The sequence below is a fragment of the Musca vetustissima genome, unplaced genomic scaffold, assembly GCF_032173495.1.
Source record: "Musca vetustissima isolate MV318-11 ecotype Yass unplaced genomic scaffold, APGP_CSIRO_Mvet_v1 utg62833, whole genome shotgun sequence".
NCBI classification, from domain to species: domain Eukaryota; kingdom Metazoa; phylum Arthropoda; class Insecta; order Diptera; family Muscidae; genus Musca; species Musca vetustissima.
In genome coordinates, this window is record NW_026889163.1 from 1 (window position 1) to 122,762 (window position 122,762).

Sequence of the window (122,762 nt, forward strand, 5' to 3'; positions counted from 1 at the left end):
TAAATATATAAATGGCAGGGAGCAAAGTCGAAGGTATGTTCAGTTTGAAACGAAGATTCAAAAAGCGCACAACAAAAGTCAACGTAACAGTTAAAACATACAAATAAATAAAAATCTGCCATTGTTCATTGAAGGAATTTTTGTAAATATACTTGTGAAGAGCAAATAATACAATAAAATGTCGCTAATCCCATTGCTACGTGAACTTGATGACACATTCAGCGAAGTGGAAGATTTCTTGGAGGCACCATTTGGCCTTGGGATACACCCTGTGGACATCTTTAGACCACGTCGTCATCGTTCCTTAATGCTGCATCCTCGTGGCAGCTATTGTCCATATTTAGCCAGATATGGCCGCCAACGTAAAGAGTCGTCTGCTGAAAGGTCAGAACTAGTTCCAACGGTTGGCAAAGATGGTTTCCAAGTGTGCATGGATGTTTCGCAATTTAAACCCAGCGAGTTAACGGTGAAAACTGTGGACCGAACGGTTGTAGTCGAGGGAAAACATGAGGAACGTGAAGATGAACATGGATACATTCAACGGCATTTCATACGTAAATACACATTGCCCAAAGGTTACGATCCCAAAGACGTGGTATCCACAATATCATCGGATGGCGTATTGACCGTTAAAGCACCGCCACCACCGGCTATCAAGGACAAGGAAAGTAATGAACGTATTATTCAAATTCAGCAAACCGGTCCAGCTCATTTGAATGTTAAGCAGCCAGAGCAGATCAAGAATGCTGCAGAAGATGGTGCTAAAGATAAAGACAAATGAAACTAAAATGGAGTATTCCTATACCTCAAACGAGGTATATTCCTCCACATTGACTGATTAGATTTAATTTCATTCAACCAACATTCGATGTATTCCATATTTTTCAACCACATTTTAGTTTTAAACAAAGTCCTGTGTTAATTTTATAAACTACTTTTAAATATAAATAAAAACCAAATATTAAAATACCTCAAAATGCAATGTATTTTATTTTTATTGTTAACATTTCAATTTTGGACAGAGTATGTGTTCATAATGATTCGGACCGAATATTAGTACTTGGCGATTTTAATATGCCATCCGTGAAGTGGCTTTCACTGCCAGATTCAGCTCTTACTCCTTTGACATCTGATATGAATTTAAATAATGGGTCGATTATGGAAAGCAACCAAACTCCAGTTGCGAGTTCAACTGGCAACGCAATTGAAATAAAACTTAACATTATGGCAATGGTGGGCAATATTTCTCTTAAAAATGTTTAAGGAAAAATAAAAACGAGAATTTTTCTTCGGAATTTCTTAAATTTAATATTTTTATAGCCTAGAAAGACGACACCCTTAATTTGCATTAACAGCCTTAATTCAAATTAACTTGTACAATAAGTGGGCCACACACCTCAAACATGTGCGTTCGATCGGTGTGAAGCTCCTAGCCCACACACCTCAAACGGATCCATTAAACTTCATTTCATATTTATTGTTGAAGCGGACCGCGATAGTGATGACGGAAAAAAGAAGAAATATTTTTATTTAACATAAATGTATTAAATACTTTTATTTTATTCCGGAAAAAAACATTTTTATTTGCCACACAGTAGAATATGTGTAAAAACATCAAAAAATCTTCCAAATAAATATGTATTGCATTTGTCCGCTGATCCGCACTCCACGTAATCTCTCAACAAATGAGAAAATATCCACACACCAGGCCACAGACGTCAAACATGTGCGCGTCGCACAACGAAAAATTATAAATTTTTCATTTCTTTCGATCGGTGTGAACGCCGTACCACACACGTCAAACATTGATTCGATTCACACCGATCGAACGCACACTTTTGACGTGTGTGGGTCACTTTATCCTTATTTTTTATGTGTTGTTAATGAACAAAATCAAACTGAATTTATACTGAATTAGACAATTTCAATTTATATTTATGAAAGTAAAAATAAGAAATGAAGGCAAATTTCAACCATTTCTTAAATTGGGAGCTGTTTTGCTATGATCATAGTTGCTATTTCTCCTATATGTGATGTATCTATTTCCTAAAGATGTAATCCCGAAAAATATCGAAGCAAATGTAAAAATATCAGCCTACACACAGACAAACAATTGTTTTGAAGCAAAAAACTGTTGCGTAAATGCAGAAACTCTCGTCTGTCAGGGGTAAATATTAATTTAAATTAAGGAATTTTTAATGCAAATTACAAAAATTTCGGATAAAATTTCATTAATGTAAATTTTTTTTTAACATCAAAAAATGTTGAGAGAACGCATCAACGCTGGTGTTTTCTCAGTTGCTGTCGATAATACTGTTTTGACATTTCTACAACTAGAAATATTTTAAATAAACAAAACAATGAAAACATATTTCAGAAAAACTAATTATATGTGATGATAAGCTCAGTGAAACTATTTTTTGATGATGAATATTATGTTCAATGTGTGTCATTTATTAGAAGGCATTTAAGAGATACATCTACTCAGTTCTGTGAGTAGATGCTGACGTTTAGAGAAATGGTCAATAAACTGCTCATATTAACTTGAAGGCGTATTTTCGACCTTAAACCCTGATTTCCGAAAAGCCTGGCGGTCAACAGCAATTCCTCCTCTCTTAAAAATGTGTGCAGCTCTGATGTTTGTGGAAAGAAGTTTTCAAAAGTCCCATAGCAATGACTTCAACCTTGGCATGAATCAACCGACAATGTCGGTAGTTTTCGCCGAAGTTATCCGGCTAATAGAGGAACAACTGTGTAAAATTTGGATTGTATTCAAATTAACGGAGGAGGAAAAAGGGAAGAATACAATTATTTTATTCGAAAACAAAGTTCCAGGGTGTTGTCGGATGTATTGATGATATACACGTAAATATTATGGACCCAAAAGAAGATGCTCACCTCTTTCTGCCATTCATTTGGAATGCGTGTTGGTGGGCCATAGCAGTTAAGGTCTTCTGAAATGGCTTTCCACACATAATCGATAGTGGCTTTGGTTTTACCAAAAGTCCGCACGCCGCGTGCTACATTTGGGTGAGCTTTCGGGCAATAAGGACCTCAAATTGTTCTTTTGTAGTAATATTAACCATTATGGGAAGCCTACAAAGTTCAGTTATTATTAACAGCAACCAGAAATAAATGGTTGCCGAAAAATTCTATTTGAAGCAACTGAAGTTGACAACAGTTGCCATCCATAATGCAAATTTGGCAACTGGCAACGCAACTAAACTATGGTTGCCATCCTTAACCGACCCATAAATTTACTTCTGAAATTATTATTCAATTTTGTGCCATTAATCTCCAACAAAATAAAGTAAATAATCATGAGAAAATCCTTGATCTAGTTTTTTAAATCATACACCATATAAGATAATTATCACCCTACTTTATCAGCCTTATTCTGGATGTCAATTCCACGTGAATTTACTCGCTCTTCCTCTTCGACTTATTCTGAACAATATTTTCTTGTGAATTTTTTCGCATTCTCGCTTTCGCCTTATTCTGAATGAAGTTCGAAAGCAAAAAAATCCGCTTTGGGGAAAAATTAGGTATTCTGGATTACATGGAGTAGGAGAATGAGATGAAATTTTGTGCGAAATTTTTCGCAATAGATTCAAGAGCTGACTACAAAAACATAAGTAGTACATATTTTGACGATTGAGAATATTATAAATGATAGTAAGCAAATTTTTAATTGGAAAACGACAAATAATTTTATTTTGTAAATTCACGTTGAATTGACATCCAGAATAAGCCTGGAAATTTTTTTTACATGCGAGATATCTCCCAACGAATATCCAGAATAAGGCTGAATATTCTTTTATATAGAAAAACATGAATACACTCGACTCTCACTATGAAAATGTAAGTGTAAAGAATTCACTTCAAACGCATGTAAAGTGTGTCACAGAACAGCTCGACGTGTGTTCGATTCACTTCAACCGTTGAAGTGAATGCCAGAACATGCCCGAATATAAAATTGCGTTCTAAAAATACATTTTTTGCGATTTTGTAACAGAGTAAAGAAAAAATCTATTACAAATTAGCGTAGTTGTAAATTTTACTACCGTAATAACGGTGTATATAACAGTTATTTGTTAAAAGTCAATCTTCTGAACGCGTACTCTGTCCAAAATTGAAATGTTAACAATAAAAATAAAATACATTGCATTTTGAGGTATTTTAATATTTGGTTTTTATTTATATTTAAAAGTAGTTTATAAAATTAACACAGGACTTTGTTTAAAACTAAAATGTGGTTGAAAAATATGGAATACATCGAATGTTGGTTGAATGAAATTAAATCTAATCAGTCAATGTGGAGGAATATACCTCGTTTGAGGTATAGGAATCATCCATTTTAGTTTCATTTGTCTTTATCTTTAGCACCATCTTCTGCAGCATTCTTGATCTGCTCTGGCTGCTTAACATTCAAATGAGCTGGACCGGTTTGCTGAATTTGAATAATACGTTCATTACTTTCCTTGTCCTTGATAGCCGGTGGTGGCGGTGCTTTAACGGTCAATACGCCATCCGATGATATTGTGGATACCACGTCTTTGGGATCGTAACCTTTGGGCAATGTGTATTTACGTATGAAATGCCGTTGAATGTATCCATGTTCATCTTCACGTTCCTCATGTTTTCCCTCGACTACAACCGTTCGGTCCACAGTTTTCACCGTTAACTCGCTGGGTTTAAATTGCGAAACATCCATGCACACTTGGAAACCATCTTTGCCAACCGTTGGAACTAGTTCTGACCTTTCAGCAGACGACTCTTTACGTTGGCGGCCATATCTGGCTAAATATGGACAATAGCTGCCACGAGGATGCAGCATTAAGGAACGATGACGACGTGGTCTAAAGATGTCCACAGGGTGTATCCCAAGGCCAAATGGTGCCTCCAAGAAATCTTCCACTTCGCTGAATGTGTCATCAAGTTCTCGTAGCAATGGGATTAGCGACATTTTATTGTATTATTTGCTCTTCACAAGTATATTTACAAAAATTCCTTCAATGAACAATGACAGATTTTTATTTATTTGTATGTTTTAACTGTTACGTTGACTTTTGTTGTGCGCTTTTTGAATCTTCGTTTCAAACTGAACATACCTTCGACATTGCTCCCTGCCATTTATATATTTATTACCAGAGAGAGCGATTGCTCTAGAATTCTCTTAGATTTCGTTTCTAGAAAATTCAACAGTACATGAGAGAATTTTTTAAAGAGAGTTGACAAGACCCAAAGAGAAATGTGGAAAGACATTTTTTGAGACCGGCGATTTTGTTTTGTTTTTTTCTTTTTTTGTGGGGCACACAACTCAAACATTTGTGCGAATGTTTTGTTGTGTGTGCAAGCTGGCTGGATTGTTTGTTTTCAATTCAATTGTTTTTGTATTAACGTCTGGGAGCCGTAAAATGAAATTGCATGCTGCTTATCGTATAATTGTGGATATGTATTGCTAATTAAATGCATTGTTCTGTACCCGAAATAATATTAAATATATATGGAACATTCTGGAATTCAGACAGCTTTGTAAAAATGATGCAGTAATTTGTCGAGAACCGCATATCCAATAATCAATGAATGAACATGTTATACAGTCAGTGACGTTGAACAAGCATTTCAACACGTTCGGTTATATGCCTTGTTTATCAATATTGTAAAATGTCGATACTGCGGATTATCCGGTAATCTCGACTGCATTTCACAAATCGTTGTGTATGTGTTCTATAATCCGGATTGTTTGACTATATTCGAATCCAAAATCCGGATTATGAAGATACATAATTTTTTATATGTCGAAGTCGTAATTTTTATTAAAAAATTAGTGAATATGGTATCTATTACATTAAAAATTCATATTTTGCAAATAATAATTTTATGTTATCACAAAAATGTAGAACCAAAAATATTGGGCAATCCCGATTGGATCTGCAATTAATTGTCTGGAGTAGTGATATTTTACAATACATGGACTGATGAAGTAGTAGCAATATCAAGGCTCTCTTAAATATTGCGAGGTCTATTGAATTCAACAGAAAGGCATTGTTAAAATCCGAAAATCATCAATAAAGTTACTCACCCACTCGGGATCGTAAAGATACCAAATTACAGGGTAAGTGTACCATTAAGTATTTTCACATTTTGAACGTTTCACCATCCCGAGAGCATTTTTTCACTATATTGTGTAGGTTCATATGTTTCCAAATTTTGTTTACTCCCCGATGTAATAAAAATATGTTTAATTAATTTGTATAAAAGTGGATTAAATTGATAATAATTGGTCTGTTCCAGTAATTTTTTAATACTAAATATAGTAGTAAAAGGGAAATTTTTCAAAATCGCACTCAGAGTACAAAATAATTTGAAAAGTTCGGGAACGCAAATCTTGTATATATTCCAAAATTAGATGGTAATACTTCAAAATCAACATAACAGCCAATCAGAAGTTGGCATTCCCTTAAGTAAAGCCAGTCAAAACTAATTTTTTAAAAATTAATCGTTATTTACAGCACATATTTAAAATGTTTTCCAATTTTGTGCCAAAATGATCGAAAAGGTGCTTATTATTCACTCATATGCCGACTACAGGAAATCCGTAAAAATGTTTGTTTCTCAGGGCGGCATCGATAAAAATATCATAATTACAAATATTTGATTTTTTTGATTTAATTGTAAAGTATTACCCTCTAAGGTCTTCAAAATTACAAGGAATGTCCTTGTGAAAAAAATATATAATTTAAATATAGTTACTAGTCTTTTGAATTCGACATGCGCACTATTTTTTTTTTTTCTCAAGAAACATGAGTCGCTAGTGTTGACAAATCTCATTAACCAAATGCCAAATTTAAAGTTATATAAATCAGATGCCGACTATTGTTACATGCCGGAATTAGGTGAGTTTACCCTATATCTCGTCAAACCGATACCAAACATCCCAGGAGTTTTAACAAAGTATGTGCACAATTAAAGCTCAATATCAAATACTAGCATATACCCGCTACTTCGTTAGCGAATGTGGGTGTATTTAAACCCTATATCGACCATTATTAAAATTTTAGAACCATTTAGTACGTATGTTCTGCCATAGTATGTTCTCAAATCTACCTATATATCTCAACTCTACACACCCATTCCGACCGCAACAGAAATCTACCTCTATACTAAATTTGGTATAATTTTTTACCATTTGTACTCTGGTAATACTTATTTAAAAAAAATCTAATATAGCTCCACCCAAATCCAAATTGAGTATCAGTTAGTGCACATTAATATAAATTTCCATAACTACCTACTTTAACAATCATAAGTACGAATTTCCAAGACTTCCCACATACCCCAATCTTAATTCCAAATGTCAGGATTCTATCGGTTCACCTAAATCCAATTCGTATCACATTTAGTACCACTTAGAACACATAAGTAAAAATTTCCATTACTACCTACATCATGAAATTCAATTGAAATCATGAATTAGATAAAATCTTAATAATAATCCAAATAGTATCAAATTTAGTACACAGTAGTACGAATTTCTAAAACTTCCTACTTAACCCAAACATAAACTCCCACAGCGTTCCTAAATCCAAGTTTCAGGATTCCAACTCTATTGGTTCACCCACAATTCAAATTGTAGCAATTTTAGTACATAGTTGTATCAATGTCCAAAACTTCCTACATACCTCAATCCAAAACCTCCTTCTTAGCCCAAAACAACACCCCACAGTGTTCCTAAATCCAAGTTTCAGGATTCCAACTTTATCGGTTGACCCACAATTCAAATTGTACAAATTTTAGTACACATACCCTAATTCTACACCTCCACAGTGATTCTAAATCAAAATTTCAGGATTCCAAGTCTATCGGTTCACCCACAATTCAAATTGTACTAAATTTAGTACATAGTAGTACCAATTTCCAAAACTTCCTACATACCCTAATTTTACACCTCCATGGTGATCCTAAATCAAAATTTCAGGATTCCAACTCTATCGGTTCACCAACAATTCAAATTGTACAAAATTTAGTACACAGTAGTACCAATTTCCAAAACATCCTACATACCCCAATTCTACACCTCCACAGTGTTCCTAAATCAAAATTTCAGGATTCCAACTCTATCAGTTCACCCAAAATTCAAATTGTACCAAATTTAGTACACATTAATACCAATTTTCAAATCTTCCTACATACTCCAATCCTACACCTCCACAGTGATCCTTAATCAAAATTTCAGGATTCAAACTTTATCGCTTCACCCACAATTTAAATTGTACCGAATTTGGTACACTTAGTACAAATTTCTAAAACTTCCTACATACCCCAACCCTACACCATCACAATGATCGTAAATCAAAATTTCATGATTTCAACTTTATCGGTTCACCCACAATTTAAATTGTACCAAAATTAGGACACATTAATACAAATTTCTAAAACTTCCTACATATTTCAATCTTACACCTCAACAGTGATCCTGACTCCAAATTTCATGATTCTAGCTCTATTGGTTCATCTAAAATTCTAATTGTACTAAAATTTAGTACCATTTAGTACCCATAAGTATTATTTTCTTAAACTGAATCCTGACCCTAATCCTACATCCCTACAATGATCCTAACTCCAAACTTCATTGTTCCAGCTCTATCGGTTCACCCAAATCCAAATTGTACCAATTATTGTACGATTTAGTACTTTTTGTACACATAAGTAAAAATTTCCAAAACTACGTACATATCCCAATCCTACACTCCGATGGTAATGTTAATTTCAATTTCAGGATTCCAGCTCGATTTGTACCTCCAAATCAAATTTGTACCAAATATAGTACCATATAGTACTTTTCGTACACATGAGTACACACTTTCCAAACTCTCCTCATATCGAACCTATTTCTCAACGTTAATTTACATACTAAATTTCAAGTTTTTAGCTCACTCCATTCACATGCTACGAAATTGTACCAAATTTAGTACATTTTCGTACTTTTCGGATAGTTATAGTACAAATTTCCAAAAAACCCTTTAGTACATCTATCCTACACTCAATCAACGACCACCAACCCAAATTTCAGAGTTCTAGCTCCACCGGTTCGCCAAATACAAATGGTATCACATTTAGTACTTTTCTACCGTTCTAGTACGAATTTCCAAAAACCCATCAACAGACGGACGGACATGCATAAATCGACTCAGAAAGTGATTCTATTCATATTCTCAAAAGGAACCATGGGCCTATAAAAATGCCAGATTTTTTTCAATAATAATGCCATTAACCGGTGAAAAATAACAGGAAATTTATTTTCGATGACATGAATTTTGAACCAATTAAACGGGAAAATCAATTAGCAGGGATTAATTATCCGAGGAAATTTACATGTGTTTTCGTATGCAATATTTTGTTGTCCCATCATGTGGTTCAATTAAGCGGGTAAACCAATTAACCGAAAAATACTGTACTTAAAAGTGTAGGGTAAAAGTACCAGCAAACAAATAAAAATATGAAGGAAATAGTATGTGATTTATTCAAAATTTTCATAAAAACAAAAATCAATAAATAGTAAAATATATTAACTATACTGGCACGAAAAAAGAATAAAAATTCGTCCACGTAATTCTGACAGCAATGTCCAATGTGATAGAACTACTAGAAATAGGTATAGAAATAAATATTCCATGAATACACTTATTAGATTATAGATTTGTTGGGGTAGGGCCAGCCCGGCAACCATGCAAAACAAAACAACGAATGGTTCTGCTTTTGTTTCGATTGTTAACCACTCTCTCCCATAAAATAATATTCGCATGCTTCGTTTTTGCTATGCGAACTTGAAACAAAAATAAAAGTTTTGTTTGTTTTGATTTGGTGTTGTTGTTTTATTAAACAAATTGTTGTTAGCGATGATTCAGCAGGCAGCGATAATACCCGTAATTCTATAGAGACGCATTGCAAACGTGAATCTTATCAAAACCAAAACATAAACAAATGAATGTATGTCTGTATGTATTTTTATCTACGCAACATTTCATTGGATTGGGGAAATAACTAGAAGGTTCATGAATGTTGTAAGCAACTACATGTACATACATACTATATATTATAAATATTAATAAAAAAGGATATGAATGATAAATAGCAAGAATTTGTTAATGTCTGCAATATTCCAGACAAGAATTTCCATGGGGTTATTAACAAAAGTGTACATACATATTTACCTATGTACATATGCAAACTATTAAATATACCGGTCTCAAAAAATGCTTTTTCGTTGTTATCTCTCCCCTCTCACAATTCGAAAAGACAACCCGGTCGGACCATTTCGTTCTCTATCTCTCTCTCTCTCTTTCATAATGTTTTCTAGAAAATATTAAAAGAGAAATCGAGAAAAAACTCTTTGTTAAGTAAAGAGTATATAAGCCGCAATGGCGTCACACGCGGTATGTTCAGTTTGAATTAAATCTCGACAAAAGGCATATCCACAGCTGAAAAAGCTACAGAGCAGAATAAAAAATCACAAAAATCGTTTGTTGGTCAACGTTCAAAGAAAAAAAAAAAAAAAAAAAACCAATAGGCAAAGCAAGAAACAATTTTTCATTTCAATAAAAAGAAGAATTTAGCAATAACCAAAGAACAAAGATGTCGATAATTCCTCTACTACGTGAACTGGATGACTCCTTCAGCGAATTTGAAGAACTTTTGGAGGCTCCATTTGGTCTTGGAATACATCCAGTGGACATCTTCAGACCCCGTCATCATCGCTCCTTAGTACTACGTCCACGCAATCGCTATTATCCCTATCTAATAAAATACACTCGTCCACGTAAAGAGTCGTCGCATGCAGACAAATCTGATCTCGTCGTTCCCACAGTGGGAAAGGATGGTTTCCAGGTCTGCATGGATGTTTCACAATTCAAACCAAATGAACTAACAGTGAAGACTGTCGATCGCATGGTGGTGGTTGAAGGAAAGCACGAAGAACGTGAAGATGAGCACGGCCTAATCCAGAGACAATTTGTACGTAAATATACACTGCCCAAAGGTTATGATCCCAAAGATGTCGTTTCCACAATATCGTCAGATGGTGTGTTAACTGTTAAAGCACCCCCACCGGCAATAAAGGGAAAAGCGAATAACGAACGTATAGTTCAAATTCAACAGACCGGTCCAGCCCATCTGAATGTAAAACAACCGGATGAATTGAAAAAGAACGTGGAAGCATGCAATGGTGCTGCCGAAAAAATGGACACCAAATAACACCGAACCAATTCACTACAATAATTCCCGACTGACTAGTTTTAAATTCATTTCCATGGTACAATTTGCTACTAATTTGTACCGTGTTCATTTCCGATTTCATTAATTTTAATTTAGGATTATATTTAAGTTTGTATGTATTCTATTGTTAAGTTTTAATAAACAACAAAAAATTTAACTAAAAAGTACATATGTATGTGGAAGTCATTTGGGTGGGTTTTAAGTTGGTGTTAAACATTAAAATTTTGGCATAAAGAAACGATCAGTCGTCAGAAGCTTTACAGGGCTATGCTAATAAATATATCTACATTGGACGGATACTAATCTGAGTCGGGGTTTAGGATAGGTTAAAGTTTACGAGGCATCAGTCATTTCACTTGGTGGCCTTATTGTGTTCACTCTTAAAGGAACACATGTTTTTTCTTAAGCTACATATCGTTAGCTAAAATGCAAAAAGGCGTAACTAACAAAAGCATAATTGTGTAGGAGAAGCGAAAAACTGTTTTGAATGAAAACTATAAACATGTCAAATGAAGAATTTTCTAAGTTCACTTTTAATACACTGACAGATGTATACCTAAATAAAACAAAATTTGTTTTCAATTATATTATTATTATAAATCCACTTGTAGTTACGTCTTTTTGTTTTTTGTTAATAGAAGCTCCTTTTTTGACCGCAGACGTGTAAAACTTTGTCAACACATGTAGTTTATTGACATTCACAATATTCATTCAAAACGCCAATTTTCAATTTTGTTTTTAGTTACACCTTTTTGCATTTTCGATGAACAACGTTAAAAATACATTTACATTTCATTTAAACATTTTACGTTGAGAGAATATAATCATATAAGAAAGACATTTTAAATGGGTATGTATGCTTATAAGAAACAACTTTCTTATTTCCGATAATTCCATATAAGAAAAAAACCTTACAAGAAAGAAATCTCCGGTTTTTTATATACAAATCAATGTCAGTGCTCTTGTCGATCGCAATTGAAAAAATGCCTGATCTAGACCGGAGGCTATTGCGAGCAATGCGCGACATGGGAAGAAATTCCCCGATTTTGAGTTACTGTTTTAGCGTTTGCGGTGTTTTTACTATAATCCCTTTAACATAAGGACCATCCGAAAATGGCCTTCCTTGCCTAATAATGTCAAGGCTTTTACATTTGATATACTGTGCTTCAGTTTTCTATTTTCCAACCATTCTCTTATTTTTTGTACAAAACACTTGTTCTTTGCATCATATTTATACATTTTTTGAGGTTGTCATTCTTACTTTTGGGGTTATAGATCTTGATAGTTTCTCAAGAATTAAAAAAGATTTCAATTTATAGCTGTTGTTGCGAAAAATTCAACAGTCCGACGTTGAAGGTCTTCAATCAGCGTATAGGGATAATCAATTTATTATTAGCAAATTCTGTATTGATTATTGTCAGTATAGTAAGAGTTGAGTTGAATTGAAAACTTTGTGACCATCTAACATCTAATTATTTTTTTAGCCCTCACTGTTCCAAAATCTAAAATTATACCAAAATATGGATTGATATATCTAACCAAACCGATACCAAACATATAATAGACTACGATTACTGCACGACCCAATACTCTATTGATAGAATTATGAGATATCAATAAATATTCTTAAAATAAATATTTGAAATAAAAACTCAGAAGATAGGAAATAACCTAAAGGAACGATTCAATTTCGAAAAGCTTTATTGAAGAGACCGGAATATTTGTGCAGTATGTGAGGAAATATCGGTTAATATTGGCATGTATTGCAATCAAATCAAATGCTTGGGTAGTACTAATTATATTTGATCCAAAAATATATCAATCACAGCCACGAATGAACAGAGATAAACGCCTATGTTAACCAGTATGTTCATGTTTCACTGGTCCTTGACACACTATTCAATCGGAGTGGCTGTATAAAATTTGACATTTCAGGTTCTTGCAGTCTAAGAACACATGTATGAGAGAAAAGTTCGGCTGCATATAACATAACCTATTACGGTAAATTTCTTGTTAATTGACTCCCATTAAACGAATACATAACTCAAAAAGAAAAATTAAACCAAACTTTTAGGGTTTTATATTCATGTTTTATTTATTTTTTTATTTTGTATTCAAAAAACTTAACAAGGTAATTTCTAAATCTAAAACCAGTAAAATGCAGTGAAGAGCTTTTTTTTTGGTGATTTTAAACCTAATCAGTCGGAGAGATGTATGGGAATGGATTTAACAAAATAAATGGTGGAGATTATTTGGTTTCCATTTTCTCTGTAGATTCATCGCCTTTCTTCAGCTGTTCCGGCTGCTTAACATTCAAATGTGCTGGTCCAGTCTGCTGGATTTGTACAATACGTTCGTTGTTGTTTTTACCCTTGATTGCTGGTGGCGGTGCCTTAACGGTCAACACACCATCGGACGATATTGTGGAGACGACATCTTTGGGATCGTAACCTTTGGGCAGTGAATATTTGCGAATGAAGTGCCGTTGAACAAAACCATGCTCATCTTCACGTTCCTCGTGTTTTCCTTCAACAACCACCATTCTGTCCACAGTTTTGACCGTCAATTCATTTGGTGTGAACTGGGATACGTCCATGCACACTTGGAAACCATCCTTGCCTACAGTGGGAATTAGCTCTGACTTTTCCGAAGAGGATTCTTTGCGTGGACGACCATATCTGGCAATGTATGGGCAGTAGCGGTTACGTGGATGCAACATCAGAGAACGATGACGAGGTCTAAAGATGTCCACTGGATGTATGCCAAGACCAAATGGTGCCTCCAAGAAATCTTCAACTTCGCTGAAGGTGTCATCGAGTTCACGGAGCAATGGAATTAGCGACATGTTGTTACTGTGTTTCGTTTGTTTTTCCGATGATTGAATTTAAATCAAGAAACAAATGCGTTTTTTTTTTGAGTTTTTGGTTTGTTGTTGAACGCTGCGCTTTATTTGAATTTTCAATTCAAACTGAACTGTCGACTGGGGAAGTAACAGCTGTTTATATACTCTTCAAATGACTAAGAGAAAATTCTAGATATTTCTCTTGAAATTTCTAGACAACAGAATGAATTTGTTTCTCTCTTTCGAGAAATGTGTACTTTCGACTCGAAAGAGAAAATCAAATAAGAGAACACTCACTTGTTTGGTTTGTCGGTTGAAGAGAAACAAATTCAGTTGTTTTGTTGTTGTGCATGGTTGCCGGCAAGTTTTTTTTTAATTCCAACACACACACGCACTCACATATATACTTGTTATATGAAACAGCGTTTACTGTTTCGAAATTCGAATATTTTTCTAGGTTAATAATAACGGTTATTTTTGTCGTTTCTATGTGTAGAAAATTCCTTTTTCACACTGTATTTTTTAGGAAATGTACATACATACATATAAGTTTGTGTAATTGTACAAAAAAAAAACCCTGCAAGCATTTGTAAGTGCCCTAATTAATAAAAAGTCAAATGAATTCCATAATAGCATCGTCGAAAAAATTTTAAAGTTCACGGAAAGAGTTGTATACTGGCAATCAAATTGTGATGTACCACTCATAATTGGTGCCTTCATCACAGACCAAATCGCTTACCTCATTCCTTTTAAGTTAGATTTAGAAATTTAAAACATTGTACTAGAAGAATAAATCGAAAAAAACCATATTTGGTCAAATCGGATAATTCGTTCGCGTAATATATTACATCTATTTTTTCTGCAAACTTTTCCGTTGTGGGGGAGGTACCAGAAAAAGTGGATCGATAATTCCTTCTTCGAACTTGAATTAAATTTGAAAGAAATATTATAATGTGTAAAGTTTGGACGAAATAGGTTACTTTCTTAAAGAGTTATCGTGGGGGAGGTACCAAAAAAAGTGGATCGATAATTCCTTCTTCGAACTTGAATTAAATTTGAAAGAAATATTAGAATGTATAAAGTTTGGACGAAATAGGTTACTTTCTTCAAGAGTTATCGTGAGCGCCAGCCTACCGAATTGAACCTTTTTATATCCATCACCACACTGTGGTATAGGGTATTTTGTGGATATGTTTGTAACCGGCAAATGGAAACGAAATAGATTCCATGGTTCACTTTCTGAGTCGATATATGTATGAACAAATAAACTCTGATGGCATGAACTATGAATAATGTTGTATGAACGGGTAAATTCATGTTCGTAATTGTAAACAAAGTACAAATGCCCGTCAGAACATGGCAGTATTGTGTTTATTTTTTCTTATATTGCCTTCATAAAACGATGTTTGGCAAATACATACATATGTATTCATTATGATATCCCGTCAATGTTATTGGAATATGTATTTTCGAAACTTGAAATAAAATCTCCTGCTTACGTAAGTCGAATGTGTTTTTGTTGTTTCCAAACAGTTATACTCAAGAGGTAGACATAAAAAAAGGAATCTATCAACCCCTATTTTGTACTTTGGTCTTGTTCCAGAAAATTTCAATGTTTGGCTGTAAGAACTTTCGAGTCGTCATCATCCATAGGAATGTCATTGAATGTCAAAGCGCACCCAAACGATTCATGAATTTTATGTGGATGCGTGTGTGTGTGTGTATTTCATCAAACATGCACATTAGGTGAGTGCGTCCTGTGAGAAGTTATGTTTTTGTTTTGTTCTCGGTCGTTCTACATTCATGGCAGTAGGATACCATTTTTACTTGGAATTTGTCACCATTCAATATTTAATATTTAAAATATTTCTATTTAATTCTCAAATATATTTTTTTAATATTTTATTACTTAAAAAATTAATTTTGTTTACGTTTCCCACTCATGTCCATTGAAACAAAAAGTATAATGTACTTACTCTCACTTTCCGCAAACAAAAATAAATAAAAAATAAATAAACAAAACAAAAGATAAACAAAATCGTCAACCGATAAGTGCAACAATTGGCAAACATGCGTATACGAATGATGAAAACATAGCCGGTGTCATTCGGTGACTTTGGTCATTACTCTAGAATCGTCGAGGGACTTCGGAACTGCAATGAATCGCAATTAGCTGAGAGAAAGAGATATTGTGCCATGTTCTGTGTAGCTATAACTACTTCGACCAGTATAAATATGCCCAGCATTTACTCAGGGGACGTCAGTTGAATACAACAAATCGATAAAGCATCTTCTACTAGAAAAAAAAAACAAACAAAATTCTTACTTTTTCCTTCCTGTTATTACAAAAAAACAACCTCATAAAAAATGGCAAATTTACCACTTCTTCTGAGTTTGGCCGATGATCTGAACCGCCTCTCTTTGGCCTCGCCTTTCTATGATGCACCGTTTTCTTATCTCAGACGCTTGTACACCCCCAGTCTAGTTGGTGGTGATCCACCACGAATCGGCGATGAGTTAGCTGGCCCGGTTTCAACCATTGGCAAAGATGGCTTCCAGGTCTGCATTGATGTCCAGCAATTCAAACCGAACGAACTCAATGTCAAGGTCACGGACAATTGTATTGTTGTCGAGGGCAAACACGAAGAACGTGAAGATGACCGTGGTTATATATCGCGCAGTTTTGTTCGACGTTACGCCCTGCCCAAAGGCTACGATCCCAACCAGGTGGTATCCACTTTGTCATCTGATGGCGTTCTAACGGTCTCTGTGCCAAAACCCCAAATCGAAAATAAAACAGACGAACGAATTGTGCAAATACAACAAGTTGGGCCAGCTCATCTGAATGTGAAGTTGAATCCCAAAGAATCCCAGGAAAATGAAAAGAAACCGGAAGCTCAATCGAAATTGTAAATATGAAATGTTTGGAACAGTTCATAGCATTTATGGCATTGATTTTCATTTCTTTCCTCGTTGTTCGTTGAGAATATTAGTCTGATTAGTGTTAAGTTTTGAAACTGATATTTAATAGAAAATAAAAGTTAAATCAAAAAATTATACAAATTTGGGTTTTGTTCTTTGTAGATTTATAGAAAATGAAATAGACCAGATGCGCCTTAGAGTTATTTCATTAAAGAAATTGTGCGTTTTTAATACAATATATACTTTACTCGCTACTGATGTGTGTTATAGACAGTACTACCTATTTCATGTGTCCCAAACCTACGATGATAGAAGAGGAGCTGGTCATCTCTATATAGAAGATTTTCTTCATTCAAAGTGGCAAAATTGCTCGGAGGCTTATAGTTGGCCCGAATTAACCTTTCAACGTCTGTTTCGTTCTATCTCTAACTAACTTATTTTCTAAAGTTGCCGCTCGGTCTAGGAATCTAAAAGCGCCTCCCATTAGAATGTTATATATTCGGCTGAAGTCGATGGAATCATACACTACTCTTTTAGTAGGTAGTCGCCGGATTCCATATACTCCTTGTTCGGAGGCATGTCTTTCTCGTGTAATAGGCTATCTCATACTAACTTATTTTCTAAAGTTGTCGATGGAATCATACACTACTCTTTTAGTAGGTAGTCGCCAGATTCCATATACTCCTTGTTCTGGCCTTGAGTCTAAGCAGGACCTAAGGATTCGTCTCTCCCAAATGCGCAGCATCTCCATTTGGTGGGAACAGAGATCCCAAACCAAACAGGGAAGGCATACCCAATTAGTGGCCTTATTACTTGTTTGTAGATAAGTAGCATAACTTTAACGGAAAGTCCACCAGTTGCTTTGACAGTAGTACCAACATACTCCTTTGACTTTCCTGGACGAACTGTCCAGAAAGTTTTTTTTTATTTCTGAAAAGAATCAGAAAGCCAAATTGCCTTTCGCAAAACCTAATACTAATTGGAATCCGATCCAGTGGAGAAATATTATGCTCTCGGAAGAATTAAAGCTAAATATAAAAGAGTCAGTCCAAAACTGAAAGGCTCATGCCATAGTTTTTTGTTTGTTTTTCTTTTTATGGAATTCGATAAATTTTTAGTGGATTTATGGAGTAATGGATCGCATTGTGACAAATGTGGAAAAATGGTTGCGGGAGTCGAAAATCAGGGTTTTATAATAGCCCATACAATCATCAGATCTTTACCCCACAGAAAAATCTTTGGAGTTGCATAGCTAGTAAAATCAAAAGAGTTTCACAAACAAACAAGCATAACCTCTTCCCAGAAGTCCAGGATGCAAGGCATAGTATACCCAAGGGTCCATTGAGCATTTTATTAATGCAATGCGTTTTACGTGCCTTATTTATAAGAAAAAATCAAAACATTTCTATAGTTTTGACCAAACAAAAATTAGGGTCAATTTAGTTTTCCAAAGAATATTTTTTATTAAAAAAAAAACAGAAAAAAGAAAAAAACTTATATTTTATGTTTTTTATGAATAATTTACTTATTTATTTCTGAAAAAACTTTCACTATAACTTTATTTTCAAAAAAGTTAAAGGTCATTTATTCAGTTCACAATTTCATTTGTTTTAGATTTGGCAACCAGTCTATATATATTAGCGCGGGCTAAATTTTTTGTTCATTAAATCCAACCCCTAGGATGATTCTATGGACAATTCTAAGCAACTTCGGTGAAGAAACCATAGGTCTATCTATAGGTAAAATCCTTTTTTGAAATGTATTTTACCTTTTGTTCGATCAGAAAGGCGCTGTTTTAAGTCTATGTGTGATGTTTTTTCGCAATTCTCCGAAGACTGCAGCCAAAAACATTGTGATGTTGTACCTCAGAAAAATTCGATACGCATAAAATTCGAATGTGTTTTTTATAAAATATCCTCTTGTATTCTGACCTTCTGGGAAAGTTTGCAGCAGCAAATCTTTCATCATTTATAATTCGCGATTTCTAACATTTTCATATGTATGTGTTTTAAATATTAGTAGCAATGGAAAGGCGTGGACGTGATAGGAATATAAATTTGATAGATTTTCATTCATGTTTTTCAATTTTAATTAGAAGTTTCAAACGTATATTTGTCAAATAGAACAAGCGATTTTGAGAACACAAATTATAATCAGATGTTAGCTATGCCCTACATTGTATTCATTTAAGGTGACCATACGTCCTCTTTTTTAGAGGACAATCATCTATTTTAACTATCTGTCATTTATAAAATGTATGTCCTCTATCTGTCATCTTTTTCTATAATCAATCATTTTTTCATCTATATTATTAAAACCTTGATCAATATTTATTTTTGTAAATTAAAACAAATTAATAAATTTTATGAAATTTCAGTGAAATATTTAGAAAAGGTATTTTACATGTTTTCAGGATTTTTAGACAAAAATTTCAACCGAATTATCTGTTATTTCATATTTTGAGTTCTAATTGGATAACAAATTTATATAAAAATTATAAATGATTAAATTTTGGTATTTTTAGGGATCTCGGACAAGATATGCGACCGAATTAATTGTAATTTGATATTTTGGGTTCTAGGTTACCCCGATATAAAAAAACCCACTTTTATTGTTTTTAACTTTAAAAAATATTTGTCATCAAAGTGAATGTAATTTAATATGCCTTGTGGCCTATGGGCTGTAAAATATTCTTGGAAAACATAGTCGACATAGGTACTCTTCTTTGCTATGTTCCTTATATAAAGATCCAAAGATTATTCGCCTAGACAAGGCCGTAATTAACGACTTTTTAGCTCATTTTATATATTTACAAGTAAGTCAAAATGTATGTTTTATACACATACTATTATTTTTATTAAAAAATTACTTTTCTCTTATGTCATGGTATAATAATAGAAGGTAACAGCAAGTGTTGTTGTACAAAAAAACGATACAAGAACCACATGGAAATTTGTTGTTTAAGTTCTACTAGTGTTTTTGACAGAAAAATGTAAACAAACAAACAAATTATCATCAAATTATTTTTGTTTTGAAAATGAAATATTTTCGAATCCTCAAAATAAAAATTGAAAAACATGAATGAAAATCTATCAAATTTATATTTCTATCGCTTCCACATCTTTCCTATAATTGAGCCATTGCTATATATATGTGTAACTCATATGGAAATGCTGGGAATAGCGAGTTATTCCTTGAAGAAAGATTTGCTTCCTCAAACTTTCCCAGCATTGCGTAAATTGAATACGGGAGCACATTTAATAAAGAACAATTTCAAATTGTATGCGTTCCCAATTTTCCTGTTGGGTGATTTTTAAAAACATAATTTGTCAAATTCATATTGACACTAGTATTACGTTGGAATCAAATCAGCTGGGATTTGCTGTTACCTTTTATAATTGTACCATGCTCTTATGTATGTTTTTTTAATTTAAGTAAATAATAAACAAAATGAAAAATAACTAAAGTAAAAAAATGCTATATTCAGAATAAGCAGTATAGTGAAAAGAAATTATGATTTTTATTTTGTTAATAGACCAAATGTCCAACAAAAAGCATAAATAATAATTAATATAATTTACTTTTTTCTGCTTGTCATCTACACCTAAGTCTGTTTTTACACGGTATATTAGTGCTATTCACATTTGCTTTGACCAGTAAAAATTGTTTGTACGCGCTAAAGGGGAAATTCACTTAAATCTTTAAGCTAGTGTTCGCAAACTATCGATACCATCGATGGTTTCAGACTTTTTTCTTTCATAAATACTTTTTTGTGATATGAACATACTTCGCAAAAATTAAATTGGACAAAAAAAAAAATATTTAAGTACATAAATTGCAAACCGTGCTAAATAGAATAAAATCGTGTAAAAAATTAAAAATATTCAATTTTCAACCCGTGTTATATCAAAACCGTGTACCAAAAGGCCGTGTAAAAACAGACTTAGGTGTATTTTCGTTTTAAAAATCTGGTCGCCTAAAATAATTCCATGATTTCCCCCGCACAAAATAAAGAAAACTCGGCACAACTTTTATGTTTTTGTTGTTGTTTTTTTTTAATAATTTATTTAAAGAATTTTTTAATCAACTATAACAAATCTTACAAAATACTGTTAAATTCTAGAGAAATGACTTGAATGAAGCAGCACATATCCACCGGTCGGGAGGAAAACAATGCTGCAACACACACTTTTTATACACATGAGAATGACAAGAAATGCTTTACAATTCAGACTTTTTAGTTAATGGAACACCTGTGGCGCAGTTATTTTTTCTTTTCCTCTTCCGGCTTCTTCTTATCACCACCTTCGGATTCCTTGGGGTTCTGCTTTACATTGAGATGGGCTGGACCAACCTGTTGGATTTGAATAATACGCTCATTGGATTTCTCTTCGATTTGTGGCTTGGGAACGCTGACTGTCAGTACACCATCGGACGAGAGAGTCGATACAACTTTATTGGGATCATAGCCTTTGGGCAAGACATAGCGCCTGGTGAAGCTTCTGGAGATGTAGCCATGGTCGTCTTCACGTTCCTCATGTTTGCCCTCGACAATGACACAGTTATCGGTGACTTTGACATTCAGCTCGCTGGGCTTGAATTGCTGTACGTCCATGCAAACTTGGAAACCATCCTTGCCAATGGCTGAGACTGGTCCACCGCCTTCTTCTTGTCGTTGAGGTGCGTCGCCACCAATTAAGGCCATATAATAGGGATGTCTGTGATGGCCAATCGGCAAGTCATAGAATGGCGATACAGCCAAGGAAAGGCGGTTGAGGTCGTTGGCCAAGTTCAACAAAAGTGGTAGGCTTGACATTTTTAATTTGATTTGCTTTTTGATTCCTTTCGTTCGCTTTCAAAAGATACAAAGATTGGGATAAAAACGCTTTGAGAATAGTCGCGAGGAAGTTTTGTTACTTTGCTCTTGTTATAACGCTTTGTATTGTTTGTATACAACTGATGCCAGCTGTGGACGAGCTTGCCGTATTTATACCTCCAACAGCAGGCGTCTGCCTGCCTATGGTTTCACTTCGTCAGCGGGTAGGGGGTATGGGGGCCTCACACTTGCAACATATGCGAATTCTTTGTTTACTCGACAGTTCTAGTAAAAGCCAGACAGCTGTGAATCTTTTCACGTATACGATATAGAGGTTTGTGTGTATGTGTTTGCAATGTTTTACTCATCACAAATAGCTTGCCAGCTGATGAAGTTCATCGTTTATTTTATTTGTGTTTAACGGTCGTTTTTGCGCGAAAGTTCCTTCGCTCTCATAGTAATACGCAGCGTAAAGAGCAATGGAGCAACATTTTTGATTATCTCTTTTAGTCGCTCAGAAAATGCCACAAAGAAGAGAAATATTTTCATACTCTTTGTAGAAAAGGGTGGAATATTCTCTCTTAACAAAATTCAAGTGTTCAATGAATTGTAACAGCCTCTTCTTTTAGAAATTGTCAGTGCATCAAAAATTCAAGAAAATTCTTGTTTATTTGTGGTTGTCATTGTTGTTGACTTTGTAAAAAAGCGATAATACAATACCAATATAGCAATTTGCTTGCTGCTTAATGGATGAGATAAACGTTTTATATTTTAAAAAATAATCTGCATTCGAGAATATTCTTAAAATAAATATAAAATAAATTAAATACATACTTACATATATATGGCTATATTAAAAAAAAAATAATACACGAAAATTCTGGAAATCAGAATTACGAGTGACCCATGAAGATAATCTTTGCCCTTCCTAAAAAGTGGGAAAACATTTCAAATGTTGTAATGGAGGAATCGAAAACAATTTCGAAAGACGTCCATATTACCCAAATACGCAAGGGCTTTATTTGCATCTGTGCCAATTGAAAACGGCGAAAATGGATGAAAACATTTTTTTTTAATTGATCAAAAAATGTTTACTTTTATAGAAACACAAATTTTTCAATGACTGAAATTCTATTTTCAAACACACAAAAAATTAAAAATACGCATTTTCAATGTTGAAAATTTTCAACTCTATATTTTTATACACAATGCGTATTTGGGTAACATTCATTGAAATACATGTATTTAACTTTGGAGGTGAATAAAATCGTACGCATACGCATGAATTTAGGTACGACCCCTAATGAATTAGTTTTGGTTTCGATTTGTGCAATTTAAAATTTTGATATCAAGGCTCTTCTTTTTAATATTATTACATACAAAAACTGCCCCAAAGAAGCTATTATCCAATTCCAAATAAAATGGAAACGATATTTCGATTTTATTGTAGTGTAAGAGACCTATTTAAACTTATAATATTTTCTAGAATATGCACTTATTTTAAATGTTTCCCTTTTGGAACTAAAATTTTAATTTTCTACTTATATATTTTTTATATAAATTTACTAAATTAGAAACATTAATTTTCAATTTTGAAGTGCTATTTTCTATATTCATTACTATTATGAAACCAGTGAGCCGTGCAGTATATTCAGACGGGACCGACCATACACACCTACCACTGAACTCCTGACCCCTAAATATACACTGGTGGCCACACCTAAAGCAACTGGAAATGCAAACTGAATAAATGTAACTTTTTTTGAAAATGAAGTTGTAGTGTACGTTTTTTCAGAAATAAATAGGCAATTTATTTGTTTTAAAAAATAAACGCAAAATTCATTTGGAAATGAAAAAAAAATATTCTATGGATAACAAGATTGACCCAAATTTTGCTTGGTCACAACTAAAGAAACTTTTTGATTTTTTCTTAAAAATAAGCAAAATTTGCTACTATTAGTTTTCATTTCGGAAGCACACCTACGAGATATTGAATCAAGAAAATGCTCAATTTGATCATTGGGAATATTGCATCCTGTACCTTTAGGAAGAGGTTATGTGTGTTTGTTTGTAAAACTCTTTTGGTTTTGCTATCTATGATAGTCCAAAGATTTTTCTATAGAATAATGACCAACACAATCATCGGCATGTTGGCCATTATTAAACCCTGTTTTGTGTATGTTTGGTGGTAAATTTCAAGGTGAAATACCCAAACAAGCGATATATTTTCTTCAGCGAAGGGAACCATTGCGTTTTCCAACACATTTGTACAGACAATCCGAGGAATTACATCATAAATCTCATAAATATATTGAACTTCAATTCATCCGAGAGCATAATATGTCTCCACTGAGTCGGATTCCAACTAGTATGAGCTTTTGCGAAAGCAAACATGGCTTTCCGATTCTTTTCACAAACTAAAGAACTTTCTTGATAGTTTCCGGACATTCTAGACATTTTTATAATTGATAAAAATCCATAAAATCCATTTGAAAATAATCTATAAGAATCGAAATAGTTGTAGAAACCAAAACATATTAATTATAACGGTAAAAATAACTAACTAAATAACACATGTTTGTACTGCAGAGTTGCTATAGTTTTGTCCAAGTAAAAATTGAGACAATTTCCTTATCCATACATTATTATTTACTTATTAATGAATTTTGCATTATTGGTTTTGTTTTTTTTTTTTAAGTGAATCAAGTGTCCGATTTAAAACTGAAAAAAAACAACACGATATCTTTATTTTGGAAAAAGTTTTGCGGCATTTATTAACCTTGCAATTTTAGTTTCTTTTTGGCCACCAGTCTATATTAGAATTCATATTAAATAAGAGGATAATAAATATTAAATAACAGGATAAATAAGGACTTTTTTATTTTGAAAGTCAGTTTTTTCTATTGTTGACATATTTAAAGATTTGAGTTTAATTGGTTTCAAAAATATTGTAAAGTGGTATTAATATGTTTTGCAAACTTTTCTAGACAACCAAGATTTGCATCAGATCCGAAAATGGACTTTAATATGGTCTGTTCTTGTTCTGTAAAATATGTAAAAAATCAAATGTGAATTTTATATGTCATCTTTATTCCAAATCTGGTCGCCTTATACTACTTTTCGTAAAAAATTTTACCGGAGTGATGCAAATTTTGTCATTTTAAACACAAAAGTTTTGGTTCGTTTCGACTAATAATTGTGGCCTCTTGAGGTACTAAAGTTATCGGTTCATTTCAATCCCAAACCGATCAGTATTAAAAGCAGTAGGGGTCTTTATTATCCCCAACCAAAATGAGATTTAAAACTTCAAACAGAAAAGAGGATACATTTCCCAACGAAGCCATTTACTACATACATAGTACATATACAGTATTGTTCGAAACCTAAGCAACTTTTTCTTAGTACGTAGTCATGGTCTTATATGATATCGTTAAATTGATTTATAAAAAATATATATTTTATTTACTATTCTACTATGTGTCTATAATCTGAAAATAACAACAAATTTAAATTATATTTATTTGGAAAAAAGTAAAGAAATGAAAACAAAATTTACTCACAAAGCAGCTATTCGAAACCTAAGCAACTTTCAATATATCGTATGATAACCGTTATTTTTTTATCACTGCCGCACATATTTTTGGCATTGATTCTATAAGATTTGTTAGAATTGTTGTTGGTATAGCTTCCCACTCTGATTTTAAGCAGTTCATTAGTTCCTATCTGTTTTTAAGGCGACGTGTTCCAATCCTTCGTTTTAAAATGCTGAAAAGGTTCTCAATGGGATTGAGGTCTGGTGACAAGTTTTGCAAGGAAGTATTATACTCATTTACAACCTCATATTGGGTATTACAGCTTAGCCAGCTGTTAAAAAGACTTAAAATCGGCCGATATTTTAGGTTCATAAAATCAAACGTTGTATTTAAGATAGATCTTACGATTGTAACAGGCAGACGATGGATTTCGTTACAAGTTCATAAGTTTTACAGTTCATAATAAAATTTCCATAAGCAGTGAACATGTTAATTTCTATCGTCTATTTTCTTAAAAAAAACATTGAAACTTACAAATTCGCTATGATATAGAGATTATTGAAATTCGTAAAAGTAAAAAATGTTTCGCTTATGATGAGTTCGCATAACCGAAATTATTTTCTGTTCAAAAATCCAATTTTTTCCGTTTCAGTAAAGCGGAGTCGACTGTATAGTGTCGACTGTATAATGCAATAGTTAATAAAATAAGTACTTTCAATTTAACAAGATAATAAAATACCATGATTACTTACTAAGAAAAAGTTGCTTAGGTTTCGAACAATACTGTATGTCTGAAATGAAGAGTGTATGGTAAAAAATGTCGTGAATGCTATTCAAGTTCAAAGCGATGGACACGAACATGAATACATCCAAGTAAGCGGCTTTGCAACCATACCGACCGACCGATCATTCATGCAATGAGATGAGAGTTTAAAGTCGCTGAACCGACAACCGTCTGTTGGAATTTGTACCCGACATCTTACAAACACAAGCCACATACATACTTATGCACACATGTATGTTTTGCATACATTTTCATATGCATTGTTCTTAAAAATAAAACATCAGCCAAATAATAAAAATGAAACGGAGGAAAAAAATTAACTTATGGCGAATGATAGTGACTTTCTTGAACTTCGATGGTGTGAAGACAAATTTTTAGTCTTCTCGGTCTCAAATCGATTGGCAAAAAATGACAACAAAAATTAAATATATTTACTGACATCTATCCAACCACAGTATGTCTCGAATTTCCTTTGGTCCATTCGAGTATATTTTCAATGAAATTCGATTCGAGCTGATGTGTTATGGTATATGAGTACAACACTGTCTGATGAATATCAGTCAACAATATCTAAACACATATCAATATCAGTTAACACCTTTGCATTTGTAAATATGGAAGTGGTATTTACATTTGAACCGATTTAAAGAAAACTGCACTAACTGCAATCTACACTTAATATAGAAGTTGGTTCAAAATTTCGTGTCACTTAGATAGACACAGGGTCTTTTGCGCATATCTTTTATGACATCAATGGAAATATTTGGGCTCCTTCATTCCAGTAGAATGAAGTGTGCCAATATACATTGCAATTGGATAATAAATGCATTTGACTATAGAAAGTGGCAATTGGAAAATACAGACGCGGGCGAACATTTGCTTTTTTTATTAGTATACAGACTATACAATTCAAAATGTACTTAATTTTAGGATTTTAAATATATTACAATTTTACTTTTTAAAGTTTCACGATTCATAGAAAAATCACTAAGATATGCATTAAAATTTGTAGACATTCTTGTTAAGGGATCAGCAATTGTATAATTCATTGTAGAAAATAATTGCGAGTAGCTCTTTGGAGAATATTGAAGCGAATATTGTTGATTAAAAATTCAACATTAACGTCACCCGTTAGTACATTAAAAGGAAATGATACATTCAACAATTTCCTTCGGCTTTTTAAAGTTGACAGCTTAATGAGAGAAAGTCTCTCTGTATATGATGGAAGATTATGAATCGAAAGGTTTAAGCTCCGTAAAAAGAAAAGTAGAAATTGCTTTTGAGCGGACTCGATGCGATCACTGTGTGCAATATATATAGGATCCCAAATATCATACATCAGGATATTTGAAAACTTTATTGTTTGAGGTAGGTCATTTATGAATAAAGAAAATAGAAGAGGACCTAGATGGCTGCCTTGCGGAATTCAATAGGAAACATATGATATGATATTGTTAAAATTTACATAGTGTCCTATGTTTTAGGAATGAAAAACTCCAGTTGACACTTTTGTTATTAAGTTTTAATCGTAATAGCTTGTGATTTTCTTTATCAAATGCTTTGCTGAAATCCATGTAAACAGCATCGGTTTGCATTCCCCGATTGACTATGATGGAAGTGTGTAGAAGGTTTGTTGCTGTGGAGCATTTTTTCTGAAATCCGTGCTGATAGGGAGATATAAGAGAGCTAACATGATGATAAGTGTTATTAGTGATGTTTTTTTTTAAAGAGCTTTGGAATCACACTCTATTTAGCAATTCCACTATAATTAGCAACATCGGATTTATTTTCACTTTTAAATAGTGGAATGATATACATACGACGTTTTCCAGATGTGAGAAAAACAGCATGATTAATCGAAATGTTGAACATCATAGTTAAAGGTAAAACAAAAGCTTCAGTACATTTTATTTGAATCAGGTCCACAATCATATCCACATTTTAAATGATTTAAGGGACCCCCCCCCATTCTCGATTTTTATTTTTCATGATTTTCAATGTGCTGGTAAATCAATACCAATGCATGTTAAGGTTTGTAACTTTGCACATATATATTTAAAGATTTAAAAGAGAAATCTTCATACATATTTTTGTGAAAAGTCCTTATTTTTGATGGCAAGCATGATAACTCCTCGCTGGAACATCGGAATCCGAAAATTCCAACGGTGTTAGAAAGAGTACATGTCTGGATCTCGTATTAACTAAAATTAACAAAATGGCGGACCTTTAAAAAAATATTGTCGGAAAATCGCCGATTTTTGACAAAAAACCAAGTTAAAAAATAAGGAAGATCTTTACTGATTGGCTTTATTCTAGTTCATACGATAGCTATACTCTCACAGAGAAACGTGTAAAAATTTGGAATCGATTGGGTTATTAGTTTTTGAGTTATCGTATAGAGAAAAAAGCGTTTAAAGTTTGAGAAGCCCTTCAGCCGTCACTTCATGCTGACACAATAAATCGGCTATATCTTCAAGAGTTCTTGAGATTTTCACTTGAAATTGTAGGGACATTCTTGAATTAGTGTAGATTCGAATTAAATTAAAAAAATTTTGACACCGTGAATGGGGGAGGGTCCCTTAAACAATTTGACTGTCCTGCAGTGCAATTGATATTTGAGTTCAATTCCAAACGGTATACGTTGTTAGAATAATTATACCCTTCACCACACTGTGGTACAGCGTATTACAGTCGACTCCGCTTTACTGTAAATCGCTTAAATGAAAAATATCGGATAAGTGAAATTGACTTCCTGCACCATTACATTTTAGGTTAATCGCTCACAATTTGCATCGCATAAGTGAAACTTCGCACAACTAAAAGTCTCGGATAACTGAAACTGATAATAGAGTCAAATATTGAAATTTCCTTTCTAATCACTCCGTATAACTGAAAATCGTGATAATTAAAGATAATGACAGAATATTTTTCATTGAGGAAAACACATCTTCATAGCCCACCTTAACAGATATTTTTCTGCAATTAATGATTTTTCCGACGTATGGAACGTGTGTGTCAAATACATATAAAAATTTGACATCGAAAAACGTTAAGTTCGTTAGTCCTGATTTATATATCGTTCTCTTTTGAACTTGCTTCATTCGTCTATACAAGGCAATTCGATTTCAAAAATATTTTTTTTTGACAATGTTCTGGATTGGTATTTTAAATTACTGATACTACAAACAAAATTCACAAAACGAATTGCCAGAAAATTGTCGGTACGAGCAATTTTTTTCAAGTTCTATTCCCCTTGCCCCTCTCTCCATCAAACAAAGACTTGCCGTAGTTAAACTCGCCTAATATAAATTGGGACTTAGGCCAAACTGTTAAAACCATTTGGAGAATTCGAAAAAAAAACTCCGTTCCGCATTTCTATATTTTATACACAAGTAACAAAGATGTACAAAAATATGTTACAGAATGTACCGTTCATAGGAGAAATGTCAAAACGAGGTCAAATATAATTAACAAAATTTTGAGGAGGTCATTCAATGTAAAAAATGAGGATCTATAATAATTTTTCAAGGAAGTATGTTACCCATTTACAACCCCATATTGCAGGCAACAGCTATTAAAAAGACCTAAATCGGCTAGTATGAAACCTTTTCAAAGACATGGACCGATATTTTCCGTTTTTAAAATCAATAAATCTATCATAAATATTATATTATGACCACATTTCATTTAACCGAGCTCCGCTTAAGTGAAAACATCGGATAACTGAAACAAACATTCCTTTTCAGTAAAGCTGAGTCGACTGTATATCTTTTTTAGTTGAATTAGTTCTAATTATGGAATGTTGGTCTGTGGGGAGTTTTGCCATCATGTGCGTCATAGCTTATTAACAACAACAGCAACTATTTTATCAATCTTACATGTGGGCTTTAATAAAAATCTTCCCGAACCCCTTTTATAAAATCTTAAAAGTTTTTATATTTAATTTTTTTGTCATATGAACCCAGCACTGAGAACTGTTTACATGCACGAACGAATGATTATCTGCCAAAAAGCCATATTATCATTTGTGGCAAATAGCTATGTATGTATTTTATGTATTTAGTACCGGTAGCAAAACTGGCGAACGTGTCATTCGAATAAAATCCGATGGTAAGACTCAGCTGTTGTTGTTGCTGTCGCCGTTGTTTCTTCTTCTTCTTCTTTCTTGTTACTTTTGTTTTTCTTTGGTTTTCATTTTCTGTCTGGAATCACCACAGTTTGCCGGTACAATGATCGGTTTCTTTTCTGTCTTTTGTTATTGTTGTTGCATGTTTTAGCACAAATATTGTGCGTGAGTGTGTTTGCGGCAAGTAATTTTAGCAATTGTTGCCTTCTCTTCTTTCGGGTATCTACATATCAGCTGTTTGGGTGGATGGCTGGTTTGTGTGCGGCATTGCACTCATTTTACTATGGATCAAATGATAATATGTACACAAACATGTATATATGTACATATTTATATATACTTGGATGTTTTATATATATTATTAACATATAAATATGTTTGTACAATTCTCATGTTGTATGAATGGGGAGGGTAAAAATCTTACATGATTTGTATTTATTTACATAACTCCAACGTTGGAAATTTAAAGGAGTCATAATATAATGAGGTCTTTTTTAATTACATATACCCTACATCACATTGTAGTGTAATACCAGAAGGAACTTGCCGTGTGTCAAGTTAATTTTAATCGGTTCGAATTTATATAATTTTTTCCGATTTTATATGTCTGTCCGATTGAGATGTTTTAAGTTTGGTTTAACTCGGTTTAGGGACCTTATGGTGAGTACACACTATCTTTATTGACTGGCAACTATTTTTTTTATCGATTACAAGCAAAAATTGTGCAAATCTGTCATACAAAAATGAGTGTGTACATCGCTCTAAAGGGGAATCATATACGAGGATTTCAGGAATGGAATTGATGACTTCAAGATTTTCAATGGGCTGGTAAATCAATACCAATGTTTGTTAAGGTTTGTAACTTTGCACATATATATTTGAAGATTTAAAAAGGACGAAAAATAATTTACAAAAAAAATTTGTTGTTGTTTTTTATTGATGGCGGGCATCACAACTCCTTACTAGAACATCGGAATCCAAAAATTGCAACAGTGTTAGAAAGATTACATGTATGGCTCTCGTATTATTGACTTCGCTCAAAAATTAACAAAATGGCGGAACTTCGAAAAAATATTTTTGGAAAATCGCCGATTTTTGACCACAAACCAAGTTAAAAAATAAAGATCTTCACCGATCGGCTTTATCCTAGTTCATACGATGGCTATACACTCACAGAGAAACGTCCCTAAATCCGGAATCGATTGGGTTATTAGTTTTTGACGCAAACGCTGTTTGGAGAAAAACCCGTTAAAGTTTGAAAAGCGTCACTTGATGCTAACGCAATAATGGAATTAGTGTAGGTTCGAATTTAATCGAAATACAAAATTAATTTTTTTTTGAAACCGAGAATGGGTAGATTCTTGGAGCACGGAAACAGACCATTTTTTACAATTGAATAAAATCAATATGGCAACATTGTATATATAGCTTACACATATATTTTCTCTCTGTTTATTAAGGTGTTCTGCACGTACAGAATTATGGGAGATTAACATAATTTTCTGTTTTATACAAATAAAATACATTCATGTTTGGTGTTTGAAATTTTTTCCAGGAAATATGGAGTTTTTTATACACTCAGCCTTACAAATAAATACACTTTTCAGCAACAAGAATGTGACTCGAAATATTGGTTTTAGGCCCCACACCTCTTCGGAACAAATCCGTTTCAAATAATTTTTAGTCGATATACAAATGCCCGTCCGTTTATCGGTCAAAGACATAAAAGTCAACAATTTCCAATAGATGGCTTTTCCCTCTGTTGTTACGATATCATAACAACTGAGCATACAATATTAATCGTTTTAAACGCTATTTTGCAAGCTTATAAAATAAAAACATATTTTTTGAGTACAGATCTCTAATTTTATTTAAATTTTATACACACATTATGGCGCATTTGCGTTTTTACTGTTAACATGCCTCTGTTATGCCTTATTTCCCCTGGATATATTTTCATAAACTATTTTGTCAAAATGGATTTTGTCGAGTCTTTACGGTTTCTATGTCTTTGTATCGGTCTGGTGCTCACGAAACATTCGATTTCATCCAAACATTACACATCTTAATATTTCTTTCAAAATTAGATCAAGTTTGAAGATGGGAAATATAGGTCATATCCAATTTGTGCTGAAAATTAATTATGCCATCCACCACAAGATGTAGTGTACATGTAATTCCGTTTCACCTGAGACTATGATGTTTCACTTCATCCATATAACGGTAAAACGGCATTTACATTAGAACCAAAGACATAAAAGTATAAAAATAGGACAATTGATACGTAAACAATTTCCAACAGATGTCTTTTCCTCTATTGTTACGATATCATAACAAGAGAGAGAACAATATTAAACGTTTTTAATGCTATATCTCAAGCTTATTAAAAAAAATAAATTTTGAGTGCAGATCTCCGATTTTGTTTACATTTTATAAACATATTATCGCGTATTGGCGTAGTGATTCCCCCTGTATATTTTTTTATAAACTATTTTGTCAAAATGCATTTTATCGAGTCTTTATGTTTTCTATGGCTTTGTTAGAACTTTTTGCAGGGTTAACCTACTTTAGAAATATGCAAAGCAATAGACAATTAAATCCCACTGGGTTAACTAAATCCGGTACAATGTAAACGTACTATAACTCTCTAATATTCCGAAGTTTGAATTTTTTGGCACATTTTATAGTCAGCTCTAATTTTATATATTGGGATCTCACTGGGTATAAAATTTTCCTAAGAAAAAATATCATAATCGGTTCACTTTTTAGGGTATTTTAAAGCTTTTGGCCACTTTTTCAACATTATTGTTCCTATATATATATATATATATATATATCTGTCGGTAAACACCGACTGCCTTGTTTTATTTAATGCTATGCTTCGTAACATCTTAATATACAAGTGTATAGTATTTAATCGTACACACGTATGTATATAAATATCAATGGTTGGTAAATATGTGTGTATGTTTTATGTGCCGGCAAAATTCCAGTCAGTTTTCCATTGAAACTGGCTCTCAATTTGCCGGCATTTTTTGTTGCTGTTGTTGTATTTTACTTAGGCTATTGCTGGGCAACCATGGGAACTGGTGCCCTTTTTTACATGTATCAATAAGCTCGTTCTCTGTGTTCTATTTTTGTAAGACATTTCATAAGGCGGTTTCTCCTTTACTCTCCTCTGTTTTTATTCTCTTCTCTTTTTGCACACCTCTAACTTAGGCGACATTTAGCTCCTGTCCCATTTAAAAAAAATGCAAGAGAGAGAGTGAGATTTTTTTATTTCGTATGTCTGGGAAATGGAAAATCGTCTAAAGCAGCATACCCGTATGTGGAATTTGTAGTCCCGAAAATTAAACGTAGACTTCTAGTTATTATTTAATTTTATTTCCTGTATATCTTCTGATAAAAGTCTAAACGTTCACCACAAATCTGTTTGCATTGCATGTACATACGTACATATGTATGTACATATCAACATCCACAAAATTTTGTGAATTTCCAGTTTGCCGGTTTTTGAGCGAAAACTAGTTTTCATTTTGCCGGTATCTTTTCGTGAGAGTTGTTGTTTTTATTTGTCATTCAAGTTGTTTCTTCCTCACAACAACAAAAAACGGGTTGAACAATTTCGTGCTGAACTTGAATTCACAACTTTAAATGTAGTCTCCAACTTTACGACATGTAGAATGTAAATTTTGTCGTTGGTTATAGTGGGTTGAGATGGAGATTTACATTTACTTCGGTACATACAATGTGAATATGATGTACTACTACTAAAAAAATTATACCAAATATTTTTTTAATACCAGTGCTTTTTTATTGATTATGGTTTTTAGTATTATGTTGTGAAATTGAATCCATATAGAAAAACTCGAATACTTAGAAAAATATTTTTTATGGCCGCAGCAGTCAATGATAAATCTGCCAAGAATTTGGTATCGATTTCTCCTTATAATTAGAGAGTAATGGGGTAAATGTATCAGTATCAGTCGGCACTTTAAAGAGTTTCGTATCTTCGATATTTCGCAATTCCAAGTGAAATTGTTTAATTACGATGGATTTCAATAAATAAGCTTCGGATAAAATGTAATTTTTTTTGTTTTCGCAAAATAGTTTTTTATAAAACTTGTGATTTTTAAGTTTTTGACTCCTTTAATTGCTAGGATTATTTATTTCATTTTTTGTTTGCGCCAAATTGTTTGTTGTTTTAATCAGCTGCGTCTGTACAATTTTTTTTACTAGATGTTGTTCGTTTACTTTTTGCAATTTTCTCTCTTGAGAACGAAACGTCGTATTTACTCTCTGCAAATTCTTACTGAGTAAATGTTACTGGGAAAGTGAACGAACGGACCTAATGTAGGTTTGGTAAATATATTACAGGGCAACTCTTTAGTAAAAACGAGCCGATTTTTTCCAGAGGTAGGTATTTTTAACATTATTATGAGGATATATTTTTTCATGGGGTTACCCGGTTATTTGACCCGGAAGTTCAGGTACGCACACCCGATTCTACGTATCCGATTAATATAAAATGTGTGTAATGTTAAAGATTATGAAATATAACTTTCCATTGAGTGGTGATATGAAGGGGTTATCTCAGACCGTTTGGGAGATACAGTCACAAATTATAGACTACAATTTGCCCTTTCCAAAATGGTGCAATGTGTGGCTGTATCTGTTGGGGATCAAAATATATGGGCCTTACAACCCTACAAAAATAAAAATACCTACCTCTGGAAAAATTGTCAAAAAAACTGATAATTTTCACTAAACTAGAGTTAAGCCGCTGAGACTGTGCCGAAGGTACCAAAAGTGATGGGTCAATCGTTCATCTTCGGACTGGATTTAGATTTGGTTAAAATCTTATGATGTGTATTAGGTTGGACACAGTTTGGATCATACAATATATATAAGTATATATACAGCAGAGCACGGATATAAGAACATCATAAATAAGAAAATCCCGTACTTACATTTTTCACCCATATAGGAAAATAGTTTGTTATATAAAATACGTTCATATAAGAAAACCCCGCATATAAGAACAAATTTCTAGATGTTTCGAATGTTCTCATATTCATATTATAAAATGAAATCGAACGAAACAAATATATGAGATCAATTTTAAAATCTGCATCGATACCCATCAATTTTAATAGGTTATGTCCTTGCAAATTTCCTTGACCTATGCCAAATTTCATCTCATCTCTTATAATAAAAAAAATTGATTTTGCAGAAAATACGAGGAACATAGGAACTTCTACAGCTACTCAATCAGAGTGTGTAAGAGATATTTGTTTTATTCATTTATTATTATTATTGTTTTTTTAAGTCTGATATTGCAAATCATTATCGTTCTATCATTCGTCTGATCTACCATGCATTAAAACTCCGACTTAATTACACCAAGATTTCCTTGTATTGGATTTTGTTGAAATCAGTTCAGATATAGCTCTTATATAGTCCATATTTACATATAGATCTGATACATAATTTGGTCAGATCTTTTAGAAATGGTTGATGCAACTGTTTAAATTGATTGAAGACGTATCACTCGTAGACATTTGTCCATTTTGCTTATCCTGGTTATCAGAAAAAAGAGGAAATAGGAAAAAGCGCAAAAGAGATAGAAGAAGTTATAATTTTGGTTAATTTCGCCATGTCACGATGTTAACACGGCTAAATATCTTTTTGCCATCTGATCTTTTGGAAATGGTTCATGTAACTGTTTAAATTGATTAAAATCGTATCACTCGTAGACATTTGTCTATTTTGCTTATCCTGGTTATCTGAAAAAGAGGAAATAGAAAAAAGGGTAGAAGGGATAGAAGAAGTGATCATTTTTTTGTTAATTTCGCCATGTCACGATTTTAACACAGCTAAATATCTTTTTGGCGTCTGTTCCGAAGAAGATGGCTAGGGTATCAATTTCGTTCATTCGAAACAGTCGATGTCTTCTGCATCTGGCTTCAGCCGCTTTCGTGATTGCCTGGATTTTTGCCTGAAAAATGCTACAGGCATCGTTAGGTTTATATGAATTAGATATGGCCAATTCCTTGCATTAAACTTCTGCACCAGTGTCTTCCTCCATCCTCGACCCGTCTATATACATACAGAGAGCAGCAAAAGTCATGGTACCCCATACAAATAAAAAATATTCAGTAATTACTCAAAAAATAATTTACAAATTTTAAAACATTTATTTTTATTTTATGTATTCACTCGTATACTACAACAATGGATAGTAATATTTCATTTATTTGTTCCAACAAACCATAAAAAAAATGTAGATCGTGTCAACTCAAAATTTTTGCACAGCATGGCACCCCTGGTCAGAGCTGATATTACACGTCATTTATGGGATAAAATCGTTTAGTAAAATAGGTGGCAACTATTTAGAGTTTTGTCAAATTCTCTTTTAAAACAATAACGATACTTTCCATATTTCCAAAAGCATTTGCTTAGTGCAAAAAGTGAAAGGAACTATTTTTTTTAAATGCCTAGAAAAGAACTAACTATTAAAGAGCGAAAAATAATAATAACCATGAAATGGGAAAATCCTAATCCGGAATAGATAAAATGATAAATAGAACCAAATCAGCAGTCCAAAACTGGTTAATCGATACAAAAAAGAAAATATAATTGAAAATAAACCGCTATCAGGCCGTCCCAGGAAGCTCAACATCAGAGAAGAAAATTGAATATATTATTAAAAAAAGATCCATTTACAAGCGCTCCTAAAATCGCTGTAGAATAATTTGGGAAAGGAGTTTCAGCAGACACGGTACGTAGGTGCATCAATAAGTATGGATGCAATGCTCGCACTGCCCGCAAAAAAACACTTGTTAACAAAACAAAAAGAAAGAAGCGTGTCGATTTTGCAAATCGAATCGTATACAATACACCACACATGCTGATAACACGGAGAGGGTGGAGTAATGGTATGGGGATGCATGTCAGCAACTGGTGTTGGCAATTTCGTATTCTTTGAGGAAATAATGAATAAAACAGTTTACATGAATATTTTGAAACAAAATTTGAATCAAAATGCTGAAAAACTCAACATTCGTGATAATTATTACTTCCAACAGGACAATGATCCAAAACACACTGCTATTGACGTTAAGAATTGGATCGTATACAATACACCACACATGCTGATAACACCTCCACAAAGTCCCGATTTAAATCCGATTGAGCACCTATGGGATCATCTAGATGAACGAATCCGAAATTATACAATTTCCAGTAAGGCCCAACTCAAAGAAATACTTCTGACAGAATGGGGTAAAATATCGTCGGACTACACTAAAAACTTGTATACTCAATGCCCGAACGATTGAATGAAGTTTTAAAACTCAAGGGATATCCTACCAAATATTTGATAAGTCAATTTGATTGTAAAAATTAAGTAATATTAAATAATTCATTATTTTTCTCCAGGGGTACCAAGACTTATACTGTGCAAAAATGCGGACATGGCACTATCTCTGTCATCAAAGTCATTATGGAAGGGAACATAGTCACTGATGTGAGTACTTCTATCTAAAACCGTTTCCGGGAGCCTCAGGGCTGCAGTATGAAATTTAAACGAAATATCCAGTGGTTGGAGATTCATGATTGCATTCATCGATGTTTGTGCTGTATTTCTTTGTGCTACGGTAATCAAGATGAACGCTGATCGCTGTATGCTACTCCAAAGTGATGTAGGCCCGACTTTTATGCTAGTTTTTATTTAAATATTTCCTAAAGGTTAAGAATCATTCTGGGAATGATACTATTTGCCATTGCAAATTATGCATAGACTTATTATTTTTTCTACCCCTTATGGTGTATGTAGAAGGAATACAAATATCGACCCTGACGAACTTTCCACCATTTTTGATTGTGCTTCTTTTTATTATAATTGATATCCCGACAAGCATATAAACGTTTGAAAAATGCACCATACTGTTTTTCAGAATAAATTTAATAATTATTATTTAATTTAATATATTGTTAGATTTTTAATAATCTACTTATTTCAAATCACTTCTTCCATCCCCGTTCACTTTTATCCCAAAATAAAAAAAAATAAAATCGATTTTTTCGCAACAACAAAAAACTCGAAGATAATTGCCAAACAAAAAGGACTCCATTACCAATAGTTGACAAACATCAGCACAGCTGCTGCAGGTTATGATGAAAGATGATTAAAATGTAAAATATCCTTTAGGATAATCCTCCTTATAGAGCATGCAGGTCATTTTGCTGCTAATCTCGGGCATATCGTACAAATCACAAAGAGAAGATAAACATACGACAGTCGGACACACACATGCACCCACAACCACATTACATATTTGCACACGCATGCATGCTTCGCCGACGTGCAGCCAAGTATGTTATGTGAACTGCCTTTTCGTGGCATGCAGGACGGACGGACGGACGGATCCAATGCAAAGCCAGAGAACAGATACCGACCGGTGTAATAAAGGGACAGCAAACATGGAGAAAATCACACAACAGCAAAAAAAACGGAAAGATGAAACAAAGAGGAAGAAATTAAAACGTACACACGCACACACACACGCGCTCGGCACAACATTCCATGCAAATACACACATCGGATTTCCATTCAGCACTGCAAACTGGTTTGGAAAAGGGAAACAGCGACAACACGATTCAGCCATGGCGGCTGTGCCATTTCAGCTGGGAACTGCGAACTGCTCGCTGCAAAAACCAGTTAAGAAAGAAAATCATCAACGGGCGTGTTGTGTGTTTCAGGCGACGACAACGACGACGCCGTATCACTCGGCGATTGCATTCAAACGGTTTCAGACCAGACGGAAGAATAAAAATTTTTGTGTAAACCGAGTGAGTGAGCGACCGACCGACCGTACGACAGATCGACACACAGACAGTGCCAAAGTCAAAGCCAGCTAGCCAGCCATTGGTGTCAGAGTGTGTTGAACAATCAAAAGCCAGACTGGAGCTGAGTCTAGTGAATTTTTTGTCGCCATTTGTCTAAAACAGGAAGAAAGCTTCAGATACCCAAAGTTTGTCGGAAAATCGCATTTTCAATCTTGTGAAATAAAAATCTATATCGGTGAAATTTTTTGAAAAATCAGTTTGAGAAGAAAATCGCAAAATGTCGCTGATTCCATTCATATTAGATTTGGCCGATGAGTTGCACGAATTCAGTCGTTGCCTGGCCAATGGAATCGATATTAACGATTTCGGATTTGGTCTCTATACTGGTTCCGAGCAACAAACTCACTCGCAACCCCCATCAGCTTCAACATCACCGCAGCAGCAGCAACAACAAAGTCCCAGACGCAGCCGGACCTCGTCTTTCTCCTCGTTTTGGCTGCCCTCGAAACGCCATCATCCATACAATCGGATCAAAAGTGCCTGCTGTGGCAAAAACGCTGGGGAGGAGGGCGGTGCCACCAATTCCAATGTCGCCACTGCCAGTCCCGAAAAAGATGCTACCATAGTGCCAACACCGAACAAGACAGCTTCCTACTCGGTGGTCAATAAGAATGGCTTCCAGGTCAGCATGAATGTGAAACAATTTGCTCCGAACGAGTTGTCGGTGAAGACAATCGATAATTGCATTGTGGTCGAGGGTCGCCACGACGACAAGGAGGATGGCCACGGTGTCATCTCGAGGCATTTTGTACGCAAGTACATGCTGCCCAAGGGATACGATCCCAAGGATGTGATGTCGACTCTATCTTCGGATGGCATTTTAACTGTAAAGGCTCCGCCACCTCCTCCGCCTAGTGCAAAGGTTGACGAGCCGAACGAACGAATTGTGGCAATTCAGCCGACACCTGGACCAACCCAAATGGTGCCAACACCAATGTCTGCCGCTGCGGCCCAGCCAAAAGAGCAGACGAAAAAACTATTATCTCCAGCGGCTCGTGAAGAGTGTCAATTGCCAGAAAAGAGACAAAAACTAGATGTGGCCCAACAGCAGCAGCAGGAGGAGGATGAGAAACAAGCCACATTGAAACAGCAGCAAGCTCCAACACAAACAATACCGGCAACAATCACAACAACAACACAATCCACATCAACTCCACCACAGTCACCAACACCAGAGCAACCAGATGCCGGGGCTGGTGCACTTAACGACAATGAAAACGATGGAGAGCAAACAGCTGAAATTGATGATAAGCAACAACAGCAACAACAAAAAGGTGGTGAGGATGTTGACGAAGGGGGACAACAACAACAGCAGCAACAACCACCAACAGCAGCAGAAGACATTACTGATATAGAGACTAACAATGCTGTGGCTGCCATTACTGCTGAAGAAGATAAGACTGAAAATCAGCTGGAAACTAAAGAGTCTGCCATGGAAATCGATGAGACTGAAGAAGAAAACAACAAAACTGCAAAAGCACAACAGCAACAACAACAGGAAAAACAAAAAACCGAAGAAGAGCAAAAAGATGTGGTGGAGGAAAAGTTGCCCGAAACCAATGGCAGTGACAACATCATCGGAGAAATTGCCGAAGCAACTGAACCGGCTGCCGAATCCTGCAATACCACCACCACGACCAACAGTTCTGCCGAAAAAATTAACGACGAAGTTCCTGCTGAGGCTGTGAGTGAAGCCGATGGAAAATCCACGGCCATGGAAGTGGATGGAGACGATGATGTGGCAGACCAGACCAAAACTACAGCTGATGAAGATGCGACGGTTACCGGTGCCAGTGAAGACAAGCTGAAGGAGGTCGTAACCGACGAAGAAAAGAATGTTGATGGCAAATGCCCAGAAACAGCTGAAAATTCCAATTCCACACCAACAAACAGTGACAAAGAAGAACAAGACAATAAAACAAATTCCAAGTCAACCGGCGAAAATCCAGCTGACGCCTCGGAGTCGCCAGTTGCCGCTGAATCTGCCAATGACAAAGTCACGGATACAGAAACAGCTGTAGACACTACCACCACCACCACTGCCAACACTACCATTGCCACAGACATTGATGTTGCCCTACTCAAAAAAGCTGCCGCAACAGCTGACGCTGCCGAAATCACAGCTGCTGCAGAAAATGCTTTGCTCTCCGAACCCATGGATGGCATTGCAACCACTGACTCGGCCGTGGATACCGTAGAGTGTTCTCTCTTTGCCAAAACATTGGGAAATGGCAACAGTAATTCAGCAGCAACTGCCCTAGTGGCCAAGGAAGAGGTGGCCAACTAGGTGGCTATCCAATGGCCGCTCTCTCACTCTCTACCCCAGCCACTTTGTTTAGGTAAAGTGCATGAATAGATTGGAAAGCTAAACAACAACGCAGACAGACTATTGTAATGCAGATTTTATTGCGGTATTTGTTTTCCCCTCACTCTCTCACTGATATCGGTCCCCAAAACATACGACACACACACACAAACAACACTCAACGAATCGTGCGAAGGAGATGAAGAAGTGCGCATTAACTCAACAGATACAATGAATCGGGCACACAAGACACTCACTCACACATGTACACGCAATTCATCCAGACATGCTACAGATACTATTCACAAACATAAAAGAGGAGTACTTAATTTTGCCAACAACAGCAACAACAACAAAAATTATCGTCACACAACCGCAGCCAACAACAAAAACGAAAAAATGAAATAACAAAGAATCAAACCAAGTGTATCACAACAACAACAACAATAGCGTAGTGGCGCCAACGACAATGTCGGCTTCAGTCTACAGCAGCAGCAGCAACAACAACATCAAATACTTTAGGACATAGCGACAGAAAAACACAGCAGAATGAAACCCGGGGCCGTGGCAGAACCGGAAGCAGAGACATAAGCAGCAGCTTTTTGACTCAGGCGCAATACTCTACAGCCAGCCCGTATTCCTAATTTTCCTATACTCTTATTAATATAATATATATAAATATTTTTTTTTAATTTTTGATTACAAATTATTATTCCTATATAGAATATCTATAGAAAAAAACAATTATGAAATATAATTATTAAGTTATTTTTTTATGTATTATTATCGAATACAGGAGGTTATGTTTTAAGTGAAACGACAGCGGCCACCATTTCATTGTCCCTCAATCAACACCACCAACACCGACCGACCAACGGACAGATAGATTGATGAAAGCATGACGGTGATTTGGATGAATGATCCGCTGCCAAACCATTGGGAACTTGGAGAACATTTTCAAATGTTAAATTAAGCAGAGATTCCAGCTTTTATTTGAACTATAAAAAAGTATTAATTTTAAGTATTTACATAACAAAAAAGAAAACAAAACGAAGAAGAACAAGAAATATAAAAATCGAATATTATTAATGAAAAATTAAAAAAAAAATGAAAATGAAAACAAAACTGAAATAAATTGCGATCAAATCAATGAATCGAGAGAAAATAAAGAAATTAAAAAATAAAAAAAAACGAAAACAAAAGATTATATAATGATGATGAATAAAAGGAAAATAAACAACAGCAACAACAACAATAACCTAATGCTATTCTCTATAGAAGAAAGCCATACCGAACGAACATTCTAAAAAAATTAAATGATGATATTCATTATTATCAACGTCGAATCGATGATATAGTTGGTAATAATGGTCAAGGTATTAATTACAACAACAAAAATGAATGAATGAATAATAAATTAATAAAACAAAACCTTTAACTACATAAATTATTGTATGTGAGAATATAAATAAATTTCAAATGTTGTGTTTTATTTATTATTTTGGATCGTTTAGTTTTATCCTCAAATGGGAGGAAAAAATTAAAGCTTTCGCAGATAGAGAAACTTCAGCAGTATTACTATTAGGCCTTTTGGAATGTGTCTGTTATCTATTCATTGAGAGCATTTAGTGCAAAAACATTGTTAGTAAATTTTACCAGACCTGGGGTCAAATTCTGATAGTCGATATCGAGTTGTTTCGATCTCTGTTATTCAATTTGGTATGCCCGCATTTCAGATTGGTAAGGCGGTATTTATATAATTAAATTTCTGCATAGATGTATGTTAGCCATAATCCCTAGACGCTAATAAATTCTAATAATACCCACTATTCAAATTTCAAAAATCGGACGGGTCCTTTATATGTGTATTGTTTTCTTAAAAATCATTTTGGAATCTAATTAAAGAATTATTAAACCGTGAACAGGATTTTGGGTGTCGAGAAATCCCATTGGGATAGGAAAAGGTTAATCACGCCATAACTCAAAAACTTGACCTTTTTTCAAATTGTCCTTCTGGGTTCATAATAAACTTTCATCCATCCAAGACCATATTGAATAACCATTTCCTCCTCTAGGGTGTTGATATATACCCTCCACAGTAGGTATACTGACAGTCATTTTAAATGAAATTTACATAAAAATTGAAGTGGTCTCTATATAGGGGATATTAAATTCTAAACTACGATGAGAAACAAAACGAAAATACCTCAAAAAATCGAAATTTTTTGGGGGTGCTGAGAACCCAAAATACCAAATTATAGCTAATTCGTTTGAAAAAAGTGACTAAAATCCGACAAATACCGCAAACTTGGGCCGATGTTGAACTTATCCTGCCTGCATCTTTTTACCTTCCTACAGACAAAAAATACATTTATGAAAAATTTCATCCTATTTCAACTCCTTCCAAAGATAACGTGATTATAACTGGCGGAGTAATAGTTTTGGACTTATTGATCTGTTGTTGCAAAAATTTCAAGATATTGACCTCCAAAGTTTTTTTTTCGTAGAAGCTGTATCTACTTTAATGTAAAAAATGTGTAAAACAGGGAGAGACAACCTAGATTTTTCATATTTTTTTCTCGATTTTGCGTTTACGTCTGGTTCTAAACCAAATAAGACTCCTATTGTTTTTGGTCGGCTAATATGTAGGAGCCCAATGGGACCAAAAACCTTATTTTTATGTGGCCACTCTAGAAGCCACATTTATGTCATGAATATCACAAAAGTTCACATAGGGAAGAATAAGCATGATTCGGAATATATTCCAGGGTATGAAAGTGAAGATTTTGACCTCTAATCGGCCAAAGGGCGCAAATATCGCGAAATATTGCCCGGGCTTGGAATATAGATCCGCAGAAAGTAAAGTCGCCCCTTCCGATATACTGCTCTGCTCACTGGTTTTTATCAATTTTATTGGAAACGGATAAATAAATTAAAATTAAGAAAAAACGTTGAAGTTAATAATGAAACTCTTTCTTTCATACAATTCAAGTACGAGTATTATATATAGTACTAGCATAGGCCCGCTACGTCGCGACGCGTCGTTAGAGGATTTTTATAGTTAAAACAAATAAACATTAATTTAGCTATGGTATGGTAGGTACTATATTTTCAATTTTTTAAGAAAATCTATGATCTTACTCCGCATTTCTTTCGAATAGAAACGTTGATGCTTCTATCCTATTAAATCGAGTACAACTTCTTATATTTATATTTTCTGATCTAATCATTCGCTGTAGTATAGACCATGGGGGATTGGAAACTATATTTCATGGAAATGTCAGTAATTTTTAGTAAAAAATTTCGAAAATTATTTCCGTAACATTTTATTTGCCATAGTCAAAGATAAATATTAAAATTCGGATATCTGCCCCTAACCTTTCCTTTTTAGTACTTTTTAGCACAAACATTAAAAAAAAAACATTTTTAAAATTTGTTATACAGTAGATATCGACTATAAGCACATCTAATATAAGAAAAACGCATATAAGAAAGAATTTTTCGGATTTTTTGAGTTTCTTATATGTACTGTAGCTAAATACAGTTATAGCTAAGTATAGTTTAGAACTTATTTCTGGAAAATATTTATGTATAAATGTTTATTGTCATAGTTCCAGATAACTATTTAATAACAGGTTCCTATTTTTATTTTATATAGGTTATACTGAAATATAGTATTTATAACTTTTTAGTACATATTAGTACTAATTTCCAGAAAATATGTTTGCCCATCATTCTATTTTTAATAGCTTTAGTTACATACCAAATTGCAGATATCTATCTTTACTTGTAGTATAATATTTTTATCCGTTCTCCCGTACACAATATTTAGTACTTGTTAGTACCGTGAGTAAATTTACTAACTTTTGGAGTATTCCATTTCAGAAATATAAATTTTTTTCCACACTCTGCAATATATTGTGTTTTTGGTGCCATTTAGTACGAATTTCCAATAAAGCAATCTTCCTATTTGTTCTAAGAGTTGGAGAATTTTACAAGACCGTACTTATACTGACAAGATTTCAAAACGTTTGCTTTCGATAGAACCACCTTTTAATTGCTTATCGGAAACACTGTAAAAAGTTCGCCCATTTATTCAGGATCACCTAATACAATAATTTGGACACATACAGTGGTGCGTATACTTAACATGACAACTGAGAATCACTCATTCGGAATGTATGTAATTATTTTCGGTACATTCGATTACATCTAAACAAATGTCTTTTATCGCATTGCACCTTTCTTCGCGTCTAAATGGTCCAATGTGAAAATCAAAACACATGAATCACTTCCATTGGCCATGGTTCTTCTGGTGGTCTTGCGTCACAGCGAACACTGAAAGAAAATTTTGTTGCAACTAACACTCGTGCATCGGTTTTTGTCAACGAACTCGGAGATGGATGACTAATGGACGGCAAAGTAATGCCAATTCATAATTCACATAGTATTGCGGACATCCGATGAACATCATAATGAACTAACCTAACCAACCATCCGACCATCCCATCGAATTGCAAGCACGGGGGAGGTCTGTCCGAATTTATTCTTGAGGAACTTGTCCACAGAAAAAATATTCGAAAATGTTTACCTTTTTGCAAGTATCTCGACCGAATGCATTTCATTCAGTTGCCAAACCTTTAAGTCAACACACACGCGAATCCAATCGAACAGCTGCCGCGGTTGTGGCTGCTGTTGCTGCTGCTTCTTCTGTTTGTTGTGAATAAAAACAAAAATTATTGGTCGACCGACAATGTCACTGGTGCCAACGACATATCACGATCTTGCGCGTGAACTCGATCGTCCGCCGCTCTATTATCCGCCATATGATTTTCATTTGTATCCCTACCTTTGGGATGATCCGCGTCTGTGGTGGCCCTCTACGAATTCATTGCTGAGACCGATGGACGAGCTGGTTACACGTCGTGTACGCAATCAATCGATTCAATCGCAACTGCTGGACTGGGCCTATCCCGTGCGCTGGGACAACTACTACAACGGTGAACGAGTCCATATCGATGACAAGGGTTTCCGGGTCGAAATAGATGTGCGCCAATTCAAACCCCATGAAATTGTGGTCAAAACCACCGACGACTATGTCATTGTGGAGGGTAAACATTCGCGACGCAACGACGGCAATGGCCTTGTGGAGCGCCATTTCCTTCGCAAGTATCTGTTGCCTCGCGGATTCAATGCCAACGAGGTGATTTCGGACTTGTCCTCCGATGGTATATTGAGCATCAAGGCACCGCCTCCACCACCAGTGAAATACTACAAGCCAGGTGAACGTTTGGTCAAGGTCCATGAAACGGGCAAACTGGCTCTGCCATGGAAATAGACCCCCATTTTGCAAGCAGTCTTCCTGTGTTTCCCGTCCCTCCCATCAGGCACAGTGTTGTTGTGGCGAAAATTAGTGAATAAAAGTGTGAAAGTGAAAAGGGGCGAGAGTGACAGTGGTGCAGATGATGATGATTAGCCAAAATAGAAAAAATAGAATGGTTGTTGCTGTGGTTGTTGTTTGTGTAATGTGCCTCATAATATATATATATGTATATATATGTATGCAGATAGATGTAGATGTGCAGTTGTTTTATTCAATTGTAGCGGAAATTAAACAAATTCAAGGTCGCCATGCAGTCTATAATTAGTTTTCAAATACAAATGCAAAATTATGCCCATAAATGATTGAAATTAATGTATGTATGTATTGGATGTTCTATAAATATAATTTTGAATGAATAATAAATAAATAAAAATAATAATTTGAGTCCAAAATTCTATTTCAATGGATAGTTTATTATCGGATAGTGCAAACAAAATAATCAGAACGATGCTCAGATATTTGATGTTTGTTGATCGCAACGAACAAAGCCAAGGCGAAGGAAAGCGTATACGATAAAATGTAATATTGTCGGCAATACTACTAACATGTTCAAAACACTTGGAGATACACTGGTGGCCAAAACTTAAACAACTAACATAGCAAACTGAATAAATGTACTGCAACTTGTTTAAGGGAACCCCACCCATTCTCGATTTTAATTTTTCAAGATTTTCAATGGGCTGGTAAATCAATACCAATGCTTGTTAAGGTTTGTAACTTTGCACATATATATTTGAAGATTTAAAAGAGAAGAAAAATAATTTACAAAAAATGTTTGTTATTGCTTTGTTGTTATTTTTTGTAATTAAAGAAAAGTCCTTATTTTTGATGGCGGGCATGATAACTCCTCACTGGAACATCGGAATCCGACGATAGCTATACACTCACAGAATCAATTTGGAATCAATTGGGTTATTAGTTTCTGAGTTATCGTGCCCGCCATTCGCAAAAGAGAAAAACGCGTTTAAAGTTTGAGAATCCCTTTAGTCGTCACTTGATGCTGACACAATAAATCGGCTATATCTCTAGTTCTTGAGATTTCCACTTGAAATTTTGTAGAGACATTCTTGAATTAGCGTAGAATCGAATTAAATCAAAAAAATAACCTTAAAAATAAAGTTATAGTGAAAGTTTTTTTTTTCAGAAATAAATAGGTAATTTATTCACTTCTAAAAAAAACAAAGCATGTAAAACAAAATTTATTTTGAAATTATTTATCTATGGAAAACTAAGTTGACCCAATTTTTGCTAGGTCAAAACTATAACTACTTTTGTGATTTTTTCTTTTAAATATGTAAACTATAACATAACTATTTTTGATTACGACAACACACCTACGAGGCATTGAATCGATAAAATGCTCAATTTGATCCTTGGGTCCTCGCTTTCTGAAACTTTGGGAAGAGGTTATGTGTGTTTGTTTGTGAATCTCTTTTGATGTTGCTATCTATGATACTACAAAGACTTTTCTGTAGGCTGAAGATCTGATTATTGTGATGGCCATTATAAAATCCTGAATTTGACTTCTTCAACCAATATTCGACTTGTTTCGATGTATTTTTGAGGTTATTGTCATGCTGAAATACCCAAACAAGCTGTATTTCTTAAGCGGAGAGAACCAACGCGATTTCCAATATATGTGTATATAATCAATCTGAGCCATTACTTCATAAATCTCGTAAATAGATCGAATTCCATAAAAAGAAAAATAGCCCAATACCATGCTTTCCAGTACCCTTGCTATACTAAGGTTTGAGCCATTCATTTTTGGACCTTCTCACGGTAAAATAATTCGTGTCTGTGCCTTTAATCTTAAACTTTATTTTCTGAGGACATAATATTTATTCACTGTTCCAGATTCCAATGAATATCAGTTTTTGCAAAGGAGAATCTGGCTTTCCGAATTTTTTAGAAATAAAAGGGCTTTCTTGATGGTATACGGGCATGTAGACCTGCTAACATGGCAAAGCCTAGGCTTATCTTGATCCCTCTTGCATCTCAATTGTGGACACTAACCTTGGAGTCGGATTAGTTGCCTACACTCGGAAAACCCCTCCTACTATGAAAAAGCAAAGAAAAAGGAAACCAAAAATAGGGATGAAGAAGGAAACCTGGTGACAGATGCAGACATCGTGTTGAGGATCTGGACAAGACAAGATATATGCCATCTATAGAGGAATGAGTCTTCTTCCCATCGCATATAAAGTGCTATCCAGCGTGCTGTGTGTTAACGATCTGGCTTTGAAGCCAATGCTTTCTTGATTCGGGCACAGCCCTATCCGCAAAGAGGTGTTTATGGCTTTATCTCAATTGTGGACACTAACCTTGGAGTCGGACAGTTTACCTGCAAAATTAATAAAACTATGCAGGAACAAAAATAGGGATGAAGAAGGAAAGGTGACAGTACACCAAACAACACATGTTACCCGCCTATGCCGATGACATCGATATAATGGGTTGAACATTGCGAGCGGTAACAGACACCTTTGAACAAATTCCGTTAAGAGGTGTTTATGGCTTTATGCGTTCGACATCCCTGCAAAATTAATAAGACTATGCAGGAACGAGGATTCAGACAAGGTGACAGTACACCAAACAACACATGTTACCCGCCTATGCCGATGACATCGATATAATGGGTTGAACATTGCGAGCGGTAACAGACACCTTTGAACAAATTAAGAAGGAGACTGCCAAAGTGGGTCTGGCAGTAAACGTCGGAAAGACCAAGTTGATGGTATCAACGCGCAAGACGTCCAGTAGACTCGGACCAACTGTAGAACTTGAAAACTACAGCTTCGAGGTAGTTAAAGATTTTATATACCTTGGTACCGCCATAAATAAAACGAATGACATCAGTTTTGAAATTCGGAGAAGGATAGTGTTGGCCAACAGATGCTATTATAGCCTAAATAAGCAGTATAGAAACAAGGCCACCTCCAGAGAAAATGTTCTCCGAACTATCTATATGCCGATCTGCATTGACGGTGAATATCGCCGTCGAATGAACAATGAGTTGCACCATATATTTTCCGACATTGGTATTGTCAGACGTATCGATCTGCAGCGACTACGTTGGCTAGGTCATGTTGTGAGAATGGATGAGGATGCCCCAGCACAAAAGGCATATAAAAACGAGCCAACTGATGACTCACGCAGAATGGGAAGGCCGCGAATTAGATGGAAAGATCAAGTGGAAGAGAACATTTCGAAACATGGTCTTTCAAATTGGAAGAGCTGAATTTTCGTTCTCATACAATATCCTTTACTTCAAAAAGAATTCTGCGTTTATGCTTTTGTTTTTTGCAAGTGAATAATGTAATTCCAGTTGCTTTATAAGCTACATCTTGTTCTGAACCAATTTCTACGAATATTGACATTCTACACTGAGTTCAATACGCTATGCTAAATATCTTCTGATTCGGACTAACCTTGGAAATTTGGTGTATCATTTACCTAAAATCGGTCGAAAATATATATAGGAGCTATATCCAAATCTGAACCGATTTCAACACAACTTCACATTCGTCAATCTGTACACAATTTTGAATGCGGACAAATCTTGAGAGTTTGGTGCACCATTTACATAAAATTCACAAAAACTGTATCGACAAATTTTTCTACAAGGTTCTGAAAATACTGATCATTGTGTGTTAAAAACAGGACCCCCAAAAGGTGGATGTATATAAAACCAAAAATTTCAAAAATCAAACGTCTCTGATATTTAACACATAAATATTCGCCCTTTAATAGACATTTAGTACAATCTGGTGCATTTTATTAGAATGATATGTTGCGGACCGACGCTAAGAAAAGCTAATCAAATATTTTGGATACTCAGTACAGTCGATTTGATGTTAGCATTTTTTGTTTTTAATTGGTGATTTATCTCCTACGGGTAAGATACCTCCATATGAAAATTGTCCATATGGATCCAGGTTTTGGGAAAGCCAATTCATATGTGTATTTTCAGTACTGTTTTCGCTATTGGCTTTGTCGAAGTCTTTCCCATAATGTGAGCAATAAAAAGTTCTGTTCCGATCAATTTCGGCAAAAGTTAATTAGAACATTAAAAGCCGTTATGTAAGGTTTTTAATTATTTTATTTATTTGTAATAATAATTAGAAACAAATGTTTAATACTACTGCAACTATAACTAAATCAGTCCAATATTTTGCTTTGACTTCAATCCCAACTTATCAAATTATTTCTTATTTTCCGAACTTTTCGCATCTTGTCCAGATTTTATAGACTCCGTCTCAGCACGTTGTATTGGTATCTCACGAGCCTTTTCTTCAATTTGTGGCTTCGGTACACTAACGGTTAGGATACCATCCGAGGTGAGCGTTGATATAGCATTGTCCGATTCATAGCCTTTGGGCAATGTAAAGCGTCGTACAAAATGACGCGATATATAACCGCCATCATTGTCGTGATGTTGTTCCGATTTACCCTCAACAATGACATTATTATCCACTACCTTGACGGACAATTCTTCCGGTTTGAATTCCGAAACATTCATGGAGACTTGGTAACCACCATCCTTGCTGAACTTGGTCATGTCTTCCTCCAGCATACGATTCATGTGAGCAAACGGAGCCCAACGATAACTGGTTGTCCACGGATACTCGAAGAAGGGTGACGATGGCATAGCCAAACGTCTCAAGTCCTCAGCCATACGCCATAGAATCGGTAGAGTACGCATTTTCGGTAATTTCAATTGACTGCTTTACTTTCTTTTTAATTTTTTATTTATTCGTTAGCAATTAAAGTGGTTGTCTTCTGAAGTGGTTTTCTTATCGAAGTTTCGATTTATTGTTCGCTGTCTTTACAACTGATTACGGTAATTTACGAATCGTGCCTTTTTATACTCACCTCCTTTTAGCAATGTGCATGACCAAAGAGAACGACGTCACAGAGAGCACCACACATTGTGCATGTGTGGAGCTCGTCTTCTCTTTCGTTTAATTCTCGTTGCGCATTTGAATCTCTTATCTAGAACCGTTGACCGAGAAAGTTCTTGAATGTACTCAAAGCTTTTGGACGCCGATGAATTTAGTTGGATTGTATTTGTGGGAATGATGAAATGTGCAAATGTGCTGTGAGCGAAGAAATTGCGACAATATTATTGATTTTAGAAAAACAGCAGATTCACTGGGTCGTTGACCGAAGATTGAGGAAATGTTTCAATTTCATAATTGACATTGCACATTTTTCTTACTATTATGGAAATAAATAAGAATTATTAGGAAGTTACGATAGTTACACCGATTCGAACCAATTCGGAATGGCATGTGGTCGGAATAGGATAATGTAAAAAAATCTAAAAAATCCAAGAACATTTTAGAAATTTTTTATGAACATTATCTTTATAATATCATGCGAACAGAGCATCCAATTTAAGCCACAACCTATTATCTTTATCAAGCCTAGATAAAGTCCGAAGACGGCACCCATCCTCTCCACTCCTTGTAATACCTCCCCCACAGTGGGTCAACATTTTCAATATTTATGTATCCAATATTGGGCACATCGTAATATTTCTTTCAAACTCAAATGAAGTTCGAAGTTGGGAAAAATCAGTTCACTCCTTCTGGTACCTCACTCACCAAATTGGACGAAATTTTACTGTAAATTAATTTTGTAACATCGTGTGAACAGATCACCCATCCAAGTGTTGTATAACATAATACTTTAACTAAACATGTATAATATATCGGCCCAATCCATCAAGTAGCTCCCACCAAAGATTAACATTTTGAAAATTTGTAAACAATCTATGAAGGTAGCGAAATATTCACATTTCATCCAAACTTTGAGCATCGTAATATTTTTTACCTAGCCTAGATCGAACTCGAAGATGGTACCTTCCCCACAAAGGATCAACAGTTTAAAAACTTATTAACCCTTTCAGTGTTTTTGTCGAATATATTCGACATTTAAAACTACACCTCAGTCTGTTTTTACACTGTCTTTTTGTACACGGTTTTGATGGTTTGGTTTGAAAATTGAATATTTTTAATTTTTTTAGACGATTTTATTCCATTTAGCACGATTTGAAATTTTATGTACTTAAATTTTTTTTTGTCAAATTTAATTTTTGCCACGTATGTTCATATCACAAAAAAGTATTTATCCAAGGGTTAAAATGAAACTGATATTTTTTCTAAACTCTGTGCCTTAATATGATTTAAGGGTCGTACCTAAATGCATGCGTATGTGTACGAATTTATTCACCTCAAAAGTTAAATACATGTATTTCAATGGATGTTACCCAAATACGCATTGCGTATAAAAATATAAAGTTGAAAATTTCCAACATTGACCATGCGTATTTTGAAATTTTTGTTTTTTGAAAATAGAATTCCAGTCACTAAAAAAATTGTTTTTCTATAAATGTAAACATTTTCCGATCAATTAAAATTTTTTTCATCAATTTTTCCCGTTTTCAATTTGCACAGATGTAAATAAAGTCCTTGCGTATTTGGGTAATACGGACGTCTTACAAAGGCGAGAAGCTGAGTATTTTTGTACGGAGCGCAATAAAATAGATACGACCCTTAAATACAAAATTTTAGATTTTTATTCCGACACATTTTTTTACATTTTTTCAATAACAAGTAATCCATACGAATTGATACTAAATGTGCACATCGAAATATTTCTTTCAAATCAAGTTTGAAACGGGACCCATTGATCCACTCTTTCTGGTACTTCCCACGTAAAATGGTAAACATTTAATTATAACAATTTTATAATATCATACGAACAGACTATTCGATATGAACTAAACTTTGCATAACTTAAGCGATCGGAATATCCAAATTCATCGAAACTTTGCTCATCGTAATATCTTTACCTCGCATAGATCAAGTTCGAACATGAGACCCATCGGTCTACTTCTTCTGGTACCTACCTTATAAAGTGTCAAAATTGTTAATGGTATGTTCGATTTGATTGGAAATTTTCCAATTTTAATACTTTTACCAAACCTAGAATAAGTCCGAAGATGGATCTCATCGGTGTACTCTTCTGGTACCTCCCCACAAAGAGTTATCATTTTGAAAAACTTTTAAATTGAGTTTGAAGCGAATTGAATAAAAGATTTGATCCACTGTTAGGACGTCGTAATAGTTTAACAACGCGTTAGCAGAAAAATTCGAAGTTAGGTACATAGTTTCTATATTTGTACCATGGGTTATATTTAAACTATCGGCAATAATTAGTGAAATTCATAATCCTTTTAAAACCCATCTAAAATAATTATACAAATTTTAGAAATTCCAATAAGTTTCCTAATTTCATAGCTTATTTTTATTTTTGAGTAATATTGTCATAAGCCATTTTGTATAGGTTGTAACGGATCGCTTTATAATAAACGCGATCCTATTACATATTTTAAATTAATCATTATCTAATTTGCCCAAAAAAACATTTTGAAAGTTTTAATTACACCTACACACATAGCTAAAAATAAAGTAAACAAAATATGTTTTGAAAAAAAAAACAAAAATTTCTAATTCCCATCACATGACTAATCGCGTTCAAACATTTCCATTTGTTTATTTTTAAATCGACTGTCACCACTCTAATGTCATGGGTTGACGTTCTAACGACGTGTCTATGCCTTGAGGTAGGTCAGTAGCAAGATACGCCAAACAATATTTACTCTTGCTGTTGTTGTTGAATTTCACAAACCAACCAACAGATTAGCTCATTTACCCTCAGCGTATTTTCGAGAAATCAGCAGTACATTCGGGAATTATTCCCCTCGAAGAGAAAGAGAATTTAGTTGAATTCTCTTTGTAGTTTTCGCAAAGTCCAAATAAGAGAGATAAACAAACCCTACCAGATAACAGAGCATTCTCAGAAAATGTTTGGAACAAGTAGTGACGGCTGGCGGTGGTGTTAATGAACTATGAATGTAGTTTTTTGATGTTTGTGTGTGTGTGTTTTTTTTCATGACCTACCTCAATGCGAACATTTCAACGCTGGAGAATGTTTATAACACCTAGAAGATATTTAGCGGTAAAAATATTGAAAACTTTTCGGAGATTCGGAAAATGTGAACAATTAAATTCCCTTAGATCATTATGTGTAATAGTAGAAAACAACATTGCCAATCGATTTTTCTTGCCGGATTCTGACTATGAATGCTGTTATACGTCTATACCTGTGGAAATAATCAGTCTTTTTTCATGATTAGTGTTGCTGGTCAAGTAATTCTACAACGCTGTACAATAAAATCCGCTGGTTTTATTAGCTATGGAATATGTAAATCAAACATTTCGTATAACCAGCAGATGTTATAGAAGGCGGAACGGTATAGAGTAACATAGGGAAAGATGAATATCCTATAGGAAATTGAGGGATGTTACTTTTTACGATGCTTTAAGCTTCGATCAGTATATTCAGAGAGTAGGTCTTCATTTAAAATATTAATGCATGAAGATATATTTACAAAGTTGATCTCGAGAGATTTTTGGCCTGCTAGAGCATTCGTAAAAAAATTTCTAGAAAGGACAGAAAATTTTGATGTTAAACCAGAAACGGATACCAGAATAAGGGTTAAATACAAAGTTAAAACGTTTATATACTGATAGCCATGGTTTTGATTATATAATTATAATAGAATGTCTCTACAATAATTTCTACACTGATTAAAGAATGTCTCTACAAAATTTCAAGTGAAGATCTCAAGAACTCTTGAAGATATAGCCGATTTATTGTGTCAGCATGAAGTGACGGCTGAAGGGTTTCTCAAACTTTAAACGCGTTTTTCTCTAAACATTTTTTTGCGAATGGCGGGAACGATAACTCAAAAACTAATAATCCAATCGGTTGCAAATTTTGCAACGTTTCTCTGGGAGTGTATAGCTCTCGTATGAACTAGCCAATCGGTGAAGAACTTCCTTATTTTTTAACTTGGTTTTTGGTAAAAAATCGGTGATTTTCCAAAAATATTTTTTCAAAGGTCCACCATTTTGTTAATTTTAGAGCGAAGTCCATAATCCTAGTTCATACGAGAGCCAGACATGTACTCTTTCTAACACCGTTGGAATTTTCGGATTCCGATGTTCCAGTGAGGAGTTATCATGCCCGCCATCAAAAATAAGGACTTTTCTTTAATTACAAAAAAACAACAACAAAACAATAACAAAAATTTTTTGTAAATTATTTTTCTTCTCTTTTAAATCTTCAATTATATATGTGCAAAGTTACAAACCTTAACAAGCATTTGTATTCATTTACCAGCCCATTGAAAATCTTGAAAAATTAAAATCGGGAATGGGCGGGGGGTTCCCTTACAATATCTGTGCTTAATAGTGAAATTCTAAGTTCAAAATATCAAATTTTTAGAAAAGGTCAGATAAATAAAAGGTGTGGTGGTGTCCTCATCGCAGTAGATGCCAAATATTCCACTAATGTAATCCATTTAAATCATTTAACTGATATAGAATTTGTCGGCATATCCATTGAATTGGGTAAATTTAAATTATTCGTCACTTGTTCATATATTCCTCCTTCATCACAGATTGATATTTATAATCAGCATATATTAGCAATACAATCCATAATTAATAATATGAATGATTCGGACCGAATATTAGTTCTTGGCGATTTTAATATGCCATCTGTGAGGTGGCTTTCATTGCCAGAGTCAGAAGCTCTTACTCCATTGACATCTGACATAAATTTAAATAAATTTACTTCTGAAATTATTAGTCGATTTTGTGACATTAATCTCCAACAAATAAATAATATAGTAAATATTCATGAGAAAATCCTTGATCTAGTCTTCGTAAATCATACACCATATTTTGAATTAGTTAGAAACCTCCTATTTGTATTCCACCCAAATTTATGTATATTCTTGATACATGATTATTAATTTCTGATAATTCGTCAAACTCATTAAAAACTACTTTTAAATTAAAAAAACGAACTTTTGCAAACTCAACTCACTTATCTCATCTGTAAATTGCACCTCTATATGCCTTTGTAAAATCCTATTGATCTCGAGTTTACAAAGATACATTTTATGTTACTCTAAACAAATTTATTTCTGAATGTGTTCCTATTGTTAGAACTAGAAACTCTGATAGACATCCATGGAATACACGCGAATTGTCAAGTATAAAAAACTCAAAAAATAAACTTTTTAGAAAATATAAAAAATCTGGCTCCTCTATAGACTATGCTAACTATTCTGTTGCTATTCTGTTTTGCCCTTCTTAAAAAGTCGAGAGGTCTCTAAAAATCTACGTAGTTTAAAACCTATTTAATGTCGAGGCCCTGATGGTATACCCAGCATAATTCTAAAGAATTCTTCAGATACATTTGCATTATCTCTAACGTTATTATTTAATTATTAACTTAAATATGGTCATGTTCTTATATAATACTCTTACACATGTCTGGTATTCTAACAAATGTCTGGAATTAAACGGCATGTACATTAGAACTTTTTACCGGGTTAACCTACTTTATGAGGATTTATTTGACATATATGCAAAGGAATTGACAATTGAAACCCACTGGGTTAACGAAATCCGGTTAAATGTAAACGTACTATTATAGAGGAATTGTAAAATTAAGTGCTATTCCAAAATTGTTCGAAAAGTTAATTACTACTGTAATTTCACACAATATTCAACCCTTCCCAGTAGAAAGTGTCTTGCAGACAACATTAACGAATCCTGTAAGACAATGGCAATTCCTTGAAGACAGCTTGCAGACAACAATGTGAAATCGTTGACGAAATTTTCACACAAGTGTCGCAGTATTCATACACGACAACTTGGGCGACAGGGTAAGCGAAGTTGTCGTTGACGACAACTTCGGCGACTAATCTCCCTACTTTTCGTTACCGACAGATTCACTTCCTGTCGTTTACACATTCATTGATGACTGTATACCTATTGTCATCAATCCTGTCGTCAATCATACCCCATTTAAAATTCAAATAATAATATATATACATATTTTTCATTTATATTTTTTATAGCATGAAATTTATTATATTACAAAAACATACTTAATATTTACATAATATCATATAATATAAATAAGCACATTGTGTGAGAATTTGGCGTAATGATTATCTCCATTGTAACATCATCTGTAAAGAAACAACAAAATTAAAATGCATTGGAATATGAAACTTCTTTCAGATATTACTTACAATATTTCACCAATTGCCATTCATTTGTCCCATCCTAAGAGTAAAACAATGCACTTAAATAATGATATAAATAATTATATATTCTTTTAAACTTACCTATTTTAACCAAGAAAACACGTTTTCTTTATCTAAAATTTCTTATATGTATATATTTTCAAGAAGAATTTTCTATTTGTTTCTGTCAATATTTCATAGTACACTCGATTCAAACTATTTTTGTTTTGTTTTCATATTTCGAGAAGAACGACATTTTCGACGACATATCATGTGTTTAGTTATGAATGACAATTCCATAATTTTCGTCAACGTTTCGTTAACGAAATTGTCACGCAAGAGAGTATTTTCTACTGGGTTGTTAAGACCATATCAACATGGTTTTCGTAGTGGTCTTTCAACTATTACCAATCTTATACACTTTACTTCTACTGTGATAAAGGGATTTTTTCAGCGTAAACAAACCGATTCAATTTATACAGACTTTAGTAAAGCTTGAAAAGTAGACTATTATGTTGAATACTATGATGGTACTAAAAATATTAAATGGTAATATACCTTCGGTTTTCCTAATTTCTTCTATTAGAATAAATGTTCCTGTCCGATCTAGTAGGCACTATCAACTGTTATATGTAGACTTCCAACGCACGACTTTAACTCTGTATACTCTAATGTAGATTTAAGCTTGAGCGTAGAACAAATAAAATCTAATATTATTCTATTTTTAAATGCGTAGTAAAACTTATTAATAACAAACTGGCTATTGAAGTGGATTCTGTAGCTGGTTTTCGATTCCACTCTCAAATCCCATCATGATACGAATCATGGTGTGTGCGCGATCCCTACGTAAGGGGAGGCCGCCCCCTCGGTCGGCGGCGGTGGGAAAGAGAGGCATGGAATGTCGATTAAAAAACGCAAAGGCCTAAAACCAACGGTCTGACATTATCATCGAGACAGCCATATTCACTCAAACTTTTTATAACCTTTTATATGAGGTTATGCCATGATATAGCTTTTGACAAAAGATTTGACCAGACAAGATTTGAGAACATGAAATATCAAACATAAATCGGTAGAAAAACGTGCCCAAATTACCGAATAATCCAGGTGGCCCAAAATTAAGTGTCTATACTTATATTTCCTATATGTAAATCTGGACCTAATTGAACAACCGTGGCATATACCATTTGGAGTGCTGCAGCACCGTGCGCTGTCCACAATTTTATCTCGTATATATGTATATGGAACAGACGTAGACTTCTCGATGCACCACTTACATACAATCAGACTAAAATATATATGACAGATATATCTACATCTAAACCAAAATATATATGTGTAAGAACAAACATGGGGATTTGCAACAAAACAAAACTTTACAATTTTCATAAAATCCGACGAAGCTATATCAGGGAGCTATATGTGAAACTGAATCGATTTCAACAAAACTTTACAATCTCAAACTGGACTCAACTGAGTACGCTGTGCTAAATAGCGTCTCTATCGGAAAAATATATGGGGTTTGGTGCACCTTTTACATAAAATCGGACGAAACTATATATGGGAGTTATAACTAAATCTGAACCGATTTCAACAAAACTTCACAAACATTAAATTGGACCTAATTCAGTACGCTGTGCAAAATTCTGTCTCGATCGGACAAATATTGGAAGTCTGGTGCACCATTGAGATAATATTCCGTCTGATCAAACATAGTAATATACAAATTTAATTGGATGTCGCCCATCTCCTGCTACATAATAAAATCCAGCCTTTTTAAAATAACAAAAAAACACACACACACAATTACAGTTGCAATTTAAAATTATTGTATTGGTTATTATTAACATAACTTTTATATAATCTATAAACGTAACATTGTACAGCATTCATATACAGTGAAGAAACTTGTAAATATTGTATTGCTTCGTCAGTGGATTCTCCCTATGAACTGATCATTTCATCCATTCTGTGTATTAAAAACCCTTATAAGCCCTCCCTCTTCGACCATTCCATCCATGAACCCAAATATGGTTTAGCTCTGAAAAAAAAAAAACAAAATGTTATTTAGTAGTTATTTAATGTGTGCCTCCTATTTAATGTCGAGTCTATACTTACTTCATCCAACCTTTTGACTTTGCCAAATCGGCACCCATCTGGGCATACTGACCACCTAGACAGGTAAATATAACAACGGCATCCTTGGGTGGTTTTTCACGGCCATACATTTGCTTGAACTCACTGTCTTCCATCATCAGTGCAGCTTCTAATTCGGTGACTAAAAGAAAAACCAAACAAATAAATGATGGGTAAATGGGAAAAGATGGGTAGGACTATATATAGAGTAAAGTAATAATTGTTACCAAAAATCGAGTAAATTTGAAATATTTCAAACAACATACATTACATTTTTGGAATAACTCACATTGCTTTATTTCGTAAAAGCCAAAATATTGACTGATTGCAAAACAGCGGATCATACCATTTATTACAAGAAGGATTGAACCCCTTGAACTCTTTGCAACATTTCGGATCCGACTAACATTATATTACGGGAAGTTCGACTCCGTTGGAGATCTATTTGCACAGTTTTATTACAATAACAAATTACATGGGAACTCTAGGAATTATTATGACTATGGCAACGTGGCTTATTATTATTTCTTCTTTCTGCGTCTCTTTTCTTTATTTTTATGTTTAGTCTTCTCGAAGTTTCTAAGCGTACCGTTTGGTGCAATAAAGCTCTTGTAAATTAGAAATTATTTCTATCTTTTAATCCAGTCCCATCACACAGCTGTAGAAGGTCAGTTGTTCTTATAACTGGATCCACGAGAAACACTCCACAAGCAGCTCTGAACGCGATGCTGAACTTAGGCCTCTGGGTCTCAGCATTAAATGTCAGGCTACGTGTAATGCCCTAAGGCTGCATGAAATTTTGGCGAAATTTTGCTTACGGACATGGATGTATCCTGAACGAACAAGGTATCACATTGGGCCAACGTGTACAACTAAGCGACTATATATCACCAGACTTGAGATTTGACGATGTAGATGTCGTAACACACCGTAAGGACGACTGGAACCCTCCTCTGGACGGCCTGGTTTTCCAATATGGAAGAAGGTACAGGGCCTGGCGTCTACTGTGAAAGACTAGGCCTTGAGCTTACCTACAATTTGGATAGCAACTGTAGTGTTTTCCAAGCTGAAATCTTCGAGGTCGTTGAATCGGTGACTATCTTTGTGGTCATCCTCGAGTGTAGAGCAGTTTTGGAAACACTTACTAACAGCTTTCGGATGTACTGGGTACCAGGACACTGTGACATCAAGGGTAATGAAAATGATCTCAATCCACAGGCCTAGCAATCGATGACTCAATCAAACCATCCATCTGTCACTTTTTCCGCAATTTTGAGGCGTTATTTGGCGAACGAGTCAATGAAATTTGGCACAAGGAAACATGGTGCAATGGAAACAAGGAAGGAAACTCTGCCAGCCAAAAGAACAAAGTCACTGTTGAAACTGAGAAAAACTGAAATAAGAGTAATGACGGGAGTCATTGCTGGTCATTGCAATAACATTGCCTTTACCTGAAAGTGGAACCATGATTTTACTGATTACTGCAAACTCTGTTACGACGAGAAGGGGAGACGGAGACAATTGAACATCTCCTGTGTCGCTGTCCGGTTCTGGCCTATAGGCGGTACAGATTTGTGGGTTCTCACTTTCCGCCGTGTCTAAGCTTATTTTCAAGCCCCTGCTTTATGTGATAATAGCTTGCGGTAGCGGGTAGCAATTGGGGCGCTGAAAAAGAAACCTTGTTGACCTCTTATAATCGCTGTCCAGTTCTGGCCTACAGACGACAACAATGGAACCTGTTTAATCTACAACATAATCAGTGGTTGGGAAAGTGTAACCTGAGCACGTAATACGTTTTTTTGTCCAAAATTTCTACGACCATCGACACTATTTACTGCATACCTCCTCTTTACTTCCTCATTAGCTTGTCTCCATATCTTTTCTTGGATTATTACAATGGACCGGACGGTCTCCAAGTGCTACAGTCACAGTGACTGCACATCCCCAAACCTAACCTAGCATGTGGTACAGGCTCTTACACTATGCTGCACTTAAGCCTGCGGAATTAGCTGCATATTTCAAATTTGAGTCAATCCAAAACTTTTACAACAACACATTATTTTTGGTTGTATTTTTGGTTCACTTTCATAAAATCCGAAATTAGTCCACACAGGACTTCGTTATTTTCACATAACGTAAAAAGTAAGCAAAATAATGTTCACTTACATGGAATATTGATTAAATACTTTTCAGGATGATTTGGTAAATCTTTAACTTCTTCATGTGTCGTGAAAAAAGTTAGCAGAGTAATTTTCACTTACATGGAATATTGATGCTCGTCGGAATTGCACCATCATTTTCCACCATATCACGACTTCTAACCTCAATTAAAAATTTTTCAGGATGATTTGGTAAATCTTTAACTTCTTCGTATGTCGCGAAATCCTTCATTTGATTTTCATCATCAGCCAAACTCCAGTGTACCAGATTGGAACACAATAAAATGCACAGGACAATTGCGAACTTCGCGTGAAACATTTTGTCTGTAAACCGTTGTTGTTGTATATTCGTGTCAACGATATTAACTGATCTCTGTTTGTGAAAATCGTTTGAATTTTATATACGAACAAAATAGACACAATTTTCACAACAAAATCAAACAAATTCAATAATCATAAATTATGATTAGTGCCCTTCATTAAAGGGAAGTGGCGGATCACGAATGTCAACCCGGTTGATTGTGAAAATTAACTAAGTCTTTATTTAATATTTTGTATTTATAAAATGTAAACACGGGCATGTTACCATAGGATGAAATCAACTATACAAATAAAGATACGCTTACATGTCTACCAATCAACACATTTTTATGTCCATTGTCCCTAAAATAAATTATCATCGGTTGCACATGGTGAACACTTTGTCACGACCAATGCCATATGTTCTACACACTCAATTTTTAAAAATTCTAAATGTGAAAAAATATTTTTTGTATAGTTATATTACAAACTTAGTAATGTTCTCTTTTGGAACCGTGTTCATTTTTCGAAATTACTCTTTGCGTAAGTTCTGATTTGATTATAGCCGCTAAACAATTGTATATTTGTGAAATGCAATACTCGCTTGCATGTTTACAAAAAAGTCATTCTAAACACAAATATCGCGTTCCGCTAATGGGGAAATTTGTGTAACCCAACACATTTTAACAAAATGTCAATAATAACACTTTATTCAAGCGACCAGACGACGTAAAGTAGTTATACAGTAATTTATTTGAATAGGTCATACGTTTTGAAAACTTCCACAATGATTTGAGGGGGTTAAATTAAATTTGTTCGAAATAATCGCCTCAATTAGCATAAAGTAAATAAATTTTAGATCGGTGTGAAATGCCAATTTAATTTTTTTACTAACATATCATCTTATAATTGAATGAGAATTTAGTTTAAAATGTATAGTGGATTTTATAAATATATTTGTGGTGTTCTCTTAAAAGTCACACAGAAATTTCGAAGTTATTCCGAACAAAAAATGATCCTCCTACTCTCAACGTAAACCAAAACGACCAGTCGACCAACAACAATAACTAATGCTAAATAGGAATATGAAAATATCCACCACAAAATCAACATCCACACTGTTCACCACATGGGTGAAATTAAGCTCCCGCTGAACACAATGGCCGATGGAGAACTGATTCTGGGAGTAACGTTCGCCAGCATTTACAAGTCGTCTGGGCAAGCCACTGCTCTATGCGATAAGCTGAGAGGTAGGAACTAGGGCCTCATGTCACTAGCTGACAGCACTTGGGGCGCTGTAAGTAATACGCAGTGAAAGAATATCCAGGCCTGCCAGGATGCTGCCCTGAGAACTGGAACAGGGTGTCTCCTCAGTGGACCATCTTCATGAGGAGACGAGTATCTGACAGAATTATATGTTGTCAATGCAATACTTGCTTAGGAGTTATCGTCGGGAACATCCCTGTCATAGCCTTATGAACAGAACTCCCCCGCCCAGGCACGTAATGAGAGATATTCTAAATCTAGAGAGAGAGGCCCAAAAATATAAACGTGAACCACTAGATCAAGAAGCCTATCAAGCAAGTTTGAATGTTATTCACACAGACGCAGTCGCTCAGGCAGCCAGTAGATCAATATCGAGTAAATACCAAAAGCGGAGACCAACCCCCATCCATCGCAACAGAGGAGAAACAGCTGCTCCGGCAAACACGAGTAGTCTTAGCTCAAGTAAGATCAGTTCAATTCATATTGGACAAGAATTGACGACTCGATACCTAACAGATGTCCTGCATGTGGACTAGGACCACACGACACGTTGTACCTCTTCAACTGCCCAACTAGGTCGAATCACCTATCGCCGATTTCACTATGGACACAATCAATTCAAGTTGCAACATTTTTGAATTTGGAGATAGAGGAACTAGAACCAGACAATCCATAACCCATATTATGTATTCTGTTGCTACAACAACAACTATTGCTAAATCACAGCACAAAATGTGCCTTCAAAATGTAAAATCGGGAGATTTTTCAAAATGAATCTTAATATGTACAAATGTGAATTATATTCGCCTTTTACATATTCTAACTTCAGAAGTTCAGCGGGTAGCCATACCCTCCATACAACTTTGGAATTATATATAATAGTACCCAAACAGTACCAATTTCCTGTACTGCAAGAATCTACTACTTCATTCTGCGATAACGAAATTTCCTTTATGGTATCGAAGAATATAATAAAATCTAGTAGATTCCTGCAGCACGGGAACAGGCCAATAATGACTAACTAAAATGTTAAACAATTCGGTTGAGGCAAGCTGCTTAAATTTCACAAAATAATGCGAACATTTTGGAATGAGGTTTGCTAATTGATAACACCTCAGTTGCAACCATCCGCTGGAACCATCAAATTGAAATGATTAGATCCGTCCAATTACAGCTAATTCAATTGAGCTATTCTGAACATTAACTATTTACATATTTGTGATTCAAAGTCTCTTGTAATTTCATCTATATTCCAACACGATTTTTAAAAATTTTAATTACGTTCGCTTGCATTCCTATTAACATCAGTACATTTTTTTCTTTTCTATGGATTCACCCTCACTAAAAATAGGTGTAACAACACATCGAGAAACTTCGAAGTATGTATCACCTTCGCAGCAGTTTCTCTGCTGCCATACGAATGCAATATAAAGAGAAAGTAAAAGAAAATGCATACAAATGGTTACCATTTAATGGTATATTCCGAAATCTCTTCTGAAATGCAGAGAATTTGCAAACAAAACTAAAATTGAGAACAATACTTTTACTCTCAGTCCCAGAAGCCTCATTACAATTGCCATTCTAGAAAATATGAGAAATGTCTTTTTTTAATGAACAAATCAAATAAAAGCCGACAATATTTTCCGTTTGGCATTAGTTGTATTGAGCAATTCGTACGCTAAAGACAAGTGAGCGCTAAACAAAAACTAAAGTTCCAATAATTTGTTTGCAGTTGCGATATTAAGTGACAGTAATCTAATTAAAAGCGGAAGTCAAAATGTCTACACTACCATTGCTGTTGAGCCTTATTGATGAATTGGATCGGGAATCACCATCCTATTATGGAAATGATTTTGGTCTGGGTCTTTCACCATATCTGATTCACAGTCATGCTCATCGTGAACCTATTACAAATTCCGTTGGCTATACAATGCCCTTAAGTTTGCTCAGTCGCTTGAGTGAACGTCAAGCTGCCAGACGACGTGATAGCAAAGAGGACCGCATATCGCCCATTGGTAAGGATGGCTTCCAAGTGTGCCTGGATGTGGCCCAGTTCAAACCCAATGAATTGAATGTAAAAGTTGTCGACAATTCCATCGTCATTGAGGGCAAACACGAGGAACGTGAGGATCAGCATGGCTATATCCAACGTCACTTTGTACGTCGATATGTACTACCAAATGGCTATGATGCCGAAAAGGTAGCATCCACCCTATCTTCGGATGGCATTCTTACCGTTAGTGTTCCAAAGCCTCAAATTGAAGATAAGTCGAATGAACGTGTCGTGCAAATCCAACAGACAGGACCGGCCCATTTGAATATTAAGCAAAACTCCAAGGAAAAGGGAACAGAAACAAATGGAACAGCCACCAATGGTGCTGCGGAAGAAGAGAAAAAATAAATTACAAGAGTGGCAGCATTGCAGCGTGGAAAAAATTAAACGTTATTTAATATTAAAAATATAGAGGCGATATTGTAAACGTTTATAACGTCATCTTTACTATTATTATAATTCTGGTAGTTTGTTGTTGTCATCGAAAATTACTTGCCTTAATTACATGCATTTATGTATTCACACATGCATACATATTTATCAGTAGCATTAAAAATTAGATTTTAGAAATATATTACTTTTGAAATTATCCTATTATGTTAAATATTTCCATTTCATATTTCACATTCATACACTTAAAATAATTGAGAATAAAAGACATGAATTTAAATATATAAACATACATAATATAATACTCATATGTATCTGTGTTATCAATGATTTGAATTTGCGGAATTAGATTGGTGTCAATGTTTTGTACGGAACAAATGGGGGGAAATTCTTAACTCCAGCAATATATTTAATGTAGCCTAGGATGTGCATTTTATGCCGACTAGAAGGAGGAAAACGTTAATCCGCCTTTAAATCTGGTTATACCCAAAAGTGGTTCAACGAAAAATGTGGCTTTCAAAAAAATTTTTTGATTTACGAAATAATGTGTGAAGATGTTGTTACATAATAAATACTTAAAATCGGAAACTACATGCAATTTTTATCATATCCAACATGCATTCGGAAGGTTGTTTCCAAACTTCGTCAAGAGAATCATGACATTTTTTAGCCTTGGTTGTATGTGGTGGCGTTTGGGATCATTGATATGGGCTATGTGTATGTCCACTAGGACAATAACTAAACCTGAAGGTGCTTTTAATACCATGAGTCTATACATAAGATGAATGTAAATGTCGGTACATTCATTCCAAGGGTTTTCTGGTAAATAATGAAAGTTGAAAGTTTTTTCTCGAACAATGTTCAAAATTTTCGGAAATATATTATAGTCATATACAGACATATCTGCAACGTTTGATAATGAAAGTATACTCTTTGATTTTTGTTGATTGATTTTTACGTTCCTGCACTTTGAGGATACATTATGGCATTTTCTTGATACACTATTCCACAAAAGTAGACAACAATACAAACTGCAATAAATACAGCAGTTGCTAGCAATGAAATATAGCGATTCAAAACTGTGAAACCCTTTAACGATGCACGATAAACGATAAAGAGTAAGTCTATGATTATAATTTACAATGGTTTTGATATGAACTAAAAACTGGAATAAATCGAAAGCACAAACCCAAGTAGAGTCAATCGATATGTTGACCCCGACTTAAGAACAAGTACGTGACTGAATATACATATACCTTCAACTTATTTCATGGCCTTTCTGTTCGTAATCGGAATTTATTATCATTTAATAAGACCTAGAAATATGGAAAAATATTCAAATAAATTTTTTTGTATGTTCCAATTTGCGAACACTTTTGATCAATACTATTAGTGATAGGTCACTTCAGTTCAAACATCTGATGTAAAAGTTGCAACAGTCTCTTATACCAAAGCGAATGAAAATTCTCTTTCAACATAAGCACAAAGAGCAATTTGAGGATACAACATCTGCAATCAATAAACACATATTTAGAGATATATACAGACAAAAGTCCAATTTTTGTGGAAGCTGAAGAGCTTTCAATTTAAAGCTGGTATCCAGCACACAATAATAGCATTCAGTCTATACTCGTCTAGGCACAAAACAAGTCCAGTTTTTAACAAGTGGCATAAAAACGCACATATTTAAATAGAACACCCATACCTATTTCTGAGAATAGCATACAGTTGCAGTGCATATTCAAAGGATTCCAAATATTTAAGTGAAAGTCAACAAGGTCTCTATAAAGTGAAAATAAAATGGCTGCTTTACCATTTCTGCTGAATTTAGACTCTCATCCTTTCTACAATCCTGACATGTTTCCAAACAGTGTTTATCGCAGGCATCATGCTCGCCAGCATCACCCATTGGATATGCACACAATGGGTTTAATATCCCGTTTGGCTCCACATTTTCGCCATTTGGATATTTCCAAAGGAAAGGAGGATCTATCACCTGTTGTGGGTGGTCTCAATCATAAGGATGACGAATTTTCTGTATATCTGGATGTAGGACTCTTTCGTCCGGATGAGTTAAATGTCAAAGTTGTCAATAATCATTTAATTATTGAAGCCAAGCATGAAGAGCGCGAATCTGATGACTCCGGTTATATCTCACGTCACTTTGTGCGACGCTATGAGCTTCCCAAGAATTGTGACCAAGATGCTATTATATCGAAATTAACTACGGATGGAGTATTAAGTGTAACATTGCCCAAGACAAAGGATGGTGTCAAGGAACGAGTTATACCCATACAGCAGACTGGGCCACATGACCTATTTTTGAAAAATAAATCAAATTCCGAGGAAAAGGTTAAACCAGAGCAATAAATGGCTCAAGCGTAACATATTACCAAAGATATTGAACATTTTATGATATATATCAACTCACTAAAATTTTAATTATAATAACAAATATATATATACTCAATGTATTTGCCATATAATGATTGATACAAACAAGTCCCTCTATTAATAGGGAAGTAATCAAAAAAAGTAAAAGTAATCAAAACTTAAACATTTAATTATGTTTATTTCATTTGATGTTTATGGAAATTTATAAAATAACCACTGCATTAATGCATACATTTAGCTTTGTAATAACAAACAAAAACGTGTATCTTTGATAAATAAAAAATACATTTTATTCTCACATTTATTCAATAAAAAATCTTAATGGAATAGAGTTCGTTGTTTCTATGCAAAATAAAAAGGTTGTACAAATCTTTAAAATTATAATAAAAAATCGAAAACAATTCGATTAATAGAATATTATTGTAGCTTCTGGAACAGATCAATACAAATTATATAGGGAAGGCGCCTGAAATTCTCTACCGGGTTAACGCAATGTTTTCATGTTAACCAAATCTTAGATACTTCATGCGTATTTTAACTAAGGACAAATTTTAGTAGTAATCTTTTGCAGATCATCTTCCTGAAACTACATATTTTCCCGAAATCTTACATCTTCCTTACAATACGTTCGTAGTATTTTCATAAGTATAAACATTTGCAGAGTCAATTTTCAGCGTTATTAACTGGGAACTTTTCAAAAATGAAATTATTTAATAGCAATCTAGGATATATACAGAGTAGAATCTCGTTATAACGATTTCTATATTGTCAGTCATTATAGTTAAATCGAAATATCGTTAACAGCATTTTATTTTAATTTTTCTACTTGAAAATCTTTAACCAATTCGGTCCGCCAAAATCTGTTGGGAGAAGAAAAACCCTAACTGGATTTTGAATTATTAGCTAAGGTTTTTGTTTTTGATATAAACAAAATTAAAATGTTTTCAAAATCAGTTGTAATTAATATTCAACATTACAGCACTCAGAGAAAAATCTTACTGTTTAATGGGAATAATTATTATAATAATATTTGTAAGACCATATTGTGAAAAAACTCGATATTCCATAAAATTTTCGTCAGTTTCCAAATTTTGTTTACTCCACGATGCAATAAAAATTTATTGAATTAATTTGTATTAAAGTTGAGTAAATCGATAATTAGATAAAATACTGCATTTTTGTCAATAGTCTGCATTTTTTTCCAATTGTCGGCATGTCATGTTCCAACAGTCGGCATGTCGCATTTTTGTTAAACAAAAATTATATATTTAATCGATTTTTCTGTTATTTAAATTAATAAACTATTGTTACGTTCTTAGATTTTACTAAATCCCGTGTAGACGTTGTTTTATTTCCCGATACAATTCGTACCAAATAAAACGCGGGTTCTTTCTGATTACGATTATTACAATGATTTTATTCACACAACTTTACTTTGCACTTTACTTTACACGACGGTTTCAATTCGCGATCTGATTCACAACTGACTCACTGCCTTTCCATTCCCTCTATTTATATGAGCCCTGCCTGTCGCTACAGAAGTTTCTAGACGATCTGGTAACACCTAGATCACGAACAATCTACCAATGCAACAAACACATTGAGTAACAATAACAACAACAAACTTACTGAGTGAACAATAACAACAACAAACTTGAGTAAACAAACTTACAATAACAACAACACATATACAGGCGAGGGAATAACAAAGAAAGAGGAATAACAACAACACATATACAGGCGAGGGAATAACAAAGAAAGAGGAATGACGTTTAACAAGAATTGTACGACAATAACAAAATAGAAAATGAAAGAGGAAATGGAAGGATGTAGAAAAATCTATGCAGTGGTTGTTGTTGTGAAGTTATTCAAATAAACTGCGTAGTAGAAATTTACGTTACAATTCAAATTCTTAAATTAACGGAATTCATCTAAATTAACTTAAATCTATAGTTATATTCGTAACATTGCCCCCCGCTTAAGCCTGTTCGTCCCGAATAGGCACAGTTCCCGTTCCGTAGGGGGCCAGCCGCTCCAAATGTACAACTTTCATCTTCGATCTGGGACTGTCACTCCTCTGGATGCGATAAACGACGTCATTTATTTTCGTGACAATCTTGTAGGGTCCTTCCCAGTGCGTCTGCAATTTGGGGCAAAGTCCTTTCTTTCGTTGTGGGTTGAACAATAGTACCAGTTGCCCTTCTTGGAACCCATCGGTATTTGCCGCTCGATCGTACCTTGCCTTCATGCGGTTGCTAACCAATTTTATTCGATGGCGAACAGCATCGTGGACTTTACTAAAAGAGTTCTGCCTGTCTTCTTCTTGGTTCACATCGTGGTTTGGGGTAGCACCGAATATCAAATCGCCAGGTAGCTTTAATTCATTTCCGAACAGAACTTTGGCTGGAGTCCGGGATGTGGAATCATGAATGGCCGATCTATAAGCCAGTAAAAACTTTGGAATATGCTCATCCCAGTCTCGTTGGCCACTGTCCACCACTTTCCGTAGATGTTCTTCAAGGGTGCGATTGAATCTTTCCACCATGCCATCTGATTGTGGATGTAGGGGCGTCGTTCTGGTTTTCTTAATTCCGTAGGAGTCACACATTTCCTTGAAGATCGCTGATTCAAAATTCCTACCTTGATCGGAATGAACCTCAGATGGAACACCATAGCGACAAATCCAATTTTTGCTGAACACATCCACAATTGTCCTGGCTTCTTGATTTGGGATAGCATAAACCTCCGGCCATTTACTGAAGTAATCCATGACCACTAAGACATACCGGTTCCCAGAGTCGCTTGTGGGGAACGGTCCAGCTACATCCATTGCGATTCTTTCAAAAGGGGCTCCTGAATTATACTGCTGCATGTAGCCTCGACTCTTCCGTGTTGGACCTTTAGCTGTTATGCACCTTTCACAATTGGCGATCCAGTCGGCAATGGATTTTTGACAGCCGACCCAGTAGAATCTCTGCTTTACCTTTTCAGCGGTCTTTGCTATGCCAAGATGTCCTCCACTTGGCCCATCGTGAAACTCCGACAAGACATCTCTTATTTTGGAGTCTGGGACGACGATCAAGTTCCGGTGAGATTTACCGTCCTCACTTTCCCATTTGCGATATAGGCAGCCATCTTTTATAAGTAGACTGTCCCACTGCGCCCAATAGGATTTTAAAAGAGGGCTTTCGGAGGTAATTTCTTTACGACTAGGTCGCTTGCCCGTTTCAATGGCCGAAATTACTTTGCCCAGAATGGGATCTCTTCGTTGTTCCGTCGACCAATCTTCACCCGACTCAAACTGCAATAGTCGGACATCAACGATATTCTCCTTATTCTCAGCCTTTGAGCAATGCCTGCATTCTACCTTGCATGGCCGACGAGACAGGGCATCAGCATTACCGTGTTTTCCGCCTTTTCTGTGCTCGATTCTGAAATCATAACTCTGGAGCCTCTCGATCCAACGGGCTAGTTGACCTTCCGGATTCTTAAACCGCAGCAACCATTGGAGAGCAGCGTGGTCGGTCCTCAGCAGGAAATGCTGGCCATATAGGTATTTGTGGAAGTGTTTAACGCTCTCAAGGGCAGCAAGCAGCTCTCTCCTCGTCACACAGTAATTCCTCTCAGGCTTCGACAATGTCCGGCTGTAGTACCCGATGACTTTTTCCTGTCCGTCGATTTCCTGGGAAAGGACGCCACCAATGCCGCACGCACTTGCGTCTGTGTCCAGAGCAAACTTTCCGCCAGGTATAGGGTATGCCAAAATGGGGGCTCTGCATAGCATGTCTTTGAGTTTACTGAACGCCTCTTCTTGGTCGTTGCCCCACTGGAACCTCTGGCCTTTTTGCGTTAAGCGGTGTAGACAGGCGGCGATGTTGGCAAAATTTGGGACAAATCGACGGTAGTAGGTGCAGAGACCCAGAAAGCTTCGCAGCTCATGGAGATTTCGGGGCTGCGGCCAATCTCTGACGGCTTGAATTTTCTCCTTATCCGTCGATATGCCCTCCGGCGTCACGTGATGCCCCAGGAACTTCACCTCTCGTTGGAAGAGACTGCACTTCTTTGGGTTCAGCTTGAGGCCTGAAGACGAAAGCTGCTGAAGAACATCCTTTAAATTCTTGATGTGTTCGTCGAAGTTGCGTCCCATGACTATGATGTCATCCAGGTATATGAGGCATGACTTCCACTGCAGCCCTTTTAACACACGCTCCAGCCCTTTTAACACACGCACAATTGGCGATCCAGTCGGCAATGGATTTTTGACAGCCGACCCAGTAGAATCTCTGCTTTACCTTTTCAGCGGTCTTTGCTATGCCAAGATGTCCTCCACTTGGCCCATCGTGAAACTCCGACAAGACATCTCTTATTTTGGAGTCTGGGACGACGATCAAGTTCCGGTGAGATTTACCGTCCTCACTTTCCCATTTGCGATATAGGCAGCCATCTTTTATAAGTAGACTGTCCCACTGCGCCCAATAGGATTTTAAAAGAGGGCTTTCGGAGGTAATTTCTTTACGACTAGGTCGCTTGCCCGTTTCAATGGCCGAAATTACTTTGCCCAGAATGGGATCTCTTCGTTGTTCCGTCGACCAATCTTCACCCGACTCAAACTGCAATAGTCGGACATCAACGATATTCTCCTTATTCTCAGCCTTTGAGCAATGCCTGCATTCTACCTTGCATGGCCGACGAGACAGGGCATCAGCATTACCGTGTTTTCCGCCTTTTCTGTGCTCGATTCTGAAATCATAACTCTGGAGCCTCTCGATCCAACGGGCTAGTTGACCTTCCGGATTCTTAAACCGCAGCAACCATTGGAGAGCAGCGTGGTCGGTCCTCAGCAGGAAATGCTGGCCATATAGGTATTTGTGGAAGTGTTTAACGCTCTCAAGGGCAGCAAGCAGCTCTCTCCTCGTCACACAGTAATTCCTCTCAGGCTTCGACAATGTCCGGCTGTAGTACCCGATGACTTTTTCCTGTCCGTCGATTTCCTGGGAAAGGACGCCACCAATGCCGCACGCACTTGCGTCTGTGTCCAGAGCAAACTTTCCGCCAGGTATAGGGTATGCCAAAATGGGGGCTCTGCATAGCATGTCTTTGAGTTTACTGAACGCCTCTTCTTGGTCGTTGCCCCACTGGAACCTCTGGCCTTTTTGCGTTAAGCGGTGTAGACAGGCGGCGATGTTGGCAAAATTTGGGACAAATCGACGGTAGTAGGTGCAGAGACCCAGAAAGCTTCGCAGCTCATGGAGATTTCGGGGCTGCGGCCAATCTCTGACGGCTTGAATTTTCTCCTTATCCGTCGATATGCCCTCCGGCGTCACGTGATGCCCCAGGAACTTCACCTCTCGTTGGAAGAGACTGCACTTCTTTGGGTTCAGCTTGAGGCCTGAAGACGAAAGCTGCTGAAGAACATCCTTTAAATTCTTGATGTGTTCGTCGAAGTTGCGTCCCATGACTATGATGTCATCCAGGTATATGAGGCATGACTTCCACTGCAGCCCTTTTAACACACGCTCCATCAGCCTTTCAAATGTAGCCGGGGCGTTGCAGAGTCCGAATGGCATGACATTGAACTGCCAGAGACCCCCATTAACGCCAAACGCTGTTTTCTCCTTATCTTTCTCGGCGATCTCTACTTGCCAGTACCCACTCTGCAGGTCGAGGGTGGAGAACCATGACGTCCCGGCTAATGTGTCCAATGTGTCGTCGATTCTTGGGAGCGGATAACTGTCTTTCTTGGTGACATCATTTAACTTTCGGTAGTCCACACAAAACCGGGTGCTTCCGTCTTTCTTCTTGACCAAGACCACTGGGGAGCACCATGGACTTGACGATGGTTCTATTACACCACTCTTTTCCATTTCACTTATCAGCTTCTGGACCTCGTCTCTTTTGGCCAGGGGAACACTTCTTGGAGGCTGTTTAATGGGTCGCGCGTCTGCTGTATTGATTTCATGCTTCACCACTGACGTTCTTCCTTGGTGCTCTTTTGTCAACGCAAAGGTAGAGGCATACTTCCATAATAGCTGCTTAGCCTTGTCCCTCTCGGAAGGTGATAATTGGTGTGTCCACTCTTTTATGTAGCCGTCGAGGTGCTTCTTCTCCATGGCTGCTGGCTTTTCGGTGCTAGTTTCCAAATTAATCACAGCTTCAGCTGGTGTGCATTGTCCAACATCGGAAAATTGGCAAATTTGCTCTTGCTTGTTTGAGAGGTTCAAAACTCTAACAGGAATCAATCCGTCCTCGTTGCTTTTCACCAGGGCGTTCGCTATTAGGATGTTACTGTATCTGTTTTCTGCTGGTTCCACCACCCACAACTTCTCGGCTCCACAATCTCCATCCATAGGTACCCATATTATTGCTTCGGCACAGGGCGGTATTATCTCTGGATGGTCCGTAGTCAGACGTCTAATGGGTGTACTTTCATCGTAGCCCACGTTTAACGGAATTTCGACGTTAGACCAGGTCATCACACGCTCTTTCATATCCAGATTGATACCGAAGGCAATCATAAAATCTGCGCCTATTATCACTTCGTCTACGATATCGGCAACTATAAAATCGTAATTCACCGATTTATTGGCAATAGTTAGTCTCAGGGTAATCTTGCCGTGTACGGCCGCGGGCTCCCCCGTTGCTGTGCGCAGTCTGACTCCATTAAGTTGCGTTATGTTTCCCTTTACCAGATCTGATCTTATGATGGACTTTGATGCGCCAGTATCTAACGTCAGAACTCGCTTGTCACCATTGATGTACCCAGTTGTTGTTAGGTTGTGACTTTTCTGTTGTACTATTGCTATGGAGATTGTGGGGCCATCGTCGATGGGAGCCAGTTCATGCCCCGCTGGACTGGCTCGATTTAGTTTAACGGTGACTCATTGGTGGACTGTTGAGCCATTCGTCTACCATCTTTCGTTGGAGGTGGTGACGATGACCTGGATCGTTTGCGCTTAGCTCTGCATTCGCGCGCAATATGACCTGCTTTATCGCAGTTGTAGCATCTAACCCTGGGCTTAGTCATCCCTACTAACTTTGTTTGTTCTATTACCCGCCTCATGGCGTCCTCGATCGAGTTAACGAGAGATTTGGGTTCGAAACTTTTGGTCTCCAGTTGGCGAATCTTGTGGGTCTGGGGCTTAACAATTATTCTTGCCGTCTCCTGGGCAAGGGCAAACGACACGGTTTCGGCAAATGACGTTTTTGGTGACGCATATGTTGCACATTTAATCTCAGGGTCACGTATGCCATTCACAAAGGTTTCGATTTTCATACGGTCCACCAATGGGTGATTCTCTCCTGGATACGCCATTAGCACCAAACGTTCCACCTCAGCTGCAAAGTCTTGCAACGTCTCGTTTGCCCTCTGCACTCTTCCCCTTAATTCCATAAGGTAGATGTTTTGTTTATGTTCGCCACCGTACTTACGTTCCAGTGCAGCAATAACATCTTCATAGTTGTTTCTAGAAGCAACAGGAATACTCTGTATAACATCAGCAGCACTGCCCTTCAATGCCAGAAGTAGTGCAACCGCTTTGTCGCTGTCGTTCCACGAATTTCTAGAAGCCACTGTCTCGAACTGTAACTTGAAAACATTGAATGACGTAGAGCCGTCGAATACAGGAGGTTTGATTTTTAGTGTGTTATCAGGAGCTCGCACCGGACCACCTTTAATTTCCAGTTCCGAAATTTTCTTCTCCAGATTCGTAAACCTGTGGTCGTGGGCCAGAAATTTCTCGTCAACCGACTGCACTTTCTTATCCAAATCTTTAATTTGGACCTCCACGGTTTCCACTCTCCTTCCAATAACTTCTGTAATGTTCTCGAGTTTCTCGTTCATTCTACAGTTCTCTGCCTTGAGTTCATCTAACTTTCTGGAATTCTCTTCGAACATTCGTCTCGAGTTTTCTTCTAACTTTCTGGAATTCTCTTCGAACATTCGTCTCGTGTTTTCTTCTAACTTTCTGGAATTCTCTTCGCTCCTTCTGAAATTTTCCTCAAACATTTTGGCCAGCATTTCTCTGAAATCGTCACCCCTGGCAGCTACTGACGAGACTTCCCCACCGTTGGATTCGCCCATTTCCGATAAATCCACTTCATCCTTACTGTCAAACTCATATGTATCGATGTTCATACCACGGCGCTCGAACTCATCCAACAGACGTTTTTGTAGTTCAGCCTTGTTGCCAGTAGAGGACAATTCCAACTTATTGAGCTCCTTCTTTAAGTCTTCCACTCGTAGATCCTTAAACTTCATCGTAGTATTATCGTAATCCCACTTCTGACACCAATTGTTACGTTCTTAGATTTTACTAAATCCCGTGTAGACGTTGTTTTATTTCCCGATACAATTCGTACCAAATAAAACGCGGGTTCTTTCTGATTACGATTATTACAATGATTTTATTCACACAACTTTACTTTGCACTTTACTTTACACGACGGTTTCAATTCGCGATCTGATTCACAACTGACTCACTGCCTTTCCATTCCCTCTATTTATATGAGCCCTGCCTGTCGCTACAGAAGTTTCTAGACGATCTGGTAACACCTAGATCACGAACAATCTACCAATGCAACAAACACATTGAGTAACAATAACAACAACAAACTTACTGAGTGAACAATAACAACAACAAACTTGAGTAAACAAACTTACAATAACAACAACACATATACAGGCGAGGGAATAACAAAGAAAGAGGAATAACAACAACACATATACAGGCGAGGGAATAACAAAGAAAGAGGAATGACGTTTAACAAGAATTGTACGACAATAACAAAATAGAAAATGAAAGAGGAAATGGAAGGATGTAGAAAAATCTATGCAGTGGTTGTTGTTGTGAAGTTATTCAAATAAACTGCGTAGTAGAAATTTACGTTACAATTCAAATTCTTAAATTAACGGAATTCATCTAAATTAACTTAAATCTATAGTTATATTCGTAACACTATTATTATCGGCCGTTTCCATCAGCATTGTATTGAAAAAGTTATTTAAAATAATTTTATTTATTAAAATATTACAATTGTAAACATAGCACCGACTTTGGGAACCTGTTATCCAATTCTCGCATTTCAGAGGTTAAAAAATATCATTTCTTCTATAAAACTACTCCTATACACTTATTTATCATTTTTCCAATTTGAAGCCAAAATGATCGAAAACGTGTATATTATGCACTCATATGCCGACTATAGGAAAACCTTAAAATATTTGTTCTAAAGGACGGCATTGATAAAAATATAGACTTTTGCATGAATATGGAACTAATAAAATCTAATATAATTGTATTTTTAAATTAATAATACAACTTAATAACAAACTGGCTGTTGAATTAGATTTCTGTAGCTGGTTTCATATTCCATCATAAAGCGGATTATTGTGTATACGCGATCCCTACGAAAGGGGAGGTCGCCCCCTCGTTCGGCAGGGGTGTGAAAGTGAGGCATAGGAACGCTCGATAAAAAAAGAGCCTTGTAAAAATATATAATTTTAATATAGTTACAAGTTAATATAGTAACAAGTATAATGGACATGCCCACAAATTTTTTTCTTAAGAAACATAAATTATCACTAGTGTTAAAAACACAAAAAATAATATTAATGATTTTCAAATTTGTATATATTTCTTGGAAAACTTCTTAGTTCATATAAAATAACAAATTTTGGCTTAAGTTGAGTTTAGGGGCTCATCTCCAATTTTTCTGAAATTTTTACCACAGGTAGATCTCGTCTCCCTGATCACGAAAATATATGACATTCATGGGGAAACCCATATTTCCCGAGATATGGACCTCTGAAGTTCCGTAATTCATATGCTCATAACTTGGACATTTATGGGCCGACAATCGTAATATTGACGGATATTTATCCCCGGCCGAAGGCCGGCTATATAAGAAAAACTTTGAAATAAAGGAAATTTTAATCGCGTAGCCAATTTTTCCACCTGTCCATAGCAGAAAGTCTTAAATCCCCGGCCGAAGGCCGGCTATTTAGAAAAAAATAGTTTAAAAAATATTGTTGATGCGTTAGCCGAATTTTCCGCCTGTCCATAGGAGAAAGTCTTAAATCCCCGGCCGAAGGCCGGCTATTTTTTATAAATTTTTAATTAAAACGAATTTAAGTGGAAATATAATGTGTACGCTTTACAATCATACCAATATTACCTTCACCGATTCATAAATAACGAAGTTATGAGCATAGGAATTTCGGAACTTTAGAGGTCCATATCTCGGGAATTATGGACTTCCCCCATGAAAGTCATATATTTTCGTGATCAGGGAGACGAGATCTACCTGTGACAAAAATTTCAGAAAAATCGGAGATGAGCCCCTAAACTCAACTTGTTCCCAAATTTTAATTCATAAGGAATACTTTTATTTATTAAATACAATAAGATCTTATTACCTATTTTTAACATAAGCTATGAGGATAAATTAAAGTCTATGTTACTTTTAATCTGGATTTTCTTTCCCGATCTTCCATCTTTTTGCGTTGCATCTCCAACATTTGTAGGCGCATTTTTTGTAATTCAGATTTGTCAGCACCTTGTCTGCTCTGCCTACCACCCATCGTTGTCGTTTCTTCCGTTTTGATTTTATCAGTTGATAATGACATGAGATTTTGTTCAGTTCGTTCTGTTGTCCCACTAATGGAAGCGACAACATTTGAAATATTCTTCACAACTTCATGTACATTGCTTTTATCGTTCATCGATTCAACAGATTCCTCCTTCAAGACATTCTGAGGATCGGAATTGGAATTCCTATCGATCATCTTGTAAAGAACGTCCATCAACTCTTTATGTCTACGATCGCGATTCCGCTCCCTAATCTCATTGATTTCCAACAATGTTTTACGTATTGTGTGACTCAAATGTCTAATAGATTTTGTGGTTCCGAAATCTTTATCCAGCATTTCGGCTGTTATATTAGTAGCATCCTCAACATCGCTATCGCCGCTATCTGTATCTACGGCATTACTGATCACAGTGGTAACAATTTTTCGCCTTTTCGATTGATCTAATTCATCAACAAACCTCCTCTTCTTTAGCATGGTAGTTCAAGTCCAATTTTATTCGCAACAAACGGTGTAACATTAAGCCTTCTTTGGTCAAATAGAATTTATTTAGATACACCGACCGAATTTAAAAACGTTCCAAATGACCAAATAGGGATAGACTTCAACGATTGCACTTTAAGTGTTAAACTATTTTTTTTTCTTTTTAAATGATTTATATGTACAAGAAAGAGAAAACGCATATTTCCACAGTAGAAACCAGATATAACGCACAACGGTTATAAGCAACTACACATATAACGAACAAAGCTAATTCTTTCTCAGATATTTTCATTAGTTTTCTTATACACAACAAACGATTGAAAACGATTAGGGTAATAAGTTAAAAAAATCGACCCCGCGATTATATATTTAAAGGAATAATTATTACAATGTTGTATGTTTTCACAGAATGCATTAATAAGGATTAATTCAGTACCCATTTATACTCCTTAATGTTATTAATATGTAAAAGCGAGATAAAACCATGCTTACTACAGTCGAGCACGCTTAAAGTAAACACAGGATATACTGAACAACATTTTCTCATATGTATTTTTTTATTTTTAATCAATGTTGAAAAAGGCACATTATTGGTGTTTTATATTCTAATGGGAACCCAAGCCAGCCATTTCCTCTTCTCCACTACTTAGATTTTTTCATAATCTTTTCTTCAACAACCTATTTGCGGTTTACGAGTCATGTTATGTTATGGGACGTTGTAGACATCAATATCAAGGCACAATGTTAATAAAAGTATTGCCAAAAAATCTATTCGAAATTCGGAGATTTTCATTTATAATTTTGTTTTTTAATTTTTTGGTTCAACATTACAACAACATTTTTGACATTTATTTGTCCAACAGCTGGGCCGATGCGGCTACCTTATTAAATATACCTTGCATCTACCTTGATCAATAGGTTCGTTCGTTTACTCAATAATTTGTACGAATTTATACAAATTATTACAAAATGTTGTTCGTTTACCCAAAAGTCCAGTAAAAGAGAGTGAATTGAGAGAGCAGATTTGACAGTTGTGTTACTGAGTATTTGCAAATTCTTACAAGGAAAATTTACTCAGTAAGAATTTTCTTGTACCATCAGCTGATATTTAATCAGCTGTTTTGTTATGTTTTGTAAACAAACAAAAACTTGTTCTCAAGAAAATTAATTGTTTCGTGAATTTTATTTTGATTTTGTATCATTAAATACCAAAATGGATGAAGAAAACGCAAGTATTTAAAAATAAGGTAATACAAGAGTAACTGGCGAACGATTTTTTAGGATCAAAAACCAAACAAAAAAGTGTGCATACCTAACATGTCTGGAACACCATCGGTTATGTCCACCCCCATATCAATTGCAGATACAGGAATAACAGGTCGCAACCCTTTAAAATGTTTGTGGGGAACAAACAACATCAATTTTCCGCTTGTTATCCATTTTTCTAGTAAAAATGCTGCTTTTTAGTTTGCGCGAATTTGTTTGTTGTTTTAATCAGCTGTGTCGAAACTATATTTTACTGGATGTTGTTCGTTTACTTTTTGCAGTTTTCTCTCTTGAGAAGGAAAAATTCGTATTTACTCTCTGCAAATTCTTACTGAGTAAATATTACTGGGAAAGTAAACGAACGAACCTAATATGTTTCTTTACTTTGTCCTGATTTAGATTAGGCGAGTTTACTTGCGGCAATTATTATCGTTCTCTTTTGAACTTGCTTCATGCGTCTATACAAGGCAATTCGGTTTCAAAAATATATTTTTTTACATTTTGTGACAATGTTCTGGATTGGTATTTCAAATTACTGACACTACAAACAAAATACACAAAACGAATTGCCAGAAAATTGTCGGTACGGGCAATTTTTTTTCAATTTCTATTCCCCTTGCCCCTCTCTCCTGCAAACAAAGACTTGCCGCAAGTAAACTCGCCCAATCTAAATTGAGACTTTTATTTCTTTCGCCAAAGCAAATATCGAAATTTTTATTGTTTTATATACTGAAGTTCACTATAAAAAACCGATATATCATGAAGAATGCAAAAAAGAATCGATTTAAAAGGCTTTCATTATTATATTTCAGATGTCAAAAGATCAGACAAATTTAAACACTTTAGTAAAAGTCTATCTAAAACGACTTATATTTTAAAAATAAACACATTTCTTTTATTATGGTCAACTATGTAAATTTTGAATCGCTACACAAATTTATTAACAAATATTATACATTAAATAAACAGCGCACACCACCGCCGATATTCTCCATGTTTAATTTTTATGTCTATGCTTTGTATTCAGCGGTTTCAAGCATTTTAATATACGCCTTAATTTCTAAATTTTTTTATTTCATTAATTTTATTTTTCAAAGTTTAGTGTTTGGCTACGATTTTCACCGCTTTTAAGACACTTTTACGCAAAAAATCATACAGAATCATAAATTTTGACATGTTTTCATTTTAATGCCATCAAAAAAGATATTATTTTCCAAAATTGAAAAAATGACTTTTTGCCTAAAAAAACTGTCCAAATTACCTATAGCGGATTGTAGAGTTTCATTCTTTACAAAGAGAATGGGAAGAGATTGTGAAAAATAAAAAAAACTACTTCGAAATTCGTAAATTGGCTTCATTCAATTTAAAAAAATGAATATTTTACATTTGAATTTAAATGTTTATATCAAAGGTTATTTTTTCGCAATGAAAACATATACAGTGGTGGTCACGTAATTAAAACACTTTTTGATCAGCCCTCGATTCTTTTGAAGTATTTTTGAAATTTTTTTAATTCAGAACACTTCGATATACTGCTCTTAAGAGATTTAGTGAGTAAATAGAAAATTAATGCATGCACTTTTTCCATAAATAACGGTTTTGAAGTGGCCACATAATTAAAACATTGTGTGATTTTTTTCCTTACTGCATTTTCATTTCATTTTTTTCATTTTTATTCAACAATAACATGTATACAAAGCCTTCAGGCCAAATAAGATGATACATTATGATTAACAATATGAATTAACTACTCCAACAAAGGGACATTTCAGACATGTCCAAACTAAATCCATAAAAAAATCTAAAACTAAAATTCTATACATAAAGAGTTCTTAAAAAATAACTATAATATATATTTTACCTATGGCACTTTATACTCGCCATACAAATGTGCAATTGGAAAAAAATTATCATACAAGGTGACGAACAAGCCTTTTATAAAACGTGAATGGGTAAGGCGTTGTACAGCCGCGCAACACGAACTAAAAACGAATCATTCATTCGATGGTGTACAACAGGAATCTGTAGCTGATTGCGCCTAGTAGACGAGCAAAAAACAAATGTTCTTACCAAAAATTGGGGACACTGATTCTTAACCATTTTAAAAAAATTAAGTAGCAAACGTGAATCAACATAAGAATGAAAAGAACAACCAAAGAAGTCAATTACATATGGCGTGACATGGGCACGGGTATTCAATCTATACACATACCGGATAACTCTGTTGACAGCCAACTGAATGAGACGCATATTAAAGGAACTAGAACCGGAGTAAACTTCCAAACAGTAAAGAAAAGCGGGCAAAACCAATGCAAAAGCCAATCGTTTCCTAAGAAAAAATGGCACAGCTAAATCCGTGGCATAAAGACCCCGAAGGGATGAATTCATCTGGGATGCAATCATGTTAATGTGACTTCCAAAACTCAATTTATCATCAATGACCACCCCAAGGCACAGCAATTCGGAGACAAATTCAATATATCTACCATCATAAGCAACAGATACAAAACTATTACTAAACGAACTAAAAAAAAGCGCTTATAAAACCTTCATGGCACAATCCATCATTGACTGAAACACTGATGCAAAACGACAGTCTCCTTTGAATAACAACTGAACATCATCAGCAAAAGCAAATGGTTCACAAAAAAAACTCAGCTCTGAAAAAAGATCATTAAGAAATAAAATAAAAAGTAGCGGCCCCAAAACCGACCCCTGAGGCACACCACTTTTAACAGGTAAAATAGAACTACATCTATTTTCAGCACAAACCAACTGCTCTCTCCCAGATAAATACGACGCCAAAAGATAACTCGCGCTTCTTGAAAACTTATACAACGATTGCAACTTACGAACCAACTTAGAATGATCGACCCTATCAAACGCCTTTTCCAAGTCAAGCGACAAGAGAACGCAAAACCTGGTATTGTCTAAACTAGCACGAATGCTATCCGTCAGTCCCAGTAAAAGCGATGCAGTACTTCTATTCCTTCTGAAGCCACATTGAACATCATTCAACAAACCATTGTTGTGCACGTAACAAATAATCTGAGACTTCAACACATGCTCAACAACTTTGGAACATATTGGCAATATTGGCAAAATTTGAAAATATTAAAAAAAAACTATTTAATTTAGGTAAATTATGTATGTTCCGAATGCACCAGAAATTGCTAGAATTAGTAGTAGTTAATATTTCTCAAAATAAATAAATATTTGAAATAAAAACTCAAAAAATTGGGAATTAACTTAAAGGAACGGTTCAATTTCGATAGCCTTTATTGAAGAAGGCCGGAATATTTTTGCAGTATGTGAGAAGATATCGATTGATATTGGCATTTATTATATCAAATCGATTGTTCAGGTAGTACAGAATATATTTGATCAAAAAATATATCAGTCATAACAGAACGAACAGAGTTCAACGTCTATGTTGATCTGGTGCGCACGATAACCGATTACATCCAAACTTTGCACATTGTAATATTTCTTCCAAACTGAGTTCTGGTTTGAAAACAGGGGGAATATCGTTATCGTCCTTCTGTTACCTCCCAAACAAAATGTTCAAAATTGTGGTAAAAAATAAATCTTACAATATCATGTGAACGGACTATCCGATTTCAAGCAAACTTTATACAAGCTAGATCAAGTCAGAAGATGGGACCCATTGGTCCTTGATTCGTAATGTAAAGTACTACTTAGATATAACTTTTTACATTTTTAAAGTTTTTCGTCACAGCGATTTTGATATTTCACACTTTTAGAATCTTCGCTACAAAAAAAGTTCGGGAACAGTACAAATGTAACGGCAATCCTTCCTACATATGTTTTTATGTACTGCTTTTCATACCATCAGCTGGTTATATATTATTACGCCGTTTAAATTGCACCATTAATATGGGCGGATGTACTTATTTGTAGAGACTTGTGCTTTATTGGTTCCAGTTTTAAAGCTAATTTATAAAAATTGATTATCTTTAATTAGGAATATCTTGAAAGTTTTTTATATTTTAAATGCGCATGCTATAGACATCTGAACATCCGTAAATGTTTAAGTGTGACCCCTCAAGATAACACTCACGCAATAACATATGTGAGATTAACCTCGTTTAGTTAAAATGTTTTGTTTATTTTTGCGGCAAATTTCTAACGGAGCACTCCACAGGAGTGTACAACAGATAAAAAGGATAACCCCACAGAAATTGCTGCATACAACAAGTAGTAAGTGTTTATATGTGGCTTTCAGTGCTATAGGCTACTAGTTTTAATTATGTTTTTTTTTTTATATTCAGCCTCCCGACACGGTGAATACGAATGGCAAGATCCAAAATCAGAAGATGAAATGTAAGTGAAATAAAATGTACATTAATTTGTTGTTTCATACATTCTTTTGCAGTGTTCGAGTTACATTTATTGATAAAAATGGAAAGCGAACCAAGGTGAACGGAAAAGTTGGGGACAATGTTCTCTATTTGGCTCATCGCTATGAAGTTGAAATGGAAGGTAAAGATTTCTGTCACAATTGTAATTTATGTAACCGTTGTTTGTTATTTTGTTATTATTTGACTATTAAATGACTATTCATCATTTATCAATGTATGAATTTGCAATATCATTATTGCCAGAGAAATAGATATTTTGTTTCAACTGTAGTCCTACATTTTATTTTCAAGGTGCGTGTGAGGCATCTTTGGCTTGTACAACGTGCCATGTTTATGTTCATGGTGATTATTTGGAGAAATTGCCAGAGGCTGAAGAAAAGGAAGATGATTTGTTGGATATGGCGCCCTTCCTTAAAGAAAACTCCCGATTAGGCTGTCAAATAATTCTAAATAAGGAATTAGATGGCATAGAACTGGAGTTACCCAAAGCCACAAGAAACTTTTATGTTGACGGGCATAAACCCAAACCGCACTAAATCGAGTCCTGTGCTTCGCCAAAAGAGGGGACGTCGTTTTGTATTATAGTTTTGATATTTTTGTTGAGCTTTATGGAACAAACAATGTAGTAGTGTAATAAAAATCATAAGAAATAACTTTAAATTTCATTAGTGTATTTTTCCAACGATGGTTGTCTAAAAGGGCATTGGTGGTTAAATTCTTATGTATTTATAATAAATATGAACTTGCCATTATGGTTGTCGTCAAGCGTGATTTAACAATGATTTTAATAATTTGTTTAGTCTCTCAATTGGTTGTAGTCTTAATTACAATATTTTTATTTATATCTTTTTCAAAACACTATACGGCTTTCGTTCCATTTTATTACAATAGAATTAAATTACAAAAATTAGTCATAAACTATTCTAAAAGAATAATAATTATAAGATACAAAACATTTCCATTACAATACTTATTTTCTGAACCACGAAAAAAGAATAATAAAATAAAAAAATCAGTAAGCATAATTAACTAATAAATGAATTTTGTAATATTTGTATTTAAATAAAAAAGTAAGTGAAAATATATTTATATATATTAGTAAAATATAAAATTAAAATTTGGAAAATGTATAGTTGCGTTATTTAATATTTATTCATTTTGTAGTGTTCTTCCAAACACAACGAGAAAAGTCTCCCAAGTTCCTGAATTAGTCTGAATGTATGTTTCAATGAAAACATAAAACGGTAAAACATTTAAATAAATTGTTCTATTTTATAAGTTTTTTTCGCACATTTAATTTGAATCTGGTGAGTTGGAACGAGAGCGTGATGGAGAACGAGAAGCTGAACGTGATCGAGAACCAGAACGAGATCCGGATTGCGATCGTGACCTTGAGCGGGAGCGTGAACGGGACTTTGATCGAGATTTGGAACGCGAGCGCGAACGAGATCTTGAGCGAGAACGAGACTGCGAACGCGATCCAGAACGAGATCGCGATCGAGATACTTTAGTCTCTTCTGTTTTCGCTTGAGTGTCTTCCACTTGATTGTCTTCCTTTTCAGGTTCTTGACTCTTTTCTTTGGGCTCCAAATCCTGTTCCTGCTTGGGCGATTTCTTGATATCTTCTTTATTTGACATTTCAGAGTCACGGGAATCTTCTTCGCTCTTGCGGTCCTCTTCATTTTTGCGTTCTTCTTTTTCGTAATCTTTGTCCGATGATTCTGTTGCCGTAGCAGCTGCAGTAATTTCCTCTTTAGGTGATTGATTTTCACGTTCACGTTTTTCTCCTCTCTCCTTTTCACGAGGTGCTCCCGTGCCATTGTTCTTTTTGTTGGCCTTTTTGAGACCCGCAACTTCCTTCAGAAGATTTGCAATTTTACGGTTTAAATTCTCCACTTTCATTTCATTTAAACGCTCAATGTCTTTCAGTTTGTTGCGCATTTCGATTTCTTTTTCAAAGTTTTTGCCCTTCAACTCTGTCAACTGCAAAAACAAAAAAATATTCATAAATTCGGTTTTATTGAGAAAAATTCTCTATGCTCATACCAATTTGTCCTTTTCCAGCAGTTCCTTGTCCTTTTGATTCAGACGCCTCTCTAAACTGGCTATACGTTCTTTTAATGTAGTTAATGCCACAACGTGATCAGCAGAGTTAGGATCAATTGTGATTACAGCAGCTGGGGCTGCGATTGAACCCAAACCATTTCCACTGCTAGAGGATACGTTACGGGAAATTTTCTCGGGCAAATCAAGGCCTGCTGCACTGGCCGCAGAAACGGTTGCCGAACCTGTTCCGCTATTGCTTTTAGCAACTTCACTGCCACTGCGGGCCGGCTTTTTGGCTGAAGCCGATGAGCTGTCGCGATGCGATTTTTCATGAGGACGTTTCTTTGATGAGATACGTCCTTCTTGCTGAGCTTTTAACCACGCCCTTTTATAGGCACAGGTGCATAACCAACATAACAGTTTTCCATTGATCTGCAAAAAAAAAAATAAATAAATAAAAGATTATTACGGTTATAATAATTACAAACAAATCAAACTATGAACGCAAACATTTTTTAGGACAAGGTACCAAAAATGCATTCTTTGACTAAAAATGTTACAAATTTTCTAAACTACTTAATATACATTTCTACGAACAGAACAACAATAATAATTCGTATCGAACCTTTTTATTTTCGTCTCTCCTATCGAAAGCTGATCTCAGCTTACATTCATCGCATTGTACGGGGGGTCCATATCTCGCTTCATAACTTGCACACCTATGTTTATTTTGAGATTTATTTGAGATCAAAATCAGGACAATTAAAATCCCAATGCATGACCACCAATCAAGTACAGCGCCAACACATTATTTGCAAAGGCAAATTTATATGTTTCGTTTTTTTTTGTGTGTGACGAAAAAAGAGAAGAAGAAAAATGTTTGCGTTCTTAAAATGTTGAAATTTTATAATATATATTTTATATCTAAATGTTTATCACTGGCCCATGTTTGTCGTCGCTGATCATGATACAATAAAAGGGGTAATATTAAACAAAAACATTGGGTTCAACTCCCCTGTTATGTCATTTTTTTAATTTAATTAAAAAAATATCTCTTCTACTACATGTTGTAGCATGATCAAGCATTATATTAATATTAATCTTGTCATTCCCTATGTCATATTTAAAGAAATAATCTATTATTGTAAATGATTTCTAAATAGATCTATACAAACATGTTGGAAGAAAATATTAGGTAAATTATTCGGCATTCATTAGATATACAGGTATACACATTCATACATGTTGACACAGTGAAAAACAGTTAGATACAATTTCAGAATTATTATTCGTTCACTCACCTCATGCATTTAGAACCTCCGAAAGCCGCGACAATTTTACAACATTCACAGGCACTCGGCTTACCATATTTATTTAGGTTGTGCTCGCATTTTTTACAAATATTTTGAGCCTTTCTGTTGGAAAGAGAATAAGCAGACTTAAAAGAGGAACATTTATACAATCAGAACAAACTTACGAGCTTGGCTGGAATTCCGAACGACAATAAGTACATTTAACCACTTGAGTTGTGGACGAACTGGATGAAGAACTTCCTCGACATGTCTGAAAAGATAACGAAAAATTTATTTAATAAGTACTAAATAGGTATTTTTTTCAGTGTAGTGATGTATCAGTCGTAGACGCCAAATGCTCTTTTTGCCGCTTCTCAGCCAGTGAAAACAACTACACTTGCCACTTATAAAGTAACATTTTCTGTCATAGATGTTCACAATTCTAATGGAATCGGATATTATTCCACGTCCACTTTCACTTTTTCTGTCCATGGCTAGGTGTTGTTAAAGGTACTACACTAATAATAACCTTGCAAAGCTGGGTTCCTGCTGACAATTCTTCGAAAGGGTGTCTAGAGAAGCATTTCGAACAAGCAAACAACACTTTTCCACTCATTTTATTTTGTTATTCCGATCGGGGGCTGGGAATTTTATTTTAGTTTGTGTAGAGAAATACAATTAGATTTCTGAGCAATTCCCTTGTCAAGTATTTTTGAGTATTGTATTTTTGTTGTTTTAACTTGAAAGCGACGCAATAGAAATCGGAAAGCGTTGGATTAATTTTTGCAATTCGTATTGATGACAGAGATCGAAGTCAATTGGCACTAACGCCGGGGATGGACCGACGACATGTCGGCGGCGTCAGTGAACTCCAATAAAATAATTTTCTAAAAATTTCTGTACAATATAGGCATTTAACGTTAATTATTGTTAAAATTCTATAGGAGACGATATTTAGATATTTATTAATTTGTATAGATTTTATTGTACTCGTGTTTTATAATAATTCCGACAAACATCAACGGCGATTTGTTAGGCCGGCGGCTTCCAAAAATGGCGCGAAGTGATGGAAAATGGTTGTCGCACAAAAGGGAATCGGAGAGAATAAATTAAGGATAAGTAGTGTAGCCACGTCTCAAACAATGGTTGACATCATTGTCTATAACCATGTTTACATGATCTTTTCTGAGATGTTTGTGTACCTACATGCATGCATGGTATAATTATTACAAGGTAGGGCACAGCTACCAACTGATTACAATTTTTTGTTCCATCAAATCAAAATACATATTTTGTGTATGTGTGTGTATAGTTTTGAATACAATGTCAAATAAATTCAAAATAAATTGAAATATCATTTTGTATTATTGTACCATGTTATATGGAAAAATTTGACAGAAATTCGAGACAAAAACAAAGGTTTTTGTTTTGATACATCACCTTATTATTGCATCATGGTTATATACATATCTAGTTACTTAGTCCGCTTTTCCACAGGCAGATTTTTATTTGGCAAATTTTTTGTTTTCTCTTCTGAAATTTTCGATTGCTTTTCCATTAGCAAATTTTTCTTTACCAAAGAAAGAAAGTGTTTGCATTTTAAAGATTTTTTTTTTTTAATATTTTATTTATTTTTATGTATTTTATTATATAAATTGCAAAAATTAAACATTGAATTTCTATTGCACAAATTAAAGCAACAGGTTTGTAAACAAAAGATTGAAAAGGAAATGTCAACAAAATTGTTTTCAACGAACAGAGCAAAGCAGAATTTGCGTGTACCGCAAATTCTGAACAGGCAAAGTTTTTTTTCTTCCTCGCACCCCTCTCGCCTACAAACTCAGTATTTGCCTGTGGAGAAGCAGACTTAGTGATCAAATACTGGAACACAAAATAGACTGTTGGATTTATTTGTCGATTGAAAAAGTTGTCTAAGTATATCATTCCAATTCAGTAGTTACTGGTAATGCAAAGGGTAATATATATATATATATATATAAATTTTCATAGGCAAAACAAAACAGAGGAATTGTTTTCCTCAAAAATATATTCGTGATATACTATGTGGAATGTACCATACCATGTGATGTGGAACCTGAATTTCTATATTCGAACGAAATACATATAAATCTGAGGTAAGTTTTGATTTTCTAACATAACACAGACAGATGTAATTGTTCTCAAGCTTAATTCAAGGTTTTCTAAAGATTTCGCCCTTTCAGATTGAGAGAACATACAAAGGGTTAGGAGCGGATCCTTCAAACTAAATTTTACATGTGTTCTGTAGATATTTAGTAACGATACAGGAAGAGGTATCGCTCCATAGATTTGATTTGTAGGAAAACATGTATATCATATCCTCAACTCGATTTTGAAAAGAAACCCTGACATTCCAATTCTTTTTCTAGTTTTTTGTAAAATGTTGAAAATATATCACGACGGCTTGTTGCATTTGTTTTCATTTATTCTGACATTATTGTCCATAAGGTAGAGGTGTATTTTCTCCTTTCTGACAAAAGCTACCATGCCTACATGATAAAATTATACAAGGTAACCGAATAATCAGCTGATTTGATTCTATCGTAATACTCGTGTCAAGTTCGATAATCACTCACTGTGTTAATGCAATCCGTTACAATGTAAACGCACTATTATTGTGTTTAGAATGTATTTCCCAAAAAATCAAACCATTGCAAAATATTTCAATTGTAATATTTTTTCGTTTCATTTTCAATTTGCAAACAAATACATTTGGCGCAAATTAAAAATGTGTATGTATACTAATAAATATCAGTTGATTTACATTTAGATCATGTGTAAACAGTTAGTCATGGCCTCTTAAATAAGGTCTACCGGATTGCGAATTCATGCCTTAAAGGTCGTTTACATTGAACCGGATTTGGTTAACCCAGTGGGTTTAAATTTTCAATTCCTTTGAATATATGCCAAATAAATCCTCATAAAGTAGGTTAACCCGTTAAAAAGTTCTAATGTAAATGCCGTATTAGTCTTCTCTTGTTTTCAACATTTTAATTGCGAAATACCAACCAGAACAGGATAAAAACCAAAATTATCTTTCAAGAAAACGAAATGATAGCAATGTGCACATATATTTCGGTTCGAATAAAAATATTTTGTATTTATTCTTCAAATAATAAATTTGACAGTCAATGAAGACTTGGAATTCTCCTCCCTGCTAACCTTATGAATAAACCTTGCAGTTAGTTTTCTGGATTTCGTAAATCGTAGATGTTAATTTACTTTCACACTGATCGAACACACATATTTTACGTGTGTGAGCCTTGTAAACGAAAAAAACTACATATGTATGTAATTCTACCTAGTTCATTATGTACTGTATCATATTGGACATTGTACTGTATTTCTTTTATTAATAATATAAAATACGTTTTTTATTAATGGAGTTTTTACACGATATGTATTTTACATATGTGCTGTCACTTTTTTACATATGGAAATCGAACTCGTCATGTGAAACATACGGAAATTTCAATGTGTCAAAACGATATGCAATTACATATGTATTTTTTCCGAATAGGACGCGCTCTATTTTCGTATGTGAAACATAAGGAAATCAGCTGTTTGAATGAAACACATTGTTGGAAGAAAATATTTCAATTGCAAGTCAAAGAAAAGCATGAAAAGGCAACAATTACAAATTATTATTTCTTTTGTAGGTGTTTAATAAAAAATGATATTGATTTAAGAAAAAATAAAAGAGTTTTTTTGTTTATAGGTTATGTCATATGTAAAATACATATGTCGATTTGAACACAAAAATAAATGTTTTGTGTACGCTGCTTATTTTGACACACATAAGGAATTACATATGGATGAAATAAGTGACAGCACATATGTAAAATACATATCGTGTAAAAACACCATAAATAGCTTTCATATGAATTGAAATCATTTTCGTTCTTCCAAATATCGAGTAGTCGGTACAAACAGTCAACGAACTAATCGATTGATCGAAATGTTAGTTTAATCAAATTTACTAATCGAAAATCGAATGTCAGATCACAAAAAACGACGCCGTTTGAAATTCAAACGTCTCAAAGCACAACAAAAACAAGAAAACAAAGCGAGGGAACGAAGAAAAAAAATTCAGTATTTAAATAAATAATTTTTATGCCATCAAATAAAAATTCAAAATGTCTACGGAACAGAAAAATATTAAAGTTGTGGTACGTGTTAGGCCATACAATCGCAGGGAAATGGAACAAAATCAGAGAAGCATCATAAAGGTTTTGGATCGTGAAACGCTGCTCTTCGATCCCGACGAAGAGGACGACGAATTCTTTTTCCAAGGTGCCAAAGTTAATCATCGCGACATAACAAAACGCGTCAATAAAAAACTTTCCATGGAATATGATCGCGTATACGATACGGACACCACAAACGTACAAATATTTCAAGAATGTACAGCTCCGCTGGTTGACTCTGTATTGAATGGGTATGTAGTGTGTGTGTTGCTATTGAAATAGGGGAGGATTTGTGGTTGTAGGCTCCTTGTTATTTGTACTGTTGTTTACTCTCCAGGTATAATTGTTCGGTTTTTGTATATGGTGCAACTGGAGCTGGCAAGACGTTCACCATGTTGGGTAGTTCAACGAGTCCAGGATTAACATTTCTAACGATGCGTGATCTTTTTGAGAAGATTGAAGCCCAAAGTGATGTCCGAAAGTTTGATGTGGGCGTAAGTTATTTAGAGGTGTACAATGAACAGGTAATGAATCTGCTGACGAAAACCGGGCCACTTAAATTACGCGAAGATTCGAATGGTGTTGTGGTAAGCGGTCTAGTTCTGAAGCCTATATTCAGTGCCGAGGAACTTCTCGAGTTGTTGGCATTGGGAAATTCAAATCGTACACAACATCCAACCGACGCGAACGCGGAAAGTTCGCGATCACATGCTGTGTTTCAAGTGCACATAAGAATGACGGATCGTAAGACGGGTACAAAACGTATGGTGAAGTTATCTATGATTGACTTGGCCGGCAGTGAACGTGCTGCCAGTACCAAAGGTATTGGTATTCGGTTTAAGGAGGGAGCCAGCATAAATAAAAGTCTTTTGGCACTTGGCAACTGTATAAATAAGTTGGCGGATGGTTTGAAACATATACCTTATCGAGATTCGAATTTAACTCGCATTCTGAAGGACTCGTTGGGTGGCAACTGTCAAACATTGATGGTTGCAAATGTTTCGATGAGTTCCTTGACCTATGAGGATACCTACAATACATTAAAGGTATGTCTGACTAGAGATCTAATGATCATTATGAGTAATAAATTCTTATTTTAATTTATTTTAGTATGCAAGTAGAGCCAAGAAGATTCGAACAACATTGCGTCAAAATGCATTGAAAACAAATATGCCGAAAGAATTCTATGTGAAAAAAGTCAACGAACTTATGGATGAGAACGATCGTCTTAAGAAAAGCATGGCTACACTTGAGACGAAAATTAGCAAGGCATCGACATATGATGATAGCGAACTGAAACCGTGGTACACTCGAATTGATCAAATATATATGACAATACTACAGATACAGGATCAATATATCACACTGAAGAGTCGTTTAAAGAATCTAACGCTAAGACGAAAACTTAAAACAGATATGGACGATTTTCGAAAGATGCTTAATGTTGATAGCAGACAGCAAGAGGTAAGAAAGAAAAATGAATATTCATCATAATTAATTTCCTACACATCGATTCGAAATGGTTTCCATCATTATTAATTTCCCACATATCGATTCGAAAGTTTTCCATCATATACAACTAATGTTAATGTGTAGTTTCATGTACACAAGAGCTGGTAAAATTTTCATCAGCATTGAAAAATTGTTGTTAATTAATCCAGAATTTATTGGCAATATTTTTTTATTTTTGTTCAAACATCTTCAGACTATTAACATTTCTTTTGACAACTCAGTTTGTATTAACGAATCTTTACATAGACTATGAATCTCCAAGCAATTCCTTTTGTTTAGCTTGCAAAATTTTCTCGGCTTCGGCAATATATTTATCTGCTATAGCGGTTATTTGTGTCTGTACCGAAAAGACATCATCTTTCGAAATTTCCGTTTGCTTTTTAACCTTTTTAATGCAGTTATTTTGAATATCCTTGATGGAGTCGCGATATTTGATGAACAAATTCTTGGCATTCTTTGAAAGGTTCTCACGATGTTCTTTGGTAACTTTGGGTATGGGTATAAAAAGTGTTGTACCATCCTGTTGGGGATTTAAATTCATGCCGCTCTTTTCCAAGGCCTTGAGAACATCGGGTATGGTCTGGGGAAAGGCAATCATATTCACGACAATGGTTTTAGGATTCTTACGTGAGATTTGTGCCAATTCCTGCAGTTCATGTTCAGTGCCATCAACTGTAACGCGTAGTGTATCAATGGCCCCTGTTGTTGAACGTAAAGATAAATGCTTTATAAAGTCATCCTTCATTTGCTGCACTGCCTTTTGCATTTGTGCATTTACAGCATCATAATTTATGATGTCGCGCAAAAGTGTTTCATTTATTTCCACCTTGGCGGCCTTCTTTCCTTTTTCCTTTTTCTTGTCTTTGTTTTTTGCATAACAACATTCTGTGGTAGCGATCGAAGCTTTTTGCAATGAAATGGGCCATACGCTTGACGAAGCCAACGTAGTACTTCTACCGGCAGCCTTATTTAACGCTGGTACTTGTGAGCGAATTATATTCTGAATAAGTAAAGCACTTTTTCTGGTAAACATTTTAAATTGTGATTTTAACTAAAATGAAATCCGATTTGTTGCTTAAAATTGCAATGGTAATTTTGACAGTTTCGGTTTGTTTTGCATTTTTTGACATTTGCTATGTTATGCCGGCAAATGAAGCGAGTTGCCACATTGTTGAAAACATTTTGCGAAATAGCGGGGAACATTGCCATTAATTGGGATAATTTAGACTTTTAAATTTGGAATTTAAATGATAATAAAAATATATATATATAAATTAATTTATGAAATTAACGGTAATGTTATGTATATCGATGTGCAGCTAAACCTAATATGCCATCACTTAAAACCAACATATTATGAACGAATTTATATCTGTTTATTTTTATAATCAGGATCGCAAAGATAATCTGATACAAAAGTTAAGCCCAAAAGCCATTATACTATGTCTTTCAGTGGACTTCGACTATTTAATCCATTCATTAAACATAATTTCATCTACTCATTTTTTTTTACAGAATTTTGATAATTTCTCTATGACTATTTGCAATCTAAGTATGGAAATTGATAAATTAGAACTAGAAATACCATGTTGGCGTGAAAAATTACAAAACTCCTATAAGGACCTAGAAAAGCTGAAACAGCAAATTAAATCATCAAAACTTGCAAATATCTTAATGATCTACGTAAAGGGAAAGAACATGGAGGTACAGAGCTCGAAACAAGCTCTAGTAAACAAACACATAACCAATATAGATACTGAGGTTGTGGTTAATGCCCATTGGCTGCACAGGGCATTTACTTTGGCTGGTGATGTTATAAAAAATGGAACATTAAATGCCGAACAAAGATATCACTATGATCAACTGCAACGCCATTTGCTGGGAACAACCTTGAGTACCGTGCCCAGTGAAATTAATGTTGGAGAACAGCTAATGGATGGAATTCAACCGGAAGAGGATGTTGATCACATGTGCTCGGAAGATAATAACCGAAGAACACGAAGTAGTAAACGTTTACGAATGGAAGAATACGATTTGGACGATTTAGATGGCATGAATAATAGCAACTCAGACCACGATGCTGATGATAATGATGATGACGGGTGTACGGGTGGTAACGAGGGTGGTGAAATCGTTGATATGCACACAACATTTAAAATGCCTGCCAAGAAACCGCGTACAAATCTAAATGAAACGCAAGTATTGTCTGTGGATGCAAATGTGAATGCAACATTTTACATGGGCCCTTCGGGGGCTTCCAACGGTGCGAAGAAGATCGTTAAAAATGGCAAGGCTTTGCCAGCCAACAAAGGAAATCTTGTTACAAATGTACTATCGGAACAAATTGTAAAAGGGCCATCAAATTCGGAACAATTAAAAAATGGTTAGTATTTTATTGACTAAAAGAAATTTAGCATTCTTAAACAAGTTATTATTAAACTGGATGAAAAATCTTCAACGCAAGTTTTGATAATGAGACAAATTTGTTTCTAAACATTTGCTGCTAAAAGATTTTATTTTCTTTGAAAATTTAAAGGCAGAAATCAGAGCTCAAGTTGGAAGTATCCAAATCGGAAACCAAATCCAAACCATAAACTACTATTAAACTATTTCTATAAATAGAAACAAATTATAATTATAATTTATTTTTCACAGTTCTGCTGAAATCAAAGAAATTTACCCACAACAATCTTTTAAAAACTGTTGCCGCTGGCGTGCAGAAGGAAAACATCAAAAAATTCAGTCCCAATCGAGTAAGAAAAAGTCCTCACACAGTTGTTAGCAAAGGTATGTTGTTATACACTTATAATTTTTGTACATGGCAAAATTAAAACAATTGTTTTTTATATATATTTTTGTTTTGTAGTACTCAATAGTGCGGCGACAAATTTGGTTAAACAACGACTAGCAACACGAACAAATAATGGCACTGCCACAGATGCCCCCATTGTAAGAATTAACAGAGCAGCTTCGTTTCGGGTTAAAAAATAATCATGGGACATAGCAGCACTTTTAGCAAATAGTATTAGAATATTGTCGGCTTTAAGACGTATCTGTTTTTTATAAATTAATTATATATATTTCTTTAATTTAAAAAAGGTGTTTTATGTTTCTTTCATTTTATATATTTTGAAACTTGGAAATTGTAAACTCCAACTGGTTTTATTAATAAATACTCCAATGTCAACAACCGACTAAAGATATTTGCAATTCCACAAAAAATGTAGAACGTAATTCGAAAGATTAAAATTATTAGGACAATATGAAGGTTTGGTGGCATTTTCACTATATACAGTGAAAATTTGTTCATAAATGTCATATTGATGGCGCCAAATAGAATCTTTTGCTAAATAGATAGATTTTAAGGCCGAGATTCCTTTCCAATGAGGTCATTGTTTCCATCATTGTATACTGCTGCAAATTCATAATTTCTTTCTTGGCTTGATTCAAATTCAAAACGTGTTCATTTCCTTTTCAACTGAATTTTTAAAATAGATCTCAGCATAGACAAAAAAAAACAAGATGATGAGTTGAATTTGTTTTGTCATTAATTCTCTCCCTCTTAACAACAATAGAAAATGATATACATAGTTACAAGTACTACAATAATGATAAACGAATTCATTTCGAACACCCAGCGCTTTATTTTATTGTCTCTTATCAACAGTCAAGTCTTTTTTTATTTATTTTTCTTATATACCACCATGAAGTTTCCACTTACTGATTTCTTGATGAGCGTAAGACATATGTAATACTTTTATTTTTCTAAAAATAATTTGCTGAGTAATGTTATGGATAAATGTATGACTGAATGCATATCAGAAATGAAAAAGAAATGTCTGAAAACATTTTAAATTAAATATATTTTCTACTTTGGAGTATCTTTCAAATGAATGCACCAATGCAACTAAATATATTTTCAGCGAAAGGGCTCAATATTATTTTAAAGGTAAGTTCTTATCAATGTATGCAATAGGGGACTATCCATGGTATAATTATTACTTGGTAGGTAGGCATAGGTGCTACCGACTGATTATAATCAGTAGAGATTTTCATGCTGTCCAATGTTTTATTATTGTATTTGCAATTTAAAATTTGTCCAAAATTGAAATGCGGCGCAATTGCATGCTCCAATGAATGTTGCAATAAACATTGTAAAATTCTTAAAATTTTAAAGAGCTTTCGGAAAGTATTAAAAAAACTCACAAAATGCATGAAAATTCTTGAATACGGTCCAAATAACTGAATATTTGAAGAATATTTCATGCTAATATTGACTGCGCCTCAAATGGTACAACATTTCGGCCGGTATCTCACAAATAAATGCATCAATGTTGTATTCAAATACGTCAATTGAAGGGGGTTTGTATGTATAGACGTTAATAGTATAAAGGTGTTAAATCGAACAATCTAAGCTCAATTTAGTCACAATAGACCGAACAGCCTGTTTAGTGGGTCGATAAAACTGATCATAAAATGGCATAAGCGTACAATGACCTTTCTTAACAGAGCACGTATTTTCAAAATTCAATTATTTGCAAGCGTTATTCGTGATAAATTCTTTGTCGATGCATTCGGCGACACTAGATTGCAATATCGCTCATTTTGCTGTAAAAAGTATGGCATAGATAAAAATATCGATTTTGCAGAAAATGCGTTTTAAGTTTTCAATCGGAACAGAGGATCTTGTACAGTTTTCCAATCAACGTATGTAAAAGATATTCATCCGATTTTTTACACAACATGAATTCTAATATAGCCATAGCCAAAAATTATGACAATTAACTCAAAAATGACAATTTTTGATTTATGACGGTCTTGCTGCTAATTAACGATATATGCGATTAGGTATACAAAAAAGTAATACAAAAAAGTGTTAGTATATCATAATATATGTATAATATTTGTTTATTATGTATATTTATGTTAACTATATATGTGTTTGTATATATGTATGTACGTACGTTATCTCTTCGGTTATAAAACTTAGGCTTAACAGTGTTTATTGTCAAATGTTATTTTGTACAAAACAAATGATTAACAGGCAATAAAGACAAAACTCAACAAAAAATTGTAAAAATAAAAACCACAACAAATTATACAATCTGTTCGGCCAACAACTGTACGACAGGCTTTTCAATGTCAACTTTACTTTGGATCAGTTTTAGTTCACGTTCAAACGAAGTCACTTTCCTCTTTCCCTCGACAACTTCAGCAGGCATTGCGTCTAAGGTGCGTTTGATTACAGCTTGCAATGTAGCAATTGTACGTTCCATGGCAGTGGCCAAGTGTGTTGCCGGTGTTTGATAGCTATGCGCTAAAAACAATGAAGCAAACAAATCACCAGTACCGGTGAATGAAATGTTTGTGCCTTGTTTGGGTATATTGAGTGCGTAACGGGCACCGTTACGTTTGCTTAGAAATGCACGAAGCTCTCCAGGTTTGCCAAGATCACTGCTTGAGATTGCTACTGTATCAATGCCACGCTCATGGAACCAATCGATTGCCTTCCAAATATCTTTTTCGGTTGAGATTTTCATTTCGGTCAAAAGTTCAACTTCATATTGATTGGGCGTAATGATGTCCGCCAAAGGAATAATTTCGTCGCGATATATTGGAAGTAACTCTTTTGGCACGTACATTTGCCCATCATCGCCCATGACTGGATCACAAACTGTAAGTAGTTAGGAAAAACCATATCACAATGATATTCTCCATCTAAGAGCAAATATCGTGTACTCAACCGTATATCACATTCGGATCATTGGCACGTAACTTAGTTACAATTTTAGCAACTTGTCTCAGGAAAGAAGCATTTCCTATATATCCGGTCAGTAGATGTGAATAACATTTAAGCAAACCGTTGCTTTCAAGTCCATCGAATAGATCAACTTAGGAAACAAAATATGTTGTGTTACTGTCTGAAATTCATGATCAATTTTGTTGTATAGCAATTTACCTAATTCCTTCTCCTGGAGAACTTGTCCCTTAACAGTTGAGTAGCCAGTGTGATTAGAAAACTGTACCGAATTTATGGCATCTACCTCGAATCCCAAGACCTTGAATAGATATAGAAACCAATATGATATTACATATAGCTACGTATTTGCAAACAAAATGTACTCACTTGCAGTGGAAACGTTGCACTTTTATTGCCCACATAGCCGTGCACCACATGACTCTGAATAGACAATACACGTCTTTTTAATTCCTCAGTGTTATTGGCCGACGACATCTCTCAACACAGTCCAGAATTCAATTAACTGATTAACTGCCGTATTTTGTTTTGTTTATCGCCAGTCTGTCAGCTTGCCTTATCTAGAAAACGAAGAGAGCGGCAAGCGATCTGGCGAGAACGAGAATAATATGCAATTATTATTTTATAGTAGCTATGTACATACATACATACGTATATCAGAAGCAGGTCTCTCAGGGTGCTATGTCTTACAAAGTAATGAATGAGAATGGAAATGTACGATGTAAATACAAATATAAACGTGGAGTATATATGTGGTATTATTTTTATTGCACCTACTGAAACTGCTGATTATGTAGGAATGTAATTCGCCATTTGCATTTTGTTCATTTAAAAATAAGCATCAAAATTATGTATTTGCAGCATATAAATATGTTGCCATTCACGCACATCACCATTTCCAACTGAAATGATTTCTTTATACAAAATTGATTGGCTCAAGGTAGATATACAAGGTAGCCGCATCGGCGAATTTCTACAACAAACATCGGTTGTTGTATTTTGATATGTCAAAAATATTTTGCAAAAACAAACAGATTGACAAGATTTTTTTACAAAAATTCTTGTAGAAAATGTTAATAAAAGTAGTGCCAAAAAAGCTTTTCGAAATTCGGAGATTTTCATTTATAATTTTGTTCTTTAATTTTTTGGTTCAACATTACAACAACATTTTTGACATTTATTTGTCCAACAGCTGGGCCGATGCGGCTACCTTATTAAATATACCTTGGATTGGCTATTGAATTGATATGTAGGGGAGACTGGGGCACCTTCGGCATCGGGGCACCTTCGGTAATCGCGTTTTCGATATGAAGCTCTCACCGTACATGACTAGTTTCGATACATAGGTATCGAATATCGAAATAAATAACTGACACAAAGTTTGAAATTTCTAGCTAATAAGCTTATTTAGATACATGGGTTTTTGTATTTTTATAGATGTTTCTGTAATATTTCAATTCCATTTCGTAAGTATTTCTTGTATAAAACTTTTAAAATTTTTAAGACAATTTTATTAAAAAATTGTTAACTACGATGTGTATTATTATAGAAATATTTAAAAATATAATTTTTTTACAAAATGGTCAAAAGTATGAAAAAAACTATAAAAAGTACATTCGGGGTACATTCGGCATTTTAAAGTGGGGCACATTCGGCCATATACAGATTGTGCTGTATTATTTCCTTAAAATGTTTTTGAGTTTGTCTTTAAAACTAATCCTTAAATATGGTTCGAAATTGCATATATAATATCAAACGTGCTTGTATCGACGAAAATGCGATAGAAAACCTCTATTTCTGATGGTATGTGCGACCTTGAGATGTAAACGTCCGCCGCTAGAAAATAAAGTCCTATAATTCAAACATTGTGTGGCGTATTAAAACCAAATAGAGCCTTTAGAGGATCAGCATTTCAACCAGACTGATAGCGATGACAATTACCCGGCTATGATTATGGTGCCGAATGTGCCCCATCAAATGCCGAAGCTACCCCGGGTTGGGGCACATTCGGCGAATTTGACTTTTTTTACAAAACTGTAAAATTTTTTAACTAATACTATTTTTTTATATCTTTTTGGTACTATTTTTTATAATTAAGTGTCAGAGGACAATAATCAGACATAAAGTTGTTATATATGTTGAATAAGTGCTGAGATATAGAGCTCTAAAAAAAATGTGCCGAAGGTGCCCCAGTCTCCCCTACTAGATGTAGGTACATATATGCCGGTATGACTGACTTGTGAAATATTCTGGGATTACTTCGAAGATCAAAGTTCGGCTATTCTATATACTACAATACTAATAGAAAAGTAACAACAATACTTACCACTCATAGACTATTTTCAGATTAATGAAAATCTGCAATCCACAATGACAATCTGCATAAGAAAGGAAATTCTTTTTTAGATTGATTCGTACGGCATTAATAGTCAACTTACATGGTATAGTGGTGTAATTGAAATGTATATATTGTTTTAAAAAGTATACTTGACTAGTCCAAATACATTCTATAAAAAATTGAAATTAGAAATTGTGTTATATGTCCAATGCTATTGACGCAGTAGATGCTTATTTACATAGAAATATATGTGATCAGGTAATAATCGTTGGTCTTTGCATATTTTTTATTTCTTTGATCTTTGGCAAATAAATTTTTATTATTTCAAACGTAAATGTAGAAATTGTTTTGTTTTGATTCGACACACAGAGCCAGGATTGGGAATTCAGTATTACAGCATTTTTTTATATGCCAAGGTCCATTTAGTAGGTCGAGAAGAAGCAATCGTTATCGATTATTTTGATTGATAATCCTCGATACTGTCAAATTTTTTGTTTACATTTAAGCGGTGTACACACTATCATTTCTGGCTGTCAACTTTTTTATCGATTACTGACTGTCCAACAACCATAAATATTTTTGTGGTTGCCTGATGAATGACAAACATGTGAGGCCACACTATCAAACAAGCAAAATTTGGGCAAAAGTGCCATTCAAAAATGATAGTGTGTACACCGCATTACATACAATTAAATCAAAATTGAAAGCATTTTGACAGTTCGTGGAAATCATCTGGTCGTTTCGAATGTCCTTATAATTGGGTCAAGTTTAGTACCTTTTGCCCTGTGAGAGGAAAAATAATAAGAGCTTAAGCTGTCGTTACACGATGTGATTGATACAGTAATGGCACGTTTAGACTACTAAATCCACTCCATTTCAAACGTCAAATATAATCAATTGGATTTGGAATTGACGTTTGAGATCAAGTGGATTTATCGTCTAAACGCGCTCCAAATGGCAAATATATTAGAACTATTTACTGCACACATGGTACAATTATTCAAATTAAAATTTTTTCATACTGTTGCTTGTTATGTCAAAGTCACATACAAAATGTGTGACTGTGTGTGTAATGATTTGAAAAACATAAAAAAATATATCCGAAAATCAATTTGTTTGAAGATGAATTTTACATCATTTTTAAGAAAAAGTATGATTTGTGCATGAATCAATACGTAAATCATATCCCTAACTCGATTTTTAAAAGATAAACTGTAATTCCATCCATTTTTTCAGGTTTTTAGTAAAATGTTAAAAATATGTAAAATGAACAGAACGATTTGTTGTATTTGTTTTCATTTATTCTGACATTATTATCCATGAGGTAGAGTTGTATTTTCTCCTTTCTGACAAAAGCTACCCTGCCTTGTATAATTGTATCAGGGTAGCTATGCCCTACCTTGGAATACTAATTGTAAAATGTATATGGTCTGTTCCCGTACTGCAAGAATCTACTAGATTTTCCTATTTTCTTCCATAACATAAAGGAAAATTCGTTATCGTAGTAAAAAGTAGTAGATTCTTGCAGTACGGGAACATACCAATAGTGTGTATGTGGCTTTGACTACATGGTATCTAATTTACAAACCTGGAGAGGTACGTTATTACACCCATGATGCCATAATAATAAGATGTATCGAAACAAAAACCATTGTTTTTTCTCGATAATCTATCAAATTTTTCCTTAAAATATTTCACATGATTGGCAACACTGCACATCGAATTCAAGTAGAAATTACCCACTTTGCGCCAAATGGACTACCTATTCATTGTGCCATGATTACACCTTTTGAACCCTGGATATGTTTGTTTTCCTATCTGTACGTAGACTTTTCAATCTATTGTACCCTAGAAAGTTTCCTTTTTCTATCTGTGGAACCCTGTTTTTTGGTAGAATTCACATCGTTTATTTATTAATTTATTACATAAATTAAAATTGCCAAGAAATTGAATGAACGATGCCTTGTTTGAGTCGACTGGTAAAATGTAATAAGTGTATACCTAATTATGGACAACAACTGCGTTTCTTAAGTGCCCAAGCCTCGCCGAGTGCAAACGATGCCGGGGTGGAAGATGATGGTATGGTAATATGGTTTATGCAGAAAACACCTAAACTCAAAATTATGTATTTTATATAGAATTCCGGGTGCTGAACTTGCGTGCTACACAACAGAAGCAGGTGGCGCGAAGAGAATTCAAGAAACCAGAAGTTATGCCACCACGTAGTCTAAAAATGGCAACAGACCAAGATTGGACTGCAGTATGGCCCGGCCCACGCTCGTTCCATCCTGCTGCCGTACCTCTACCAATTCGTCAAGGGTTTACCGTCAAGGGAGCAGCACCGCCTTCAAAATACGCTAATGCCGAGTTAATGAAAATTCCTAATTTCCTACATTTAACTCCGCCGGCAATTAAGCAACAATGTGAAGCTATAAAGAAGTTTTGTACACCATGGCCCAAGGGATTGGAGACGGAAGAGAAATGGAAACGTCATTTCCCGGTAGACGTTGTCAGTACAGACTATTGTCAAGCTTTGCCTACAATTCGCAATCCAGAATCACGTCGGGTTACAATAACGTTGAAATTATCGGATCTGAAATTCGACGATCATGCTAAAGACAAGTTTTTGCGCTTAGTCGGAGATCGGTATGACAGTGAAACCGATGTACTAACGATTGTAGCCGATAGATGCCCTTTACGGAAACAAAATTACGATTATGCTATGTATTTACTAACTGCTTGCTATCATGAATCGTTTATTACGGAGCCTTGGGAAGAGAGCAAGACCGAAGCCGACATGGAGTATTATAAATACGAACGAAATAAATCGAAAAATTCAGTGGAAACCATTTTAAATTGGGGAAAAGCTGATGGTGGCGAAAAGCGTGAAGCAAGTACGGGATATATTGAAAGTCTTGAAAATCTTGTGAATGTCGGAGAGAACGAATACAGTTTGAACAAATATAAGGAAGAAGTAATAAAAATGATTGGCCTTAGGCAGTAAAACAGTGATATTATATATCAATTAAACTTCGTTAAAAAGTACATTTGTTGAAAATTTAATAATAAAAAATAAAAACAAAAAATACATTTGGTCTGTTCCCGTACTGCATGAATCTACTCTCTGCATTATTATGGCTATAATGTTTTAAGTCGGTTTAAAGTTGTGGAACTTCACACACGAATTAAAAACGATTTCATATAAAAGAAGTGGAAAATGTTTCAGAGCTGGGGTTTTTACTAAACCTACAGGGGTTTTTTCTTTTTATTTGTTATAGCTAATCAGCTGATTTGATTCCTCGTGTCAATTTCGATATAATAAATTTTATTTTTAAAAAGAACCCAACAGGGAAATTTAGAAGTCAATAAATTTGTTACCATACTTTATTTAATGAACTCTCATATTCAATTTACTGCGCTAAACCTAAAAAGTTCCTATCAAAATTTTCGTTACATAGCCGGCCTTCGATCGGGGAAATTCTTAATTATAGAAACGTAATAAAATAGAAAAGTAATAAATGGTAACAAATAGTATACAAATTGTTTTAGCGTGAAAGGATCCTGAATATTTTAATTAATATTGCAGTTGGAGTGCAAGATTGAGATATGTCGGAAGTTTTGAAAATTCGTCCTTATGTGTGCTAAATGGTACTAAAGTTGGAACAAATTATATTTAAGCGAACGGATAGAGATTGAAAACATACATTTGAAATGAAGATTACAGAATTAAGGTTGTATTGGAATTTCGTACTTATGGAAACACTAAATGGTACTAATATGGTACAATTCGTTTTGTGTGAGCGGAAAACTAAAATTTGGAATTAAAATTACGGGTGGAGTGTAGGATGAGACATGGTGAAAATGCGTTGTTATATGTACTAAATGGTTTTAAGTTTTGTGTAATTTGGAGTGAAGGATAGAAATGGAAAACTTATGTTTGAAAATAAAATTACTGTTAAAGTACAGAATTGAGACAGTGTTGGAAATTTGAACTCATAAGTACGAAAAGTACTAAATGGTACTAAATATGTGGAATTGAGGAAGTTTTAGAAACTCGTATTTTCGTCTACGTAAATTTGGTGAACGGATAGAGCTGGACTGAAGTAGTTTTGGAAATTCGTACTTATGGTTAGATTGATATAGGTTTAGAATATAAATACGAAAAGTAGAATGGTACCAAATCTGGTACAATTTGGCTTTAGGTAAACATACAGGTCTTAAATTTGGACTTACAATTACTATTAAAAGCAGATTTGGAATATGGGTACAAATAGTACAGAATGGTACCAAATCTTGTACAATTTGGTTTTTAATGAACATACAGAGCATGAATTTTTAGATTTGGACTTACGATTACAATTTAAAATCAGGATTGAGGTACTTTGGAAATATGTACTTATGAGTACAAAAAGTACTAAATTTGGTACAATTTGAACTTTGGTGGAATTAAGGTTATTGTTAGAGTGTAGGATTGATGTAGTTTTAGAAATGCTTATATATAAGTATAAAAGTTACTAAATGGTGCTAAATTTGGAATAATTTGTATTTGGTTGAATCCTGAGAATTGGAATTAAGATGACTCTTGAAGTGTAGTATTGAGCTATGGAGATAACTTTGGAAATTCGAATTTATATGTACGAATAGTAAATAGAATAAAAATGCACTAAATTTGGATTTGGGTAAAGGAGAGAGCTGGAAATCTAAAATTTGGTGGTTGTGGTATAGAGGTAGTCTTGAAAATGTGTACTTATGTGTTCGAAAAGTACTAAATGGAACTAAATGTGGAACCTGTACGTAAATATATAATTGGAATTCTAATCTATTGTGTAATGGAAATAAGGAAGAGATTTCGGAAAATAGTTCTTTTGTGTATGAAGAGTACTAAATGGTAATAAACATGATATTAGATGTAGGAATAGAGGTGGAATTCAGAACTATACTACAACAAATTATACAGTATTCACCATGGTACAATTATAAAAGGTAACAGCAAATCCCAGCTGATTTGATTCCAACGTAATACTAGTGTCAATATGAATTTGACAAATTATGTTTTTAAAAATCACCCAACAGGAAAATTGGGAACGCATACAATTTTAAATTGTTCTGTATTAAATGTGCTCCTGTTTTCAATTTACTCAATCTGCCTGCTGGGAAAGTTTGAGGAAGCAAATCTTTCTTCAAGGAATAACTCGCTATTCCCAGCATTTTCATATGTGTTACACATATATATGGCAATGGCTCAATTATAGGAAAGATGTGGAATAGATAGAAATATAAATTTGATAGATTTTCATTCATGTTTTTCAATTTTTATTTTGAGGATTCGAAAATATTTCATTTTCAAAATAAAAATAATTTGATGATAATTTGTTTGTTTTTTGACATTTTTGTCAAATGAGTTGACACTAGTAGAACTTACTACAACAAATTTCCATGTGGTTGTTGTATCGTTTTTTGTACAACAACACTTGCTGTTACCTTCTATTATTATACCATGAGTATTCACGACTTCCATATGAAATATTAGGTTTGTCTGGTTACTTTTCCAGTAACATTTATTCAGTAAGTTCTAGTTCAGAGAGTAAGACGTTTTTACTCTCTTTTGCGATAATACTGAGAAAAGTAAACAGACAACATTTAGTAGGATTTAGCAAATAAATAGCTGATTCAAGAAAACATTTAATTTGCGCCAAAATAAAAAAAAAACAAAGGACAAACACAATTATTTGTATTGCATTTAATATTAAAAATAAAATGAAAAATAAAAGAAAATTTGATTTGGTATGTTCCCCGGGAACATTTAAGCTTCCTGCATCAATACATTGCCCTCTATCTGAACTTGCCTAAAAATATATAAGGAATTATTTTCTAATTTAATAAAACTTTGCATTACTTTCGAATTTTCTTCCATTTTCTGTAATTTTTATGCAACTTCAGTTCAAATTGAAGTTTGCAAAATAAAAAAAAAAATGTTTGGAATATTTTTTGTGTTCGGTCATAAAACAGCTGATCCAAAAAATGCTGAGTTTGGAAAATCTTACTGGATAAAATTCTTTCAGTAAACTCCAGTAAGTTTATTATTGTTGAACTGTCAAACTTGCTCTCTCACTTGACTCTCTTTTACTAGATTTTTGGGTAAACAGACAACATTTAGCAATGACTCAATTACAGAAAATATGTGGAAGCGATATAATTCTAAATTTAATAAATTTTCATTCAAGTTCTTCAATTTTTTCAGAAAAGTTCAGATTTAATAGAATTTATTGACATATCGTATGTTCCAGGATATATTAATACGGTCAAGCAGTAGCGAAAGTCAACTGTTTTTTATGTCTAATGTCAAAAATTTGGCTCTTTAGAGCAGCTGATGTCTTGATTTACTGTCAAAGTGCGTAATTTCTACTTGGATTCGATGTGCAGTGTTGCCAACCATTTGAAATATTACATAGAAAAATTTGCCAGATAGTCGAGACAAAAAACAGCGGTTTTTGTTTTGATACATCACCTTATTATTGCATCATGGTCTAATGCATGATGCAATAATAAGGTGATGTATACCAACAAAAACCTTTGTTTTTGTCTGGATTATCTGTCAAATTTTTCCATATAATATTTCAAATGGTTGGTAACACTGCACATCGAATTCAAGTAGAAATTATCCAATTTGACAGTTAATCAAGACATCAGCTGCGCTAAATGGACTACCTATTCATTGTGCCATGGTCTAATGTAAAAAATTTTGCCTTTGTTTGGGTTTTCATAAGGGAAGTCAATTCACAATAATGGATTTTGACTGCAAACTTGGGAAGAAGCTGATATCCAGCTGATTAAACAATGTTACCCTACCATTTGGAAAAAAACCTACCTAGATGCTTGTTATGTCAGAATTAATAAACACTAATGCCAAAGTCGTTGTGTTCATTTGAAAAATTTTTTCATAGTACTAAAAACGTGAAAAATTAATGGAACGTCCTGTTTTCCTCAAAAAATCGAATAGAAAATACATTTTTGTTACTGACCATAACAAGCCACAAGAAGGGAAAATTATATTTTGTGTGGTGACTTGAATGCATAGTACAATAATACAAGGTATGGCAGCTTGAGGTGAATAACAAGGAAGCAACTATGCACGTGTGGCTTCTTCTGTCAAAAATAAAATAAATATACGCAACAAGTGTTTGTGTTTATTTGACATTTTTTTTCAAAACAAATCTAAAAACGTGAAAAATTAATGAAAGATTATGATTTCTTCCCAAGATCCAGTAGGGAATACCATCAAATGTTTGTTTCATCTATGACAAAGTAATTACTTCCAGACGAACATGTTAAGAATGTAATTTTCATTTCTATTAAATTTTAACTTGCTCTCTCACTTGACTCTCTTTTACTGGATTTTTGTGTAAACAGACAACATTTAGTAACATTTGGTAACAATTGTTACCAAATATCGAGTTAACAGACAGAGCTATTATTGTACCATGGTAATAATTATACCATGTTTGTATGTTTGACTAAAGATATATAAATTTTTATCATTTTATCTTTTAGATGAATAAAATGAGACTAATTTTAGTCACTATTTTAATCGTTTTTGGGAAAAAATCGTAGCCCTAATGTATACGTAAACAATAACAGCTGACATATCAACTTTATATCATTTTAATACTAGGGTACATTTACACAGCATGTTTTACGAAAATCATAATTTATTTGACATATATAAAAATATAAATACAACTTAAATGACGATTAAATTATGATTTATCATGAAATACATTCAGTGTAAATTTGGAAATGGAGTCCATTTAGAAGGCGTAGTCTAAACGCCCTACGACCACTAACATTTTCGAAGCACGACGCACACGCTTCGAAGATGGCTCAACGGATCTATTCTGCTTACCCCTTTAGTGAAGACGGAGATTAACAATCGCCCCTTGTCAAATGGTCCAATTCTTGCAACACGTTATGTTCAAAAACTAATTCCGACATAAGCCGTCCGTTATGATTTAAGTAGCACTCCTATACTATACGTCAATGTTGAAGTTGCCATTGTACCGTTGTTTATTTAGTGTCATCATAACAATCAACCCGGCAAGACTGATTTATTTTACGGAGTAGTGCGGCGTGTTTTTAGTTAAATTAAAAAGTAATTATTTAGACAACGAATATAAGTTTTTGTCTCGCCTTGCATTTAGTTAATAAAATACACGTAGGTGTTCACCAATTTGATAAAACAATCGCATTAAATCTTCAAGAATGGTATTTGTAGACGTGTTCTTATTCGTAATTACATACATACATATACAACAAATACAATGTGTAAATTAACTAACTCGACCCCTCCAACCAACATTTTGTATCACCAAAAACTCTTTGTTATCGTAACAAATTCTCCCGTTCTAAGAATGCTGATAAAAACCGTCGTACTTAAATGATAAAAAAAAGAAGTCAAGAATGAAAGTGCTGGTATTTTTCGAATACCAGATATGCACAAAAATTAACGTGTAAAAACCTGTTTCTGTGTTAATATTTAAGGTTGCAAATGAAGTGGTTTTCATTGTTGTGGGATGGTTTATGATTACCGTCTATGGGTCACCAATATAAGAACTTTATAAACGACGAATGTTAATGACCGACCCGCAAGTATTTATTTTGTGGTCCGTAATAATCTGGGCTTAACTCTAGTTTAGTAAAAACGATCAGATTTTTCTGAAAATTTTTCCAGAGGTAGGTATTTTTAGCCTAATTATGGGGATATCTTTTTTTCTTGGGGGACGTACCCGGTTACCCGGTTATTTGACCCGGAAGTTCGGGTACGGGTACCCGGTTATATCAGGTTCTACGGATCCGGTTAATATAATATGGGTATCATTTTAAAGGTTATAAAAATACCTTTCCATTGAGTGGTAATATGATGGGGTATTTTTGAAAAACTCCCTAAAAGTCGAACTTGGGCCCATTATAGTACCTCTCTAACCCAAACTCAAATGATAGACCACAATTTGCCCTTTCCAAAATGGTGCGATATGTGGCTGTATCTGTTGTGGATCAAAAGATATGGGCCTTAGAACCCTACAAAAACAAGAAAATTCTGTCGCGTAGCCGGTGTTGGTATCTGTCCATAGGAGAAAGTTTAAATCCCCGGCCGAAGGCCGGCTACACAAAAAATATTCTATTTAGAAGGATTTTCTGCCGCGTTAGCCGGTGTTGGCATCTGTCCATAGGTGAAAGTCTTAAATCCCCGGCCGAAGGCCGGTCACCCAAAAAAATATTCCATTTAACAAGAGATTCTGTCGCGTAGCCGGTGTTGGTATCTGTCCATAGGAGAAAGCCTTAAATCCCCGGCCGAAGGCCGGCTACACAAAAAAATATTCTATTTAGAAGGATTTTCTGCCGCGTTAGCCGGTGTTGGCATCTGCCCATAGGAGAAAGTCTTAAATCCCCGGCCGAAGGCCGGTCACCCAAAAAAAATATTCTATTTAACAAGAGATTCTGTCGCGTAGCCGGTGTTGGCATCTGTCCATAGGAGAAAGTCTTAAATTTTCGGCCGAAGGCCGGCTACACAAAAAACATTCTATTTAGAAGGAATTTCTTTCGCGTAGCCGGTGTTGGTATCTGTCCATAGGAGAAAGTCTTAAATCCCCGGCCGAAGGCCGGTCACCCAAAAAACCCCATGCTATTTAAAAGGAGATTCTGTCATGTAGAAAGATTTTCCTTGTTTTTATAGGGTTCTAAGGCCCATATCTTTTGATACACAACAGATACAGCCACATATCGCACCATTTTGGAAAGGGCAAATTGTGGTCTATCATTTGGGTTCTGTTTGGAGAGGGACTATAATGGACCCAAGTTCGACTTTTAGGGAGTTTTTCAAAAAAATCGGGGACCAAAACCCAGTTTTTTGACTATATCCCCAAAATGGTTTGAGATAACCCCATCATATTACCACTCAATGGAATTTTATTTCAATTTTTATAACCTTTAAAATGATACCCATATTATATTAACCGGATCCGTAGAACCGGATATAACCGGGTACCCGTACCCGAACTTCCGGGTCAAATAACCGGGTAACCGGGTACGTCCCCCAAGAAAAAAAGATATCCCCATAATTAGGGTAAAAACACCTACCTCTGGGAAAAATTTCAGAAAAATTTGATCGTTTTTACTAAACTAGAGTTGTTCCATAATCTGAAATAACACTATTGCTGAGTCGAAGTTCTTCCGAGATATTTTGTGTATATATTGCTCCGGAACAAACTAATTTGCATTAATGAAACAGTTTATAACAATTTCATTTAGTATGTTCATGTTATATGAACGCAATAGACTTATGGACGTAAGGGAATAAAATGCCACATCCGCTACCGTAAATCCGAACAGTTTTATACACAAAAAATCCTTGAAAACTTAAAATACTAGGAGAACCTAGAATATATTTTTTTAAAAAAATTGTCAGCAAGCAACATCATGCTCGGAAAATCGTTACCCGCAGTCATTTCTTAATGTGAGATAAAGTGGAAGATATTGTAGACTTATCAGAGGATGGTACGACGGATGTACTATCAATGCGATGATTGCGACATTCCTGTCTAATCCGCACATGTAATCATTAATAATATTATCCTATCGTGACATACCTATGTGACTAATTTTATTCACCCTGCAAAGTTCGCCAATGGAAATTCAATGTAAAAAATTACAGCTAATTCAGTTAAAAACGTGTTCAAACTCCCAAAAATATCGAATAGGGGAGAGTTCAGTTATATGGGGCTATCTGAAAAAGTAGACCTATAGTTAGGTTAGGGATGTACGGTTGTTAGTAACAACCGTCCACTCGGAGACTATGTCCATTGTGATCATCCTTTTTTACCTGCAAGGAAAAGAAAAGAGAGAGTGGAAGAGCAAGGAGAAAAGAAAGCGAGAGAAGAATAGAGGAAGAAAGGTTATTTGAGCCATGTCAAATTTTTGACAAAGCCTAGGATCTGGATTGGGTCTATTTTAGAGAAGAAGAAGGCTAGATTATCAATTAAATATCTTTCAAACTATTTAAGTCTTCTGCTAAACAGCGATGGACATTTACAGAGGATATGTTCAATTGTTTCTAGTTCTTCTTCGTCCTATCAGTGCGAGGGAATTCCACAAAATTCCGAATAATAAGAACTACCGTTATATGGAGGCTACCCTAAAAAGTGGGCTGCTATCGATCATTTTTGGTAGAGAGATTTCCTATCCAATGGGAACACAAGGTACCAAATTACAGCTAATTCGGATAAAATCCCTGACAATTATCCCAAAATAAGGAATATTTGGGATTAACGTAATATAGGGGCTATGCCGGAACGTGGATCTATATAACATTTCTATTTTCTGTATATACCATTATTAATACCAAATATCCATTATATATACCAATTTTTTGTTTGTTTTTTCTTCCAAAAAGTTCATCATATTTACAATTTTCAGTCAGTTCGCGTTGAGTATTTAATGATATAGATCCTGGATGATATTTTAATCCAAAATTATATAACTTTTGCAAATTTCATTTAACGAAAGAGTGTAGCTTCCTAACTTTTCAGATACAAAACTATTATATAAAGCACACTCAATATTAATATGTGAATCTGTCATATAGGGCCATGTTCCATTTAATTATTAGTTGAAATTTATTGATTGAACGTTCTATGTTTATCATATCAGTACAAAAAGAGCCCGAACACAAATTTCAACCACTCCTCAAATATCAACAAACTATTTTTTTTTAATGCAAAATGTTCCAACTAGCTTTTCTTGAACACACTGTGTATTTATAAATGTAGACATGACTGTTGGTGACGTTGACGTTTTAACCTACATAAATTAAACTAAACTATGCCACTTGCAAAACAGTCCAATGTGTATTAAGGTGAATGCGCGTTTTTTCGCCGCAGTACGGTTTTTTGTATTATCTAGATTATCCATAGACTGGTTTGGGTAACATGAAATATGGTTTTAAGATGGATTTTAAGTGACGAAAGCAGATAAATTATTTATTTTAAAAAACAATTTTTATTTTATTTGTTTAAAATGAATGCTTGGGCAGTCTAGAATAAGAGAATTTTGAAAACATATCGATATAAGCATGGTGCGATTATACAAGGTAGGGTTTTGTCAACAAATATTAGAATAAATAAAAACAAATGCAACAAGCGGTTAATTGTAACATTTTACCAAAAACGCGTCCTTTTTTTAATCGAGTTAGGGATGTGATTTTCATATTGATTTATTCACAAATCATGGATTTCTTCTTACCAATGTTGCAAAATCCATCTTTAAATAAATGAATTTTAGAATATATTTTACTACATTTTTCAATACATCACATACACAGTCACACATTTTGTATCTGACTTTGACATAACAACCCACAATTGGTCCGTTCCAGAACCTGCAAGAATGTCCAAGTTTTTACTGCGATAACAATATCGCATCAAAAATTGCCGACACCGATTAAGAGCTGATGCAATAAAAACTATGCAATCGGCATACCCGAATCTTGATAAATACATACGACATATTCATATTCACTTCATAAATATTTTGTTTTCCTTCGTCTGACGCTTGATGTTAACATTAAATTACATTCATTTCTCAAACGTTGGAAAATTTTTTAATGTGTTAAAGGAGTAATTTGTTACTTGTTTTTCTTATTTCAATTCTTGTTCTTTTACATTACATTTTTGTAATTGCAGGAAACCGCTTTAACGTAAATAATAAAGGATATTAATGAGGCGGTAATATTGAATAAAAAACCCTCTAAACAATTTAGATAATGAGACGGCCAAATATTAAATGGCTGTTTAAAACGGCATGCCTACTAATTATTGCCGGAACGCTATTTATCCTTATAACGGGATATCTTTCGGCCAGTCCGTATACAAATAAACCCTCATATATACAAAAGCCAAATGCTGCAGCACAGAAATCCTTGGGTCACAATGACAGGCATCATCCTGTGGCAGATTTAGTGGAACAACCAGTTGGACCGGCTCCAGATGAGCAAAGACCACCAAAAGTGGCTCCTGTCGAGCAACCGAAAATAAAACGTGATGACAATAGCAACGACAACGATGCTGCCAACAACGATATATTGGAAGAAGAGCGACAGGAACAACAAGGCGAAATGCAGCAGCAACAGCAGCCACAATTGTTGCCACCTAGCCACACAAAGAAGGATTGGCACGATTATACTGCCATGGAACGTGATGCCAAACGTGTCGGTTTTGGGGAACAGGGCAAGAGAGCCTATAACAATGACGAATCCACTAAAGATTTAGAAAGGAAAATGTCGCTTGAAAACGGATTCAATGCCTATTTATCAGATATGATATCGGTCAATCGTTCAGTGCCAGATATACGCAATAAAGGGTATGTCGTCTTACAAATAGATTATCTTGTTCATCCTGAATTATTAACAACCGAGGTTTCCTTTCAGTTGTCGGAGTAAACTGTACGACAGCGAGCTATTAACTGTTAGCGTAGTTATTCCATATTATAACGAACACTTTAGTGTCCTAGTCCGTTCCATACACAGTTTAGTGAATCGCTCGCCACCAGAGTTGCTCAAGGAGATTATATTGGTCGACGATTTTAGTGATCGGGAATACCTTTTCAAGCAGCTTGATCAGTATGTGGAAGAAAATTTTCCACATCTCGTACAAATTATACGTCTAAAGCAACGCACTGGCCTGATTGGGGCACGTATGGCCGGAGCTCGTAAAGCTACTGCCGATGTTTTGATATTTTTGGATTCTCATATAGAAGCTAACTATAATTGGTTGCCACCATTGCTGGAACCTATTAAATTCAATAAACGCACTGCCGTATGCCCCTTCATCGATGTCATCGATCATAGTAATTTTGAATATCGCGCCCAGGATGAAGGTGCTCGCGGAGCCTTTGATTGGGAATTTTACTATAAACGCTTGCCTTTATTACCCGAAGATCTCGTGGATAGGACCAAACCGTTTAAGAGCCCTGTAATGGCAGGTGGTCTCTTCGCGATTTCCAGAGAATTCTTTTTCGAGCTCGGCGGCTATGACGAGGGACTGGATATATGGGGCGGTGAGCAATACGAGCTGAGTTTCAAAATATGGATGTGTGGCGGTGAGATGTACGATGCACCATGTTCGCGTATAGCTCACATATACCGTGGTCCTCGCAATAGTATGCCAAGTCCCCGTAAAGGCGACTATGTTCACAGAGTAAGTAAATCGGAAAACTTATTTTCAAAATAAATTTTATCATTGGTTTCATTGTTTAATAGAACTATAAACGTGTAGCAGAGGTGTGGATGGACGAATACAAACAGTATTTGTACGAACATGGCCAGGGAATATATGAAAAGATCGATGCTGGCGATCTAACCGAACAGAAAGCTATACGAGAAAAGCTTCACTGCAAATCGTTCAAGTGGTTTATGGAGAATGTTGCATTTGATTTGACAAAGGTATATCCACCTGTTGAACCGGCTGATTATGCTTATGGCGCAATTCAAAACGTGGGTGCGCCTACGTTGTGCGTTGATACATTGGGAAAACCTCGACATTCAGAAATTGGTTTATATCCATGCCACGAAGAATTGGAAAGGCCGCAACGTAATCAAAATTGGGCTCTTAGTTGGCATAGGGATCTGCGTTTGAGACGAAAACTTGACTGCTTGGACGTACAACAGACACACAAAAATGCCCCAGTTTGGCTTTGGGATTGTCATGGTCAGGGTGGCAATCAATTTTGGTCTTATGACAGAGATCATAAATGGCTGGTACATGGACGCAATCACGGCAGTAGCAAGCGCTGTTTGGAAGCATCCCCTAAAGATCGAAAACTTTATGTAAATATCTGTGACGAAGATAACCTATATATGCAGTGGAATTTCGGAGTGGTAAATAATACAGCATTAGACAGTTTTTGGGATGATATTCCAAGCTCCCTCTAAAGATCCATCGTGATGGTAGCGAGTATAATGTCCAATGTACTTAATAGCTCAACTGGATGTCGCAGATTCCTCCATATTAGTCTAGTATATCATATTAGAATACATGTATACGCAAATACATACATACATATACGATATATGTAAATATTTTTTAACGCACAATGTAAACGTCGTTTCTAGTGTAACACAGGCCACGTTTAAATGCCAAGTATTTTATTAAACATTTCCATGATTGCCAATTTTCTTTTTTTTCCCTAATTTTAAGTCTTTGCAAAATTCCACTACATTATCTAATAAATGTAAGGAAATATGCCATGTGCAATTAGTTAATCATATTGTTATATAGTGTACACATAAAAAGTCTCAATAAAGCAATAGAATTTATATGTCATTATATCAATCAATTGAAATTGAATATTATTTGCAGGTATGGATTAATGGAAAAGTTCGAGTTGAGAATTTTTGTCATAGTGGATTCATTTTCTAATGTATTAAATTCGATCTGACAAATTATGGCGTTACCAATAATATGACGTGACGTACAAAAATAATGAATTTATCCATGGTGTAAAATTTTGTAATAAGTCCGTATTAAAGTGATAAACGTAATCAAAGGACCACATTGAGAAATTATAAAATGATTCCCCTTTAGGAAAAAATATATTCAGACATAACATCCATTCAAATGCAATTTTGTGGTGAATAATATCGGCCGAGTAAGTCACATTTTTTACAATACTGCTGTTGAAAACATAACAAGACAATGGAGTCGACCAGGGAACAAAGGAACTTCTACAGGACTTTTCAATCTGAGTGTGTAAGTTATATTAATCTGATTTTTTAACACAACATGAAGTCTAATATAGAGAACAATTCTGCATCATTAGCTCAAATTCACCATAACATATAGGGGGAGGGATATTGAAATTCTCAATATTATACTTACGGGGTCGTGGAAGGGATGTTAAACAGCTGATCCAAAAATGGCTGAGTTTGCAAAATCTTACTGGATAAAATTCTTTCAGTAAACTCCTGTAAGTTTGTTGTTGTTGAACTGTGAAACTAGCTTTCACACTTGACTCTCTTTTACGGGATTTTTGTGTAAACAGACAACATTTCGTAAAGGGCCCCATACACTATACATCATGCCGTACAGCATTTATCATAGTATGTGTTATTTTTTGAAAGTTTATTTATGTATGTGTGACACACACAACCCAGTAGTTCGAGTAACTGGTTATGAACTAGTTATTTTACTAATTACCTGTAACTACCACTAGTTACCACATCATGCCCTAGACTGGTGAATTTAACATGGGTATGTCATTGGGGAAGTCAATTATCCCCTGTCTGCGTTACCAGTATACATTCATTTCGGTAGTACAAAATGGCAGTACATTTACCTAGTTACGTATATATAACAAAGTAGATTGTATAACAGTTTGGAATATTTCAAATATTTTATAAAATTAATTCTGTATACATATCTTTATTTATTGATATTTATTATAATAGAGTATTGTATACAATTATACGGTTTGATCCATTTGTGAATCCCCAATTCGCTTCTCTTTTGTCGCCCTAGTGCTTTTCAAATCTGTCTTCCAGGAAATATAGAAGTCTCTGAAGAGAAGATTGGGATTGAAAATTAAAAAAAAAAAACTTAGAAGATTTATATATTATCATAGAAAACTCACCTTTAGAAAATCGGTAGAATATCTCTTGAGCAGTTATTGATGTGTTTCGGACATCTATGGAGCGATACCTCTTCCTGTATCGTTACTAAATATCAACAGAACACATGTAAAATTTAATTTGAAGGAACCGCTTCTAACCCTTTGTGTGTTCTCTCAATCTGAATGGTCGAAACCTTTAGAAAACCTGGAAAGTCGATTCATTACCCTTTGCATTACCAGTAACTACTGAATTGGAATGATATACTTAGACAAGCTTTTCAATCGACAAATAAATCCAACAGTCTACTTTATGTTCCATTTTTGGATATAAAGTAACTAGATCACTAAGTAACTAGCTATATAACTATGTAATAGAAGATAATTGATATTTTTTGAACAACTGGGAATGCATGAAGAAAATCAAAATAGTTTTGATTTTGAAAATGAAACCCTATCAATCTGGTGAATAATATTCATTTTGAAAGTTGTCAGTAAATAATTTTGTGTACAAAAATAATAGAATTGTGACGGAATAAAAAAAACAACTGAATTTACGACTCAAAATGTAATTTTTGGGACAAAAATCGATTTTTTGGAATAGTGATTGAAGAGTTTGCCATACACTAGTCAATCTCGCATATACACAAAGGGGTTCATCGGCATGACGGCATGATTTATAGTGTATGGGGCCCTTAACAATGTAATGTCTATGTTGATGTCTAAAACATGCATTCATTTAATCATTTAAATAAAATAGCATTTTTTTTTAAACGGTATAAAATATATATATTTTTAGTATGTGAAACACATCTAACTTCCAAATCATTTTTACGAAAAAATGGATACGATGCAATACTTTCTAACCATCCAGATGATAGAGCGCATGACGGTTCGGCTATACTTATACGGAAAACTATCTACAGGCTGCAGGTGTGAAGATAATATTCGATAACAACACATCCATATACTCGGTATACTATCCACCTAGATTGTGTTACATATGACCGATTTTTAAAAAATATCGGGAATAAATTTATAGTTGGTGGGGATTTCAACGCCGAACACACCTGGTGGGGATCTCGTTTAACCACATTGTTTAACTCAATAACGAGATTTTCTATCTCAGTGGAAGCATGCCAAAATGATAATGGTACTGAAACCAAATAATAAGTTTGCTTCCAATAATGTCAAAGATTATTTCAGAAGCGTATGTCTCCGATTATTGAAAAACTGAACATCGTTCCTGATCATCAATTCGGGCTTAGGCATAGACATGGAACTCTAGAGCAATGTCACCGGGTGGTGAAAATAAAAAGAGAATCACTAGAAAATAAAATGTATTGTTGCTCTGCGTTTTTGGATGTTAAGCAAGCGTTTGACAGAGTCTGGCATGCCGGATTACTTTTTAAACTGAAAAATTTGTTACCGACACCATTTTACTTATTGCTCAAATCATATCTAAATGAACGTCGCTTTTATGTAAACGGAGATGATTCTGAGATTGCAAATATACAATCTGGGGTGCCGCAAGGGAGAGTAATGGGCCCAGTTCTCTATACGATATACACTGCTGATATGCCTGTAAACTCTGATGTTACCATTGCTACGTATGCTGACGATACAGCTATCCTGGCAAGTTGTTCCAATCCTGCAGAAGCCTCAATATAGTCCAAAAACACTAAATTGCCGTCAGTTGTGGTTTAACAAATGGAACATCAAAGTTAATCCTGACAAATCGTTAGAAAAGAAAGTTGCACATCTCTTACTTTAGATGGAGTTACAATTCCTACTTCCCATTGTGTGAAATACCTTGGATTCCGAATTGATCGCCGACTTACGTGGAAGGAGTTAAGGAGTTAAATTTAATGCTTATTTCTAATTTCAGCAATGGAGATATCGAGCCATATTCGCCAAAAAAACGTAACCCTCAAATTTGAAATTTTACAGGAGAATGTTTGTTTTAACAAATTCAGATTTAAAAAAGATACTATTTTGCAATTTAGAACTATAGTTTAAAACAAAACTATTTTATAACAAAACTGTAGTTCTAAATTTTAAAATAAAAGCTTTATTAAATCTGAGTTTATTAAAACAAACCTTCTCCTGTAAAATTTCAAATTTGAGGGTTACGTTTTTTTTGGCGAATATGGCTCGATATGACGACAGCAAGACTAGACAGAGGTTCCATTTTGACTTTATACTTAGCTATAATCTCAGAATTTGCAATAGAGGCAATACACCAACTTTTGTTAATAGGGTGAGAGGTGTCTGAGAAATGTTCCTTTTCGGATCATAGACTCATATCCTTCCAGATTCCTACCTCTAGAGCTAAACAGAAACCCTATAGGAATCCTCGGAAAACGAACTGGGATAAATTCAAAGCTAAAACAGCAGTCTCTTTTCGGGATCGTAATGATCTCAAAACGACTGAGGATGTTGAATTAGCTGTGAAAAATGTCACGGCCACTCTTCTGAAGAGCTATGAGGCTTCTTGTCCTCTAACATACCCTGGGAAGAAATCTCAGCCGGTATGGTGGTCCCAAGACCTTGCAACCTTGCAGAAGGCTGCAAGGAAAGCTTATAATAGAGCTACTAAGACAAAGCTCAGTACAGATTGGGATGTTTATAAAAGACAATTCAATAGGTACAAGGCCGAAATCAAGGAAGCTAAACGTGAGTCTTGGGTCTGCTATAGTGAGTCGATCGAAGGAGTCAACGAAGCGGCCAGATTCCGCAGAGTACTATCTAAGGATCCAAAATCCATAGGAAGTATTAAGCGAAGTGATGGTACGTGGACAAACTCTGGTAGTGAGACTCTCGATCATCTATCATCAACCCACTTTCCTGGTTGTAAGGACTATAGGGAAGATGCGCAGTGTGTGCATCAGCCTACAGTTCGGACGAGGGAAGAGGAGAAGATGATAGAAGATACTATAAGATACCCAAAACTGATATGGGCGATAAACAGTTTTCAACCCTATAAATCTCCTGGTCCAGGTGGTATAATACCGGCCATGCTGCAACACGCAGATGACATTTTTAGGGCTTGTTTACTTCTGTCGTACATACCAAGTCTATGGAAAGAGGTTACCGTGACCTTCATCCCGAAAGCCGTGTTATAAGTTACCTAAAGACTATAGACCGATTAGCCTTTCTTCCTTTCTAATAAAAACTTTAGAAAGGTTACTAGACTCAGAAATTAGAAATACCATTGACAGCATGTAATAAACTTATGGAAAAGCAGAATTATCAACTCATACTTAGGAGAGAGTTCCGTGAGGAAATCTGTCAACAGAGGCACACCTCAGGGAGGAGTACTTTCCCCCCTTTTGTGGCTTCTGGTGATAAATGAGATACTTATGAAATTCAATCATCTCAGGATAAAGGTTGTAGCCTATGCCGATGATGTAGTCTTGTTGGTTGGGGGTAGCAATGTGGCGATG

At 34.9% G+C, this 122,762-nt stretch overlaps 20 protein-coding genes across 20 annotated transcripts; 11 read left to right on the plus strand and 9 right to left on the minus strand.

Moving 5' to 3' along the window:
• Positions 1–178: 178 nt before the first annotated feature.
• On the plus strand, positions 179–781 carry LOC133336870 (heat shock protein 27-like). Its single transcript, XM_061545143.1, has one exon. The coding sequence runs from the start codon at positions 179–181 to the stop codon at positions 779–781; it is 603 nt and encodes a 200-aa protein (XP_061401127.1).
• Positions 782–4,363: 3,582 nt separating this feature from the next.
• Positions 4,364–4,966, minus strand: LOC133336871 (heat shock protein 27-like). The gene has a single exon (XM_061545144.1). The coding sequence runs from the start codon at positions 4,964–4,966 to the stop codon at positions 4,364–4,366; it is 603 nt and encodes a 200-aa protein (XP_061401128.1).
• A 5,668-nt stretch (positions 4,967–10,634) lies between these two features.
• On the plus strand, positions 10,635–11,256 carry LOC133336863 (heat shock protein 27-like). The gene has a single exon (XM_061545137.1). It carries the CDS (start codon positions 10,639–10,641, stop codon positions 11,254–11,256), a length of 618 nt encoding a protein of 205 aa, XP_061401121.1. The 5' UTR covers positions 10,635–10,638.
• A 2,269-nt stretch (positions 11,257–13,525) lies between these two features.
• Positions 13,526–14,122, minus strand: LOC133336868 (heat shock protein 27-like). The gene has a single exon (XM_061545142.1). The coding sequence runs from the start codon at positions 14,120–14,122 to the stop codon at positions 13,526–13,528; it is 597 nt and encodes a 198-aa protein (XP_061401126.1).
• A 2,364-nt stretch (positions 14,123–16,486) lies between these two features.
• On the plus strand, positions 16,487–17,032 carry LOC133336864 (heat shock protein 23-like). Its single transcript, XM_061545138.1, has one exon. It carries the CDS (start codon positions 16,487–16,489, stop codon positions 17,030–17,032), a length of 546 nt encoding a protein of 181 aa, XP_061401122.1.
• A 4,273-nt stretch (positions 17,033–21,305) lies between these two features.
• LOC133336867 (heat shock protein 23) lies at positions 21,306–21,857 on the minus strand. The gene has a single exon (XM_061545141.1). The coding sequence runs from the start codon at positions 21,855–21,857 to the stop codon at positions 21,306–21,308; it is 552 nt and encodes a 183-aa protein (XP_061401125.1).
• A 17,570-nt stretch (positions 21,858–39,427) lies between these two features.
• On the plus strand, positions 39,428–41,497 carry LOC133336872 (heat shock protein 67B1-like). The gene is made up of 2 exons (XM_061545145.1): positions 39,428–40,639; positions 40,709–41,497. The coding sequence occupies exons 1-2, from the start codon at positions 39,428–39,430 to the stop codon at positions 41,495–41,497; spliced, it is 2,001 nt and encodes a 666-aa protein (XP_061401129.1).
• A 4,771-nt stretch (positions 41,498–46,268) lies between these two features.
• On the plus strand, positions 46,269–46,853 carry LOC133336861 (heat shock protein 27). The gene has a single exon (XM_061545134.1). It carries the CDS (start codon positions 46,269–46,271, stop codon positions 46,851–46,853), a length of 585 nt encoding a protein of 194 aa, XP_061401118.1.
• A 4,249-nt stretch (positions 46,854–51,102) lies between these two features.
• On the minus strand, positions 51,103–51,607 carry LOC133336873 (heat shock protein 22). The gene has a single exon (XM_061545147.1). It carries the CDS (start codon positions 51,601–51,603, stop codon positions 51,103–51,105), a length of 501 nt encoding a protein of 166 aa, XP_061401131.1. The 5' UTR covers positions 51,604–51,607.
• Positions 51,608–60,063: 8,456 nt separating this feature from the next.
• Positions 60,064–62,691, minus strand: LOC133336874 (rhodanese domain-containing protein CG4456). Its single transcript, XM_061545148.1, has 3 exons — positions 62,475–62,691; positions 60,196–60,355; positions 60,064–60,118 (listed from the first exon to the last, which is right to left on the minus strand). The coding sequence occupies exons 1-3, from the start codon at positions 62,689–62,691 to the stop codon at positions 60,064–60,066; spliced, it is 432 nt and encodes a 143-aa protein (XP_061401132.1).
• Positions 62,692–65,691: 3,000 nt separating this feature from the next.
• LOC133336866 (heat shock protein 23-like) lies at positions 65,692–66,346 on the plus strand. The gene has a single exon (XM_061545140.1). The coding sequence runs from the start codon at positions 65,716–65,718 to the stop codon at positions 66,337–66,339; it is 624 nt and encodes a 207-aa protein (XP_061401124.1). The 5' UTR covers positions 65,692–65,715; the 3' UTR covers positions 66,340–66,346.
• A 1,835-nt stretch (positions 66,347–68,181) lies between these two features.
• Positions 68,182–68,818, plus strand: LOC133336865 (heat shock protein 67B3). The gene has a single exon (XM_061545139.1). The coding sequence runs from the start codon at positions 68,182–68,184 to the stop codon at positions 68,749–68,751; it is 570 nt and encodes a 189-aa protein (XP_061401123.1). The 3' UTR covers positions 68,752–68,818.
• Positions 68,819–69,597: 779 nt separating this feature from the next.
• LOC133336875 (uncharacterized) lies at positions 69,598–76,980 on the minus strand. The gene is made up of 3 exons (XM_061545149.1): positions 76,737–76,980; positions 76,195–76,616; positions 69,598–69,635 (listed from the first exon to the last, which is right to left on the minus strand). Exons 1-3 carry the CDS (start codon positions 76,907–76,909, stop codon positions 69,598–69,600), a joined length of 633 nt encoding a protein of 210 aa, XP_061401133.1. The 5' UTR covers positions 76,910–76,980.
• A 6,268-nt stretch (positions 76,981–83,248) lies between these two features.
• LOC133336876 (adrenodoxin-like protein 1, mitochondrial) lies at positions 83,249–86,033 on the plus strand. Its single transcript, XM_061545150.1, has 4 exons — positions 83,249–83,300; positions 85,402–85,453; positions 85,506–85,612; positions 85,783–86,033. The coding sequence occupies exons 1-4, from the start codon at positions 83,249–83,251 to the stop codon at positions 86,025–86,027; spliced, it is 456 nt and encodes a 151-aa protein (XP_061401134.1). The 3' UTR covers positions 86,028–86,033.
• A 749-nt stretch (positions 86,034–86,782) lies between these two features.
• Positions 86,783–89,461, minus strand: LOC133336877 (protein FAM76A). The gene is made up of 6 exons (XM_061545151.1): positions 89,359–89,461; positions 89,015–89,100; positions 88,839–88,952; positions 88,163–88,256; positions 87,538–87,969; positions 86,783–87,474 (listed from the first exon to the last, which is right to left on the minus strand). Exons 1-6 carry the CDS (start codon positions 89,443–89,445, stop codon positions 86,785–86,787), a joined length of 1,503 nt encoding a protein of 500 aa, XP_061401135.1. The 5' UTR covers positions 89,446–89,461; the 3' UTR covers positions 86,783–86,784.
• A 3,514-nt stretch (positions 89,462–92,975) lies between these two features.
• On the plus strand, positions 92,976–97,558 carry LOC133336878 (kinesin-like protein KIF18A). The gene is made up of 6 exons (XM_061545152.1): positions 92,976–93,306; positions 93,393–94,101; positions 94,166–94,519; positions 96,083–96,950; positions 97,223–97,354; positions 97,434–97,558. The coding sequence occupies exons 1-6, from the start codon at positions 93,005–93,007 to the stop codon at positions 97,556–97,558; spliced, it is 2,490 nt and encodes an 829-aa protein (XP_061401136.1). The 5' UTR covers positions 92,976–93,004.
• LOC133336862 (ribosome-recycling factor, mitochondrial) lies at positions 94,815–95,600 on the minus strand. The gene has a single exon (XM_061545136.1). The coding sequence runs from the start codon at positions 95,598–95,600 to the stop codon at positions 94,815–94,817; it is 786 nt and encodes a 261-aa protein (XP_061401120.1).
• A 2,105-nt stretch (positions 97,559–99,663) lies between the features above and the next one.
• On the minus strand, positions 99,664–100,863 carry LOC133336879 (pyridoxal kinase). The gene is made up of 4 exons (XM_061545153.1): positions 100,695–100,863; positions 100,527–100,626; positions 100,312–100,458; positions 99,664–100,241 (listed from the first exon to the last, which is right to left on the minus strand). The coding sequence occupies exons 1-4, from the start codon at positions 100,800–100,802 to the stop codon at positions 99,664–99,666; spliced, it is 933 nt and encodes a 310-aa protein (XP_061401137.1). The 5' UTR covers positions 100,803–100,863.
• Positions 100,864–104,621: 3,758 nt separating this feature from the next.
• Positions 104,622–105,669, plus strand: LOC133336881 (small ribosomal subunit protein mS35). The gene is made up of 2 exons (XM_061545154.1): positions 104,622–104,747; positions 104,789–105,669. Exons 1-2 carry the CDS (start codon positions 104,622–104,624, stop codon positions 105,665–105,667), a joined length of 1,005 nt encoding a protein of 334 aa, XP_061401138.1. The 3' UTR covers positions 105,668–105,669.
• A 9,808-nt stretch (positions 105,670–115,477) lies between these two features.
• LOC133336882 (N-acetylgalactosaminyltransferase 6) lies at positions 115,478–117,643 on the plus strand. Its single transcript, XM_061545155.1, has 3 exons — positions 115,478–116,073; positions 116,141–116,909; positions 116,972–117,643. Exons 1-3 carry the CDS (start codon positions 115,478–115,480, stop codon positions 117,641–117,643), a joined length of 2,037 nt encoding a protein of 678 aa, XP_061401139.1.
• Positions 117,644–122,762: the final 5,119 nt, after the last annotated feature.

Coding starts and splice junctions, on each gene's coding strand:
- LOC133336870 (XM_061545143.1), top strand. CDS start 179: ATGTCGCTAATCCCATTGCTACGTGAACTTGATGACACATTCAGCGAA.
- LOC133336871 (XM_061545144.1), bottom strand. CDS start 4,966: ATGTCGCTAATCCCATTGCTACGAGAACTTGATGACACATTCAGCGAA.
- LOC133336863 (XM_061545137.1), top strand. CDS start 10,639: ATGTCGATAATTCCTCTACTACGTGAACTGGATGACTCCTTCAGCGAA.
- LOC133336868 (XM_061545142.1), bottom strand. CDS start 14,122: ATGTCGCTAATTCCATTGCTCCGTGAACTCGATGACACCTTCAGCGAA.
- LOC133336864 (XM_061545138.1), top strand. CDS start 16,487: ATGGCAAATTTACCACTTCTTCTGAGTTTGGCCGATGATCTGAACCGC.
- LOC133336867 (XM_061545141.1), bottom strand. CDS start 21,857: ATGTCAAGCCTACCACTTTTGTTGAACTTGGCCAACGACCTCAACCGC.
- LOC133336872 (XM_061545145.1), top strand. CDS start 39,428: ATGTCGCTGATTCCATTCATATTAGATTTGGCCGATGAGTTGCACGAA. Junction 40,640..40,708: donor AGCTGGAAACTAAAGAGTCT/GCCATGGAAATC, acceptor CAACAACAACAG/GAAAAACAAAAAACCGAAGA.
- LOC133336861 (XM_061545134.1), top strand. CDS start 46,269: ATGTCACTGGTGCCAACGACATATCACGATCTTGCGCGTGAACTCGAT.
- LOC133336873 (XM_061545147.1), bottom strand. CDS start 51,603: ATGCGTACTCTACCGATTCTATGGCGTATGGCTGAGGACTTGAGACGT.
- LOC133336874 (XM_061545148.1), bottom strand. CDS start 62,691: ATGTTTCACGCGAAGTTCGCAATTGTCCTGTGCATTTTATTGTGTTCC. Junction 60,356..62,474: donor GACGAGCATCAATATTCCAT/GTAAGTGAAAAT, acceptor TTTTTCTTTTAG/TCACCGAATTAGAAGCTGCA. Junction 60,119..60,195: donor AAGTCAAAAGGTTGGATGAA/GTAAGTATAGAC, acceptor TTTTTTTTTCAG/AGCTAAACCATATTTGGGTT.
- LOC133336866 (XM_061545140.1), top strand. CDS start 65,716: ATGTCTACACTACCATTGCTGTTGAGCCTTATTGATGAATTGGATCGG.
- LOC133336865 (XM_061545139.1), top strand. CDS start 68,182: ATGGCTGCTTTACCATTTCTGCTGAATTTAGACTCTCATCCTTTCTAC.
- LOC133336875 (XM_061545149.1), bottom strand. CDS start 76,909: ATGAACATCGATACATATGAGTTTGACAGTAAGGATGAAGTGGATTTA. Junction 76,617..76,736: donor AGCGAAGAGAATTCCAGAAA/GTTAGAAGAAAA, acceptor AGAGAACTGTAG/AATGAACGAGAAACTCGAGA. Junction 69,636..76,194: donor TGCACTGGAACGTAAGTACG/GTGGCGAACATA, acceptor TTCTCCCAACAG/ATTTTGGCGGACCGAATTGG.
- LOC133336876 (XM_061545150.1), top strand. CDS start 83,249: ATGAAAAGAACAACCAAAGAAGTCAATTACATATGGCGTGACATGGGC. Junction 83,301..85,401: donor ATGGCGTGACATGGGCACGG/GTATTCAATCTA, acceptor TTTTATATTCAG/CCTCCCGACACGGTGAATAC. Junction 85,454..85,505: donor CCAAAATCAGAAGATGAAAT/GTAAGTGAAATA, acceptor ATTCTTTTGCAG/TGTTCGAGTTACATTTATTG.
- LOC133336877 (XM_061545151.1), bottom strand. CDS start 89,445: ATGAGTGGAAAAGTGTTGTTTGCTTGTTCGAAATGCTTCTCTAGACAC. Junction 89,101..89,358: donor CAGGAACCCAGCTTTGCAAG/GTTATTATTAGT, acceptor TTATCTTTTCAG/ACATGTCGAGGAAGTTCTTC. Junction 88,953..89,014: donor TCGGAATTCCAGCCAAGCTC/GTAAGTTTGTTC, acceptor TCTTTCCAACAG/AAAGGCTCAAAATATTTGTA.
- LOC133336878 (XM_061545152.1), top strand. CDS start 93,005: ATGTCTACGGAACAGAAAAATATTAAAGTTGTGGTACGTGTTAGGCCA. Junction 93,307..93,392: donor GTTGACTCTGTATTGAATGG/GTATGTAGTGTG, acceptor TTTACTCTCCAG/GTATAATTGTTCGGTTTTTG. Junction 96,951..97,222: donor TTCGGAACAATTAAAAAATG/GTTAGTATTTTA, acceptor TATTTTTCACAG/TTCTGCTGAAATCAAAGAAA.
- LOC133336862 (XM_061545136.1), bottom strand. CDS start 95,600: ATGTTTACCAGAAAAAGTGCTTTACTTATTCAGAATATAATTCGCTCA.
- LOC133336879 (XM_061545153.1), bottom strand. CDS start 100,802: ATGTCGTCGGCCAATAACACTGAGGAATTAAAAAGACGTGTATTGTCT. Junction 100,459..100,526: donor TCTCCAGGAGAAGGAATTAG/GTAAATTGCTAT, acceptor TTGTTTCCTAAG/TTGATCTATTCGATGGACTT. Junction 100,242..100,311: donor TGATCCGAATGTGATATACG/GTTGAGTACACG, acceptor AACTACTTACAG/TTTGTGATCCAGTCATGGGC.
- LOC133336881 (XM_061545154.1), top strand. CDS start 104,622: ATGCCTTGTTTGAGTCGACTGGTAAAATGTAATAAGTGTATACCTAAT. Junction 104,748..104,788: donor GGGTGGAAGATGATGGTATG/GTAATATGGTTT, acceptor ACTCAAAATTAT/GTATTTTATATAGAATTCCG.
- LOC133336882 (XM_061545155.1), top strand. CDS start 115,478: ATGAGACGGCCAAATATTAAATGGCTGTTTAAAACGGCATGCCTACTA. Junction 116,074..116,140: donor CCAGATATACGCAATAAAGG/GTATGTCGTCTT, acceptor GTTTCCTTTCAG/TTGTCGGAGTAAACTGTACG. Junction 116,910..116,971: donor AAGGCGACTATGTTCACAGA/GTAAGTAAATCG, acceptor ATTGTTTAATAG/AACTATAAACGTGTAGCAGA.